Below are 144,179 nucleotides of genomic sequence, written 5' to 3'. Positions count from 1 at the left end.
ACTGGGTTGGGTGTGTTTCACAGCGCTCGGCAAATGACTGCCTGAATCACAGGTACTCTTTGCAATTGCAGTGATATAAAACAGCTCTCTGTTTACTCTCTATTCAGGATATGTATTCACAAAAAATATATATTTTTTTCAATACCGTGAGTGGTGTATTGGCATTGATAAGATGAACTTTACAGAAAGTAATAGGGCAAATGTTGTTATTCTTGAGTTACAGGCAGGAACTGAGTTTGCATTCAGCTGCACGAGAGGTATGTCTACAGGGAGGAGCAGCCTGAGGCAGTCCTGCATGGTCTGTAGTGGGTAGAGAGCCTACGGTATGGACTGGGGCAGCTGGAGCACGTAGGGATCCGTGGCTGTGTCTACACTGCAGAAGAGACTAGGGCCAGGGAATGGATTCCTGGGGCTGCTGATTGTCCCTCGTGCTTAATACTTGTTTTAAAGCCTGGTGCTCTTTTGTGTTGGCAGGACCAGGTTTGTGTTCCCCACCCTCAAACGATATCCTCGGATGCTCTGCATCTTCAAGGTTTCCGCTACATCCCAGAGCGTGCAACCTATAGCCTCAATTTCATGCCGATAAAATGTTATTTTGATGAGTTGTGACACAGCCATTCCATTATTCAAAATGCTCTGAACTGAGAATAGTATACAACGAAATAGTGTTTATGCATTCAGGCTGTGAGGCGACTACGGGGGACCAAAGGGAAACCCTGGGCTAAACATTACATAAAGCGTCCAGGCAATGCCACTCAGGGCCTTAAGCTTTATTTAGCAATATGGGTAAAGTCCGAATCTGCAGCTTATCTGAGCTGATGCGAGATGCTGTTTGGTACGAAATGTGTTTTCTGTGGCCGTTTTCTGGCAGTCAAACAAAGGTGGTAAGGCGGGCAGGTCAAGGTGCTCAGTGCTGCTTCTGAAAAATACTCTTGAATTAAGCTGGAATCTCATGAACTGGTGTGGGAGCAAGAACTGAAATTTAGGACCTTCAGACTTCCAGTCCTTGTGCTTCTCGTCTCCAGAAAATGCTTCACTGAAATACAGTAAAGGGGGGGGGGGGGGGGGGAGCATCCAAAGATGGCCAAATTATGGTTCCTGATGACATAAGTGTTTTGTCCATCAGTTCAATGGAGAATTGCAGTAGAGCAGGACTAGTTCTGCCCTCTGGAGCCTCTGGGAGCTCTGACTTTATTTGCAGTAGAAGTTGTGCTGAATTTTGAAGTAATAAGAAATTTAAGTCAAATCCATTGCTACAATTGTGTTACGGATGCATGAGGGATTAAAGAGTTTAAAAATAATGATTTACTCAAGTCAGTCTTGAGGATCAAAGCTTTGGCTTCTCTGCTGTCTCAAGGTGGACTTAGTACCTCATGGGATAGTTTCATGGCTCAGTGCAACACAGATAATTTGGCATTCAAAGCTGTCAACAGCATGGATTAATAAAGCATTTACAGTATCTTTAAAGTTATTATTGCAAGCCAACTCTCACACAGTTCCTGAGTGCAGCTGTAACTGCTTGTTTCTGAATGCAGAGTTTCTGCTGCTCTCTCCTCTCCTCTCCTCTCCTCTCCTCTCCTCTCCTCTCCTCTCCTCTCCTCTCCTCTCCTCTCCTCTCCTCTCCTCTCCTCTCCTCTCCTCTCCTCTCCTCTCCTCTCCTCTCCTCTCCTCTCCTCTCCTCTCCTCTCCTCTCCTCTCCTCTCCTCTCCTCTCCTCTCCTCTCCTCTCCTCTCCTCTCCTCTCCTCTCCTCTCCTCTCCTCTCCTCTCCTCTCCTCTCCTCTCCTCAAAATATCCTTGAAAAGATGGTGATAGGTGATTCAAACCAGCAGGAAACATATAAGGGAATTGGTGGTGGTCTAATCAGGGATTTAGAGACTCCAGTAGGGGAGAAGTATTTTATAGATTTGATATGAGAGTAAATAGTATTATCATCATTTTGCAAATCCAAGAACTTATTCAAGAACATTATTCATAGCCCAGGAGTTTTTGTGTTTCTTTTCTTAGCTAACTGCATTATTCCCCTGTCTCCAGCAGAAGGGCAGGAAGATGCATATAAACTGAACTTCTTAGCTGGGATTATCTCATAAGGCAACCTTAAATTTTGGCAGCAAGTCAAAGGTTTACAGCACATCAGCAAATGAAACATGAGAACAGTTCATGGCACCGCAATCAACTCTCTCTCTATCAACTTCCAACAAGCAGAGGCCAGAGTAATTATCTCCTTGTCACTTTTGGGGTCTTACTTTGTAGCAAATGAGGCGATCAAACTGTGCTGTGGAAGAGCATTATAACGCTTGGGTAGTTTCAGCACAATGCAGTTCCTTTGCGCAAGGCTCCATGGTCCTCACACAGCAAGCTCCTGCTCTGCTTTCAGCTAGCAAGGAAACGATCTGATGGTCAGTGTGCCTGGTTCCTCCCACTGAGCCTTTTCCAAAGTGGGAAATATCTTATGTGCTTCCTTGCCATGCACTTGCTGGAAGAGAATCATAGAATGGCTAGAGTTGCAAGAGACCTTGAAGATCATCTACTTCCAACCCCCCTACCACGGGCAGGGACACCTCCCACTAGACCAGGCTGCTCAAAGCCCCATCCAGCCTGGCCTTGAACACTTCCAGGGATGGGGCATCCACAGCTTCCCTGGGCAACCTGTTCCCATGTCTCACCGCTCTCATGGTGAAAAATTTCTTCCTAATATCTACTCTAAATCTACCCTCTGTCAGTGTAAAACTGTTACCCCCTCGTTCTACCGCTACATTCCCTAATAAAAAGTTGCAATCCTTTTGAATGTGCCTCTGAAGAAATTAATACACTGCATATTGAACAGTAATACTTTGCACAGGTTTGGTGCCTTAAGCAGAAGATGCTTTAGGCAGACCAGTGGAGTAATTGAGAGATGTATGGATAAAATTTAACTGCTAACTTCTAATGTACATATGAACATTTAGACAAAAAGAGAGAAAAGGCAACATGACTTCCTAATTATTATGAAAAATGGTGTTCATGTTTTGTACAATTATGACTATATTAAGCCTATTTCAAGCAACTAATATGCAGATCTGATTCAGGAGAGATTAATTGGTGATATGAACACTTAAGCTATATAATTTACTCTGATTGAAGAGGCAATACTAAAATATGGTATTAGCAGATGTTGGATGTAGTTTTGCTCTGAATCCGTTCACTGAATATGCTGGGTAAAGCTCCCCTTCTTCTAAACAATTAAATACTCCAATCTCCTGGATTTGACTTGCATCTGTGTTTTGTTTCTTTGAATTATTCTCCAAGTGCTGTTGCTGTAGCGATAGCCTGTTCTGTGATGAAATGAAGCACATTCCAGATTCAGCTGTCAAGGTCTGTATGGGGCCCTTTGGCGTGATCAGGCAGGGTGCTTATTAAAAGGCACCTGATCCTTTCTGTTTAATATTCAACACCATGTTTTCTTTCTCCACAAACTCACTGGTCATCACAGGGCATGTCTCTGGGCACTCTACCAGGTGCTGTGAATTATTCACTGCCACTCTTCTTGCCCCAGAACAGAGAAAGTGCGCTTTGCGTATCGTGCTGGCCCCTGCAATTCCCTAAATCCACACTTTCTGAGATGGAAGGGAAGCTACAAGACATCTCCTTAATTCCATTGGCGATGAACTAGTTAAAAAATACATTCATTCGCTCAAGCTCATAGGTTCTGATCCAGATCCAGAATTTCATCTACAGTGTGGATGCCCCCGAAAATTGAAGTGTGAAGTAAAGGAAGAGATAGACGAATTCTAAACCAGCAGATTTTCAAATACACGTAATAAAAACTGACTATGATCAGAGTTCAACTGGGGGCTGATTTTTTCTGCACGGTATAATTCTGTTTTATTTGCTATAAGCACAGAAATTACACCTGGATACCAGCATACATGCTATGCAAATTTGCCTTAATACTGCAAAGTCCTAAAGTATGAGCAGATCCTATCAAAGCTGTGTTCAAAATGCCTAACTGCGTGCAGTTAACACAGATATTAAATTGAACGCTCCTCTTACTATTATAAATGACCGCTTTGCTGTCTTTGTCAGCAGAGTTGTGGCATTCATCCTGTCACTAAGAATAAGAATAAGATGACCATCTGCATTTCTGCAGAGTGATGGCTAGCCTGAGTGAGTTCAATAAAAGAAAATTATGGCTTTGTGCTTTGCTACAGCCAATAAATCATAAGCAGGTCTTGCACTGAGGCAAAAAATGAAAAATAACATTTTGTGGAAAGACTCTTTATGGGGTACCAGCTGAGCAGCCACTTGAATTGTAATACGCCCAAAATGAACATCATGCAAAGGTGATAAGTAATGACCTGTTTGTGATGGACTGAGCACACTGGGTTGTTAGGGACACGCGTGGATACGTGTCACAGGACCACTAAAGGTAGGCAGGCGATCTTTGTGTGAAACAGTGACAGAACATGAACACAAGCTATCAGGCCATTTTCTGATCAGCTTCCATTTCCTTCCTTCAAAATAAATCTCTTCAGTGCTAGTTCAGCATATCCTTCCTCTCCCTTCTCTCTGACCTGGGGCTTCTGCAGCAGCCTCTTCCTTCAGCCTGGAAGACTGTTCGCTATCTCCTGGAAATCAAAGCAGGTTAAAAGATGGCCTCAGGGGACCCCTTGGAGATGGTATAGGCTTTCTTTTTAGGGTTTGAATATACCATGTTGGAGGCTGGGGTTCTCTGACCAGGCACATTGCTGTGAAACCTCCAGTTACCTTATTTGTCAAGTAATAAAAGCCTTTCTTAGTGGTGGGGACTCTAAAATCAGCTGAAACCTAAGCAGGAGGTTTTGGTCTTCTGAATCAGTTCTTCCTAAAGGCAGTTGATTTTCCGGTTTTTGTTTCCTCTTTCAGTCTACTTTGAGTCAGTGACTAAGCTCTAATGCTTTCTTCCCAGTGCAGTTATCCCGAGTAGGGGATGCATTACATGCATGGCTTTGCAAATGAGCAGAAATAGGTGCTAAATGAAGGTGGAGTAAATGCTGTGGAAAGCGGGTGTCTAAGTAGAGTTTCGACTGTCATCTCATAAATATTCATTGGGGTCTATAATACAGTCAGATATTTTGAATGTAGTAGTAAACTAAATTATTATTTAAAGCCTATTTGTAGCCATTTTCTCCCATTAAGAGGTAAATAACCGGTTAAGGTCAAATTTTTATTTAAGTTTGCTACTACTAGCTTAAGGGGTCTCCGATTAAATCAGGTGTAATACAGATCATACTGTGGCTTTAGACATTCAGAACTGTACTCCTATCTATTTCTTTTTCAATTTTGCAGTCTTTGCTTAAATACCGTGGTGATTGTCAGTCAAGAAATGCCTCCAGGTGGATTTTCCAAAGGAACTCAGCATGATGTCAATGGGAACAGTGCTTTAGAAAAACCTCAGCTTGAACAAATATCGGCAAAGGACAATAATCACTAAAATTCAGTTATCTGTAAACACTATTAAATGCACCGTGGGAAAAAGGGAGGGAAAGGGGAAAACACGTTTTTTGCATCTAAGGTTATTAATCTTTATTGCTAATTAATAAACGATTGGACTGCATTTATTCTCTAAAGGACCACTAGATGTCAGCACATATCTAGGCTAACACAACGGGAGAAACAACCGTCTGGTAGTAAAAAAACCCTTCTGCCCTGTAATAATGTGGTTCAGATAGCACACCGTCACTGGCTCAAACTGTTTTGTTTGACTTTATAAAGATTTCAGGTACCCAAACTGTAAGAGTGACTGTTTCAACCATCAAAATAAGGGGGCTTTTATGTACGTTACCTCTTGCGCTTGTTTTGCAAACTACGTTCGTTGTAATCTGTATTCTGCCCATCGCCTTTCAGGAAGCACTTCCATGAGAAAGTCTACCAGGTGCAGCTTTACAGTGAGGATGGCTATTGTTTTTTTATCTAAAGATTTCACGGCCGAACTTATTTTAAACGTGAACATGATAGCTAATTCTGTTGAAAGTGGGGGAAACCAGAAATCTGAGTAAAACTTCAAATATAATATTCGTAGCATAATATGACGTGCAACTGTTCTGTGAGATCAGGTAAAAAACACGGTGCATTCTGAATGTGCTCGACTCACCTGTACTGCATATAAGGAATAATGAAAAAAAATTACGTTATTATGCATTCAGCCTCTTTAAAATGCATAGACACACTTAACTGCTTACATTATTTTTAATTTAGATCGAAAGCCTTCTTGATCAATTTTGCCACACAGTAGTAAGGATTACCATTTGGCCATATATATGTTCATATGCTGTGCACTCATTACTTAATACATATCTAGATACAGTGCCAAAACAAGGATGAGTTTGGGTAGTTTTCACAGGTAATCCGTTCTTCCTAACCATCCATATCTTCAGGACAATTATGTTTTGGAAAATTAGCCGTACAGACTGGAAACTGTTATTTAAACAGGTTTTGTTTTCTCGTAGAGTGGAATGTGGGTCCTGAGCTATTGTGACAATTCAAACAGACACTACTGCAACAGCTGCTAAGAGGAGTTAGGGGACACCGTGTCACCGCTGAATCAGGCTGTAGCACTGCAGGGGTTGCACCATAGTTTGCTATCAGTCGATTAGTTATCAAGAAAGAGTTCCATGCTCCTCATTCACCCCGCTTTATCAGAGACGCTCAGTTGATGCCTCTGGGATAGCGGCACAGCAACTTACTTCCCTCCAGAGACTATCTGACCTGCCTGCTGAAGGGCAACACAGAGGGAGCCTAGCGATTAGGTGCCTCAGTGGAGGACCTGAAGTTAGCTGGGGTGAATCTGTGCCCAGAACATGAAGTTACTATGGAACGACTTGTCCCTTGGCCCAGGAATCACTTACTAACAGTAAAGCCCCAGTTTCTCTGCTTCAGCCGTGTCTCTGCTGTGGCAGTGGCGCTGTGCCTGTTCCTTGCACTGAGTTGCAGATTCCTGCGGTCTCTGTGGTCCCGTGCACCAGATACAGGGAGCTGGAGAAAAAGCAGAGAGGCTTTTCAGTGGTTCTGGATGGCTTTCGTCCGCCTGTCCGTGGATGTGACCTGGTGTGACGGGGGTAATCTCCTAGCAGTCGCAGCCATCCTGTTGGCGCTTAGCATATTTTGCCTGCCCTGTCCCAGCATCCACCAAGGGTTTGCGCCATATATTTTCAGTACGGCAGAACATTCAGCAGGTTGCCAGGCTTAAGTGCATTGCAATATTCAGCCTCTCCCACGAAGGTTGCTTTGATCAGAGCATCAGCCTGCGTAAGGAGGTGCTTCATGCTTGCAGGATTTCAAAACTGATAAAGAGCTGACCAAGTCCAGGGAGGGAGAGATGCAGAGTAAGGGGAAACTTGGAGTCAAGAGTGAGATCGAGTCTGCTACCAAATTCCGCTCACAGAAAATATATCCCATTGAACTACAAACTCGACTAATATTATTCACACTGAGCTTAAGGCAGGTTGCCTAGCAGCAGAGATCTTAGTGGGATTTAGCCGCAAACAATGTCTTGCTGTCCATGTCTCATCTGTTAGTAAAATTTAGGATGCATAGGAATTTCCATGCCAAAGGTGGAAGAAAGCAAAGTGCAGCCCCTCTGGACCTCATACAAGCAAAGCAACGCAAACCTAGGTAGAATGGCTTTATTATTCCTGGAAAATGAAGACTATTTGGATTGCACACACCGCCTTGTCTTTTTCTAATGTGAAATAAAGGAATTGATCTCTTGATGGTTTTTTTTTTGTTTTGTTTTGTTTTGTTTTGTTTTTTTCTTAAACAGATTGCTGTAAATTCTGTGTATTTGAGCTGGATAAATAATGGTGAAAAGTGGGAAGGAGCTGAGGGGGAGTAACACTTGGTTTAGAAGTAAATTTCATTGTGACTTCTTGCTGTCTTCCTATCATGCGAATACTTGAGAAATCTGTGAGGAAACTGGCTGAATAAATGTGAACGTTGGAGTCTGTTAGAAATACTTTGCTTGCCTGAGACAAAATCAATGATTTGCATAATTATCCTGACTTGGCACTTTGATCCAAATGGCTCTTGTTCCTTAGCACAACTTTGTACTACTCTGTCCCCTGGCCCAAAGCAGAGGCCTTCTTCATTAGCAGTGCTAATGAAGAAATGACAGCATCCCTTTAGCTGGCCGTTGAGTAAGAAGAGGTTCAGCAACGGGGAAGCGAGCCTTGCAGTTTTCCAATACGTTCAATGCTCCCTGTCACTACAGCATCAGCCCGGGATGAACTGGCGAGTTTTTGGCTGACCATTGATCATTCTTTTTCTCAGACTTGATCTTTCTCCATGGATGTCTTTAACTTCTAAGGAAAGTCTTTGGCTTCTCAGAGTTTAAATCCAGACAGACAAATAATGCTCAAGAATATTAAGACTGGGAAAAGGTAGGATGATAATTTTCAGTGTTAATACGGTACCTGGAAGCAATTTCATTTCTGTTTGGTTCTAGAAGATGGACTATGGTATCTGCTGGTGGAAGCTTGCGTATCTTTACTGCAGTCTACGCCGTGAATTAAAATTGGCAGGTAATTTGGATGAATAGCTCTGTAAACTATTGTGATGTGATATAAAATACATATGTATGTTATTATTTAGTGTTATGTTTTAGCTAATAAGACAGTAACATCCTCAAAATCCATTCAAATCTGCCTCTGCTGCTGAATCGGGTCTTTTCCTTGTTGAGGATCTGTGAATTTTTACTTGGTACTCGAGTGCTGTGTTCAGCTTTGTTCCATTTTAGTGAATACTTGTTGGTTAAAAATAAAACCAAAACTGCGTTTTTTCAGTCATTCTGTTTTGCTGCTTAGGGCAGAAAAATATCTTCCTTCCTTCCTGAATAAAAAAGATTATAGCAACTGATTTCACATTCACAACTCTAATGAGATGGAAACCGTTAGTTTCCAGTTCAGCCATTGGGTATTAATAAAAGATATAAGATGTGCGTGGATCTGTTTTGTCCAGTTCCTGACATCAACTTTTCTTGCTATAGGTCTGGGTTTACACCTGAAAGGATCCAAAAAAGATAATTTTGTAGCAGTTATCCATGATGGTGGACACTAGGATTCAGAGAAATAAGGTACGCCTTCCTAACAAAGACGATAATTAATCATTGGAAATCATTTATGTAGACTAATAGTGTAGAATAGTGGTGCGTCCTTTAGAATTGCTAATTTTTAAAATCAGGATTCAATGTTTTCTTTTGAAAGATTTGTTCTAGTTCAATTGCACTCAATCATTGGACTTGATGCAGGAATTAATGAAGGGAAATATTGTGGCTTTTAATATTTTGAAGTTCATTAACCATTAGTCCAAAATCAGCAGTTCATTGCTAAGAGGAAGTAGTCTAACAACAGTGTCAATGCACAATCCTTGACTCTCCATGCCAAGCCTTACTAAAAGGGAATGATAGGATCAGAGGGGTATTGTTTACTTATGTATTATTTTTCTGAAATGAGAACATTTCTCCACATAGAATAAATTCTCTTTTTATTTATGGCATTTTCTTGTTGTGTGCATCTCACAAATAGGCATATTTGCTCAAAGTAAGGCTATTTTCATCTAATACCCATCACGGCCACATCTTTTTGGACAGGTCTGTTTGGGGATGCAGCGTGCTCCCTAGTGTATCTATAAACCCTGAATCTTTGTGTGTCATGACAGTCGTGGGCTTAGAGTGCTTTCATGTCCTAAACCAGTATAGGAACTCTGCAAGTCGAATGACTGTACTCGTGAATCCCTGGTTATTAATTCTGGAGTAGTATATGTAGCTTTAAATGATGAATCAGACAGAATGAAGCTGGCCATTAGAGTGCACTTGATGTTAATTGAAGCCATGACTCATTCATTTGCATTTTTTCTTCTCACAAAGAATGTTTAAGTAAGACCCTTTGCTCCTTTTAAGATCTTGAAATCTGTGTCTAGCCATATATCAGAGAAGCTACTGATCACAGTAGTTGATCAGAAGGTTCTTTAACCTGGTATCATGAGCACGTATTGCAATTTGAACTCCTTCAACTTGAAAACTGACTAGAATTTGGGAGGAGCCTGCCCTTCTGTGGCACAGTTGTGGGATATCGTGGCTAAGGGTGGGATACTGAGATTGTTCTGGGTCACTGGTTACACTGCATGTGAACAGCATCTCCTTTCCCAAGGTCTACTCATCAGTCTGGTTTCTCATCGTGCAGACACATTGCTGAAGTAAAAGGCAACCACAGTCAGTTTTCCATACTGCTCCTATTTCACTTTTCCTGCTGAAGATCAAGAGAAGATCAAGTCGCAATGAGCACACCAGTAGACTGGTTACTGTAAATACATGCAATAAGGGACAGTCCTGCTCTGAGGAAGTTTTCATTTTAAATTGGCCAGGTATCTGAAGAATAAGAAGGGAAACTATTGCAGAACAGTGGCAGAATTAGTTGTACGTTACCCAGCAGTCAGGGACCAAATAGAGATCCTGTTTCCACCAGGCAGGAGTAGATGGGCTGGAATTCCCTAAATATGAAAGCCTTGCAGCAACAGCATGTCTTTATAAAATGTATCATTTTTTGTACCCTAGGAAAAAAAAATCTTGTAATATTATGTAGTAAGGATATAATTTTCAACCAAGTTCTGCAGCTTGCTCAAACGGTCTTCACAAGGTTTTTTCACTTTTCTATTGGATTCTAGCAGACTATATAAATTAGGGATTAATTTGGCCCATTAAATATTAAAAGATTAACACTTTTCTCATTTTTATCACAATTTAGAAGTGAATCACACTGTTGCATTACAATAATTCCACTTAATTTTACTTTTCATGTTATTTTTCTCCCAGCATTAATTTTGTCCATGTTGCAGCATTCAGCTCGGTACATGTCTCACTGCAGTCCATTATCTGACCAGTCGAGCCTGCAGCAACAGGGAATCTTACTTAATTGGAAAGATGCACTGACGCAGAAAAGGTACATGTAACTTCTTGCACTAGCTATACCTTTTAAAAACACTTCATTACAAAGATGACAAACTGTCGTCGATTCTTCAGTCTGAAAGATTTTCAGAAGCTGCCAGAGTCAGAAAGTAGAAGGACTGAAGCCTAAAATTCCTTCCATGTTGTGTTATGGAATAGATGTGTAAAGAATGACTGTATGGGAAGCATCAGATAGGAATTTTCAGAAGCTTTTCAAAGCAATCACTGAAATCTGATTTAAGAGTACCACTTCGTTTTGCACTTAATAGTGTACTCCTGATAAACTGTATTCTAATGTGCTTCACAAAGTTAAATAATACAGCTACTGAGATAAAAAACAGCAGAAGGACACAGTCACAGCAAGCTATAGGCTCAGGGAACAGCTGGTTTCAGCTGAGATTTAAAATGAAATGGCAAAATTACAGTGCATTATTCTATACCACAGTGGCCAGAGGTTTTCAGCAAACTCCACCATACCTGAAAGGTGTCAAATAATAAGCAAAATTAATCAGACGAGAAGAGTGGTTGGAAGAGTTCAATGACCCGAGCCCTACTGACACAACTTCATTTGAAACTGAACCTGAGCGACACTGCGGACTGCGCGGAGCAGAGAAGACCAAGTGTAATGTGACATTCATTTTCCTCTTTCTGACCTTGCTTGCCTGAATGCACTGGAGCACTTAATTCTTTACGATCCCATCAGCGGTATCTAATAATGCGAGGGTCCAGTGGTAGCCAGTCTGTTCTGTAGCCTGTCCAGTAAGGCAGTGTGAACTCAGGCAGTTCGTTCCTGGAGCATGGTCCAAAATATGTCTGCCCTCGGCAATTGTAAACTCTGCCTAGTTTTTCTTTTCCTTGACCCTGATACTGGAAAACGTTTCTGAATCATCACCTGCAAGAGCAGCATTCTTCTGGAGATGGAAAGCAAACCTCAGCCTAAAATATACAATAGAATTACCTCAATTTACACCTACTGAGAAGCTGGCTAAAGCAGCATTAGCTGATCAGCCTCTATATTCTTAGCTCAGACTCAAATCATAATCAGAGACAGTTTTAAAATGTTGAATAGCGCGAGGAGAAAAAGATGGAGATATGTGCTATAATATTTCATCTGAAAAGGTCCTGTAGGTATAGTCGTCAGCTGCTTAAAGATTTCACCATTCATATATCTTTTTTTAACAGTCAGTTTCTTTCAAAACCTATACGCTTTAGATTTGACACACTTCAGGCAGAGGGCTGATATGCCTATGATACCGTATCCAAAGCCTGAAGAAACACAAATAATGCTATAGAAGTTGCACGCATTTTACCATCGTCTCATTTTTTTTACTGCAGAAATGTTGATTTAGTTAGATCCTTAACTGTCTTTTCCCTGTAGTACCTTCGGCATCCCCGTAACAAAGAGCCAGCTGCTCTGCCCAGCCTCCATTTAACACTCGAACGAGAGGAGCTGTGCTGTGCCCAGCATTACTGGGGCTCACGAGGAAGAAAATGGAGTCCGGTCAGCCTACTTTTTAGGGTTTGCCTAGCAGCTTTGGAAATCAGTGGCAAGATTCACCCTAATGTTAGCAGCTTGTACATAAAGGCATCGCTCATCTAAAAGACAATTTTTAAGGCGTTCCCCATAGCTTTCTCCTTCTAGCACAATAAAACCCACGAGATGCACTCCACAGAATTTGGGGGGGGGGAGGGGGGAAGTCCACTCTGGGTATGATCTGTGCTCATTTTGGAGCCTGTTAAATGTTAAACAAGGCAAACTAATCTGCAGTTTTGTAGGACTATGGTATTATGTTAAGAATAATGACTCTGATGGGTGAAGGGTAAAGACATTACATTTGATGAGGATCTGACAAGAACATCTATCTGTGTTAAACTCAGTGTGTTGGTGTTGTTAATGGCTTTCTGAGAATCAGAATTTGTGAAAAGGGAAATGTTTCTCTGTATTTGTTGATGTTTTGTACATGTTCACTCCTAAGCAACAGACTCAATATTTGAGATGCTCTGCTCTGTCATTCCTGCAGTAGAGCCTTCCTTACTTAGGCCTAATTAATTTTTGGTTTAATCTCCCTGTGGCTGAAAAGAGGCATGGACTGAATTTGGCTCATCATCCCTCCCACTTATGCCACTTATGTCAGGTTTGAATATGAAGAAGAAATCAGTATTGTACAAAAGGGATACAGTGTAATGACAAAAAATACTGTGTAGCAGATGATATATATATATATATTTACTATCAGGGCTAAAAGGATGACTGTTTTCCAGAAACTTGTTTAAAATTATTATAAAATAAATGCTCTACTCGGGAAAATGACAGAATGCAATTGGGATCAAAAGGATAATTTGAAGGGGATAAAAATCACTGCAATGCTTAATGGAAATGTCTGATGTATTTACAAGGAAAGACACTAGTGGTATGCTGTCTGACATTGCTACTCACTGCCCAGTATCTCAAAGTCTAACTTAGGAAAGGTATGAAGAAATGGAAAAGATTTGTAACCTATAAATTGTGAGCATCAAGTGGGTTTATCAGAGGAGAGAAAAAAATCTGATGTCTTGGAAATAAGTTTTCTACAGAACTGATAAGTGAAAGTAAGCTTTTAGTAAACATCTGCTAGCAAGCACAATGTTGAAATATATGTGGCGGTAAACATTTTGGAATCTGTAAGTCTTTCTGGGCTCAATTCCTATAAACTAATGAAAACAATTTTGATGTATGTTTGGCTGGTAAGCGTTTGGCCACCCACAAAGTCATCTGCTTGAAAGCGTTGTCTTTGGCATTGCTAAGTGCCTATATCTCTAAACAAGTGCTTATTAGAAGCAAATCCAGCGTGGAAGCCTGTAGGGGAAGACAGGTAAAGATTTGGGGTAAATCTTAAACAACATTTTTAAGTAAGACAAGTATAAAGCTTCCCCCGAACTGGCAAATTCTTTGAGATGAATAATGAAATGCAGGTGAGATTGGCTTTTTCAAACCGTGAAGCTTGCAGGAGAGTGACTGTGAGGAGAAGACGACCCCTTTTTTGTGTCTATGTTGGTGGCAACAGTGGGATGATATATCTTCAGAGGGCTGTGATGCTGTAGGTAATGGAGCTGAACACAGCGCTCATTGAAGCCTAGCCAAAACCCCTGTTTGTCAAAGACACCCTGTTTGCAAATATTAAATGGATATTGAAAGCATGGTTGTGAACAATTTGTATTTTTAGCAACAGGAAAGCAGGATAGAGAACTGTGTTGCCAAGACATAATGTATGTAATATACAGTTCTTCTAGAACTAATTATTATTTTCTGAGACTACTGCAGAGTTGTATGCTACCATAACTGAAAAGAGAGGGCTTTGTATAAAGTTAACATCAGGAGATATAGGTTCTAGTCCCAGCTTTTGCAAGAAATTAAAATCGTTGTCATGTTTAGCTTCCCTGTCAACACTGGATTGTCTTTTAGACTGCTTTCCCCTCTCTTAAAATTGCTAGCCTAAACCGATCCAAGTGCTTTGCAGGAGTTCAGGAAGTAGACACCTACATTTATTTTTACTTCTGTGAAAACCGAGGCAGATGAGTATTGTCTGATTTTCTAAGGACTCCACTCACTTTAATGTGTCTAGTAAGGTGGCTGTCAGCATATGAAGGAAACAAGAAGCAAAAAGTCTTCTAGAACACCAGTAGGCTAAATTTCTGGATTCACAGCAGAATATCAAAGCTTGCTTTTACCAAGTATTTTATTCTTCTCTCTATATTTTCCTTAGCAAGAAGATTGCATCCCTGTGGTACATACATAAACAACTAAACCAAAGATCTACTGTGGGTTGTTAAAAAGTGCCCAGATCTGATTTCACAATTACAAGGTACGCATAATTTTACGGCCTTTTGAAGGCTGAACTTAGAATGCGCAATTTGGAAAAACGGGTACCGATGTGCCACAAACATTAATTGGTGAACGCATTGCCAACACAAGCTTGAGTGTTCATTATGTTGCTATAAACCAGGCTCGGGGCGAGGAAACACTTGAGAAATCAAACAGGCAGTGTGTGAGATATCCTACATCATCAAGGAAAGCTGCTGAAGCAAAGTGAGTGGGCTGATACGATTCCAGCTGCTGGTACTGCCCGCCGGTGTCCGCTGGAATGTGTCAGGCGACCGAATATGAATGGGCTCCAGTGGGAGGGATGGCCTTTTCCTTGCAAATATTTCTTCAGCTCTTATGTTGCCCCTCAGCAATAATGGTTGGCTTTTTATAGAACACTGTCTGATTTGTCGGCAACCTTTAGGTATTTTATTGATTTAACATTTCTTCAAAGACGCAGTGAAATATATGACCCATGGACAATGTGATTTTTTGAAAGCTGATGCTGACGTCAGGGATATGTTGCGTGGTTCAAGCTCTGCTGTCTCTGGAGTTCATTAGAAGTCATTTTAAATATGCGTTCTACTCTGTTTATGAACTACATTTCTTTTTCCACACTTGGTAAGGGTGCTGTTTTACACTGCCTTCAGTGTATATTTCAAACCCTCTTGCTGAATTGAGTCATTTCACGGTGAAGTAAGCTGAATGTAAGAGAAATATGCCTTGGTTGGGACACTGTGGTTTAGTGTATCAAAGCAATAAAGAGCGAGGAACAAGTTGGGACAACTTTCAGATTCCATTTTATTTATTACTTAAAAGTAATGAAGCAAAATGTAGTTGTTTGTGCCCTCTGAATGTTAATCTGCCCGGCTGCTGAAATTGCAGTGAACGGTGATAGCAGGCTCTGAAAGAATTGCGTGTAGCTCATCGGAACATAAGGCTGGTTGGCAGGATACTGAATCAGAGGCTAATGAGCAGGCAGGGCTGGGATTTGGCGTGTGATGGAAGTGGGTTCACCACACAAGGGTTTCACAAATAGAAGCGCAAACCTGAGCAGCCAAGTTTGTGTTGAGACACGGGGCAGGCTAACTGTGACAGCTTCTGAGCATGCAGCAGCCACCACTGACCATTTGATGCCAGTGTCTAAATGTAGCTCTAACCTTAGGTTTCTATTTCTGAAAACTCTGCCCCAAGTCTTCAGGGGGTTTTAAATTTGGCTGCAAAGGACAAAATGCGTAGCAGAATAGAGATAATAGTATCTGATGGTAGCTGGTAGATGATGGTAGAATAGAGATAATGGTAGCTGATCTCCAAAGGTCCCTCCCAACCCCTACAGTTCTATGATTCTGTATTCACTGTCCTTTGGTAGATATTTCGTAACACCGACATGTCAGGCTAGGCATCCTTCAGCTCCTGGTCCTATACATCTGTATGTACCAAAAGATGTGATTAAAGAAGCTCCTACTTTCTCCCTCTCCTTCCTCACACTTGCTTTATCTCTCCAGGTGACCCCATAGGTATTAGCATTGCAGCTGCTGCTATTCAGCTGGTATTGCTGCACAGTCCCCACTCTTCTTTTCTTTTGTAGAGTTGGAGCAAGAAGATATTTTATAAGCTTAAATTTGCTCCCAGCCCACTGAAAGCTTGAGCCAAGAAGCTAGGAGACCACGTAGTAGAGCAGCACCCTTCCACACCATGCAGGGGATGGCTCAGTGACGGCACTGAATAAGCAGGCCAGAAGACTGGAGTTGGTGCGTCAGGATTTGGTGGCAGAGACAGTAGCTGTTGTTGCTATACATGATTAGCAATATGTGGAAATAGCCCTGTGTAGAAACAGAGGGATTTCCAAAACTGATGGGGCAGTTTCATGCTAGGCCAGCAGTAGTGTAATACTGACTGAAAGCAGCTGGCCAGCTGGCTTTCCAAATTCTGGCATGAGCTGTAAATCACAAGGTCCCCCTCTTACATAAGCGGACCTACTGTAACACACACGGCTCATCTCTGAGGAGCTCTAAATAGCCAGGGCTGGAATAACTCCTGTGTCATTCCAGGTTTCTGCTGACACGTGATCATAGAATCATAGAATCATTTAGGTTGGAAAAGACCTTTAAGATCAAGGCCAGCCATTAACCTAGCACTGCCAAGTCCGCCACTAAACCATGTCCCTCAGCACCACATCTACACATCTTAAATACCTCCAGGGATGGTAACTCACCCACTTCCCTGGGCAGCCTGTTCCAATGCTTGACAACCCTTTCTGTGAAGAATTTTTTCCTAATATCCAATCTAAACTTGAGGTTGTTTCTTCTTGTCCTATTGCTTGTTACTTGGGAGCATAGATCGACCTCCACCTTGCTACAACCTCCTTTCAGGTAGTTGTAGAGAGCAATAAGGTCTCCCCTCAGCCTCCTTTTCTGCAGGCTAAACATCCCCAGTTCCCTCAGTTGCTCCTCGTAAAGCTTGTGCTCTAGACCCTTCACCTGCTTTCACGGAATCACGGAATTTTCAGAGTTTGAAGGGACCTCTAGAGATCATCCAGTCCAACTCCCCTGCTAAAGCAGGATTGCCCAGAGCACATTACTCAGGACTGCATCCAGGCGGGTCTTGAAAATCTCCAGAGAAGGGGACTCCACAGCCTCCCTGGGCAGCCTGTGCCAGTGCTGTCTCACCCTCACCGTAAAGAAGTTTTTCCGTGTATTTGAACGGAACTTCCTGTGTTCTAACTTGTGCCCATTACCCCTCGTCCTGTTACTGGGAACCATTGAAAAGAGCCTGGCTCCATCCTCCTTCAACCCACCCTTTAGATACTTGTACGCCATAATAAGGTCTCTTTATTCTCTCTCTTTACTGCCCTTCTTTGGACGTGCTCCAGCATCAAAATGTCTTTCTTGTAGGGAAGGGCCCAAAACTGAACATGGTATTCGACATGTGGCCTCACCAGTGCCAAGTACAGGGCAACAATCACTTCCCTAGTCCTGCTGGCCAAACTATTTCTGATACAAGCCAGGATGCTATTGGCCTTCTTGGCTCCCTGGGCACACTGCTGGCTCCTGTTCAGCCGGCTGTTGACCAACACCCCCAGGTCCTTTTCCACCAGGCAGCTTTCCAGCCACTCTTCCCCAAGCCTGTAGCGCTGCGTGGGGTTGTTGTGACTCAAGTGCAGGACTCAGCACTTGGCCTCGTTGAACCTCATGCAGTTGGCCTCAGCCCATCAATCCAGCTTGTGCATATCCCTCTGTAGAGCCTTCCTACCCTCAAGCAGATCGACACCCTTGCCCTGCTTGGTGTAGACTGCAAACTTACTGAAGGTGCATTGGGTCCTCTCGTCCAGATCATTGATAAAGGTATTAAACAGAACTGGCCCCAATACTGAGTCCTGGAGAACACCATTTGTGTCCAGCCGCCAACTCGATTTAACTTCGTTCACCACAACTGGGCCCGGCTATCCAACCAGTTTTCTATCTGGCGAAGAGTACGCCCATCCAAGCCACGAGCAGCTAGTTTTTCCAAGAGAATGCTGTGTGAAAGGTGATAAAGTTCACTGGGGTGGAAATGCCACGGTGAATCAGACTGGAGCACAAACAGTAATGACTTTTGCATGTCTGCTTAAAGCCAGGTGATAGCTGGTTCTACAGAAAAGCAGAGTGTAAGTGAAATCTTCCTCATCCTGCTCTCCGCAGTGGCCAGCTTTTGTGGCCAGTGAGGACTGCATGCATTGAATAGCTGCTGGTGGTGAGTGGACTGGATTTCCCCAAAGAAAGTCTTACGAAAACAAAACTCTGGTCTCCACCCATCCCTCCAGCGCAGGCAGTAAAATTAAGGCATGTGAAAGGCAGTGGACATTACAGACCCTCTAAAGTGGCTCAGAATTTGTCTGAGGACTTCTGCTGCCACAGGTACCCTCCCCCCATTTCTAACAAACCTGGTGTCTTAGAATTGATTCTGATGTTTTAATCCTTAAAGCAGGAAGTACTGAGAGCAATAAAATTTAATCAACAGAGTACTTGTTTTATCAAGTAAATGGATAATTGTGACATTTGACATTTTTACAAGACTCTATTTCTTGAACATTTGCCTAATTATCTCCCCCCTTTAAAAATTCTGTTCAGATTCGAGTTTAGCAGTTCACCACATAATCAGATTCAGCTTTTCTGAAACATTTTATTATTGTTGTTGTTGTTGTTGCTATTGTTAGATAGTGCATTCTCTTGGAAATGTCAAGTATGTTGTCAAATATTGTACCAATTTCAGTTTCCTTTGTCACAGCCCTGGACTTTATTAAGAAAATACATACTGGGAGTAGGTCATTCCAGTAACCAGCTCCATCCTAAACAGCAATGCGATCACTCAGATCAGAGGCCAGAGAATCTCTATATAGTTAAAAAGACTCTCTTAAGGTCCCTTTTAACTCTATTTTCCGGGTTTCTTGGATCAGCCATTTACGGCAATGGTATCTTTGCATTCCTGAGGGATGCTTTTGGCAATGAATATGTGTCAACTAACTATAGTTGTCAGAAGCCAGGCATTCATCAGGCTTCTTCCTAATTAAAAGAGAAAGAAACAGCATCTCCAGGAGGCAACTTACCCCCATCATCTGTAATACCTGATCTTAGGATGAGTGGAATTTCCCTCTGAAAACTTGCTTCTCCCAGCTGATAGAGGAAACAGAAAAAATGGCTTAGACTAGGCATTCGTGATCTAGACAGCAGAAGTTAGGTAAAATTAGGCCTGCCTGAGGGAAGTGTCATTCTGTACCTGACAAGTTTGTGCAGGTTCCAAAAGTGACAGGACAAATGCATGGACTAGGAAATAAAAATACATCATCAACTGTTCAGGAAGCTGTAAATTGCTGATGGCTGGCGTGGTACTTTGGGACAGTTTCTCTACACGTTAACTCTGTTCTTGTTCTCTTCCCCAAGCATCCAATTCCGGCCCTTGTCAGAGAGAGGATTCTGGCAGGAAGGACCTCTGGTCACACCTGCCCTGACTGCTACTACATTCCTGAATTCCACCTACATCGAATATTTCTCAGTATTCACTCAAGTGTAGTCACAAGGGAGAGATGTTGTGTGTGTTTGGAGGATTAGTACAAGGATTGTGTATCATCTGAGTTTCCTTTCTGCTTCAAATAGTCCATAGACCACGTGCCAGCCCTCAGCATGAAGTTGGCATTGAGTCCACAGAGTGTGAGCTGGTTTCCTGAATGGACGAGAAGGCAGGTGGCAAGCCAAAAAAAACCTAGTTTTCAAAGCCTGTGACTGGAGAATGAAAGACACAGACGTGTAAAGAAATATCTGTATTATAGATCTAGACAGACATTAATGAGTGTGTGTCCTAACTTTCATACCAAGGTTATAAGCCCCTGCTTTCGCACAAGACAAATCGAGTTTGTCTAGCTCAAACAGTGGCAGTTCAAACTCCCTCTTAATTACAAGATTTATGCCTTTGGCTTTATCCAAAAGGCTGATCTGAAGGAATGAAAGAGTACTTCAGTCTCTTAAGTCCCCTCGCTTCTTGTTCTCATTATAATAAAGGGAAAGGTGCCAGTTAGAGTTGGTCAGACATTTTTATAATTAAAGCTTTAAAATTTAATAGTGAAGTGAATGTCTTACACTTTGGCACCTTTGTTTGTTCCCTCAAATATTGTTTGTGATCTTCTTAATGAAATGAATACGGCAGGGAGCTGAAATACTTCAAATAATTTGTCTTCAGGGTTTCTTCCTTTTGATCTCAATTTTTGTTTTAAAAAAATGGTTTCCTGTGGTGCAATGACTTGTGAAGTTTTGGCAGTGTCACCCAGTAGTTCAGAGATCAGTCCTGAGTCATCCACGGGATAAGAAGTCGCAGGCGTGTGTTCTGCATGGCTGGAACTCCTTTGAAACTGCCAGCATCTCTGCCACTTGTCCCAGGGCCAGTGGAGAGTAAGGATGGCTCATTTAGTATATTGATGGAATGGCACCTGGAGTTTTTTTATTCATTCAGAACCTGATTTTCCTCCTTTAGGGTTTACTAGTCTATCAGAGTGATTTCATGTCGAGGCTTGTCTCACAGCTTCCAATTTATTCCAATTTATCTTTAAAAAGGCCAGGAAACATTTTAGTCCCACTGAATTCGCTAGAAAGAATCTCAGAGGTACTCCAAGTGGAACTACAAACGTCTCTTCTCTTGCACCTCTGATGTCGTAGATGGTCTCGTCCTTTCTCCTCTTCCTCCCTCTGCCTGCTTTTCAAACACACTCACGTTTTCTTGCAGGCATTTTGTCACCTCAGCAGTCCCAGAAACGCTTTATGTGCCCTGCACTCTGCTGGTAAGTGCCCACTTGGTGGTGGTTTGCGCTGGAGTAGTTTCCTTGCTACCTGGCAGGTGGGGTGTCCTTCTTCAGAGGGAGGTGAAGAAGAGCACTGCTGTCCTTGCACACAGAGATCAGTAATTTCCTTACCAGTGGAGCATCCTTCGTTGCCTGCCTACTGAGACTGACAGTTCAGATTACTGCGTACGTTCAGAGAGATCTAGCAAGAACATAACAAGTTTCCCATGCCTCGGAAGTTGCTCCTTTTACAACCCTGATTCTGCTAGATAAGCATATACTGTTTATATGAAGAATATAAATCAGTATGTGTTTGTTTTTAGCATACAGCATTGTAAAATAGATTTAATTTCATTGCAACACTATCAACATTGATAGCAAATATCTTTAAGGCAGAACAGAAGGGTAACATTTCTTCTTTTTCTCTTATCTTCATATTGTTTTCCCTTCTATTTGATCCTGCTGCTGTAGACTGAGAACCTTTGTGCAAAGCACAGAGCCAACTTCAGCTCTCATCAGGTCACTCAGCACCTAGCGAAACTGGATTTTAATGGGTGCTTGGTGTCACGTTGGAAAAATATTATTTTGTGCTGCTGCACATCTTCACATTTCATCATTTTCACATTCAAATCCTTGAAAAAAATGTGCTTGCATGCTGATCGGATCAAAAACTGGATCTCACTTTTAGAATATCTATGAATCTCTCAATAATGCTCTGCTGAAAGCACTGATGATGATTATATGTCCATCAAAGTTAGCATACCTTTTTGAATTAAAACAAATTATGAATCTCACTTGAACCACACTTTGAAGTAGCACAGGTAAGCCTACTTCATGTGCCCGTGATACTTTTTGGATACCGTGATTCTGCTCTGTTGCACCTAAGCATTCAAATGGATTCAAAAGGAAAATCATATGGAACAAATACAAAAAATCTACAGAGCTTTTATGGCTGCGCCTACCAAGCAGTGAGGAGGCACAGAGTGAATACACTTACCAGACACACTAAGGGCACTTCTGCAAATGGACAGGCTTCAGAGGGATTCGCAACACCCCTCTGTTTTGAAGTCTCCATTAAAACAAATATTTTCTACTTACCTGTGGCATTTCTGCAGTTGTTCAGAAGAGTATTCATACTTATCCTAACCTCTTGGGAGGAAATTCAGCTCCATTCAAAAGCCAAGAAAAGGTATAGACAGCCATTTATGTCTCACTTAAAGCCCTGTTTTGAAGTGTTAAGTGCAATTTTCTATACGGAGATGAATTTCATTCTCCAGTAGCTCTAAGTATGCTGTTAAAATTGGCTATATGCCCCACTGAAGGGACAGCTTATCTCACGGTCACTGTGATGTTCCTTAACCTTTTTACACATACAGTACCTATAAAATGCCTTTACCCAGAGCAGAATTGCATCTTGCTTGCTTGCTTGCTTCCTTCCTTCAATAATAAACGGTCCATATTTGGTTGGTCAGAACAAGTCTTGAATTTAAGATTAATTCAGCAGATTATGTTGGCTGAAACAAACAAACAAACTAAAAAGAAGAGATGGAAACGCTGACAAGAATAGTTCTGATATTTTCCATACAGGAGTATTTCAGCATTAGGGATTTGATTCAGAAAGGAACTTAGATACCACTGGTAACAATAGAGAAGGGGGCGATGCCTTCCTTTTCTCCATTAACAGCCCCTATTCCGGTGGTTCTTGCTCGGGATTTAGTTGAGGAAGGTTTAAATCTAAGCTGAACCTAAATCACAACAGTGGTTCTCGCATCTTAGAACAGCCCTTGTTGCTCACGTCTAGGATGCTGTGTGCTTATTCCTCCTGCCGTAACATTTTTACTGCACAGTAATACAGAAGCATTTATCGCAGCAGATAAGAGCGGCCAGATAGCTTCCTTTACAAGTGGGATGTCAAAACATCCAGGGTGATGGAGAGCTGGGCAGAGAAGAACCTAATGAGGTTCAACAAAACCAAGTGCAAGGTCCTGCACCTGGGGAGGAAGAATGCTAGGCACCAGTACAGGTTAGGGGCGGACCTGCTGGGAAGCAGCTTGGAGGAGAAGGATCTGGGGGTTGTGGTAGACAGTAAGTTATCCATGGCCCAGCAATGTGCCCTTGTCGCCAAAAAGGCCAATGGAATCATGGGCTGCATAGGGAAGAGTGTGGCCAGTAGGTCGAGGGAGGTCATTCTCCCCCTCTACTCTGCACTGGTGAGGCCACAACTGGAATACTGTGTCCAGTTTTGGGCTCCCCAGTTCAAGAGGGACAGGGAACTGCTGGAGCGAGTCCAGCGAAGAGCAACTAAGATGATTAAGGGCTTGGAGCACCTCCCTTATGAGGAAAGGCTGAGAGAGCTGGGACTCTTTAGCCTGGAGAAGAGAAGGCTGAGGGGAGACCTTATTATGGCATACAAGTATCTAAAGGGTGGGTTGAAGGAGGATGGAGCCAGGCTCTTTTCAATGGTTCCCAGTGACAGGACGAGGGGCAATGGGCACAAGTTGGAACACAGGAAGTTCCGTTCAAATACACAGAAACGCTTCTTTACGGTGAGGGTGACAGAGCACTGGCACAGGCTGCCCAGGGAGGTTGTGGAGTCCCCTTCTCTGGAGATTTTCAAGACCCGCCTGGATGCAGTCCTGAGCAATGTGCTCTAGGCAATCCTACTTTAGCAGGGAAGTTGGACTAGATGATCTCTAGAGGTCCCTTCCATCTCTGATGATTCTGTGATTCTGTGATTCTCACTGTCCCTCTTTTGTCAAACAAATATTTGAATATGGTCTATATTCAAGATAGATAGTTTTCAAATTGAAAACAACTAGTTTAGTGTTGACTCAAAATATTTTTTTCCATTTCTTGGTTTGGTGGCTGAACCAGAAATTTGGATATTTTTTATTTTATTCATGAGTGAGAAGAGCTTCAGAAGAATATGCTTTTAGTAATGTACACATTAATTATAATGTGCACTATTAAGTGCTAGAGCAAGAAGCTTTAAGCAGGTTAAACCATAGTTTAAATAGTATATATTATGCAGACATAGCTACTTCAGCTGCAAACTGCCACCAAAGGTAAAACTGATGTAAAATCTTATAGGCTTTTAATTAACAAGATATAGCTGAATCACCTTAATGGATTGCAGGGGTAATGGACCTGGCCTGTTACAACTTTCTGTGAATCATTTTCCAGTTTTCCAGGAACCTGGACATAGTAAACAAACCAAGAAGCGGGCCTGTTAAAATAGTTAAGATAAACCAAATACTGAATAGCCCCCAGCTCCAGGTTCAGTGAAAATTCTGTCATTAAAACAACAGGCTGGAGGGAGCACCGTTAATACGTTAATGGCTGATCATCCTCTGCTGCAGCCGTAGCCGCTTTTCTGGCTATGACAAGAATAAGACATAACTCAGTGCTTACAAAATGGATCTGCTGATGAGAATTATTGAAAATCAGCTGTGCTGTTTCCTTTGTTAAACCCTTCTACGTGGTAACTTTTTGCAGGTTCCCAAGAAGTACTCCTTTTCATACAGAACTTTGGTGCCGAATCAATACTTTTCACCTTGTGGCTATGAAAGTTTGCTGAAGTAGGAAACTTTTTTGCATTATTTTGTTGTTGTTGTTGTTGGGGGATGTATCCTGGAAGATCCTCAAAAGCCCATTCCTTAATATAGGCTAATTTTCACCCTACCTAGCCTCTTGCCCCAGCATTTACAGCTTTCCTCTGTCCAGCAAGTCTATGATGTTTAAAACAAAAGTTCTGCTAACATTTTGGGTAGCATGTCCCAGTTGTCTTATAAGACTCTCCCACATACAAGGTATCCTCTTTTTAACAGTTGTATCGACTATCTTAGATGAAGATTACTATATACCAGCTTCTCCTTCCCTGCCTGTCACCCTCAGGAAACAGCATTAAGAGCTTCTGCTTGAATTGTTACCATTTCCATTGGGTTGCTAAGCACATTTTAAACGTGGGCTGTCATTTCTTTCTTCACTTTCTTTCTCCCTCTCTTTTCCTCCCCTCGTCTCCAAGTCCATTTGTGATGTTTGTGGAGTTGTTCTTCGGCTTCATTACAGCATTGATTTTTTTTGGTTAATTTATCTAATTCCCAGTCAAATGAGGACACGGTACTTGTAAATCGTTTGGTTTCTCATTAATCTCTTCCGGTGCTGGTTCCATTTTTTCAGCTGTCTCCCTATTTACTATCTCTAGCGAAAAATAGCCAGTGTTCCCATCACTTGTCACAAGTAATGTCACGGTTGCTGTGGATCCATTGGCCTGAATAATCAACATGATTTTTTTTATTAGAAATCAAAATATTTGCTGCTGCTGTAGAAAGCTGCATCTTAAATCCCATGCAAGGAAGCTCACTAAATGAAATGCAATAAGCAGAAGATCTAAAGCCTGCCCTGTTACTTTTGTGCCAAATCTTATTCATTAATTTTTCTTTAACAATAGCTGTGGAATTTTAAGATGCTGTTTAGAAGAGCAGAAATCCTGAGAGCTGCATCCTTACGCCTTGATACCTCTCTGGCAGAGATCCCATCGAGATGAGAGGAATAAGGACTTCAGCATTTTACTTGAGAGATGCAAGTATCAGCTTAAGTCAAACCCACAGGTAAAGAATTATTTGCTGCTACCCTCAACTATAAAACACTGGTATCACACCAGACTTACTAACTGCTTCTAGGTAGATTGGCAGGCCAGGCAGAGTTCCTGCTCATATAGCAAACGAGCAAGAAAATAATTTTCTCCTGAAACGAAGAAGTGCTTTTCCGGGCAATAGGTGGTACTCCCCCTTCCAGGTCAGTACCAAATGGTGCCCCAGCAGGGTAGGAAAGAGAATTAGGCTAAATTCCCTACTGAATGAAAGGGTTGGTTTTGCCCGGAGCCATTACATTAGCTTTATGGTTAAGGTAGAACAGGCCTCACCTTTAATGTTCCCTGGCCAAATCTATCCTTCAGCTGCATGAGAAGAGTAGACTCCTGTGTCCCCTAACATTGCTCTGTACTATATGACAGCTTTTCAAAGTGGCTTTCATTGCATTTCAGAGATGTTTGCAGCTTTAAGCACATATACGTTTTGTGATCTTTAGATCATTAATCTCAGCCACTGTTATTATCTTATTTTGAAAAGAGACAGATTTTGCCAATAGACTCTTTCTTCGTGTCACTCATCCTGACTTTTTCCACAGGCTTTCTGCAACAGTCACTGAAAACAACTTCAATGCCATGGTTATTTTAATTGCCACTCAGTGACTCATCTTCCTCTGGCTGTAATGAGATTTAAAGAGCATTTAATTTTCTCTGCCATGTACAGGGCAGTTACTTAGCCAGTAGAATGATAAGCATCTTAGATTTACTATAGATAGAGACGTTATGCTGATGGAAAGGATTAAAACATGTAAACATTTTATATTTGAGACAGCAAACAATAAATACTGCCTCATCAAGAACAGAAGTCCTACGTAGGGAAGATCAGGCCACAATGTTTCTTCATGTGGCAAAAACATCAGAGGAAATGGAAGAAATTGGTGAAGCTTTGTTTGTAAAGTATGCACCAGTTAAATTGCTGCCCCTTGCTGATCAGTCTAATCTTTTAATGAGGCTAGGTAAGCAAAAAGGAGGCAGTAATGATGCTGATGACTCAGAGATTTCTCTCTGTGAAAGAAAACAAGCAGAAGATGGTTGTCTAAACAGTACAGTACAGTGACTCTCCAGGTGTCCTTTTCACGTGTAAAATGGTTGCTGGATGGCAAGCTAACCAAACTCAGAAGTTCCCAGTACCCCTGGCTGTAAGTGCTAGAATACAAATCGGTATATTGTAAGAGTGTGAGATTTGTTATGTTTCAGCCACCCTTTGGCTTGCAGCATGCATTTTTCTTAAGCCTGGATTTGTGTTGGTCCTTTTTGTTCAAAGAATGACGCAGCAACACAACAGCTCAGAGGCGAGGACTAGCACACAGAGAGGCTGGGGCACTTGGCTCTGCTCTGACAGATGGGGTTCAACCCCTCTTTCTTGACGAAACTGCCCTGATCTGAGGGTAAGGGACAGTGCTTCTTTTACACCCCCTTATTCTGGTTTTTGTAAAATGATTAAAGCTTTGTATTCAGTGTTTCCCCCATGGAGAGTCTGGGGACACCAGCATTGATTTCACTGCAAAATTTGTTGTCACTTCTCTAGACCCAGCAGTGAGAACTCGCCGGGGAGAATCCTGACCACTAGGTGACAGAGTCAGGTTACCTTCCTTCACCCAACGAGCTTTTAATTTCTTATGCGAAGTGAAGCAGGCTTAGCCAGAGAGATGGTAAGGACTTCTGCCCCATAAAATAGTGAGACACTTGTGGTAAGAACAGTTTTCTGGAGAGGCCAGTTTGAATCCCATCAGGCAGAAGATGGCTTTGAATGTGTGCTTCCTGTCGCTTCATTTGCTGAATTTACTGCTAGATTGTGGTACAAAGCAGGGAGCAGTAGTTCATCTGTTAGCTGTGCTTCAAAAGGCAGGAGTAACACTTTTCCTTTAGACATGCTGATAGACCATCACCTGGATCACCCATCAACTGGAACACCAACTGGTGGGACCCAGCAGGGCTTGGCACTCAATTGCCAAGCGACGTTAAGTATCTGTGTGCATGGCCAGAAGTGCTCTAGCTACTTGGGGAACACTCACGTTTACACCTGAGCCTCTTGAGGAACTTCAGGTTTAGTGTGCCAGCTGGGGAAGGAGGCAGCCAGCAGTTTTATGTGTCTCAGCTTCAGGGCTGGGTGGTAAATACAGAGACAAGTGAAATGTAGATGCCCAAGCCTTTTTGTGCATCTGCTACTTAGTAGCTTTATCACTTGAACAACATGGCCTCCTGCCACTGCAAGCTCTTGCCAAGAAAACCACAGTAATGTATGCTTTGGTGCCAACTGTACAGGTTACACAAAGAAAACTAGTTAAAGTTTAGAAAATCTGAATGATTTCTGCAGGGGGATTTTTTTTTTTTTTTTCACCTGCAAGGCTTAATTAGTAGGACTCCAGATTGTAACAGTGCAGTGCTTGAAAACGTGTTGGATTGCATTGAGACATGTGTTTTTTATGAGACACTTTCACATGCAAGTTTTGACGATATGGTGAAGTTGTTGAAAAATCCAGCAGCGCTCCCTCAGACAGCTCCAGCTCATGCACACCGCTTTGGATATCGGAACCCATTTCGTTGCAACGCAGAAAGTTTCACATCTGACTTCTTTTTCTTCATACGGTTCTTACAACAGCTTTATTTTTGAATTTGTCACTGTAGAAATCTACATGACCTTTACTATAATCTTGGATAGTTGTAGCAGGCTCCGTACAATGTATGTTCAAATGTACAAGGTAGGTGAGAATGTCACGTGCAGTCCAGAACATCTCTGTGCTTTGCACGGGGAGCTGTTACCCTTCTGTGCACACCAAAGCAGAAGAGAGCGGTGCATTTCACAGTGCATAGGGTTAGCTGAGCACTTGGTAATATTTTTCACTTTCTATCAACACACTGTAAAGCAAAAATGTTAGTGTACATATTTCCAGGCAACAGTGCATTTTTGCACATTGGTAAACACCGTAATTCTCTTCTGCTTGTCAAGATGTGTTACCTACGAGTGTGCGGGTTCAAAGGAGGCCATTCAAAAACATAATTTTCCAATGTGGATTGGCACTTACATGCCCCCCTAAAAGCGAGTCATTGGGACTGCAATTTTGGAATCCTGCTAAAAAAGGCAGTATCTCTCTCCTGACGTGTCTGTGCACTTACTGCTGGAAACCAGCTAAACCAAGGGAATATTTATAGCACCAGTGAGAGAATAAACTTGGTCCCTTAACTGTGACAGAGCCCATTTCAGTCCTGTCAGCTGTCTCCTTCCTTAGTTGAACATCAGAAAGCGAGTTCCATTCAATGGTGGCTTCACGCTGCTGCTCTCCGCTGCTAGCTGAAGCTTCAGTCAATGTCAGCCTCAGTCGGTTATTAGACCCTTCTGTCTGTACTGGCTGCAGCTCCCGCTCTTGGTCCCCGATCTCTTGCATCTAACATCCACTTGCTCTCTTGATTGTGTAATGCTTCATGGAAGTTTTCTAGTCCATTTGTGTGTAGGAGATTTTAAGGATATGCTAATTTTATTGTAAATTATTGACAAGATGAATACGGAAAGATCTGTTTGTATAATGCTTTTGATACTGGAGAAATCTGATCAGACGTTTTCCACCAAGGAAGCCTCTTGTCCTGTTTTTCCCTCTTCCTATGCTTCATTGTGAGTGTCTCCTGCTTGGCAAGTGGTCTGAGAAACTGAGAACTAGCCCCCACAGAGTTTATAGCTGCAAATACGTAAGGGCCATAATCAATTTAGGCAGCTCAGGCTGACTCATTATGTTGGTGTCTGCGTGTTTGGCTCTACGGTGACTATCACTAATTTTTTCCCTGCAGGTCACGGGGGGGAGACCCAATGAACACCTTCTGAGACATGCTCAAGAGAAACCAAAGGACAGTGTTTAAGGTATTTGGATATCATTAATTATAAACCGTAAGTGAATTTCCTTAGCTAAACCTAGTAGCAATCCTTCTTTGACATTTCAGTTATTGTGGGTTGTTATTAGGATTATTTTGGGGATGTTATTAAAATGATTGTCATTAGGATTAAGGAACCCAAGCTCTTTTCCTCTTAAAAGGATAATGTGTTCTTTTTATTTTCGATTAAGGAAATCATACACATGCCAAATCTCATGATTGCTCAAAAGTCTCCTGCCATGGCATCGCAACTCATTCTCCTCATCTGCCTGTCCTTTGTCCCAGCCATCCGCTATATAACACCATGCTCTTTCTCCTGCTTCGTGGAATCTGATGACGGAGGATGTGCCTGACCAATGTAATCTGCCTATGCCTGTAGTGGCACCTGGGTTGGTGGAAGGGCAAGGCCATGGTGCTACCATGAAGCACAGATATGCCCTCTCATGAGATCCAGTATTTGAACAGAGTTTCAGAACTTCTTCAGCAGGAGCCTTTTACCAAGATCCTTCCCTGTCACAGGCTCACCAGATCCAGTCTACACACTGACTACTGGGAAAGAAGCAGCTTGAAAAGACTAGAAAAAACCTAAACCAAAACAAACCTTCAGTGACAGCTATGTGAATACCTTTCTTAATAGCCAGAAGTGACTCTGATACAAAATGTTTGCTATGCTAAGAAGTCTGAAGGCACAATGCACAGAAAACAAGTGCTTCGGCTGCATAAATCACAGAATTTGAGAATATTACCAGTGTCCCCTGTGCAGATCTCTGTTGACTATTTGTGCTGTAGAGAATATAGTGTTTATTTCCCTCTTGCAAATTGATCTTGTACACATTTTTCTGACAAACGAACTTTCAAAAAAAATTTTGATTTATTTTTTTCAGGTCCAGAGGCTGTAGCGCTGAGACCCTGAGTTCTTCCAGTTAGCTGGCAGAAATTAAATCCAGGCTCTTTGATTCATGACCATGTCTCTTTCCCATTATGCCTGAGCACTGATACCCTAAACACTGAATTCTGGGAATCTGATTCTGAGTTTCACAGTCTTGGCCTCTCCATCTGTGTGCACATACCCAATGGGTACTATGTCCTTATGTGCTCTTAACTGGTATCTCTGTTTAGGGATCCTTGTCTGATATTCTGGGACTTGGAATTTGCTCTTTTGGATTGTCTTGGCAGAGAGACCTGAACTTGGCTCTCTGCCTGTTTCCTTTGACCTTTAGCCTTTGCAGTGGTACGTTCTTCTTTCCTGAGACCTGTCTTCATCTCAGCTGTCTGAGAGAACAGGTCCATCCTTTACCCTCCGGTTTTGCAGGGACTCTGACTGGATTGTGATCTGCACAGGTCACTGATATTGCAGGGAATGGGATTTCTGAGAAATCTGGCTCTTAATTTTCTTTTTTTCCCATTTCCTTTTCCAAGTATCCATCTTAGCACCTTTGCTTTTCACTTGGCCTCGTTTTAATATCTCATGGAACTTCACACTTTACCCACTTCACAGCATTTCGTCTACCTTCTGATGTTAAACCAATTCAAATTGTCTTGTAGATCTCTGATTCAGTTGTAACATTACAAAAATATCAATATGGAGAACATTTCCTGAAAAGGAATCAAAACAAAAGAGTTAGATACTGTCTTATTATTGTCTAAAGAAACCCTAAATATTCACATTCATTGCACTTGGGCATAGATCACTGGAGCTGAAAATGTCCCTGTTAGATTAAACATTGTGGAAAAAGTTCACAGGAGATCATTAATGACTTCAAAATACAACAGTTAATTTTCATTTTCTTTCCTCTTGAAAAAAGATTAATTTGGTCATCTAAACGATGATCTGAAATCTTTCAGTAAAACTTTTACAGATTTCCTGAGCAGTGTCAGATGACTTTCATTGTTGGAAAAAGTTCTAGTTCTATCACACCTAAATATATACCTATTCTCTTTCAGAGAACTTTTTAAAAATAACTCCTCTTGACCAAGTTTCAATTATTAAAATTGCTTCAGTCTCAGTGAGACTTGCTGAGCTCAGAGAGAGATCAGAGCCCTTCTTCTGGTACATAAGTACACCTTTAAGTGTACTGTGAAGCCTAAGATGCATTCAAGGTCGGCTTCCCCCTCTGACTACCGATGGATTCAACACAAAGCCATCTAGAGGGCTTTCCAGGTGAATATTAGTGTGGCAATTTGGCCTTAAGATGAGCCTCTGCTGCACAGTACTGTAAAGATTGCGTAGGGGCAGTGCCTCTGGTGCTAGATAAAACAGGCCAGGGAGCGTTCTCTGCCCTTAGGCCAGGTAGTGTAGCCTAGCTCATGTTCACACGGCTAAATTCTCTTTCCCTCTACAAACATGATGACTGAGCCCAAATAGCTTATTAAGGACATGCCAATACAGTTCCGTCCACAAAACTGAGCCCAGGTATAATGTGGGAGAGTGGGAGTTAGTGTGAGTGAGAAGTGGGCTGGGAGCATGCTAACACCTAAATGGCATCGATGAGCACAGAATGCAGGTTGGTACCTGTCCCTGCTTACATTACGGCATATAGTTACTAAGATTGAAATTCTTGGGTATTTTAAGTTCCAGTGTTACGCGTTGTAATGATGATCACTGTGATGGCAGGGTCATAATGATGACAATTAGCAACAAGGCTGACCAGCAAGGAAAAAAAACCTTTGATATTAATGGCTAACCATTTCCAGCAATACCAAAGAAATTTCATGATGAAAAGGTGTGAATACTTACTCCACTTACTCCATTGGCCTTGAATTGGTTTTGCATTCTTTGACTATGAATATGTAAGTGGAGTAAGATTGGAAAACCTTTGCTCCCTCAAGGAAAAAAAAAATTATGACCAAAAGGTGCCTTTGCCTTAGAAGTGTTCCCCCAGATTGAATCCCAAGTAGCTTCTTTTTGGACCAAAATACTTTATGCCCATGGAAACTCTACATTTGCACATTGCTGCTCTGAGCCAAGTCCTTTCAGGCTTTTGCCTTGAGGTACTCTGTCCTGTACAATTCTGATCATGTAACCAATAATCCTGCGCTTTGGTACAAGCCTTCCTTTTCATTCCTATAAATGCATGTTTTCCAGCTTAGCTATAAGATGACCTATCAAATATGGTTCCTGTAACGTCATTTGTTTAATGGTCAGTGCAGCCCAGCAACAAATGTCAGAAATTTCACTCCTTCGGTTGTGGAGTAAAGAAGCAGAAGTTCAACACATGGCATGTCAAGGATGGACAGAGAAGCATAGGCCTAATTAGCATTCCCTAGGTGATTTTCATCCAGTTCATTTGTTTATATCTTGACAGGGCAGTACTGTTTTCATAGGTCTCTGATCTGAAAGTCCTAAGTGTCAAAATGGATCAGTGTTCTCTTCCTCTGTGTCGTGACTGTTATCTTAATTTATTTTTCTGCTTTTAGAAGCATAATGATCATCTACTCACTTGGGTTAAAATATAAAGGCATCTGGGAATTCCAGGTCATATTTTTTGCTGGAAAATTCCGGTTAAAATGTTTTCTGATAAACAATTAAGTTGATAATATCTTTGAAATATGTGGGTTTGTGTTTTTTTTAGTAATATTTGATCATTTGGAGGTAAGTTTTATTTATCCAGGAAGAGGTATGAGGAGATCTTACTATGGTACAGCTTTGTGTGTGATTGTCTTTGGCCCTGATCCTGCAACTTGGTCTTTGCAGAGGGAATGCTGTATAGAGGAGCTTGAGGTCATGGAGGATCTTTCTGTATTACGTTATGAAACTCAACGCATAGACCTCTGAGGTACCACTGGCCGGCACTCACACATGCAGATGGTGCAGAGATGCTAGCCTTGATCAAGCAATATTGCCGAAGAGCCACTGGTTATCATCAGCTGCAAAAGAGTTCACTGAAGTGAGGCATAGACTAAAAAAGTTGGGAATCAGTGGTCTACAATGTGCCACATTGAAGACTTTTGTAACACTCCCAGTTCCCGGCTGAGTTGTTCACGGGAATGGCCAAAGTGTTGTCAAATGCATGGGGATAGTCCTGCAATCCACTTTGGGGTGTGGCTTTCACCTGGACCTCCTCAGCCAGAAGACAAAGATCCCTCCTCCACTCTCCACCGATACAAAGAGCCTGTACAGTTCAGTAACAGGTAGTAAATTGTAGTAAGTAGTCAGTAGCAAGATGATGTGATGGTTACTGTGTTAGGTGAGGGTCATACTTCCAGTCATGGAGCACAAGGAAGCCTGGTGGAAAAGAAGACACCAGCCTCTTCCCTGTCAACAGAGGTGCTGGCAGAATGGAGGAAAGGATCCGCTAATCCAAGTACTTTCTAGTCCTTATCAGTCTTAACACTATATTCTGAACTTTCTCGAAGTATCTATATAGATGTGTATACGTGTATATATACACCACTTGGTGCATATATAAACCCACATGTTTAAATGTGTGTGTGTGTATGTATGTCACATGCATGCAAAGAATGCCTAGACAAAACCTAGCTCTGATTATTAAATTAGAACTGAGATATGAGCTTCAGTACATAGATGAAGTACATACTGATGGCAGTACTGCTGGAATAAGGGTAAGTTGCAATATGCCAACTAGGTCGCTTACTGATTTTCTCTCTGCCGCACCAGCACATACCTAGACTGTAGCAGGAGATAACTGTTAGCTGTAGGATATGTAGACAGGTAGGGTCAGAAGGTCTCAAAATCACATACACATATGACAATGTTACTGAAAACTCTACCTGCAATCCACTTTAATTGGAATAAAAGGGAGTAAGTAATAATTTCTTCTGACAAGAGGGAGGGTCTTGACAGGCTTGTTCAGAGACTGACAAATTGGTCTATTCAGCCTGCTCCTGAAGAGAGAAGAGGACAGCAGGGTGCTCCCCTGGGAAACTGCAGTGTAGTCCTGGTGGTGAACCTGAGCTGGATGCAGTGAGCAGCATAGCTGAAGGAGTAGAGAGAGGCAACCTTGTCCACAAGCCTTCTTCATCTGGAGCTGGATCGCTAATTTCCTTTCATCACAGATAGCTTTCCTCAGACTATGGCCAAGCAGGAGAATGTGACAAGTGATAACAACAGATCACCCATTTGGTGAAGCTGCTAGAACTGTGTGTTTGCTGTTAAGGCTAAGTCAGTCGCTAAGAAAACAGCTGCACTGATTTAAGCTCTTATAGTCTCTTTGCTGTTTGCTACCCTTCCTCTACCAGCAGTTAGTATTCCTGTAAGAGACGAGGCAGAAAGAGATGTTTTAACCGTGCCTCCACCATTCCCATTCACAGTCTGGCATCTTAGTGGAAACCCGCATTCTTTGGTATTGCAAGCTATCAGGTGCGTTGGGAGATAAGGTGATTTTGGTTTAAACTTGGTGAGAGGGTTTAAACTAACACACTTCATGTTTAAATTAACTTAAATTTTAAATTAAATTAATTGAAAATCATGTTTTTGGTTAAACTAGTGTTACTTCATTGTGAAGTTAATTACTCAGATTCTTATCTGAATACTCAGAAACATGAGCTGTTGTAGAGATTTTCTTTCTTTATCATGGACTCGTGAATTTGTTGCAGACGGAAGTAACAGGTTTTGGTCCTGTGCCATCATAAATGTATGTTACTTGAATCTTTATTGTGCCAGATCAAATGGCTCTATGCAAACCACGAAAATGAAATTCAAGAAAATTGCCTTCATTAAGGTATAAATGAAACCATTTGCTGCACTTACAAAGACATTCCCAACCTGCTTTTGGCATAAAAAGTGTCTTTTACAGCCTATCTTGGCAAACACATCTCCTGCCTCCCAATTATGAATGCCTTGGGGTGACCAAGTAAGCACTAATTCCAGCTGCTCCTGACAGAAGAAGACACTGCTGCACTGCATTATTTTTCTGATGAATGTATCTTCCCGATAAGCTGAAACAGGCTTTGCATCAGCAACATCTGCAACAACAGGGATTTAGAAAGTGGGTCAGGTATATTGATGAATTGGAGAAGGCAAATGGATGAAGGAGGGTGTGTGTGAGCATGTGTATAAATGTGGATCTACTTTTGTCTTCATATTTTCCTCCATATACCTCGCTAATTGATTCAGCTCCTCTGGCGGTAGTCATAGAGGGACCTTTCAGTATAAAGTGCTTTAGTCGGAGCTTTAGTCACCATGGCTGAAAAATCTGCCTCTGTTACAGTTAATAGTAATTCATTTTCTTGACTCGTATGGGGACAGCATTTCTCCTTGTAATTCCTAAACTAGTTCAGGGCAGGATCTAGGTAACACGTTGATTATGCTATTTGTCCTCAGCGCTGCTCTTTACTATTGGATCTGGAATTGTGTATGTGGCGATGACAGTAGGTTGCTTGAGGTTAAAAAACGTCTAAAATAAGATGACAAATTTCAGGAGAGAAAGGACTAAAATCTGCAGAGCAAGGATTACAATCAGCTAGAGAAAGAGGTAGATGGAAAACCTGTGTTGTTTTGAGTCTGGTGTTAATATATCAGGCAGCCGGGCGGGAGGATGTATTGTGAAAACATCTGCAGTGTGAAGTTTGATTCCCTGGGGTGAGAAAGGAGATGGTGGAAGCAGCAGCAGCAGCAGCTGCAGTCATCTCTGCTTTTGTTGTTTATTTTAACAGCAATATCGAGCTTATGTTGTGTTGATGGCTCTGGAGACTGTCTAATTTTCTTCTCGCTGGCCAGGCAGGGCAGATTGGGAGCGCGCTTCCCGGGAGCTGCCCATTAAGTTGGCTAATGCCTAAACTGGAAGGGCCACCTAGAGGGAACAGGGATCTTGAAGGAAGCACCTCAGCCATCAAATTTAGTTCTTTGCAGTAGCAGGCAGCCCTGTCATAAATGTTTAGTGCAGAAAAGTCAACAAAAATGCTACTCTGCGTATATCCCAGGAGCCACAGAACACTTCCCCCAAACTTGTGATAACATAAAAGTCCATAATACAAAAGGCAGAACCGCAAAAGCACACCACACCACAGGAAAAGGGCAGAAGAGACCAGGGCATTACCATTGTGTTCAGACTCTAAAGTATCAGGGGAATTTGTCCCCTAAAGAAGTCTAAAGATCCTACAAACTAAACAATCCCTCACGCGATTGGCAGAGATCAAAACCTTCCAAGCCTTCCCTGCCAATCTGCTCTGGCCCCAAACCTGGCGATCAGTTTAACCCTTGATGCCCGAGCAAGACGCGTCCCGATTTGGACAGCTGTTTATCCTCTGTGTCCATTCAGTTTTCTCACTGGCCTCTGTCTTCTGAGACACCTAAGGAGGTTCTCCATTAGTACCAATTATGGACATAGCGATAGTGAGTCACACAAGAAACTGACTGGACACAGACTTTCAGACCCATTTTATGTTGACTGCCCACCATTACAGAGACCTTGTAAAATCTTGTAAAAAAAACCAACCCACTCTAAAAATAAGCTAACTTTCTTTCTATGTTTGTTTGTTTTCCTGTAAGACCTTGCTGCAGGGTGAAGGAGAAGGGGCTCATTAGAGACTAGCACAAGAGTCTCGTCGGTTTGTATTCCCACGTTACCACCATATGTGTCTATCTTCTTTTTCACTGTTGTTGTCTGTAGTAGCAAAGATCAGACAGAAAATCTGGCCTTTCCTATGCATTTTTATAAATTAAACCCCTTCAGGTGGGACTGCTGTCAAACTAGGTTAACTTTTAGATTCTCTATCGTAGACAGTGTCTCTTAAAATTACCCTATGGGGTTTCAAGGCCACTAAAGGCCATAAGCTTCTAGCCTTTAAACAAAACGGAAGAAAGCAGATGTGTAGACATTGTAAATGAGAAATCAAGTGAAAGCTTCAGCTCATTCTTTACACCACGAGGTTGTACGCAACATTCTGGAGCAGGGCACAGCAAAGAAGGGGCTGTGAGAGAGTCCATTAGTAGTTATGTTGTCCTGGGGCAGAAACTGGCATTTCAGCACACAAATCACCAGGTACTTTCTAAACAGATGTACTGAACTCTGACTTGCAAACCTTTGGAAGTCTCATGTATAGCTCCCAGTATGTGGGAAAGATTGGGTTTATAATGCCTTAATATACCAAAAGTTCCATATTCTTTTTAGTGCTGAGCAGATCCTGGGAAACCCCTGAATGCACTCCTGTTATTTAGCATTTTGCTGTAACCTTTTTATTGAATTGATTTTTTTTTTTTGACTGGTAAGGGAGAAATACTAATTAGTGCTCTCCATTTTTGATAGCTTGCCTTATTATAAAACTAATTACTGTCTGACTTTTATTGTTGTGAGAATTAGAATACTGAAAAAAGCCTCAGAGTAACAAAATTAAAAATATGAGATTTTGCTAATGATTCTGTGCTGGGTCAGGGACTTATGTATTTCTTCAAAAAAAAAAATTTAATTTTCTTTGGAAAAGAAAAAGGGAGTACTCGTTGGGATACTTGAAGTTCTGTTACTGCACCAGTTCTTAAAACTAGCCTCTGAGAAAATAAGAGTAGTAAAGTGTAAAAGATATTCAGGGCTAGAATTGTTAAGCAAAAGATACAGTTTGCTATCAATAGAGGTTTCTGCTTGAAAACTAATGACAGGATTATTACCTTCATTCTAGTACTGAGAATACTCATGAATTTATTTGACATCTGAAAAGAAACCAAAGCATCCAGATTGGAACAAAAGCCCTTCTTGCTGCTCTGCCTCTGCAGATAAACTGAGTAACAACGGACTAGGATTTAAGAATATATTGGATTTACAGAGAAGGGTCAAAAATAGTAGCAGTGTTGCCTTTTGACGGCAAAATAATGTAATGAAAAGCAAATGGCCTTAAAGAGTCATCTTGAAAAAAATGGAAGTAATCTGAGATACCTAATTTTGTTACAGTGGGTCAATTTATGTTAGGGGACTGTATTATTGAAATTTTATTGAAAAGTTCTAAACTATAGGGATGGACCTTTGAAGAGGAATCAAATAGCTACATGATTAAGAATTATCTATATCAGTATAAGTAGCCCTATTTTAAAAGGCAATATGCCGATTTGAGCTACTGATTTAGCACTTCTAAATACCAGAGATAAGAGAATGTTTCAGTGAATGTGATACTTTTTCTATGTGACACCAAAACCGTGTCTAGACAAACCTTAAGAAATGGGTTGCTTATGTGCAGGATGCAACACAGAAGATGTAAAATTACATATTTTGGTTTTATGTTGCTGTAGACATTAAATGTTTGAGGATGGTTATGATTCAGGAGAGAATGTAACTGGTTTTAATGAACCACAGTTGGTTGTGAAGTATATAATTTAATGGCATCTTTATGCCTAAATGTGTTACATACCACTCTGTATTGCTTGACATAAGTAGGCACTAAAAGAATACGTTAAAATGATTCTTTTTCTCTTTGTTTAATTTTTAACAGTATGTATGTTTATACATTTTAGGTTTATATACTTGACAGATATTCCTTATAGTTCAGTTTATTTATAAAATGGTGCTGGTATCTTTTCTAAAACAAGGTGCAAATTCATTTTGCATTCATTCTTTCCATTGCACTGCTGGCCGGCCTTGTATTTTGTGACTCATTTGGCTCCATTCTTTCTGATATGCCCGTAGAGTAAGTCTTTGTATCTGTATTCTTCCATGTTGTCAAGTACAGAAGACTATGCAGTCCTGTCATCTCTACTATTTTGAATACGACTGGTTGAATGAGCACTCACAGTCCGCATTTCTTTTCCTGTGAAATCCAAAGAGACCCCAAGAGAAAAGACGTCTTGGCAAAGAATGCCTTACAAGTTTGAATGGAGAGTGTCTCAGGAGAAAATCAGTTCTGAATGATTAAGTAAAAAAAAACATTCTTGGAAATAATGAATCCTTCTTCCTGCCTGGGCAGCCCAATACCAGCACACCTCGTGAAAGAGTCTGCATAACTGAAAGATCCAGGACTTTGAACCATTTCCTTCAAGTTGCAATTTTTGGTTTGCAGCTAAGTTTTTCTCTAATTTTCTTCCTAAAAAGAAATTCTCAAAAATACTCTGTGAATTTCTGTTTTTCAAGAGACTACTTCACTTAATCCTAAAGTCTAATAGTGCTCCCAAAGTGTTTGATGGCGAAAGAAATAGCAGCACACAGGCTCCAGTTCAGCTATTCAGTTATGAATATCTTTGCCAAAGGGAAAATGTGGCCGAAAATGGACAAAAGGTACTCTTGGCTCAAAGTTCTCCTATTCTGTCATTTGTTTACACACTTGTCCTGGTTTGAGGTAAAACAGAACCAATTTTGTTCAGTAACTTCGCTTCTTAGCTGGGCCTCTTCTAACTACTGAAATTAACTGCATATTGTGCAGAAAATGTTCACTCTGAGAGAGTGATAAGACCAACGTTTATAGCTGATGCCCAGGCATGGTAAGCAGAGAGGCTCTTGCTTATACTTATTGCCATAACAGCCAAGGCCAACCAACTTTGTTATTTGCCACGTTGGAGGGTCGGAAGCGGAAAAGCATAGTGGGGTCCCACCTGGAGGGAGGAGCGGACAGGACAGGTGACCCAAAACTGACCAACAGGGTATTCCATCCCATCTGCCTCATGCTCAGTATAAAAGCTGAGGGACAAAAGGGTCAGGGGCTCTTCCTTCAATGGCCGACGTCTGAGGAGGACTCTCTCTGCCTGTGATCCCAATCCTGACTCCAGATCCGGAATCCAGTTCCTGTCCGTCACTGAGTCCAGCCTGGGACTGCCCCAGTGCCAGCCGGTGACGTGATTGTCATCTCGGGAGCTTGATACGGTTTTGTATATATTTTTCATTATTTCCTTTTATTTTATTATTAATATTTCATTAAAGTAGTTTAGTTTCTTCTAAACTCGTAAGTCTCTTTTTCCTCCTCTGCCTCTCTCTTTGTAGAGGGGTAGAGGGGAGCATCTGTCGGTCCCGTCTGGGGTCCCTCGGGTCCCCAGTGGTGGATTTGGCCTAAACCACGACAACACTGCCATGCCTACACTGGAAACTCTAGTTCCTTTTTTTTGTTAATATACTGATCTTATTGCAAAAAGTCTGTAGGTATACACGTCAAAACTCTACCGCAGAATAAAGGTTGTGCTATACTCGTTAAGTACCACATCTGTTATCAGCGCCTTCCTCAGGTAGACCTGTCCTAGCTTTGTCTCAGCTCTATCAGCAGAAACACCTGGTGCTTTTCATGGGCATCTTCTTTGGAGGAAGCAGACTTCCGAGTCATTAAGAAGCATAAACAGGGGTTACAGTGTTTCAGCAACAAGCATAGGTTTTTCTCCCAGTTGGGGGTTGGGACTTCCACTTCTTTTTGCCGTGTAACAATTTTAAATCATTCTCAACCTCAAAACGTGAAATGTACTCCATGTACAGTGGATGCAGGAGACGGGAGTTCAGATCCTCGCTCTCTCAGCAGTGTAGCAGGTAACTTTCAGCAAGACATTAGCATTGACTTGACCTTTCTGTACACTATACTGTCTGTACACAAGCTGTTTTCTTTAATCAAACAAAAGGGACTTTTGAGAAGTTGTGTAAGAGCTGGAGGTGCTAAGAGGAATTGAGCTGCTTAGCATAATTCTTGTTCTGAGAGGTGCTTATATTTCTTATCTCCTTTGATCTCAGAAAAGATGCTTTGTCACAAACTAATGTTTTTCCTCGCTACAAAAGAGTTGCTGGAGAAATAACTGAAAAAAAAAAAGGTAAGTTGCGGACATTACTGATACGCGCTGTACTGTGCCCAACTCCCCATCATCTCTGTTTCTTGATCTCAGAAAAGTTGCTTTGTCACAAACTAATGTTTTTCCTCGCTGCAAAAGAGTTGCTGGAGAAATAACTGCAGAAAAAAACTAAACCCAACAAGAAACTTGCAGACATTACTGATATGCACTGTACTGTGCCCAACTCCCATCATCTCTCTTTCTTGTTCTTAAGCTTGAATTTGCAAGGCCAGCTTGTCACATACATTGCTTGTTTGTAGATAATGATGTAGTTCAGAGTTGTGAAAGCTGTACAAAACCCAGATTGCAGATTGGAATTGCAGTTGAATGTGTGTCTGTTGGAAGTAACTGGTCGCTCTACTTTCTGCATGGGGATCTAGATATTAAAGTTGCTTCCAGTTATCACAATGACAATGTTTGGCATAGCTGTGCTTTTTAACCAACGGTGTAGAGACAGAGAAAAGGGCCATCGAACTGCTTAATTTCTGCCTCTGCTATCATGAGAGAGCTGACATAGGCCAGAAGTGCCTTCAGGTTTCATATAGCTAATACTGTCCTGAAGAAATTAGTCCTCTCCCTATTGCTGCTTCATTTCTCCTGAGACAGAGGACTAGTAAGCCACCTAACTGAAACTCATTCTCTAATCTACAAGTATTTACGTTATTTAAAACGCGTTACCATTAAAAAAAAAATACTTTGTTCTGGGTGTGGGCTGGTGGCATCTGTTTGCTTCTTGCCTGTGCCTAGTCTCTGTATTCCAGCCATGACATCAACTGTTACAGTCCCTGCATGCAGCAGATTTCTTTTTACCTCAGACTTCTTTAGCCATAAGAGGTCTTTGCACAAATACAAGAAATAGTGCTCGTTGCAGTGAAGTTGTACAAGGTCACATCAGATATGAAGATGGCCCCCCCCCGAATGCAGTTTCACGATGCTCACCGTACACTGTTTGTACACAGAATTCTATATTTGGCATGCAAGTGAGTGTTGGAGTAATTTCATTTGCAGAACCCACAGGCTCCTTTTATTTTGCTAAGTAACATTGCTCAGTATGGTTCTGAAATTGCCTGCTGCTTTGCATCCTTCTGAATGCTATGTGGTCCGTGACTCGTTTCGCAACAGGGAAAGAATTTGTATGAAATCTGTCTTGAATTGATATAAACTTCATTCTTTTCCTGAAGTTTACAGAGACAGGCAGCTCGTGCATTAGCCCTCCTTACTCAACATGGTTACATGCTCTGGAAGGCAATATAAATGACTTCCACTTACATTCTGTGGTGCCTGTATCTGCCTCCAAATGGCACCACAAAATGCCCTGCATTGGATGGAGAGTCAGACCTTGTATGAGTGCATTTCTTGGGTTCCTGTTACTTTCTGGTGGCTGCAACTTACAAAGGACAAAAATCCTGATTCTGGAAACAATATTCACGCCTTTTATTTTATTTTATTGTAATTTTTATTTTATTTTATGGCTTGCTAACGTGACAATTACAACTTTTGCCACAAAGGTATTTCAGGATGGCTGCTCAAAATTTCCTAGTTTTTCTTCTTTTGGCAAATCACAAGAGATTTTTTTTTTTAGGTGAGGAACAAACATGCAAGCTACTTTATGTGGAAAAACACATATATAGGGTTTTCTTAAGATTTCTGACACTACAAAACTTGAAAGTGGGGAGTTTGCCCCATCTCTGCTTTGTCACCTCTACTGTTGTGCTCTTCGGGGTTTATTGTCTCAAGGATATCCAGTGAAGCCTGATTCAAAAATATCTGTGAAAGATTTTGGAAAAAATCCATTGTGGGAGAGTCTAATTGATGCAGCTGACTGATGAGTGAAACCCTGTCTTTTTACTAATTGCATCTTCAGCTTTTGTAATCGTCATACGTGGATTTTATCTCCTAACTTCCAAGATAAACCGAGGACTGATCTTTTATCTGTCACATAAGATCATCCGTTACAGCCCTGTGCATGCTGGAACTCTGATTGCAGCGGCGTGCAGCTCCGTGTGGGCCACGTGCCAAATACGCAGCCTTGAGGAAGAGTTTGCAGCTTGCCTTGAGCGTTGTGTTACTTTTGCTACTTCTCTAGCAATGTCCAAGCTTGCTAGTTTAAAGATAGCTCATACGTGCCCACACTAGCTGCAGTGACCACAGCAGAGCAGTATCTGGTGTTTCTCTAATTTTTCTCTATCCCTCCTCTGTGATCCCTTTTCTCTTTCTATGCCTAAAATAGAATGTTAGAGATTTTTGCATTTAAAAAAAAAAAAAAAGGAAGAACAAGCTATGTGCACCTCTAGTATCTTTTTGTTTATTAAAAAACATCAAGTATAGACACATAGTAAGGATGAAAACACCTTGCTTTTATTAGCCATTTTTCCCTAGGCTTCTCTGTCTAGAACACAACGAACAGGCAAATGCGAATTACATGGCTATCAAAAGATTTTGGTGATGTTATAAACCATAAGAATGAAGCTTGTATAGTCTTTTTCTTTGTAATCAATGAGATCTTGAGATAAAATTAGAGTCTGAGATTTGAAATATCCTCATTTATTTGTTACAATTCTTGAACGTGATTTCCTTATTGCTTCTGCTCCCTCTTTTGTCTGCCTGATTCGAATAGCAAACAGAAGCCCTGCTCTAATCGGTTGATCGTCCTATTTTTAATTTGCAGGAGTGATTTAATCCCCCTGAATTACAGAAGGGGCAAGTGACTTCATAAACCTGAGTAATGAGATTTGTTAAGCATTATCATGAGGATCTTTCCTAGAGCAGATATCTACCCCGGGAAAATATTTGATTAAAACATAATGGGTGAAAGAGCATGCTGATTCCCAAATCCTGCAAGGTTCCTTCTCTTATGAGGTTTTAAATTTTTTTGACTTCCACCAAAATCAGCATTAGAGAAGGGATGACCTGGTTTGCCAGGAAAATGTACAAGACATATCAGTTTTTCAAATATAGTATTACAATTTGAGATCAGGCACCTTAGCTAGTTTACCCTTTAATAACGTATGTTGCAAGGCTTCTTTTATTAAACATGGCAATAACAGTCAGATTTGTAATTATCATTACTGAATCAACAAAAGTCAGTCTTGAAAGGTTGCATGTTCAAGGGTCATAAATAGTCTATTTGGATTACCTTACCTTTTTTTATTTTTTCAAGAAAATATAGATGTGATTTAATAGATTTAAATACACAACAAGGATATCTAAGTTGGGTTTATGAAATCATGAAAGTCTTGCCAGCAATTTGAGTGAGCTTCTGTTTGAGCAGCAAGTGGGGATAAAGCTAGCAACATGAGGTTGCCACAGGCCCGAGCTGGATGTCCTTTCAGTGCCTCTGATTCTGTTAAGCTGATGTCTCCTGCTCATCCTGCCCCTGGCACCACCAGCAGGGACAGCAGTGAGTTCTGGTGTTTGACGGGTCCTTCCCCTGCCTCCTAAGGATGCAGAGGCTTTTGCTGCCTGTGAACTGCTCCCTGTGCTTTCCTCCACCTAGACGCTTCACAGTCTGTCTGCCTATGCGTGTCTCAAGGGAATGACATTTGATCACCTCTATATGCAGAACATAATCTCCAGAAAGTGTCCTGTAGCCATATTTTGCTGCTTGAATTCAGTATTTCTTCTGCTGGCTTTGTTGTCTTTGTTGATGCCTTTAGGGTCCGAGCCTCGCCTACTGATGTTCTGTTGTTTCAAGCCTTGATGTTCTGAACGATGTGTTTTGCCAGCCAGCTAATGTAATATTGTTCCTTTGAAGGCATCAGATGCCGCAACTTGAGAGCCTAACTAGTTCTTCACTTTACTGTATAGAATGATTGGTCTTCACCTTTGGTTGGCCTCCAGTAGCACAGCAACATTATTCCTCTAGGCACCAAAAAGGTAATGAATGCCCTTCAACCTCTTAATGCTTTTTCTTCTCTGTCTCAGTTACCTGTTCCAGACTGCTAATGTTTGAGTTCCACAGATGATGTTGATACCAATAGAGGTAACCATGACACTTCAATTATTAATGCCCCAAGATCTGATTTTCAGAAGCGCAGGGATCCTGCAGCTTTTGTTTACTTCATTTGGAATTGGGAATTCTTTGTAATTCTAAAAATGGAGCCCACAGCTTCTCCTGGGGAAAAGAGACAGAAAAGAGCTGAGACCCTACTTTATGCAGCTTCCAGATTAGATTGGCACAAGGATCTGGTGACTTTGAAAGCTTCCATCTTTAAGACCCTCTAAAGGGCCCGGCATTTTTGTATATAATTTCTAGAAGTCAGAACCATCCACAGGGTGTTAAGGTTTGCATACTAAAATTAGGCAGTTCAAAGTCTTTGAGTCCCTTTTGGATAATGTCTTCTTGTTTGAAAAGCACCCTTTTTTTTGAATTCTGGGGTAGGGGAACAAAGAAAGCTACAAAAAGAAGTCTCCCTCTCCCACTTTATCATTCCTTCAGTAAGGAATGCATTTTTAGTCTACTGTTTAATTTTAACTATTTGTTTATGACCATCGGTTTTCTACGTACTTTAGAGGAGGTTCCTTATTTGATGAAAAGGTTGTGTCTTCACACAACAAACCTCAGGGAGGGTGACAGGTGATGAGAGCAGAAAGGGCGCTGAGATGAACATTGCCATACCAACTTTGTGAACAGAAGAGAGAAGATGCAGGTTCACATCCTGGCAAATACAACAATTTAAGAAGAATGTCAGTTCATTAATGTTTAAAAGCAGTCCTCAATAGTTTATGTGCACCACAATTCAGTTGTGTGGTCCTGGCTGCTTTCAGAGAGGTAGGTATTACTTGTCAGTGTCAAACCTTTTAGTCTTCATTGCATCCACAGCTCATTACGGGGGATCATAGCTTCAGGTGAAGTAACTTGATTCATTTATGCACAAGCTGGGCAAGAAACCCATAAATATTTAAAACTGATGTATATTTACTAGTGTAATATTGCATATAGAATTAGTTGACTGGTTTGTCTGCCAGTGTTTCAAAGCTTGCAGTTTAATTATCATGTTACCTAAGTCTGATGGCCAGTGTTTTTAAGGGGATTCATGCTTCTGCCCTTTCCTTCAGCTTCTCCTTAAGCTCTTCTGAGCTCCTTTGTGACCCAGATGAATTGAAATCTTGTCAGCTTAGTGCACTGACAAATGAAAACAGGTGACTAATGTTGATTGTCTTTTGATATTTCATGCTCTGCTTGCCAAGAATGTCTTGTGTACTGTGATCATCTACAATCCTACACACTCGGGATAGTCATGTTTTTCATAGAGACTGATTGCAGGCAGTTGACCAAGAATATCATCTTGAGCAGTTGCTCACCAGTAGCCACCCCTTCTTATACTTACTTAGTTTAACAAGAAATGATGAAGTAATATCACAATGGACCATTTAGTTATGTGGTCTGATCTCCTCTGTATTCTATGTCATTAAATTTCACGCACGTACAACCACTGAAGGCAGTAACCTGCATTTGGGTAAAACCTGTCTTCCAGTAAGATATCTTGTCCCGGTCGGGGGACATAAAACTATTAAAAATTTCTTGGTGTCTTTGTTAGCTTGTTCCAGTGATGTATTGTCACCTTAAGAAAAAAAAATTGTGTGCTTAATTTGAATTTGTCTGACTTCAGTTCTACCACAGCTTCTAGTTATGCCATTCTCCACTAGATTAAAGAGCCCTTCAGAATTCAGTATTTTTGTTCTCCATAGAGGTACTTATATGCTGTAATCAAGTCAATCTTTTTGATACGATAAACAGATTGAGCTCTTTAAGTCTCACTTAGCAGCATTTTTCTTCAATTCTCAAATCACATTTTCAGCTCTTAATCTGCCCCCTCTCCAATTTTTCAACATTTTTTTTTCAAAACATGGGCAGGAACACAGTATACAAGATTGGTCTCATCAGTGATATATCCAGAGATAAAACTATCTCCCCTACTTCCTACCACCCTGATGCAAATTAATCCTTCCTGTTACCAGTGTCAGAGTGAACATTTATGAGGAGTTGGTGACTACAGCCCCTAAAACTTCTTCAGCAAGTGCTGTCTCCCTCAGTACACGGGACCTACAGTCCTTCATGCTTGTTGCAGGGATTTAATTTCAGTAAATGTAGTTCCTTTGTCCAAGTTCAGTTTGCCACTCAGTTCAGTGGCAACCACTGGTTGCGACTGTGGTTGCTTAGTCCTTATTACCTTTATAATTTCTCTCCTCTTTCGGCCATTTTCAGCTGTAACCCCCTTTTCACAGAAACATACCTGTTCGATGAAGGTTCCTTACTGTCAGCTACTTTTTGTCATCAGTCATTTGGGCAAGTCTTAGTCAATTTAGCCTGTGCTTTAATGATATCATGGGATACTACATTTTCTTTCAGACTGTCTTAAAAGTCTAAATCATCAATATGCACTTACCCAAATGAGCAATCTCATCAAAGAATTAATTTAGAGAAGTTTGATTAGACCTGGTCTTCCTTAAAAAGACTGGAATTATTTCTATTCCTTTCTTTGAAATATTTTAAAATTAAATCTGTTATTCCCATTACTATTTGGGGTTCTGATGTTGGCCTGTATTTTCCTGTCATTGCAATTGCCCTTTTTTGACTACTGGTGTAACATTAACACCCCTTTGGAATTTCGCAGGTATTCCAAAGTTTATTAAAAAAGGTGTAAGAGACCAAGTATGTATTCTGGAGCTGGGAGTAAGTTATCTAAGTTTGCTTAAAAAAGATTCCTATCTTTCTTAATTACTAGCAGGCTGGAGCAGTTCTTCATAGTCCCCTTGAGATCCATCTACTTGTTTGTTTTGTAGCACAGAAGTACTTATGGAACATATTTACATTTTCCACATCAGCGCAAACCCACTTACAAACTACATTCACTGATGGGCCAGTATCACCACCGGGTTTTCTTCGATTCCTAACACACTTAAATTTCTCATTTGTCTAGCTCTCACAACCACAGATTTTTTTTCCTATTAACTTCCCTTATCAGTTTTTGGTATTGTAACTTATAATTTATATCAACTGTAATTCATACAATTTATCTTTGTTTTCCATTTTATTTCTAACAACTGCCACTTTTGAGCTTTTATGGGAGTTACTGCCTTCTATGATTGCAAAATCATAGTGGTTTGGCTGTTTATTAATAGACTCTGTGAAAGAGCCCCTTTTTTCAGTGTTCTCACCATTTTGCCCTGTCAGTTCCCCTTACTGTTTTTCTCAGTTTCTGGAAATTAGCTCTTTTGAAGCAGCAGAAATACATAGTTTTAATTGGGGCTATCCTTCATTTACCCATGATAAATGTAATCAGGCCATGATCACTTGTTCCCAGGCAACTATGAACTTTCAATTTAGTGATATCTACCATTTTTATCCTTCACAATGAGGTTGAAATCTCTTGTGGTGTAGGATATCTATTGGGCTACAAAATTACCTTCTGCAAGTTGTAGAAGTTATTAATGACTTTGTAAAGGCTGCAGTTGGAGCTAGAGAAGGGCGACATTTTTTTCCTCACAAACAAGGAAAATTAGGATACTACATAGAACCACAGAATGGTTTAGGTTGGAAGGGACCTTGAAGATCATCGAGTTCCAACCCCCCTGCCATGGGCAGGGACACCTCCCACTAGACCAGGTTGCTCAAAGTCCCATCCAGCCTGGCCTTGAACATCTCCAGGGATGGGACGTCCACAACCTCTCTGGGCAACCTGTTCCAGTGTCTCACCACTCTCATAGTGAAAAATTTCTTCCTAACATCTAATCTAAATCTACCTTCTTCTGGTTTGAAACCATTCCCCCTCGTCCTACGCGAACGAGTGTTCAATTCACCCCTGAATATTTCACCAGCTTCCCAAAATCTTTGCCCAGTTTCAATAAGGCCTGCACCTTAATGGAGGACATGAGCTTTTGGGGGCTTTGCTGGTGAATCTTTGGGCACTTTCAAACTTTCCTGTGACAACAGCGCTAACGCCTTTTGTAAAAAGGCTTGTTTGCCTTTTTTTTTGGTAGCAATTACGAGGAAATAAAGGGATGAGCATTAAGAAGGCCTGTGTCGCCTGGAATGGGGCTGGTGTCCTGGAATAAACTGACAGAAGGAGGTCAGCCACAACTCACTCGGAGGCCTTTAAAAATAGCCCTTAGCGGCCGGCGGTGCCCGGCCGGGCTTTGCCCAGCAGCGGCGGCGGCAGCGGCCGGGGGGGAGGGGGGGGTCGCGGCCCCGGCAGCCAGCTGCCTGCCCGCTGCCGCTCACCCCCCGGGAAGCCTTTTAAGACACCAGGTCAACCCCCGACTTGGGGAAATAAGGGCAGCTCCGGGGCATTACACACGCCCTCATGTACCGCAGCCTCCCCGCAGGCCGCTGCCCGCCGACGGGGAGGGGGCAGCCGGGCAGGGAAACCCCTACGGGCGGCTCCTCCGGTTCGCCCGGCCGTGCCCCGTTACCCTCCCTCCCCCCTCCGTTTTCCCCGCCGGAGGAGGCGGCTGGCGGCGGGCCAGCGGCGCCGAGGGTATTAATAGGCGGCCCGAAGGCAGCGGCGGGTGTGCGGGGCGAAGGCTGCGGGCTCGGCTCGGCCCGGCCCCGGACGGCGCGACGCGGGAGCGGCCCAGGGCCACGGCGGGAAGGTGCCTCCGGTCCGCACCCGGCTCCCACCGCGAAGGCGAGATGGAGGGTAAACGCTGCCGAGGGCCGGAGACGCTTTCTCCCTCCTCTCTCCCCGCTTCAGCGGGGGCCGCCGCGCCTCAAGGCGGCGGCCGCCCTCTCGGCGGGGCGCGGGGAGCGGGGGGGAAGCGCCTCGGTCTCTTCCCCGCTCGGGGCTTTTAACCCCTTCCTCTGCCGACCGGCGGGGGGTCCCGGGGTAGCCATCCCCGCCGTGGCTGCCGGGGGGGCCGGGGAGGAGAGAGGACGTCGGGGCAGAGGAGGGAGGCAGCGGGTCGGTTCGCTGGCAAAGGTGCGGGAAGGGCAGGGGCTGCCTTCCCAGAGGGCCCCCGCCGGGTCCAAAACTTCCCCGAGATGAGCAGAGAAGCCGCCTGTTGAGTATCTGCCCTTTTTATTAACCTCCTTTTTGTGAAAGTGCAGCAGTAACGTAGCCGCAAGGGTTTAATAAGGCATAGAGTGTGCAGCAAGTATTATAAAAGCATTGCAGCAGAGTATTTTTGTTGAAATAAATGATCTTTAAAGAGTGGTGCATTTTATTTTATTTTATTTTATTTTATTTTATTTTATTTTATTTTATTTTTCAGGCACCAGAATAAAATAGGCGTGGCAATATGATGGTTGGCTTTGGAACGAAAGGTCTGAGGAAGGGAGAAGTTAATCTTGTTTTATAAATGTATTATCAAGTTAACTTGTTTGCCTGCATTAACAGGAAGGCCTTGCATCATTATGTAGTGAAAAATAAAAGTTGACTGTGTGTTTATGAAAGTTGGCAATGTGGAAGTCCGATGGCTAATACGATAATGAGACTTCTGTAGAAGCCTTGAAAATGAAAAGAGACTAAATTGTGGTATGCCTTTATTTGCAAGGTTAAGAAATGAGGAATTCCTTCATCTTGTGAGTGGAAACTGGTTGCTAAGTCAGAAAACAGTAAAAGTGTTTGCAGATGGCAGTCCTCTCCCCCACAAGATCAATATTCTTGATAAGAGTTTCTCCGCTTATCCCAAATTGGGCATCTTTTATGAAAACAGTCAAAAAGGCTTGGGATCTAGTATGTTTCTTTTGGTTTTACCCTAAGCATGGATGAAATACTAAAAAAAAGGTTTTACTCCCAGGTCGAGAAAGTCTCCTAGCTTGTCTCCCAAAAGTTCAGTGTCTCCCATTCATGGGTGACTCAAGTCATTAGCACTCTTATCAGTGGAAAATCTCCAAACAAACATAGTATATTTGAAATTGAAAAAATACAAGAACTCCAGAAACTTCTTATTTAAGGACTACGATTCCCTTTTTCTTAATTTGCTGTAAATTGAATGTCTTTGTAAAGTTCCATGACAACTCTACTGTGCAGTAGATATGTTCTCGGGTGCACAGTAGCTTAAGGCTGTACTGTATGAGTAGCAGCAGCAGTACTGTACGAGTGGCAGCAGCTCCGAAAGCGATTCCCTTCAGATGCAGCTTATCTTAATATCCTCTGCCAAGACAACACCAAAGATAAGCTTCTATTAGTCACTAAGACTGAGATCCTGGTGTTCCCTTCAGCTGAGTAAGCATTCTTGTTCAAATATTCTCTGAAGTATGCCACCAAAAGTCTAATTTCCTACCAAAAACATTGATTTGTGCTGGTAAGACAGGATGAGTTGAGTGATAGTACAATCCCCACCCTCGTTGCTGCAGGTTTTTCAGTATCTCTATCTTCCTCATGAGTAGCATCTATAACTTCTGCCTACTTTCCTGTCATCAGAAATTCTCTGGTCTCCCAGTCCCCTCTTTTTACTTTTGGTGATTTGCTATGTTTTCTGTCTGGTGAACGAACTTCGCATCAGTGGGCAGGTGAAGGAAGTTGGGATGCACTGTAGCCTTTGCTGGGGGTGTTGATTGTAGTCTGATTATTTGTGGATTTAGGCGATTTGGGATCGGGGAAAGATTTTGCTCATTATTCAGAGCCATTGGAGAAATGAGGCTCAGGTTCTTGAGGTGTTAAGGTCTTCGCTGCCTCCTGATTTTTTTTTTTTTTTTTTTTTTCTAGCAAGTGTGCATCTGCACTTAAGACCAAATCTTTTTGGGGTGGTATGTGCAGTCTTTCTCCTTTCAGTACTAATTTTGTGTGCTTTTAGATGGATCTTGTTAAGGTTCTATGGGAAAATATCTGGGAGACCAAGACTGAAGGGCACTTGCTTGTTGCAGCAGTAGCATTGTGTTTGCTTCGCACAACTGGAGCATCTGGCAAAGTGGACACAATTGCAGTGGACACTTGGATGTGTTTCCCAGTGCATAGTTATCCTTGCAGCGGCTGCTGTGGCTGTGAACGCATCGGGAGCGCTCTTGGGCAGTGACATTGTTTTTTTAACACCTTTAATATATCTGAAAGTGAGCGCTTGTGAGGCTCATCTTGCTAGTTGCTACTTGAACCTAATTTCTCTGAGACATTGTCACCGCTGTCCACAGCCTTACTGACTATGCAGGGATGCATAAGAGGATTCTTTAGGCTATGCCTTCACTAACACAAAAGATAGTAAAATCCCACATGTGAGTGGGGACCAAGTTGTAGATTCTTATTCCTCGCTGCAGAAACGGGTCTTGACTGCATATATCCTTCAGTCCTTTGTCATCAGGGTAGCTTTCCAAGGTTGTTTTGGCATGGAGAAAGCCTGGAGAATTCTATATTTGGAGGAAAAAAATAATAATAGGTGAGATGTTCCCTCGTGGGGCATAAGGGCTGAGTCTATTAAGCAGAGTCTCAAGCAAGTTACGCGCTCATCAAGTACAACAAACAGTCAGAGCTGGAAACCACAAGAGGAAGGAAGCAGCCAGCATTTATGCAAGGTGCTGCTTTTTAACTTCTGGCTGGCAGCTTGCTGTGTATATTGTATGTTTGGGGCGTTATGTGGTTTGTGTCTGCCAGCGGACTGGGGAAGGAGATGAGTCAGCAAACATGTATTTAACGCAAGATGTTGCTGTGTTGCCATCTCAGACAGGTGTAATGTGAAGCATGGTAAAACGTACTGGAAGTTAGGGTGACTTTAAGGCTCTGGTAATGTGACACTTGGGGTAGTATTTTGGTCGGAGTGGAGGGATAGGATCTCTCGCGTGTCTTAAAATCTGATCTGATAAAAAAGATACTAGGATCTTCGGTAATATCACTTCATCAGAGGAAGGGAAACACAGGCTTGCAAGAAATGAAGTTTGCATCAAATAAAGCCATTCTGTGTGAGTGCATTCATTGTGCCTTAAAATTAATAAGAATTTTCTTGGCAGTTAATGAACATTTAGTGAAGAAGCTTAATTTGACATTTGAGAAGTTCAATAAATAATTTTTCTTTCTTGATTAAGGCATCTTTTAAGCTGTCACTTATACAACCAATAATTGTCGCTTTTTAATGCATTGGGAGATCTTGTTGCATACTGATTCAGCTATTATTGCCTATTAAACAGTTTAGATTTCATGTGCCTTAATTTCCCTGCCCTTGATTATTTTAAGCAGCTAGCTTCTTTACAGACCATTTGTATTCCATAAGCATTTATTACATGTTCAAGACAGAAAAGATGGACACATTGAAATACGTATCTTTGTATTTCTCTAACTTCCTCCCCCTCCCTTGCTGCAGTCAGATTTGGGGTAGTCAGTCCTAATGCTCATCCCGAATGTTTACAGAAACTACCTCTCCAGGCTTTGCAAAAATCAAAAGTTAAATATTGGCCTTTTTTGCTTTGTCTCAAGTCACAAACTGCAGAGGTTGTTGGAAGTAGTTGTTTGTAAAGCATTGATAGCTCAAGGATACTCAGCAGGACATGGTTAAATTGGGGCCATTTCCCTCCTTTTTTTTATCCTCCCATCTGTGCACACAAGTTATCTCATTTTAACATTTATGTGGTTTATACATGTGCAATGAGAGAATAATACATTTAAAAGGCAGATGGTTGTTGCTTTGTGGCATGTCAGTGAAGGTTGTTTCTGTTGATGATTATTGTCCGGGCTAGTCTAAGGGTAATAAAATGGTGACTTTGACCTGGTTCAAATGTATGTATGTCCATCTCCATTGCTGTTTCTTGAGTATATGCGCTTTTGATTTTTTTAAATGAAAAACTTGTCAAGTGTGAGCAAATAGAGGTGTCTTTAAAGAAAAAGTCACTGGACCAGAGGTTTTTCAGTGCCATAAATATGATGAGCAAAGTGGTCTGTAGTGACCAAGGTCGTCTGTCAGCGAAGCAGCAATAACTCTACAAAGTGGCCGGTTAAATCTAGATAATTTGGAGGAGCTTTTGGCTCTACAGCTTGGGTGTCCCTGCCTTTTGTCATGTCTCACCTTATGTAAGCTGAAAAGCCTCACAAATATGATCTTATCCATTGGCAAATGTCAGGGTTTCAACAAGAAAGGTTGTCTCATAAGCTGCTTGGCGTCCCTCTGCTAGTTACACTGCAAGACAGTTTACGTCTCATTGAGCTTCTTAAGCTCATTTTTCTCAAGGAGGCCCAACCCATTGTTCAGGGATTACTGAACCCCCTTTGGGGCTGATACGTCATGTTAAAAAGCTGTTACACCTGCCCGAAGGGGGGAAAGAGCGAGCAACAAACGCCGTATGTACCTGGTATTTGGTTGCAGTGCTGATGCTGATCTCAAATGACTGACTAAAGTTTTGGCGTGGTCAAAAAAACCCCTCCAAATAAGTTATCCATCTTCTGCCTTTCATAGAGGAGAAATGGAAGACTGGGATCATGTGAGACTGCAGGTGGCATGGGGACTCTGTTTGGGCATCCTTCAGCTGCCTTGCTGGGGTAGGGATCACACGGTCTCATTGGTGAACCCTAGCATGCATAGCGTGGTCAGAGCTGTGCATCTACCAGGCATCATGCAGGCTGCTGCCCTCCAAAAGGACTGCCAGTGTCTTCTACTGGGACTTGCCACGGTATGTTGTCACCCAGCAGCTTGGCCTCTTGCAGCTCAGGAATGTTTTCCCAAAATCACATAGGAAAATCAAGGCAGGCACGGTCTGAAGTGATGGGTCCAGAGCCCTACCAGGTCCCTCATCTGTGTGACTGGTCTCTGCCGATCTGACCAGCAACATTAGAATATTCTGTGCAAGGCAGCTTGCTCCATTTTGAAAGTGGATTGAACTACTTTGCTGTACATGATATGGTAATAAATTATGAATGTCTACATAACAACTAGTTTGGAGGATCTAGTGGGCTGGAAAGTTACGTCCCGATTTACTATGCGCTAGCTTCCTCGTGTTAGTAAGTAAGGACGTATCTCAGAGCAATGTTGTAGACGTAAGTTAGCAAGCAGTAATTGGAAATCCTTTGAGGAAACGGAAAATGTGGAAGTGTTTATGATGCTTAAAAAAAGTGAGAGTAAAAAAGCTGATTGTAAGTTGAATGTAGAGGTAAAACTTCCTGAAATGAAATTTAGATTTTTAATCTATTTTTACATTTTAACTTGCATTGAATCCCAGAAAAATCAGTTTTAGTAAATTACTGCTTTCTTAGTAGATTTTTGAAAGACTGGAGTTAAAAATTGTTTTTATATTATGACTAAAAATATAGTTCTTGCATGAAATTACAGGCTGTCGTGAACTCTTTTAAATCAAGTTGCAGGACTTCGATTTGGAAAAAAAACCCCACAATTGTATTTTCACTTCTATTTTTTTCCAGTGGGAAGCAGAGAAATCGCAGGGATTCTTTATATTCTGTGTGGGTCACACATATTCATCACTTCAGTCTGAACTCCTGAAGTTGTTAACTTTGCTATCCCAAGCAGAGTCCCTGTGATAGACTTGGATATCGCAAATATATTCACTTTCCCACAGAAAAAGGAACGTTCATTAAATTTTCATTATCAATGTGCACCTTCTAATTAAAATAAAAGCTTCCTACACTGTTGGCAGATGTTAAAAACTAGAACATGTGAGCTGAGAGAATCTCATTGGGGTCAGGGAGTTTGGATTTCCATTTCATAGTTGGCATCTGCCGTTTCTCAGTTTTCCATCAAGGTGAATTCCAATTCTCCACAGCCTTTCTTCCTAATTGGAAATGTTACAGCATGAATCATTCCTGTAGTTACTTGGTTAGGGCATTGAGAAGTTGTTATTAAATATTAACATCAATTTCTGAGGTTTGGATGCATAAAAATTCCTGATTCTTGTTTCTTAACTTTTGTCTGCTTCTTTTATTACTGTTTTTTAGCATACCCTGCCCAGTATTGTTGTGCATAGCAAGCGCTTGGCATGCAGTGAATGGGTGCAATGTCATGAGCATTCAACTAATTAAGGGTGTCCCCTCAGGACTCTGGAAACATCTCTGAAAGCAGAACCTCTGTCCTAGCGTGGACCTTACATTCCCAGTCAGATGTTCATCACTGGGGTTCCTCTCCAGATTTCTCTTTCTCCTCCCAACCTTTCCTTTCAGAATGGGAAATTTGGGTGTGGGACGGAGAGTAGGACCCGTTTGTGATATTGTTGCTGTTCGGCACTAGCGGTGTGCTCAAAGAGTCTATTCAGGGGCCTTTGAGCCCGGACACAAGCACTTTTGTTTTCCTCGGGTCCTGCTCTATAAAGGTCACTTTTGCATTTTCACAGTCGGAGGATTCCTGTGTGCGGGGGGGGCTGTTGCAGACCTCGTGAATGGTAACACCCAACTTGTTCCCGGTCCTCGACCATAAACCTCCAAAACACAAGCATGTAGTACAGGGGCAATTGCATGAGCCCTACCATACCTGTGCCTACTTTTTTTTTTTTTTTTCATATGGGTGACTTTCCCAGGATACCAAATCAACTTGTATGATGGATTCTAATAAACCTGCATCTCCTTTGCTCGGCCTGGGAAACCAGTTTACTAAGAAAGGTATTTTGCCTTAAAAATGGAGTGCCTTTACTTCAGTTGTAAACATACAGAAAGCACTGATTAAAGAAACAAAAGTGTCTTTAAAGACTATGTATGCCAAGGGACTCAAATAGCAGCATAGTATCGGAGAGGTTGGTGTGTTAATGCTTTGATATGTGATACGGCATCACAGTAATCTGTTAAACATGGTGGTGTTGACACTGAAGTTCACTTGGTTTCTTTTGCTGGACACGCTGAATGAAAATACTGAGGTCTGAGAGATCAACGGCTAGATCATACAGGATGAAGTAATTTAAAATTTGTTTCTGATTAATGCTGTCAATTATTACTGCATGGAGAAGGTGCAGCATAGGGCTACCAAGATGATTAGGGGACTGGAACACCTCTCTTATGAAGAAAGACTGAGGGAATTGGGTCTCTTTAGTCTGGAAAAAAGACGGTTGAGGGGGGACCTGATCAATGCTTATAAATGCTTAAAGGGTGGGTGCCAGGACGATGGGGCCAGGCTCTTTTCGGTGGTGCCCAGTAACAGGACAAGAGGTAATGGGCACAAACTTGAGTATAGGAAGTTCCACCTAAACATGAGGAGGAACTTCTTTACCTTGAGGATGGTAGAGCACTGGAACAGGCTGCCCAGGGAGGTGGTGGAGTCTCCATCTCTGGAGATATTCAAAACCCGCCTGGACGCATTCCTGTGCAACCTGCTCTAAGGTGGCCCTGCTCTGGCAGGGTGGTTGGACTAGATGATCTCCAGAGGTCCCTTCCAACCCTATGATTCTATGATTCTTTGATTTGTTACAAAGCAGAAACCAGCCTTTGGTCAAAGCCAGCCTTTTGCTTTCAATTGAATAGTCAGTGGCGGTAGTACAGTGTCCACTGAACAGGATTTGGCTGTGGCATTCAAGCACAGGCTACTCTTTCACACCCCCCCCCTTCTGTTTCTGCCTTTTCCTTGCGAGCAGTAAATCTTTCTGGGCGTTTTTATTCTACTCTCCCAAATGTTGTCAGAACGTGCCAAGTACAAGGCTCCAGTTTCTTTTTGTAGTGCAAGAATTCAGCAGTGAAAGTTTCTCTATGTTTATGGAAACACAGATGCAGCTTTTAAAATACTTGGTAGTGCTTACATAAAGATATGGAAACATCTGAAAAATGTTTATTTTTCTGTACATAATTTCAGCTCCAATTAATTGATGTTTTCTGCTGGGAAAATAATATTGATCATAAAAATGAAATGCTGGTTGGAAATCCTTAGGCTTCTGTAATAGAATATTTCATTCAGGATGAAATGTGAGAATTATGGGCTTGATTCTGCTGCTGCTGAAGCCAGTGGCTAAATGCCCAATTACTTTCAATTGGAGCAGGATCGAGTCTTCCCTTTTGCAGAACGGTATCTTGAACAGTCAATAATCCTTAATTTCTGGTTTGAAGCACTTCTATTTGGTAAAGTGTTAGTGCTGTTTCAAGCCTGCAGCCATTTGGCTGAAATTGCATTTGATATACTTTTTGGAAGTCTGTTTTCTGAGTCTGCTTGGGAGTCTATTTCTGTATTAAATAGTGACTTGCAAAACCTGAAGACCTTTACCTCTGAAAATGTGTTTGTTTGGGGCTTGATTTTAGCTGCTGATTGTGAAATAGTTGTTCATATTAATTCTCAGTAATAGTCTTATGGTGTGTTCCAGGGCAGAATTTAGCTCAGCAAGCTCAGATTGAAATGGTAAATGATAACAAAAAAAATTATTGACGAAGTGGTCAATAATTGCAAGGTGTATTATTTCATGAAATGTATTGTAGGCTAAGTCCTGAACTCTTTGGTGCAGCCTTACACAAGTAAATTGCTGTTGAAGTGAAGGCTCTTTTTCTTCCCTTCCTTCTGACTCCTCTGCTTGGCCTTGCTGCTTCATAGACTGCCTGAGACCCAAGACAGATGTGTTGGGACTAGGTTTAGGCTGTCATCCATTTTCCAGGGGATGTCTTCTTCCTCAGGCTCCACAAAGTGTCCTATGGAGACTGTAAAACTATGTGTAGAGGGGAATAGACCTGCTTCAAATAGGGAACTGTTGTTAGACACGTCACCCGGCCCCCTAAAGACCTGGTAGAAAAAGTAATGTAAAGTTCTGTTTTGCTTTTCACAGAATCCATGGAAGAGATCATTGTAAAGTCATGGAAGTACTAGTATCACATCTCTGCAAAAGTATAAGAAATGGGGCTGATGAAGATACCAACAGAAAGCTTTTGCACAGCTCTGGTTCTATCAGAGACCCAAGGGGGGGAGCAAAGCGAAAAAAGGAGTGAGTTCTCTTGCTCTGCCGTCTCTTCTTCCTGTAACAAAAGGAATTATCAATATCTGTGGTCTATGATAGATATTAATTTTCTATAAAGTTTTTTCAGATCCCGTCCTCTTTTTAATAGAAACAAAACACCTTTGACATACATGGAGATCATGGAGATGTTAGCATCTCCAGGAGGTGGCAAGGCTGAGATTATTATTATTTTTTTAAGGCATCTATTTATACATCAAATATCTAACTCTTAAATCCAAAAATAGTCCCTGTTCTGTCTGTCAAAAGACCTGGTGTCTTCCAATTCCTTGTTAATACCTGGTCTTTTAAGTCTTGTAAAGTTGACCTACTAGTTTGTGTTTTCAGAGAGAAACCTCTAAAACTTTTTCAAAGCTGCAGTTTCTGTGCAGTGCCTCTGCTGTGGTGTGCTGTGAAACATGATGAGAATCGACATTTCTGATGTCTGGGATTTTCCCTCTTTGCCTGTAGAAGATGGAGTATTGTTTACTTGCTTGTTCTGTAAGCGTCCCACAAGAACATTTATGCCTCTCCTATAACAATGTGCTGAAGACTACTTTGTTCAGAAAAAAAATTAAAATTAGAAGTAATTTCAGAAACGCAGAGGGTGGGGTTCTCATTTTTGTCATCAGTGCTATGGGAAACCTAAGGTTCCATCTCATGTTAGAATTTCATCTTGTTTGTCATATCTCTCCTCATAGGTGAAAGTGAATGGAATAGCTTCTCTGAGTCATCAGTAAATAAAAGCTCATGGGATTGACAGGGTTTCTTTCAATCAATGGACCTCGAAGTCATTCACCTTTCTAGGCAGCATTGTTGTTCTTGTGTATCCTCCTGCGCATGAGGAACTGTAATTATGATAAGAATGATGAATGTGCCAGACTGCAGTGTCTCGCAGTCTTCTGGAAAGTCAGTTGTTTGTTTAGACCTGTGAAAAAGCTACATTTCTTACGTATTTTATAACTGGAGCAAAAGGTAAATCAGAAGATAAAGTTGTTTTGGGCATAAAACTTTCTCCTTCATACATCTTCACCCTTCCACCGTCCTCACCGTAGCTGAAGAAGACCCTCCAAGGCAATGCTGCTTGGCTTCATAGATCTTAGCTATTCTAGGGCAAGGCCAGCGGACTGGCGCTGTCTGTAACCCAGATAATTTGGATATGGTAGCTACCGCTTCTCCTTTCAGCGCTATACTGTTTCAAACGTCTGTTCCCTTGATATCTCCAAATGTCTCACTTTCGTCTTTATCCTTACGTTGATTAAAACCGGAGTCCTGATCTTGATGTATGAAATCAATACATGAAATGGATATGTGGTTGCCACTGCTGGCCAGTGTCTTATAAGCATCTTGGATCTGCTTTCAGAAGTAATGTAAAGCAGGAAGTAGCAATGTGTTTATGGAACACATCAATGATGATCTCTTCTCCCTCACGTATCCACAAGACAGACTCTCCTGAAGTGAACAAACAAGATAATCTGCACAGCAAATTACTGTAATTAGTGACTAAGGGCACTTAATAGGATAAGGGCTGAAAGGAGAGAAGTACAGGTGTGTGATATTTACAGCTATCTCAAAAGGTTTTATCTTCATGGAGCGTGGGTCAGTGAAGCACCCTGTAAAGGATGCAGAAGACTCAGAGCAATAGGACTGGCTGGTGGGAAGGAGCAGCATAAAGATCTGGGAAATGAAGCTGGAACTTATTTCATGAAGAAAAGGGGAGCAGGAGGGAGCGTGTGGATGGAATCAGTTGCAGCTAAGAAAAATGCCTCTGATCTTGCACTTTATTTCTGTTTATCCAGCTGTAGCGTGTTCTAGGCCGGAACTGTATTTTCCACTGTGTTGGGAAGGTGCCTTGCATGCTGTTGTATGCTGCAGAAAGCAGTAGATGCAATACAGTAGGTTATTATTACCTACATAATAATAATCCAGATTTGAAGTAACACACGTTGGGGTTTTTGTCTGCAAAGATTCTTTTACCAAAATCTAGGAGTTTTGTACATGTGAAAAGTCTATGTGAATTTTTTTGACTAAATCTTCAGCAATGAAGGAATATTTTTTTTATTTTTTTATTTTTTTTTAGTTTATGATTTAGTTGTGCAGGCCTTGCTCTAATGGTGAATTATTTATCTTACAGTTGGTATTTGCAAACAGGAGATGCTCCAAAAGAAGAAGAATGCTGTTTTGGTGGATGGGGTCATCCTAAATGGTCCAATAATGGACTCAAAGGCAGGAGAGCAGTTTGTGGAAGAGGCCTGTAAGATTATAATGGAAGAAGTCATCCAGAAAGCTGATGATGTAACAGAAAAGGTAAAGCCATGGAGTGTTGTTGAGAATTTGTAACAGAGATAATGAACAGTAAAGCAATTTTTTTCGAAGCTGTATTTTATTGCACTTTAAGTAGCCTCAAAATTGCTTGTAGTCTGTGCCTGGCTCTGAAATAAAGACAGCCTTCCAAATTAAAAAAGATTGTATTGTAAAACCTTTCAATAACGTAATTAGCATATGTATTTGCCAGAAAATACTGAGTTTTTTCATCTTGGAGTACAAAGGTCACTTTCTCTGAGATGACAAATGGGTGCAGTGTTTTTCTTGTTTGGGGTGGGGGGAGTTACTTCTTTTCTTCTCAGGGGCACTAGTATTGGAGGAGGAGCAGTGCATGTGGTACCACTGTGAAAGGGCAAGGTTATGAGATTGCTATGGGTTTCGTAGAACCTCTGCTTATGGGCTCTATGGGAAGAGGGACTGGAAATAAAACATGCTTGCCTTTGGGCATGCGCCGGTTTCTCCCGCTGCTTGGCAGAACAGCATCTGAAAATGCCGTGATTACAAATCCTTAGCTAAGGACAGAATTTGACCCGCAGACCTGTTGCTCTTCTGCCTTCCAGCATTCCCGACTCTGATTTTTATGGTCAAGCAGCGCCTGAGACACCATGAAACTAAGATCCCGTGAGACCAGTTTACCAGAGATATTTTCTGGTGGCGTGCGGCACTGCAATGGGCAGTTTTGTGAAACCGGTGCTGAGTGTGGGGCTTACCTTGCACCTTTATAACCTCTTCCTGTTGTCTAGCCTGTTCACTGCCGGTGTCTCCCCCATCCCCATCGCTAGGTTTGTGAATGGCGAGCCCCCGAAACACTGAAGGAGATTCTTGACCTGGAGATGAGGGACACTGGAGAATCTCATCAGAAACTCTTGCAGCTCTGCCGGGATGTTATACAATACAGCGTCAAAACCAGTAAGAATGTGATTTCTAGTGAAGTTATTTTGTATGCTAACCTGGGAAGACAGGATAATGTTTACAAAGTTCTGTCGCCTTTCAGGGAACTGGGAGTGTGAATGTTTATTTTCTGCCTGCCTATACAAGTATGCAAACATTTGGCTGTGCTTCAGTTGTTTGATTGAATGCTGGTCACCATGGGTTTGACTAAAACGTGTAATCACAGCAAACTAATCGAAAACTAATTCCTGTAATGCCATTGACATTAGTGGCAGATTCTGTCGTTTTGAAGTCTGGTGAAAGTCACCTAGACTGATATGATATAACAGTATAGCAAAACAGGCGGGAGACGGACCTCTGTGTGTGGTTTCCTGCTGTCTGAGTGGTGAGGAGTGGACTCGCCATCCTTCGTTCTCAGTGATAATTACACTACATTTACTATTGCTCTTCTTGAGCAATAATCTTATGGGGTGCTAATTTGCTGATAGGCAGTAATTCCTGTTGCAGACACTGTGAGAAGAGAGCCTGCAGTGTTTCGGAGACAGTACACCACAGCTCTGCAGAATTAGTTCTCTACGGCTAACCTTCCTGCAGCATGTGTAGTATAATTCAATCCTAGCGAAAAGGGATGAATAACATCTGTTCAGGAAATAGTGCTGTGGATCGGTAGCTCAGGATTTCAGATGTGGCGTAGCTTAGGCTGTGTTTAGGAAAGTGAGAAGAGAAGGACGTTTGATCTAGTTAGTTGCGCATTTCCAGGGCATGTTCCTTGCTGCAGTCACTATTGCTACAAAGTAAAACCGTAAGATAATTTTGCGACGGAACACATGCCTTTGAAAACCATGGAAAAGTAGCAATACTGATCTACAGGGGAAGTGCACTAATAATATGCAGATATAATAACTGAGTTACTGGAAGGTGTTCTGTTTATCTTTTGTGAATTGCCTTCAGATTTTCATTTGTTACAATATCCTTTCTAAGGTGACATAGTGTATATCAAAATACATTGTGCAAATAGTCTTTAATCTAAGTATAAACACTTATTGAAGCCCCAGATAAAATATAAATGGAACCACACATCTTACCTGGTTTTGCATGTAAAAGTACTGTGCTGTCGATTAAAATATAGGTGGTGATCCCACTGCTGAACTGACTTGTTTTTATGGTCAGCAATAGTATAGCTTTTCTCATAATTAGTTATAGCTCAGAGTTTCAAGGCAGGTAAACAAATTCTCTGAACTTGTCATTTTAAGTCTGCAGCAAGTTTTTCCAAGCTGTTATACCGCCTCTCTCCATCAATATGGAGACTTTGGTGGGAGCACAGGCGTAGTTGCCTGAGACTGGCAGGTTCCTATTTTCTACTGCTTAGCAAAATTTGGCTGAGTATCCATTGTGGCCTCTCAAGACCACTGTTAAAAGCTGCTGTGTATACTCAGTTGTCAATCCCTTCTCTTTTTTTGATTTATAAAACTTGTGAACAACCCACATACATTCAGTGCACTACTTGCATCTCTCAAACATTGTTTGGGGACCTGAAAGTGATTATTAAATTTATTTTCAAAGGATTGCCTAACTTAAGAAAGGGACAGTAAGTCCAGAAAATACTGAGAGAATGGTGGAGTGAATTGCAGTTTGCACTGATCAGGGTTCAGCTGAGAGGGCCTGTTATATGTTCTCTTTTCATGTATATCCTGTCCTTGCTTACTTTTAGTCTGTATTTTCAGGTCATCCAAGATTTTTCAATCAGCTGTATGCTGGAATAGATTACTACTCGTTAGTGGCTCGTTTCATTACAGAAGCACTGAACCCAAGTGTGTAAGTATGGTTCTTTGTCCTCTTGATCACAAATTAGCATGCGTTTTGGAATAACAGCTTTTTTGTGTGTCTGTCAGTCTGTCATCCCTGCCTTGTGATTTCTGTTTTCAGTGTTACAGAGGAGGTAGGAATTGTGCAGGAATTTGGGAGAGAAAACTGTTTAGATTGGCCGAGTGAGTACTTTACCAGAAACTTGGCTAAATTGATGAGGCCTTCTTTCTAGTTTATGAGGTGGGGCTTATGAGGAGAGCTCTTTGTTATTCAACACTTTTAAAACTGGACTTTTTTTTTTTTGCTTAGTGCATAAAAATGAATTAATCAGATTTACTCAGTTGTTGGTTTCCTTTGAAGCATTCTGCACAGAGTTGAATGCAAATGGTTACCTGTCTACTGTTCACTTGCAAATGTGAAGTAATTGTTGTGTGCAATAGGTCTTTATAGCTGAAATTTAAGCGGGAGACCTACATTAAAAGCAAACTCTGATGTATTACTTTGAGAGTGGAAGTGTCAATGTGATGCTGTCAGGAAATAAGCAATTGCTCTACTGGGTCAGATCCATAGTGGTTTTAGTTTAGAGTTTTACTGCTGATGGTGGTCAGCTTCTGATAGATTAGAGAAAAGTGCAAGAAACATTTACCTAGTTTTAGCAATATTCTGTGGCATGAGTTCTGTAGTCTTAATATCAATCATGATGTCTTTATTTTTGTTCAGATATACATATGAAGTATCCCCTGTGTTTCTGTTGGTGGAAGAAGCAGTCATCAAGAAAATGATTGAGTTCATAGGCTGGGAAGAAGGCGATGGCATATTTAATCCAGGTAGGAACAGTTCAGATTTCAAGTTGAGTCATTATAAATCAACTAATACAGTCATGCCACGAACATTTGATTTGTATAGAATATTTGAAAATGCATGCAAAAATCCAATGATGCAACCACATGCCCCCTATTTCATCCAGGCTTATTCTCTGTGTTTCTAGTAATAATCCTGTGAATCTGGTCAGCAGATGAATGAAAACAGTTCTACGTTAAATATAATTATGTGGAAATTAATTGTTTGTAACTGATGCCCTTCCTGACCTTATTAACAACAATACCAACAGTCTCATTGGACTGAGTCAAATTGGTTGACAGACAGGGAGCTGATTTACCAGGTGGACACCAGCCAGTGGTGCCTGAGGGCACTGATCTATGTATCCTGCCTATCAACTGGGGGAGCCAGTGTTTATCTTAGTGGGAGAGTCGTGAGCTTAACTCCTTTGAGTGTAGATAGTTTTTTGAGATGTTACGAGTAAGGCCAACCAAATAGATATTTCTTAAGCTCCTTGAGAAGCCACAGTTTTCAGATGTTCCGTAAAGCAGCATTCCAGCCCAGTGTATGGAGGTAATGAAGCATAATAATATTAGTCCACTGATTATTCAGATAACAAATTACTCTGCTAGATGTAAAGCTTTTCTATCTAATTTGGGGGTGAGAAGAGAAATTAAATGAGCAAATGGATTTAACACCTCCCCCCCCTCCAAAACCAATACAAAGTCAGTAATTCTAGCCCACATGTAAGTAGTAGAAAAATAAATAAAAATAAAAATTAGGGGATTTTAGTTTAAAATATCTTAATGATGTGGATTTTTTTTACCTCAGATTTGATGTGTATTTTCAGTGGAACCCTTACTTTTTCTGCAGAATTGCATAATTAAAACTTACTGAGGTAGAGTCAAAAGATAAATGAATTGTACCTTTTTGTGCTGGTTTTATGGAAGGGTTTTTCTTATTTTGCTCTTTTAAGTGAATAAAACCTGTCCAGCTCTTACTTTGCAGATTTTTCCGGTTCATTCACTTTTTTTTTTTAATCCCCCTAATGGCCTTTTTCTTCCCATAGTACTCTGAGGCCTGGTTGCCCAAAAGATCTCCTAGGCTCTGTACCGCACAGCCACAGCTGAGCCCCGTGCAGGCAGCTGAACCGGCACTGCTTTAGTGTAAATGGGAAGGAGCTGTTGCAGCGTGTCCTCTGTCAAGGAGGGCTCTGTTTGGGCACAGTTCTTATTCTTCAGGAAATATGCCCAAAGAGTGTACCCATCACCTCTGTTTCCATGCATGCTGCAGAGCCCAAAGGTCCTTTTATGTCTGTAGGCTCCTGAGGAGGACACGAGCTATGATGCATGCATCTAAAGGCTAATTCTACGTTGTTTTTTTTTTTTCCCCCGGATAGGTCAAACTAGGACTGTGGCTAATATGGTATTTATATGTCTTTTTCTGCAGGTGGCTCCGTTTCTAATATGTACGCTATGAACTTGGCAAGATACAGATTTTGTCCTGAGATAAAGGAAAAAGGGCTTTCGGGTTTGCCAAGGCTAGTCCTGTTCGCTTCGGAAGAGGTAAAAACAAAACCAAAAAAGCTTTTTGAACTTCATTTTTCAATGGCTGCAAAATGATATCGTTTCTGTATCTGATAGGGGACTGGTACAATAAGTTTGTCATCAGTATATGATGTGGAATATTTGAGCTAAGTGGAGAAGTCTGATGGTAAATTTCCCTGCAGAAGCTTCCTTCCTTGCAGAACACAAACACAGATGTTCCTGCTCTTGGAAACTGCTGATGTAAGAATAGGTTGTATGTGGGGCAAACCTGTACGGAATGTATGTGGGATGTTGTAGAGGTCTGCAGCATTTGATTTCCCACAGCATAAAGTCTAGCAGGTTTTAGATGTCAAAGCTTTTTTTTTTTTTTTTTTTTTTCCCCCTGCAGGTTTAATTTGGAATAAGCTGAGCACTTGTGAACCTGTGATATGTCTCTCTGCAGCTCCCTCTCTGCCCTATGTCTGAGTATAGGCTGCCCGTGGTAGAGAACCAAAACCACTGTAAAGCATTTAAGAAAAGCCTGCTGGATCTTTAGACAGCTCTTCTTTAAATAACTGAAAATATGTGGTTACTCTTAAAGTTTTTGAATAATATCTGTTTAAACTGCCTGGGAAGGTTGAGTAATAGTCATACATTTATTCTGAATCTAACTTTTTTAGACGTGTTTTTCTCTTAACCGTCCCTCCAATTTTAAGAGTTTATCATTTGATTAGTGCAGAGTTGCTATTAATTCTGAGTCCACTGTATAAAGGTCCCAGTGGAAGCGAGAACCTTGTTGTACTAGGGAGTATATAGTTACTTGAATGATTTTAGCTCTTAAATTTATGCTCCAAACTGTTTGCAGTGTAAATAGACGAGAAAGGCTTATTTTGAAGAGGCCTGAGGGATGAAGGCATTGCATAAGTTGTCCAAGATACCACATATATTTTGGAATGGAATCCAAATGTCCTAAATAAAGGGATTTTTTTTCCAGGCAAAATATATTTAAGGGTTTTTTTTTCTTTCTGAAAAGAGTGTGTATGAAATGACATGCCAGTTCATACTTAATCCATCATGTTACATCTTAAAAATAGCTAAGGAGGAAAAAATGAGGTTGAAACGTGTTCCTTTAATGCTTTTGAGATGACGCGCACAGAATTTTTATCATGAAGCTGCAAGATTTCATTCCAAGATTTAAATAAAATACACACTCCCTTACTCCAAAATAAACAAGCATTTAACTTAATGAAAAAAGGAATTTTACTTGACTCACAGAATAAATTTGTCTTGGTATCTTTGCTTCTCCAGAAAGACCAAAACCATAAAACATGCAACTGACCAGGAAAAATAAATTGGGAAATTATTTGTAAGGCAATGCTCTTGATCTCTAATACTTTGCTTGATTCACAAAACCATGTTGTCTTCTGTACTCAGTAATCACTTGCTGTAAAACTGCCATTGTTAATAGTTGGGACCGTTGCCTAAGATCTGTAGCATTTATTCATGGTTATGAGGTAGGAGATGTGCATATTAGTGTATCCTTATTTTAGATCAGCTTGTACTGAGTCCAAGTTAATATTACCTTTTGGAAGTTTGTTTAGTTCAGATATATCATATTATTGAGAATATATTTAGTAAATGGCCTACGCTAAATAGAAGTATATAAGTGCTTGTGTCTCACGCTCTTCTTTTTATTTTATTTATTTTCATTTTCAGTTGCTCTTTTTGTGTGTGTGTCTTGGAGGACATAGACCTGTTTTGCACTGACCAGGCAAATGATTGAAAAAACCATCCTGGAGAAGTTAACCTGTGTTTCTCTTTGAAGTGAATCAGGCAAACTGTGTTGGCTCGGAAAAGCCATGAGGCTGTAATGAACTGAGAGTATCGATAAGGAATCAAAACACACGGCTGCTCAAGGCGCTGGTGCCGGTGTTGGGCTTGGCTTCAACACTGTGTTCAAATGAAATGATTTTTGCCTTGATGTGCCAAGTCCCAAAGTTTCAGTCTGGCACTTGGCAGACTGAAAGAGTTGCTTTTTTGTAGAGCAGGGGAATGCACGGACTTGTCGGTGACTTAATTTTATGTGATCTGAGGCTATGTATTTTTTGTATGTTCTTGGATAACATGAAGGTGTATGTTTAATGTGTGACCCACCCAAGGTCCTCCTATGCTCTGTTTGGCCGTTGGGAACAAAAAGGCTCTTTGTTCCTGCAAGTAAAATGTTTAGCTACTTAAAATTTTGGTGATACACAATGAACGCTCTTTATGCTACCACTCCGTTGGTTCCCTTGCTGGAGCATTACAGAGTGATTCCTCTTGAGGCAGTAGCGGTAGCAGAGAAATTGTTATATCCCACTTCCTTGAGGCATGATTTGTGGCTCTGTAGGAGCTGAATACAGCTGTAGTTAGCCTACCTTTTTATCACTTTTTGCTGTTTGAGTCCCATCTGAACTTTATTCTGATGCAAGAATGTATTGCATCGATCTGAAAAGTAGAAATCTGCTAAAATTGAGGTAACTGAGGGTAGGAGAGGATGTGTAAACAGTTGAAACGTGCATGCTGATATGAGCAGTTTTTTAGATGCAATGAAACTAAATTCCTCCCCAGTGCAACTTGATCATGAAAGTAATAAAGTGAGAGAACACAACATTAACTCACCATGCTGTCCCCTGTTGAAATTACAACAGACAAAAATGAGTAATAAAACAATCTCATAATAATGTAATTGCTTTATGCAATCAAGTTTCTAGGAAATTTTCAAAATCAAGAAAATACCAATTTATCTTCTGTTTTAATGAGCACACAGGGAAAGTACCTTGTCTTTGCAAATGTTATTAGGAAAAGAAAACTGTCTAGCTATAGTTAAAAGAGTACAGCAGCACATCTTAAATGCGCTATGCCAATTTGATCTTGTGCTCAAAGGCATTCATTTCTTACTACAAATGGCAACAGATTTAATAATGTGTCCAAACAAACAATATTGCAAAGGACAAGGCAAGAGTCATCTGAACTCACAGTATTTAAAGTTGTTATTTAAAATTACATATATAATCTAGATACAAATAATACCTTTTATCTGGATATTTTTCTTTTTTTTTTTTTTTTTGGAAAGGGAACTATAAACAAGAGAATTAGTTGACGCTGTTGTGACTGGGGCTGCTAAATATTCTCTGGTATATTTTTTTTCTTAAAATGCTGTGATGTGGTTTAGCATAATGGCTTCTAGTAATGATAGCAGGGGAAAAAAAGAAATCCTTGTCTGTTTTCAATCAATATAACTGAAAGACTACTTTTTTTCTTCAAAGCAAACATATTTCAAGTCTATGTCCCTTTTCTGTCCTACTGAAGACCTGACAAAATTTTCCAAGAGGCACAGGAGTACCTGTGGAGGCGAGAAATAATGCATCTTGCAGCCTGTTTTGTTTTGATATTCCCTTTATTCTTCCCTTTCCCTCTGCTTTTTGGTATAATCTCTCAGGTGCTCAAGCCTCTTTTATCTTTCTCCCAGTCTCCAGTGCCATTTTTTTAATAATAAAATACATGATTTAGTGATTGCCTATTTACAGGTATACTGAACTTGCAGGTGTACTGCTTTCTCAGTTTGGAGGAATCTGATTATTCCTGGTGATTCATACCTTCCATTTGAATCTAATGGATAGAAATCAGTGATGGAGGCAACTTGTATTTTAAGTGATTCACTAATCGGTTGAAAACATTTCCAAACTTCTACTGAACAACACACAGCTACTCTACAATCATTATTACCATTATTGATTTAATTCGATGTAATGTAAGACTAATTATCCACCTATGTATCTTATTATTCTGAAGTCTAAATGAATGAGCCCTAAAGGCTCTATGGATGTGTCATGTTACAAAATCAAGTTTTCTTAAAACTACCTGACAGTATCAGGTAGTATCTTTGTATGCTTTTATTTAAAAATAGGGTGGTGGTGGTGGGGGGGAACCTTTTTGTCAAAAAGAAAAAGAGCCCTTTGAGATCATCCATCTCATCAAAATAAGCGTGACAGGCTTTAATACCCTTAATATATTCATACCCACACATTAAAATGTTGTACATTTTTCATAATTATGTTCTGCAGTAACTGCATTTGTGTGAACTCTCTGGAAGAAAATGGAATTAATTAACCACCTGGCTTCACCTCCTGTATGAAAAGTAACAATTCTAGACATCTTCACGGTTGCTGGAATATGGGTTATTTTAACTCTTCAGTAACAATGTGAAAAAGAGCCAATTTTATTTTTTTGAGATGAGCAGTGGTAATACAAGGCTTGAACGATCTTGATTCTGAGAGCTGTGTAGTCCTATGAGATACTGCAAACTCTCGAAACTGACACCATTGCTATGAACGGGTAGGCATTTGGCACGCTGCAGGTCGTTCACAGTGGTTTCGACATCTAAAAGTATCTTCAGATTAAGAAGGCTACTGTGTTTTGAATTCCCAGGCTAATCTTGATGATGGATTAAGATGAGATCAACATACTTTTATTCCAGAATAAGACAAAATGTTCTTATGCTAGAATAACGGCGTCCACCACAGAGCAGGTCCTTATAGAGGTGAATGTTGGAAATCTGGTAATACCTTGAATACTTGTTTAACAGAAAAATACTTGTAAAAAAAATAAAAGTACGGAGTGGACTGTAGGCTTGAGTATCCTTCTCACTGGAGCTATTTTACTGTATTCTGATTGAATAACTGCCCATTTCTAACATCCTTTGAGCAGGTAAAGGGGCCTCTTCTTTTACACTCACTTCACAGGCTTCATACACTTATGCCCTTTACTTGGTGCAAAGTGGGCTGCATGTATCTGTAATTTAGAGATGTCTCTGTCGTGAGACCTGGTTAAAATACTTTGCTGAAATAGTAACTTCATTTTCTGGAAAATGCAAACTGGTCCGGACTTGAACCTTTTGCAAAATCCATATTTATTTAAAGACTTTCGAAGATGCACGTAAGTCCTGTCAAAAGTCTGCTTGCTTTTGTGATGGCTTCCAAGATCCACATTCAAGTGAACAACCTCGGTGTCTAAATACCAAGATTCCCAGGTCCTTTTGCAGAAACAGGGCTTTGAAAGCCTTGGAAGTCCCAATTGTACTGCATCTAAAGGCTTTGGTAAGTCTTGGGACTTGAGCTCCTTGATGCTATGAACAGTTGTTGGATCAGGCCAAGGGTCAGTTTAGCATAGGATCCTCTCTCTGGCAGCGGACAATAACTGATGTTTAGAGAAAGCGTACAGAAAAATCGCAAGGATAAAGTGATAGAGGCTTTAGATATATTGTAAGATACACTCTAATTAGGGGTCCAGTTTCCAAAGAGTGGTGCTTTTGGACTTTCAGACCTATAGGCTGTTGAGTTCAATAGCCTTTGGACCTTTCTTCTTATGTATTTCCCAACTCTTACACTCACTGATTTTGACTCAGTTCTATGAAAACATTTTCAAACAATTAATAATGACGCTTCAAAATGTCTATTTTTCACTCTAATGTGAAATGAGCTTTAAAAAAGATGTATGGAATAGAGCTTTTTATTTTTTTTTAAGCTCGCATTTTAAACATGGTGCACATCTTTTTATGTCTTATTTCCCCCAGTCTTCAGTGTGTATCATTAATTGTTAAATACAAGACGGTCTCGGTGCTGTGTAACTTTGTTTGCTTTTTGTGTTAGGATATGCTGTTGTGATGACTGTTAGCTGCTATTAAATTAATTTCAGTGTCACTGTTCCCTCTGCTAAGGAATTTCTTTCATTTTAATTGCGTACTCACATTTTTTTTTTGTTTTTCTTTCATTCCTCTCTTATTTACAGTGTCATTACTCCATGAAGAAGGCAGCCTCCTTCCTGGGCATTGGTACAGAGAATGTTTACTTCATCAAAACAGACGAAAGGTAAGCAAGCAAAAGCCATGGCTGTGGTCTCTGAGCCTTTTTAAAATGCAGTAGTGCTGTACATAACCAACCTATTTGAACGTAACTGAAAAAGTTTTAAATCTGTGTCCCTTAGAGGTAAGATGATACCTGAGGAACTGGAGAAACAAGTCCAACGGGCCAGGAAAGAGGTGAGAGGGGGAGAGAGAGCGTGAAGGAGAGAGGAAGAGTGCCTGCAGACTGTGTGCTTGTGTCTGAGTGAAAGGAAGGAAAACTGAGTGAAATATTAAAAAAAATAGGGCCGTTAATGTCACAGTGTCTTTCTTACAGGTGTAATCTGTTTACCACAAACTTGTGGAACAAGCCAAGACTTCTAGGTGCTGCACTCTCATGAGGGAGAAAAATTCCACAGGGTGTTTACTACTAATGAAAGTCCTGAGTACAACACTGCTCTGAAGTATTTAGCACATTTCTTCTAGGATTTCTCTTGCCCTTGATCCTTTTTTAAATGAATGCAGTATTTATTTTCCTTAAATGGTAAATGAAAACTCTGTGTTTTTCAGTTAATTACAGCAGCAATTGCTCTATCCTCTGCAGTAAGCAAGAACTGTAGCGTGTGGCTTAGTCTCTAAAGCTACCATGCAAGCTACAAATGCTAAATTTGGTCCTTTCTAGAATTGCAGAAAGAGTGCAGACATTCCATCCTGTGCTTCTTTTCCCCCAGGGACTTTGCCAAGTAGAAAGTCAAAGGCCAGCATTTGGAAATGTGCTGATGTGTGTGTTTGGACATTAACATACATTCCCACAATCTGTAAGACAGCACTCACTAGAGTCAACATAATTTACTTTAGAGAGCTTGGAGGACTGAATGTGAATTCTAAGGTGCAGAGAATCTTCTTGTGGCTTGGTTAGCTCACCTTATTTCTCACTTCCAGTTTGTCCATCAGAGCAGTAGGATTCAGAGCTCAGCCCTTAGTCCACGACCTGTGAATACCAAGCAACTAGTGTAATGTCCGTGGCATGGATGATGCCTACCATGGAATCCTATCTTGGGAAACCTACTTTTGTGGCTGATAGAAAAGCCAAGGCAGTGCTGTCCTGTCATGCACCGACATGGCCACAACAGCTTTCACTAAGATCTGATTCAGGTACATCATCTGCCAAACAACCAAACTTGTGAGTTTCATGCTAGATAAACTATTGATGCACAGTGGCCCTAATGACCTAGTAAACTTTCTTGTTTGCCTCTTTTTGTACTTTGCGTTATCTGTGGAAGAAAACCTGTACTTTTCTCGTGGGCAAGCTGGGGAGGGAAAAAAAAGGGCTGAAATGAAAAGGAGCAAGAGGAAGCAGGCTGACAGGAGAACGAGCTCTTTGCTCTTGCAAAAATGGAATTCTTGTTTGTTGATGTAATAATAAATTTAATCGTTATTTGAAAGAAATCCTCTGGTATTTATAATTTAAAAAAAAAAAGGTCAACTTCAGTATGGTGCTCTGCCATTTAAAAGCAAATGTTCTATATTAAAAAGCTTGGCTTACAGGAGGATGCTATTTCACTTGCATTTTAGTCGAAGTTACAGGTGTATTGGAAGGTTTTCATTTCATCAGAGCTTCAGTAAGTGTGTTTGTCCTTGATAAAGTGCTACTTTACAACTTTTACAGAAGGACACTGCACTGAATAACAGTAAATATTCTAATGAATCTAGCCAACAGAGGATGTATTGGCTAGTGATAGGGGCACAGAATGATCACTGACTATGAGTAGCAACAGTCTTGCACCTCTTTTTAGAGAATTTAGTCAGGAAGATTTATTTAACTATGTTGTCAAGAAGAATAAAAATTTAATTCCCTTCTTTGCAGGAAAAAGGTAATGGTAACAATCTGGAATTTGCAGAGATCCTAGACTTGTCCCCATATTCAATCATGTTACCTACTGGCTGCTGGGGGACCTTTGACTTTGATGTAGCTGTGGGAGAAAATTGATGAGAAAGCTAACAGAAACTAGGTGCAGCAAATACATCTGTGCCTCACTTGCAAGTGTTTTATACTTGAGCTTCAGGCTGGTTTGTAAGTTCGATTGGCTTTTGTGGCAGGTTGTACTAGGAATGAATGACCAAGGAGTGCATTACAGGCTGGTAATTCTTTGTGAATGTATGGGATTAATTTAAACTCATTCCATGGTTAATTTGCACTGCTTTAGCAATTTGTAATGAAATTCTAAAATGCAAATAAATTATAATTATGTACCATTCTAACAGTCCTCTACACTGTTAAAGAAGTATAAAACTGTCAGAGTGTAAACTTGAATCAAGCCTCTCTCTGTTGTTAGATGTTTAAAAGTGGCAATGCTTTTTTTTTTTTTTTTTTTAAATAAGAGAGATCAGATTTCAGCTGAAGTAAAGATATATAAAAGACTCATGTAGAGTTTGATTTTTCAGCTGATGTTTGATTTCAGTGAAGCTACACTGAGTTACATCAGCAGAGAGACTTACATCATCTGAGAGATTTAATTCACTGCAAATGAACTCCAGGGATCCCAGACTGTACAATTTAATAACAACTTCAGTGCCGCTTCAGTAACTGCATTGTCATGCTATGGGTCAGATGCTGAAACGTGCAGAGGAGTTCCTTCAGCATGTGTTTACCAGCAAGTGAGACTGCACAGTCATTGCTAGGGCTGATGCCCTCAATTTCGTGGAGCTGTTACGGACTCCACCAATTCTTTTCGTTGTTTCAGTTTCTGCTCCTAAGTAGGCACAGGCACATCCATCTGCAAGGGTATGAGACCTAGTCTGCTATTTTAAGTGCACCCCTGGTATTAGTTGAATGGGAAAGCAATGAGCAAAGCCACTGAAACCAAAACGGATGGCTTGTGATGGTTGTCTGAGACTGCAACCTCATGATAGTTTTCCTTATCCCACCTGTGTAACTGTAAAACTGTCTGGGATTTCCAGTGGTCTCTTCTCCTGATGTTTGGTTACCATCTACAGCCCTTCCTGTTTTCTAGACAGGAGTAGGAGCAAGAGCTGAGCACTTTGCTGTAGGCCAGGCATTGGGGTCAGATGGCAGTGGTTGCTGTGTGTGCTGCCTGAGGCAAATCATGTTCCCTAACTGAAGGTTCCTCTTCACCAGGCAGAAAGTAGGGTCATTGTAGAGACGATGCAGGTGGAACCCCTAGAGGGATGAGCCCTTTCCTTGCATGGGTAGCCTGCTGGCTGAGCTAGTAGCTTTATTGTATTTGGCAGAATGGCAGTAAATATGGTAGTAAAATGTGGAAGACTCGGAAATGAAAATCAGTGTACAAAGAGAGATGTCAAATATCTGGTATGTTTTGATCGTAACAAAACTAGCATCTGTCAAAACAGTCTGAAGCTGGTGAATTCTGCCCTGGGAGGATGGTGTTAACTGGAAATGGAAAATGCTTTTTTTTTCTTTTTATTTATTTTTTTAAATTTAGCACTTTTAAATGCAGTACCTTCTGCTGGGGAACTAAAATGTAGACTGTCACATCTTTGTTCTACATTCCTAGTCCTTTTCATACTTTAGCTTTGCAGATATACTGGAGGAAATGAGCAGTGCGAATGACAATTTTTTGTTTTGAATCCTATTGCAGGGGTCAGCACCATTTCTTGTCTGTGCTACAGCAGGCACAACAGTGCTGGGAGCATTTGATCCTCTGGATAAAATTGCCGATATCTGTGAAAAGCATGGCCTCTGGCTTCACGTTGATGTGAGTTTGTATACTGTGCAGTTTTGTTTAGCATTGCTTTTTTATAACTGCTATTTTTCTTTCACCGTTGATGTTTCTGTGCAGAAGTTGGGCTCTAATAACATTTTTTTTTGTTTGCATAGAGAACAGAAATAGGTTCTGATTTGTCTGTTCCTTGTGTTGAAAACCAGCAAATAATTTGGTTGTGACAAACAGTCAAAGCTAGTTTTTCATTGTCAGGTTATATTTCAAAATGACTTCAAAATCAATTTCTTCTTCCTTCTTACTACCTCCTAAAAATGCTTCAAGGGTAATTATATACAAATATAACTTCAGATTCTATCCACATTCTGTTGGACAGTAGACACATTAGAATTGTGGTGTATGGTTCATACAGGTTAAAATAAAGGTGTATTTCTGACTCAACCAGTCGTAAATTATTCTGTTTTATATTTACAGTATTGAGTTTCTTCAAGATCTCCTTAGAGTTTCCTAAATTGTTCAGAATTCTTTCTTTTCTCATTTCTTTATAATTTTAGGTTTGGATGTTAGAATCCATTAATGAACCTTTTTTTTCAAATAATCACTGAGCCTTTTTATTACCTGAAAGAATTAGCTGTAACTGTATTTTTCTAAAACTAGGTCTCCATGTTTTCTAAAGTTGCATTCTCTTTATAATTGCAATGCCACAAATCCAGAATGGCTAGACGAAAAGCCATGGAGCAATGAGAGAATCTGGAGCAACATTAATGGAGACTTTTAAACCTGCTCTAAATTTTTAAAGTCTTTGTTTAATGTTGAGTATTTAAAGAAAAATCACGTAGGCAGTGATGTGTGTTTCAAATAAATGTCTCGTAGGCATTAATAAAGTCGCTGTATGTGTGAGTCAAAAGTATTCTTATTGACTTGGAGGCAAAGATGCAGAATATAGCCCTAGTATTTAAAGTGTCTGCAAGCCTCCTCATGGCTGCGTGCTGGTGAGAACGACACAGCAGATTTTCAGCAGAAATAACAGCATTCACATTAGGCGCTAGGCTCTTGTATGCCTGTATATAGTTGGTGGAAAGAGGGATTTATTCAGAACTGTGTTGGATCTTAGGTCAGTTGAGTAGAGATGGCTGGAGCCATCTCCAATGGCTGTAGGAGGACAATGGGTAGCCTCCTAACCTACTCCCTGTAGTTGAATCACTAAAGTTAGGTGGGATGAGCCTGGACCGTATTCTGAACTATACTTCATAGGCAGTTGATAGTATTTTGTAAAGAATTAAGTTTCATCTTCCATCTTTGCCTCATGTTAAGCTAAGGTAAAAATGTCAGTGAATACCTTGAAGTCAAGTTTCTATTTGAACAGTGACTGTAGTTGTCAGATGTTAATTGATTCCCAGTGGAAGGACAAATGTGCAGTAATAAATTGAGTTTATGGTCTGGAAGACCAATTGTTCTGTTAAGATGTGATTCATATTATGAACCTCTCAAGGGTTCTCAGGAGTTCTATCAGTATTTTTTTTTCCATCTTTCCTTTCACCCTCTGTGCAGAGTTGAGTGGATGGCTGTTTCTTGTTTTTTGTGTATAGTTCCTAGCTGTATTTATATGAGAACAGGGTATGGGGAAGAGACTGAAAGCTTTCCACATAAGTGACATCAGGCATACATGTATATACAAGCGTGCTATGGTAAAATGAGCAGAATGTAATTCATAATGTGACTTTTTTTCACTTACAGCGCCATTAGAAATAGATTTGCTAGAATAATATTTGAAAAGGTACAGTGAGACCAGGCATCTACCATTTAGAAATAGTGTACAAGAAACATAGTGAAGAGTGAAGAGTTGGATTTTTTTTTTTCTTTGTTTTTAAGCAAGCCTACTTCCTTCTAGGCTTATAGGCAAGAATGTAATATTTTTGAAAGCTTTGATAATCTACATTCAACAAGAAGCCAGGCCTTTCAGAAGAATGATTCACACAATATGTAGTCTGAGTTATAGCAAGTGGGTACTTCTGTTTGGGTCTGATGTAACTTTGGAAGAAAAAAGATACAGTACAATTAAAACAAAGATTAAAACCAGGGAAAGTTCTGCCTAATTTAGAACTTTTCTTGTATCATTAATGAGAATCAGGATTATCTACTCCAAATGGTCTCAAGAACTGTTTATAAGAATATCTTATATGAATGCCAGTGGTGTTATTCCCAGATTTACACTGGTGTATCTCATTTCAGAATATTTTCTGATCCTGAAAATTGATATATTTGCCTTAGGGAGACTCTTTTCATTAAATTTGAAATGATGAATCTCATGATTGTTAGGGAGGACGAAAGTGAGAACATCAACATAAAATCAGTGGGCTTCAGGAAGATAAATTTCAATAAAGTCAGAAACAGTAGATAAGCTCTCACATGGAGACAAATCTAAAGAGGAGAAGGGAGTTAAGGAAAAAGTTGTTTTAAGAAGATAATACCAATAAGGCCAAACTGTCTCAAAAGTCAAGCAGCCTAAGCGCGGAGACTATAACCATGCTTATTCTGTGTACATTACAGTAGTCATACACACATTCCAGTTGCTTATTGTATTCTATTGTACATCTATGTTGCCTTTCTTAATGACTCATTTTGCATCGTCAATATGCACCCTAGCATTTACGTATGTCATGTATTGTGTTCATGTAGCTTTAAATACTATGTGTGAGTATTTCTTCTCTGCTGGTCCTTACTTTGACTTTTTTTTCCTATGGCTAGACCTGTACAGAAAATCAGGTTTGACATATTTGACCTATTAGCCTGTGCTTAGGTAGTTAGTTTAATCACACTGCAAACACTGTGACTCCCATCATTCAGCTGTAAGCGGTTTGTTTCATATAATACAGACATTTTCTCATACCTAGTTACCAATTACATTGCATGGGACAGTTACAATAATTATCTTGGTGTTTTGAGCTCCATTGCTCTCAGCTGGATTTGTCATAAACAAAATGTGTCAATCCAGTTTGATCAGTCTACCTGCCTTCTCACTTCTCATGGATGGAGAAGCAGTTAACTTTATTGTGTCTTGGCAATATCTCATCTGAAAGCTAGAGAAACACTGCCAAGCCGCAGCTGTGGTAGTGAGTGAAAACCTGGCTGGAAAATCACACCCAGAGAGCAGTTATCAGTGGTTCATTGCTGAAAGGGGAGAAAATTTTGAGTAGGATTCCACAAAGGTCCATTCTAGGTTAAAAGTTGTCTGGGTATTTTCATTAATAACTTGGATGAAAAAGAATACACTGACTAAATTTGAAGATGACATAAAACTGCAAGAGGCAGTGGGAGGACAGGATCAGAAATCAAAGAGACTTGACAGTTTGGAGAAAAAAGTGGAAAAACTAGGCTACAGTTCAATAAAGATAGAGCTCTAAATTTAAGCTGTAGTAATCAACTGCACAAACATAGGCTGGGGATTGTTTGCTAGACAGCAGATCTTCAGAAAAAGATCCAGAGTTTGCAGTACATCACAAATCAGCAATTGTAAGCATTTTCAAATAGGGTTAAATGTCTTTCAGAACTGGATAAAGATGATACATAAAATAATTGTTTCTCTGCTTGGTGCTCCATCTGCTTTATCTAGATTGTGTCTAGAAATCTGCATTTTAAGAGGGTTAAGGACCTACACGAGAAAGATTAGAAAAAAAAAAAAAAATAGAGCAGTGAGGATAAACAGAACCATACCCAGAAATTATGACCAATGAGGAAAGACTGAAAGCACTGATGTTATTTAAACTAGAAAAGACAAACAGACAATACTTAATAGTCTACAGATGCTTTAAAAGTGCTGCAAAAAGAATAGGAATCATCTGTTCCCCTGACCACTGTGGGTGTGACAAGAGGTAACAGTGTTTAGGACTGACATTTTAAATCCTTAGGGTGGTTACAGTTAAACACAAATTAAGTGGTTAAGTTGTGCAGCCTCAATCTTGTTCAGGTGGCCAAGAAGGCCAACAGCATCCTGGCCTGCATCAGGAATAGTGTGGTGAGCAGGACTAAGGAAGTGATTATCCCCCTGTACTCAGCACTGGTGAGACCCCACTTCGAGTACTGCATTTAGTTTTGGGCCCCTCACTACAAGAAGGATATTGAGGTGTTGGAGTGTGTCCAGAGAAGGGCTACAAAGCTGGTGAGGGGTCTGGAGGACAAGTCTTATGAGGAATGACTGAGGGAACTGGGGTTGTTTAGCCTGGAGAAGAGGAGGCTGAGGGGAGACCTTATCGCTCTCTACAGCTACCTGAAAGGAGGTTGTAGAGAGGTGGGGGCTGACCTCTTCTCCCTGGTGACAAGTGATAGGACGAAAGGAAATGGGTTCAAGTTATGTCAGGGGAGGTTTAGGTTGGAAATTAGGAAACATTTTTTCGCTGAAAGGGTTATTAAACATTGGAATAGGCTGCCCAGGGAGGTGGTGGATTCGCCATCCCTGGAGGTGTTTAAAAAAAAAAACAAAACAAACAAACAAAAAACAACAAAAAACAAAGGGTAGATGTGGTACTTGGGGACATGGTTTAGAAGTGGTTTTGTCAGAGTACGTTAATGGTTGGACTTGATGATCTTAAAGGTCCCTTCCAACCTCAGCAATTCTATGATTAGAGGTCTTTAAAAACAAAGCCAGTGATTCCCAGTCATCTTGGGTATCTTCTCATTTTGGGGTTTTGCCAGCCCTGGATCCCTAAGTGCTTGGTCTTTGACCTGAGTAAAGAAGCATGGAGCACAAATTCATCTTCTAGTACTGTGGCTCAAGAAGAGATTGAAAGGTGGTGGAAATGCCTGGACCTCTGGTACTATCATCCTTCTGTTCCAGATCTCCAGCAGTAATTTTTAAAACAAAAGAATAAAGTAGTGTCAATAGTGCTGTGGAGGCAGCAATTGCTGATGTCTCTGTACTTTATTTCTCACATTGATGCTAGTCACAAGCTGGCTGTGTTCATTGATTAATAATTTCTAGGAAAGACGTGTTTGACAGAAATGAGATGAGTAGGGCTGATTCTGCCTTTGGGGGTGGCACGTGGACCTCTTGAGGGCCTTTCTAGTCCTGTTTTTCAGAGACAGTGTGAAAATGTCAGATTTTTCAAATACAGACACCTTTGGATGCAAATTTTGTAAAGGTTTATTATATTTTAATGGGTTGCTTGTGAATTATGAAAATCACAGGATAACTTCATGACTGTTTTGACTTTACTGAATGACAGAATGAGAAGAGTAAAATTTGTCTATTAATAGGAAGTTCAGTTTGAGTGTCTTCTCATAACATGGCAAATTTGGGCTAGCTGGAGAAAACCAGTTTCAAGTTCTGGTTCTGCCACAGGATTGCTGTGAAGTTTGAGGCAAATCATTCCCTACCTCACGTCCCACCTGTAGACTGAGCAGCAGCCCTTTCCTCAGCAGGGATGTTGTGAGCATGACAACATAAAATATGATGTGGTGCATTAATGTATTGCATTATGAGAGCAACATGTGTTAAGACCAGTTATTAACCTTTAATTTCCCTTGTAAGCCTTTACGATTCCTACCGCCCAGAGAGAGCAGATCTTATTCCTAATGTATGGCCTATGAAGCACATACTGATGCTAAATTCATAGCTCAGCTATCACATCTGTTTCTTTCAAGGAAAAAAAGAACAAAAGCCAAATAAGCATGTATTCTCCATGCTTAGGTCAGGATTCTTTCCCTCAGTAGTGTTTTGGTTTTTTTTTTTTTTCCCTTCGTTAGCCCAAAATGCATGAACCTTTTTTAAAATAAGCTGAGCCCAGATGTTTTGTGGACTGATGCCTCCTGTGCATCCCTGAGGAGCCTTGCTTACTTCACAGGGAATTTGCTTAAGTGGATTCTGCCTGCATTAACAGTGAAAATCCTTTTTTTCATATTTAATAATAATTTCTTAAATGCACTGTATGACATGTCTACTGCTTATTGTGTGTTCTCCCCACCTCTCTCCTGGGGACAAATGTTGTTTGAGAACTGCAGATTCACAGCACCTGGTAGGTGGAGTCTGATCCTTGCAGAATTCATGGATGCGAATCACCTTCCCTGGCTCGAGTTGCCCAGAAATTAAGCTTGTGTAATAAAAGTTTGTTGTCTGGGTTCCTTCTCTGGTCCATGGAGAGACACATTTGCAAAAGGTGTCACCCAAAGACAGGTGTCTAGAACAGATAAGACACACGTCATAAGGGGTTTCAGTGGAGAGCTCCTCACTACAGAGAAGGCTTAAATGACTCTTAGACCACATACTTAGTCCTTAGGTGACGTAAAGGGGATGTGCCAAGTCTCACTACATTTTAGTGTCAGTTGGATTGCAGGTAACAGAAATGCTGCTATTGCCTACTCACTGACTTCGCTTTTCATATCCAAACTCTGGAAAATCTGAGCCTGGACTTTGCAATTGGCAGAGATGATCATTCTCTACTGTTTCCCTTGTGAATGTCTCAGGAAGGAAATGGCTAGCAGGAAGAGGATAAGCAAAATGGGGCTTTCTGCTCTCACTGCTTAGGTTTAGGCTGGGGGAAAGGAAACCCCTCCGATTCAGTGTCAGGAACGGGTCTGGTTATGCGGCGACACTTCAGTTCATGCCCTTGCTTACACAGAAGGGACAGTGTAGTTTGTGGCTCATGTAGTGGCACAAACCATCAGCTCTTCTATTTTAGATGTAGCCCCGGGCTGCCATCTTTCAGTAGATGATATACTAAAGGCAAAATTTAGCCCACTGACTGTGTAGTAAAGCAAGCTTTAACTGAGATATAACTTCTTCAGAAATTCTTAGTTGAAGCATTATCAAAAGAACATTATACAAATAATACTCTCTTGGCTCTATAAATGTTCCAACAGGCTTCTTGGGGTGGCTCAGCTTTGATATCGAGGAAGCATTGCAGACTTCTTCATGGCATCCACAGGTAAGTCAGTTTAGTTCATGGGCACACTTACCAGGGACTGAGGTGAAGTTGTGTGTCCTGTTGGCCTCCATGAGAGCTGCATTTTCCAAAATACATATTACTATTAATCGGAGAGATTTCTGAGCTTATGGGGGTTTGGGCGAAAGAAATGGGAAATCTGATTTGCCTGCTTGGATTGTGTTTGGCCATTTTTGATTCTTTAGTACCCGTGATTATAAGTGCAATTTCCATTTCTCTTTCTCCATTTATAAATTTTGCAGGGCTGATTCTGTCGCCTGGAATCCCCATAAAATGCTGTTGGCAGGAATCCAGTGTTGTGCTCTTCTGGTGAAAGACAACTCTGTAAGTCCTCCTGTCCCCGTTTTTTGTGTGGTGTTTTTTTTTTTTTTTTTTTTTTTTTTTTTCTTTTAATGTGGCAGGCTGCCATTGCTGTAATATGGAAGTGGAAATAGAGAACAACTGCAAGTCAGTTTTACTACACTGCAGTGCAAAGGCTGAATTATATTATTTTGAATTTCACCATAGAAGTAATAAAGGGTGAATAAGAGAGCAGGGTCAAACTGATCCAAGTCACTGTACTCACCAGTGGTCAAACTTTGCAGCTGGTGCCCTTGCTAGTTAACTTCTGTACCTGATTTGCATTCGGAATCAAGTATTTTGTCACCTGGGTCTGCAGCACTTAAGCACTGAGCTCATCAAAGCCCTCAGAACAGCTGTCATCCATTGGGACTGCAGCAGTACTGCATCTCTGAGGTAGGCAGAGGTCCTCTTCGCATCCTCTTATGTGGGTGCACCAGAGTGGGAAAGGAGAGGGACAGCAGCTGGAGCACATGCAGGTAAAGGTGCTGAGCCTTTTTGCCTCCCTCTGCTAGTTATTCCTCAACACCAGGGTGATTTAGGCTTTCCAAAAGCTGTGACTAATTAAAAAGTCTAGCAAGCAAACAACAGAGCCCTGATCTCAAGTGGCACAAAAGTGAGATGAGTCTGCAATGTGATAAAAGCCCCTGCTTATATCTCTGTGAAATCCTTCTATCTTAATAAAGAAACCAGTAAGAGGTCAATTATTTCAAGCCCCATTTCAAGCTCAGCCTGCTAAAATTTATGCCCGTTTTCCAACATCAGGAATGAGTTTTAGCTTATACTTCGTAGGTTATGAGTGACTGAACATCGTGAAGATATTGGAGCCCCTGAGGTTTGTATCACTATTTTGTGGCCATGGTTTGTAAATCACATCTCTGTCAAAACAGCTGATAGTTTCTATTCAGCTCCTAGTCCTTAGCTATCCATGTAATTGGTTACTAACTTCTGGTAGTAAGAACTGATGAGGACCAAAGAACATAGATGCTAATCAGTGATCTCCTGGAGCTGATTGCTCCGAGTCAGGGGTGAGACGTGGCTGGATAGTAAGAAGTGTGCCTCCTTGTTTCCTTAGACTAGAGTCTGTAGGATTAAAGAGGATTAGACTCCAGGACTATCCGTCCATCACTTTATCTTTATTCTAGGATGAAAAACAAGCAGAATGAAGTTATTGACTAAGATTAATGTGGTGTCTTAATTGCAGGCTTGGGAAGAATTCGGTGCTATATTTTTAACTAATTAGGTCCAGTACGTAGATATAGCCTCAGGTAATGATTAGACTATTTGGGCCACATAGTGGAAATTTCTCAGGAAGAAAGAGGAAAGAAACAGAGAGGAATGAAATATTCTAGCTGCCCTGGCATTTAGAGTCACTTTACAAACACTGTTCCAACTTCAGGTCTCTGGCAGCCTTTCTGTTGTGTCCTTCCATGGAGAGTAATGTCTGGTAGAGCAATCCTATTCCACTTCGAAATCCCAGCCAGGCAATGTTGTGCTGGAAATACTTTTAGAGCTGAATCCAAGTCTGTTGAAGGGTGAAAACACAAGTATTACTGATCATACAATCAGATCCTGTTTTACAGTGAGACATGTTCTGGAAAGTAGAAGTTTCCTCTGCAGGGGGAGGAGAGGGCATTTTACTTTGTGTTTAATTCCTGGAAAATTGACGCTTACGTGTTTGGTGTATGTGCCAGTGTGGTCTTTATATGCAAACAAAAGCACATACAAATCTGAGTACTTTCCTATCAGCTTTTTTTGAAGTGTTGGAATATAAATCTTTAAGAAAAAAAGATCAAATGCATATTGAAGACACTTAAGCAAGGCTTTTCTGCCACACTTTGGTCCCCTGCATACCGTACCAGGCAGCTGGACCCAGTTTCCCATTAAAAATGTTATTTTAATACCAGTGAGAGTATGGAAGAGTACATGTATCAGTTTCTCACTTTGGAGCTTGTTCCATTGCTCCTAAATTACATAAATACCTATGGCTGCAGATGAAGCACACATATGTGAACATAATTCTTTCACACAGTGGTTAGGATGCTTCAGTGGGAGCTGAATGCTGAGGTGGGAGCTGGAAAAGTTTGGTACACCTTGCTCTGCTAGGGAATGTTCAAGGAACCGCAGGTAGTTTCTGAAGTGGTGAATTCTGCAAGAAATCAGAGCAGCAAAATGTTAAGCATAGATGTTAAGTCTTATTTATGATTCGAGCCCTGGCTCCCTTTGAAGGTCTGCTTAAAGAAGTTTTGTTTGCCTGTCTTCCCAGTTGCTTTAAGGTCCATTTGGAAACAGTGGATTACTTTAGGATTAGGGTTAGTTGATTATAAGTGGACAAATGAAAGGGTTATCAGGAATTGGAACAGGGAAATGGTTGACTCCCCATCCCTGGAGGTATTTAAAAGAGGTTTAAATGTGCTGCTTAGGGACGTGGTTTAGTGGTGGGATTGGCAGTGTTAGGTTAATGATTGGACCTGATGATCTTAAATGTCTTTTCCAACCTAAATGCTTTTGTGATTCTATAAATAATCCCCTTCAGTTTTTTTAATATATATGTATGTAAAGGTATAGATTGTTTAACAAGCACAAGCTTTGTATTTTACTTCACGTGTAAAAAGATAATCTTTAGAAGGAATCATCGCATTTCTGACATAGTGGTAACACCCTGATTTCCTATTAGCAAAAGTGACTAGTTTTGGTTTGGTTGGGTTTTTTTGCCACAGAGCGTCAATAAAGCTATGTGATTTAGCAGTGTTAATAGGCTTAAGACATTGCAGCTAGGTTATTAGAATGAAACATTGTATTTAAATGTTTTCCTAGAGAGACAAAAAAAAACCCCAAACGGATAAACTGCAGTGAAATGCTGATAAAAGAGTGTGTTCCAGCCTTAGTGAAACAAAATTGGAATGATTTCCAAAGAAGGTACAGATAGAAAAGAAATACATTTGACTTGATTAGAAGGGAGAAGTGTTTTCACCAAAGGGAAGGAGAGATTGGTTAATCCTCTGTAAAAACTCAGATCAATTAAAGTAGTTCTTCAGTGCTTAAAGCACTCAAGAAATGCACAGGTATCCCTTTTTCACTGCCATGCACTGAATAACTCTCAGCGCTTTTGTAATAAGATGGACTTACTGTATTGCTGTGGCATGAATGGCAGTGACTGTTCAAACACAAAGCTAGGTGGACTGATACTCTCAAAACATTAGTGAGTCAACTTTGTTATTATATGTTCTTAAAATGCTACAAACCAGTCTTGGGTTGTATGTGCTCTCTTAAGACCACAGAGCTACTCCAATTTGTCCTTGCTATAATCCATACGAACGTGAATATTATCCCCGTATAGAGAACTAATGTTTATCATCAATGCCAAAGTTCTGTGACTTGTTAGAGTGTAGCACTAGGTTAGGTAATTAGCAATCAATTCTAGGTGATGAGCAGAATTTTCACTTATTAGTGAAAATAAAGTCTCAAAGAATGTAGCTAATGAAGTCCCAGTTTAGCACAGAGTATAATTGATTGAGGTGATCGTGGTAGCCATCTACAGAATAATCTCTTCCTCATTATTAGCAGTATCACAAAGCTATCTACTTCCCTGGTTTCTTTCCAGGGCAGCTGCAGGAAATACTCTATTCCCATTGCTTTCTGCTTGGTGTTAGTACAACTGAGAGCTCCTTCTCACCTCTTGAAGTGAATTACAGGGGTGACCTTTTGCACTGCACTGCTTTCAAGAATTTTCAAGTATTCCATTCAAAAGATTGTCCTTATTGCTTCAGATGAGGCTAATCAGGAAGATGTTTGTCTTGGGGAAAAAGATGTTTCGTTAATGAAACTGAACTTCACTTTTAACTAGCAATGGAAATGAAAAGAGATCAGAAGACTTGCTGTAGGTGTGTTCAATGAGAAAAAATATGTTGTTATGAAACTGGAGCTCTTATATGTTGATTTCAGTATCAATAATTATTCATTTATTTGTCGTTAGTTAGAACACACAGCAACTATCCATAGACTTCATCAAAACCAAAGGCTATTTGAAACTTCATAGTGGACTGGGACCTCCATGAAAACAGAGAAAATTTCCATTTTCTAAACTTTAACAGTACCAGTATAAAGTAGAACACTACCATTAGTTGCTGTACACAGGGTAGAAAGATAAAAAGATGCTGAAGAAAGAATCTCAAACTTGTCAAATGGGGCACTTGCAATTAAATTTTTGCAATTCTTCTGAACAGATGAAGCAACTCAGTTACTACGTGGAAAACTGTTGGGGTCTTCCTGGGACTGAGAATGTTAAGTTAGAAAGCATGCTTTTTCTTTTCTTTTTCTTTTCTTTTCTTTTCTTTTCTTTTTTTTTTTTTTTTCCTTCTACTTTTCCATCATTTGGCTAGGGAAACTGAGATGACTTTTTGTCTTCAGCATATTTGAGTCAATTACTTTTGAGACAGCAGTGATCAAGGAGTAACTGCTTTCTTGACCATAAAATTTTTCTTGAATTTTTTCTTCTTCTTCTGTTGTCTTCCCTGCCCAAACTCTATTCTGCAACGTTTGCTTTCTCTTCCCTTCTCTTTCTTGTCCACCTTGCTTCTTGCATTGGTCTGGCCTATTTCTTTCTTTCTCACAAAGCATGATTTTTGTTTCTTCTGTCTGCTCTAGTAACATGCTGAAAGTTGTCACTGTACTTACCTCTGGAGATTGGCAGTGGGCAGTATCTTCAGCAGGATTTCTTGAGCACGTTGCATTATTAGTAGGATAAGCAGATGGAAAAGGATCATCAAGCCAGCAGGTCTTGTCAGCTTTGGATGCAACAGGAGAGTAGAACAGTACCTGGGTTTTTTGTTTGTTTGGTTGTTTTTTTTTTAAATTGAAATATGTTCCCAGGAACTTGAGTTCACTCAGAGATATTGAACTATTTGTCCTTGTTGCATTTTCACTCTAGAGCGTTTGTTTTTAAACTACAAAACTCTGCAGCTGTACTGTGATCTTAAGTGAACTTCTCAGTCTTTCTGTAATATTTCCAACTCGGTTTAGGTTTCTTGTGACAAACAAAAGTTATTATTTCTCAGGCGACAAACATGAGGGGAACTAATATCCTGTGATGTCCTCTATTGTGCAGCTGTATTACATCTGATAAGGCAGAAGATAGTCCCACGTTGATCAGCCCTGCTGTACACTCACTGCAGAAACACTGTGCAAAATTTTAAAGCCAGTAAGAGACAAACAAGTTAACTTAAATTTGTGAGTGTTGCTGCCTTCCCCCCCCTCCACGCCCCCCCAAATACCATGACTAGTAAACTTGCAGTTCCCCTGAAGATCAAGGTAGGGAGATCTAAATGAGCAGGGCACAATGGCTTGACAGGCAGAGACCTGTTCCTGTTGTGCAGCTGCTAGTCAGAGAACACAAGCTGTAGAAAAACTGTAAAGGGTGGGGATGGTTCAGTGCTTGACTTTTCCTGCAGTTTCTAGTGTCATCTTCTTGCCTTTCTTTTTCTGAGAAAGTTGGAAAGTAGATGTGAGAATCTTATATACCGCAAAAAACTGCGCCCAGTGTTGGCTTTCCAGCTACAGCTACCCTGTGCTGCAGCGGCACATTATTACTCTGATGACTGCAGAGGGAGAGCAGCTGCTGCCCTTTTTTTTCCCCAAGCTGTCATATAAACTGTCTTTTCACAAGGCTGAATGTGCTGGTCCTCTGGCTAAAGAGTTCAGACTGAATTTGCTGTCCTTTATGCAAACCAGCAATATTACAATGGGATTGTCAAACCTCTACAGAAGTTGTGGAGAAACCTTTGGTGTTCTCCTTTTGTGCTCTACAAATAGGTGCGCAGGTTGGGGTTTTTTTGTTTTTGTTTTTAATATTAATGGAGGGAATTGAAAAGGCTAGGAGAGAGGGACGCTTATTCTGTACGTGCCAGTGGATTACTTGTCCTTTGGATTTTTTTGTCTTGACCTTTTTTTCTCTATTTTGTTGCCAGTTTCAAAGTTATCAATAGTGTATTGTAATGTAGATCAAGAAATGTACCTCTGTTACGGGAATGTGACAATTTGATTAAAAGTGATGTCAGACACTGTCTACCGTTTTAAAATCGGACTTACGGCACATGCAGAGAAAAGGATGAAATGTGAGCTTTTTCAGTTGGATCAAATTGAAGAGTGATGCTGGATTGGAAAATGAATTGTGCTCTTTGAGATGCTGTTTAGGAACTTCTGTCATGCTGTCCACTTCTGTTCCTTGGTCTGTTCGGCATGGAAGACTTCTGGTTCAACTGTCATTTAAAAACACGTTTGCAGATCTGAATCAGATGCTGTAGCTATGTTTTTAACCTCATCTGAATTTCTATTCTAGTGTTATGTTATGGGTTGTGGTTTATTTTTCTTACCCACTTTTAATATCACTGACAAATCTACAACACTTTCTGTCTCCTGGGCTCCTTGTAGAGCTACACTTGTCTTGTAACGTGCTCTCTGCCAGCCATTCTCTCTCCTTCATAGTATTACAGACTATACTTTGATATTTCCTTCTTCAGCCAATGGCCAGTCCTATGCCTCTTCTGTTCCCCTGCAACTTTAAACCTATAACAGCCTCTCTGCTTTCTGTTTCCCAGCTTTGTTCTTTGCTGGAATTTGCCACATTACTCGTTTATGTTTGTCTGTTTTCTGCTGCTCATCTCTGCCCAGGGAGCCTCTCAGAAGGTGGAGGCTGGAGGTTGCTGAATAAAAATAATTTCATTAACAAACCATAATTAGGATATGCTAAAGTACCTTTTCTGAGGTTTACTTTCAAATGTTAAAATTGTCTGAACTGTGAAAAGAGACAAAATTGCGGTTGTACTAATGTGCTCATGGTGTTTCCACTCAGTCAGATAGCCTATGCTAAATCCTCAGTGAATTTATTTTCTGGTAAGGGCTAAACATTTAGTTCTTGGGGCTAAAATCTTCCCTACCTGCTGCTAACTGTGCTTTATATAAAGTTCTTTGTTTGACAAAGGAGGAATAGATTGAGCCGCTTGTGAACATGTAGGAAGCTGCCACATGCGATCTATAGACTGGAGCAGTGGACATAAGCTTCTCCTCCCCCCTCTTTCCCACCCACGTATGTCTTTGGGCAACCACTCCCATGATTTTCTGAAATAGGAGTCAGAATTCCTCTTCAGCCCACAACTCTTCAGTGGTATTACGAATAATAATAATAAAGGTTTCTTTGTTGTCAGTGCTGACTTCACTGGGTTCAGGTTCATCCTAAGGTTCTTAAACCACACCATGAGCTTTGGATAGTTTCCTGCATATCCAGTTCTGTTTTACTAAGCACTTGGTACAGAGAAGGGACAAAAAGGCTTGTGAGGATGAAAAGATTTGAAAATGCTTATCAGCAATCTAAGCCTCTATTTTGTTTCTAATAGGGTCTCCTGAAGAACTGTTACTCTGCCAAGGCTGCGTACCTGTTCCAGCAGGACAAGTTCTACGATGTCAGCTATGACACTGGTGACAAGTCCATTCAGTGCAGCAGGCGTCCGGATGCGTTCAAATTCTGGCTGATGTGGAAAGCACTGGGAACCACAGGCCTTGAGGAGAGAGTAAACAGGGCACTGGCTTTGGCTAGGTACCGCCGCACAATTTTGAATACGTCTAGTCTATTTAATTGACTGAAATGTTGACACTGCTGATCCTCCATGTCCTGGAACAGATCACTTTGTTACTTTTCCCCCCTCACCTTTTGTTTGTGTATAATAGGGGGAACTAACAGCAGTTGTAATTAGTGTTATTACGTTTGCTACAGTATTTAATAGTAACTTTTACTTTTGGCAATAACTATAGATGTTGGTAAACATAGAAGTCCAAATTAGACTGTCAATCTACACTGTTTAACCTTTGTTATCTGAAGCAGACACAGTACAGGTTTACCAATACACCCTCTTCTAACTCATAACTGTGTGTTGTGGTGTTAATGTAAAAGCAGCACTATGTGCCAAGCTCTGAGCTGTCCCCTGCAAGAAGTGAATTAGCCATTCTTCTCTTCACCTCATTCCTCGTGACTGAGGAAGCCCAGAAAGCCGATGAGGTGGGGAAATTTGTATGAGGACACTCATAGGATGTAGTAGAGGGATATGAAGGCATATTGTTCTGAGATACTGCTTGTTTTTTCTCCACAAGTTTGCTGAAGTTCTTAGTGCTTACAGTATGTTTGGTCAGGGACTGAAGCACCTTTTTCTTGGCGATTTTCCCCTCGCCCGCCCTGTTCAATTCTGCTAAGTTTCTGGTCTTGCAGCACTGAGTTTCCCAAGTGAATTCTGCAAAATTCTTGCTAGAAAGTGTTTCTAAAGCGATGGTGATGTGTCAGTTTCTGGGAAGACACTTCATATGCAGGTTGTTTTGTCTTCTGATAGAAAAAATAATATTGAAGTAATGGTCCATTAAAAACTATTCACTTGAAGTATCATATTTGTTCAGAATTTATACAAGATAAACCGCAATGAAATCTTCACCTGTTCCTGTGCTAGCTACGCACTACCGTAAGTCAAATCATTAATATTTAAAAGCAGTCACCCATACCATAGGGCCATTTTTGGTATGAACTGCCAAGTTGAAAAGAATTGAATGTTTACTCCAGTGAAAATTAAAGGAATAGTCTCACTTTAACAAAGTCACTTAAAGAAAAGGTAAAAATATGCATGACCTAAACCCAGAGTGGATTAGAAAGGAATAAAAAGAAAGAAGCAAACCCAGAAAAGCCCAAATGAACTGTGTTTTTTTTTTTTTTTCCCTCTATTTCATTTCTTTAAAGCCACTTATTGTTTGACTGGTTAAGTGTTCCTTAATACCTTCGAGTTAAATTGTACCTTGTTTTTGTTCTGAAGCATTGTACTGTTCTGTGTCTGTACAGAGTAAGTAATTCATTCCAGTATCAGTAGGAGAATTCAGCCTTATCAAGGTCACTGGCCAAGGTCGTTTCACTGAGTGTGTAGTGATTAATGACGTTTCTGGGGTCGATACTTTCTTTGAATGTTAGGATTCAGCTGGTAACGCTTCTAAGGAGTGACTGGGTTGTCTTCTTTGTTTGTTTGTTTGTTTTTGTTACCTTTAGGAAGAAATTAAATTCTTAGTCATTATCTGGTGAAGCATATTCTTTACGGTAGCTGCATTGCTATCTTGAGTTTGCATGGACATGGACGCTTCGCAGCTGAGACATCAGGTTTCCTGGGCTCTATGCCAGGTTTCCTGACTACTCAACAGCTGCGCAGCCTTTCTCCTCATTTGTTACAGTAGGTTTTACTTTGATGTTGCAAAGATAGTATTTCATCGTTCCTGAACACAGACCTGGATTAATTCTTGAACTAGTCCACTGACTATAGAATTTAAGAGCAAGGGTTTCTCTTCCCCCGTGCCCAAGCAGAGCTGCAAAGGTTTTAGGGTAATTGCAGGCATGTGTTTCTGTTGCATCGTACTTTGCTTATTGGCTATTCCATTAATTTCTTCTTGTTCTGGAGATGAATCATGTTTTCAGTGCATTAGATATCCCAGGAACATTGTGATACTATCTATCTGGAAGGGCTTATTTTTAAAATACCTGCACCAGAACATCCTGTTGATCACTTAGAAAATTTTTTTGCTGTTTTTTTTCCAATTATTTTTGATGCAGGGATGAAGTACACTAAAAAGAAAATAGAAGTAAACTGCTTTTAAAATACAACTATAACCACCTCTGCATTTTATGCTTCAGCATCTTTGCAGTTTTTCTGCCTGATTCCTCTTCTGACACCCACTCTTAGCAGACATATGTCTACTTTCACTGCAGATCTCCACCCCTCATTTTCTGCAAGGCTTAATCATAGCAAATACCACTTGTCTGTGCACTCCAGTCCTTGCTGAGACTCAAGCCCTTCTGACGTTCTGCAACTGTGACACGATAATAAAACTCCACTGTCAACTGTGGAAAGATGCACAGAGTAAATTGCTCCACTGCCATCAAATGGTCCTGGCAAGCTAAATCATGGGTGATGGATTTTCTAATGGCTGCCTTCTTAGGCTATTGGCAGTGTAGTTAAGAACATGATTAACAGTGTTGTGAGCTTGACTGACATCAGATATCCTATGTCAGATGGTGGTATAAAAAGAAGGCACTTGTGGTAAGAGGAAATGGTATTAAGCATTGTAAAGTTGCTCTAAATTCAAAACCTAAAAAAAAAATTAAAAATTATCATATGTAGGTTTCTTTTTCATGATTTATTTAAAAAAAAAATAAATAAATTGAGGGCCACTGTCTTGTGAATGGCCAGCTGATTTTGCTGAATGTTGATTTTTTTTTTTTTTTTTTTTTATGGCACGTACAAGCCTCTTCTAATCAACAGGGCAAAAGCACTGAGCTCGTCTAACTTAAGGCACTTCCCCTGCGGAAACAGGTTGCCCCCAACACGCTCACATGATATCAGCCTCCTACTTACCTTTCGGCATACCTCTCTTTCAACCTAAACAGTAGCATGGGCATTAACAGCCAGGTAACAAACACAGTAGGACCTAAATGGTCATGGCGGGAAAGACCCAGAACCTCCACTTGTTATCGTGAGAGGAAGCATCTCAACAGCGCGCAGCGTGACGCAACTGATAGAGCTGCGTGTTGTGGGAACTGGCCCTCGACCACAGCGACCATTTTGCAAGGGTGTATGCTAAGAGGTAACGAGTCACGCGCGCAATGCTTGTTAACGATAAACAGCGTGACAACTCCCCGTGCTCTGTTTTGAAAAATGCATGCCATCTAGGGTATTGTTTACTGCCTCCCTCGCCAACCTGCTTCTGCAGCACTTCTGCCGAATAGCAGGCGTGGCAGATGCAACTGTGCTAGAGGTGTCCCTGCGGGGACAGGTTTCAGGCATGTGGATAGGACCAAGGGGGGGTTATTTTGACAATATTTTCCTTCCTCAAGGAGCGGATAAAAGAGTTATTTCTGTGATGACCCTTAATACAGCTGCAGGCAGGAAAATGCCAAATAAATGCAACAAGAGAACAGATTTGTACAGAATCAGTAGTTTAACTGTCTCAGTTTTATTACTTTTAGACAGCAAACTCTTTGTGTGGAAGACTAAAATTCTGTTGAAATGGAAAAGCTGTGTGAATTTGAGGTGATTTCTTTGGAGTTTTCCTTGGGGCTTTGAGGGGGAGGAATAAAGAGAGCAGTGCCAGCTATGTCAAAGTGTCCTCTTTGCTTCAGAATTCCTGTGTGATGTGCGCCATGGCAAAGTTGAGGTCATGTTTTAAAAAATTCTATAAATTGGAGCTGTTTGGATCCAAAGTTTTGATTCAAACCTATCTTCACATTGAAGGCTTCTGTATTTTTCATATTGACAGGTGAAAGAGAAAACAAATACTTAATTCAATGTGTTGTTGGTGTAGGGTGCCCAGGGATTACTGTGCATCAGCAGTGGCTCACTGAATGGAAATGTGCAATGTTGTCTACGGTGTGAAACAAGGACAGCACTGGGAAAATTGTTGGGCTTGAAGTACATGGAAACTTTTAAATTCTGGGCTAAATGAAGAGGTCTCAGTGACAATAGTAGTGCAAGAGATGTCAGGTTGACCATGAAATAACATGGCAGCACAGCACCAGCACTTGAGAAAAAGAGACGGAGGAATTAATTTGTAGAGAGCAACATCATTGGCAATTTGCATTGAGAAAGTTCACAGCCTGATGCAAATAGGATCCATTTGTGCCATGTGGCTCCACTGAATATCTGTGCCTGAGGACAGAATTTGGCCTCTCCTCAGTGCTCCTTGGCTGGCTGTAGCCTTCATTTGTTTCCATGAACTGATAGCTACTGCATTTTCACAGCAGGTAGAAATGAGGTTTAACTCTCTGGTCTCTTTTGGGGGGGAGGGGGGAAGAAAAAGGGGGGGGAAAAAGAAAAAAGAAAAAAAAAGGGGAAAAAAGTGTATACGTGTTCAAGAACTTTGTTGTTGTCTGTACATATTTTGTTCTAGGCTTTAAACCCCTGCATTTTTATTTACAGATATCTAGTGGAGGAAATTAAGAAAAGAGAGGGATTCCAGCTTCTTTTGGAGGTAAGTGAAAATGGAACTGAACTGTTATTATTATTGGGGGGGGTGTCTATTGTTTGATTTTTGTTCTTTTTAGTCAATTGCCAACTTGTATTTGAAGTATATAATTTAATAAGTTTATGTATTGGAGATATACAGATACGATTGAGCACACATAACATGCTCTGTATTCTCTACCATCACTCTACCTATTTTCTTAGCTTCTGGGCCTGTGTTGTCTCAGGGTAATAGATGGAGCACTTTTCTGTGGAAGTGGAGTCTGGCCGCAAAAAAAGCGGTGCTTGCCAGACTTATGGATAAGATTGTTTGCTGGATGGAAAAATATTTTGATCCTAAAAATGGACTTTTCATCATTAAAGTCCATGTTTTTTTCCTTAATTCTGTTTCTACATCCATCTTCCTAAAAACTACCTGAGTTGTGTTTTTCACTCATCTTTCACTCGAGCTAAACTTGTCAGCTTATTACCGGTTGGTGATCTTGCTTGGGGGAGAGTGAGTAAAGTGGGCAGAGCTAAAACGCTGTTTTTCCACCTATCCTCAGCTCTTTGGTTAATAAGCCTAATATCTGGGGATGTTGCAAAGACCTGTCATTTTTGGAAGAACCTTCTGCATTGTTGGAAGTGTATGTGTGTGAAAGACAGCTGGGTGTGCAGCACAGGGAGGAACAGAAATGGAGTAAATGCCACACATGGAGACCCACAAACCATAATGGTGCAGATTTGGGTTACACTTGCCGATGTTATGAGCATTCCAGGTTAGGCTAGAAGATATATGAAAAAAAAAAAAGTATTTTATGCTATTCACACAATATAAACTTTTCCCTTTAACTTTGAAAACTGCTAATTTGAAAGTGCATACTGGGAAACTTTACACAGAGTGAAGAATTTTGGGCCAGCAGCACATGACAGGGTTACTAAAGCGGCAAGTCTGTTGAAAGCTCTCTATTTTCTGTTATTGTAGAGCTTAGCAGAGACCCCAGATCTACTGGAGATGTGAAGGCTGTTGGTGAGAGAGCAGAGGCTGCTGCTTAGTTCCTGCAGGAACAGGACACTTGGATTTAAAGTGGCATTGGAGGGAGCACTGTAGTATGGGCTATGAGAAGGAAGTTGAGCAAGGGTTAAGAAAAGGTTTTCAGCAGTGCAGGGGGACAAGTGGTGAGAATTCAAAGAAAGACTGCTGGGAGGCAGCTAGGCCCAGTTATGCGAGGCCTTTCTGAAAGGCAGTTGGACTTTGGACAAGAAGCTGAGGAAGATGATCCTCTAATACATGCAGTGAGAAGAGTCCTGTGATGAGAACCGCTCTATGTCCTGGAAATGCTGTTGGCACTTGAGTCATCTTGAACTCTTCTGTGGTATAACTGCTTACCTGCTTTGATAAGAGCTGTGACAAGATAACCAGAAATAGAGTGAAGCATGGCTGGGGGTAGTTAGGTTTTTCTAGGATGAATGGTATTTTCAGAGGGGGATGATGTATTTGATGTGTGAAAGGAAACTGAGATAATCAAGAAGGCAATATAGGCAATGACAACATGGTAATGTATCCCATCTGTCTACTCCTGCCATCTGATTTTAAATAGTTTTAAAATAAACCAGCGAGCTAGTGCTTGCGCTCATGAGGAAGCTGCTGCCTTTTCAGGGTCTGTGTTTATGTGTGTACTCAATGCATGCTCTTTGGGGAAAGAAATGGGATGTTAAGAGCTGAGCTTTATTTCATTCAGTGGCAGCAGGTGGCAGGTTTGCAGCTCTGTTCCTGCTGACGACGATATTCTTCTTGATGATTAAATTGTATTTAATGCATTCTTTGAAGCGAGGCGGAAAATTATATGAGCAGTTCTCAGTGCCCTTTCATGAAAGAACATGTCTCAGCTGGTGGGCTCTCCTCGTTCAGGAGACTGCCTGGGATTGTAATAGCAGCCACGTTCACAGTGGGGCAAAGAGATGGTGTGACCCAGCTACCAAGTTGCCTTTTAAGTTCTCTTTTTTTTTTTTTTTTTTTTTTCTCCCCTTTCAACCAGTACTAATGAGGCTGGCATGTGGGAGGGGAGAGGGGTGTGTGAGTTTATAATCCATGTTATAATCTAGACCCCAGTTAAATACTGTGTTGCAAATAAGGTTGGTTAAGATTGACTGATTGGTTTTATGGGTAGTGTTGGATGGGGTGAGATGGCACATCTATTCCCCATGCTATTGCTATCTGTTCAGGTTAAAAAAAAAAAAAATCATTCCACATTAGCAGGAAATGTAGAAAAACCCTGGACTGGTCTGCTGGGAACACTTTCTCAATCTTATATGAAACAGAAACCTCATAAGCACAAAAAGCCTTTTTTTTTTTAAAGTGCACGGTGAACAGCCATTCTCATTGGGGGTCTTGCAGCTAACTCTCTACTGAGTTTAAAGGCAGCGTGTCTCTGGAGGGAAGCAGAGATGTGGAGTCCCAGTCATTGCTCAAAAGGCCTGCTTAGATATTGTACAAGATAAATCTGGGATATAGCACATACCCTGCAAGGGGTCCTGAGATTCTTATAAAATGTGGAAATTGAGAAAGCCAGCATTAACTCCAGCACTGTGTAGTGTGCTGAATGATATATGATATAAAAGGAGATTGGCATTTTCAGTAGAAAAATGGCTGGGTGTGCAAGTGTAAAATGGTAACAAAAATTGAGTTTGTTTTGTGTAAAATGCATCATAGGAAATTTCCGTTTAAAAAAACACTAAAAAGAAAATGTATTCTTCTCTTCAAAGTTGCTTCAATTTTGAAATGTGTAAGTTACCTCTCTATGCATCTCTAACACTTTTTTGCTAAGTGAGCAAAACAGAGTTAAATATGTGTATAGAAAGAAGAAATGAAAAAGGAACCCCAACAGGTTTCCTTTTTCTGGCAGCAGGAAAAGAAAGGGATGATATGAAAACCATTTCTAGTTTCAAAAATGGGAAACAAAAGGTGAGTTGGAGAAGGAAGTTTTAATGAAAAGGGTATAAACTCAATGGCTTCCCCCCCCTCCAAAAAAAAAAAAAGGCAGAACTCTTTGACGAGCTATAATACGTATTCCTGTCCCATTTGTTACATCTCATAAGCAATTGCTTGTTCTCTTGTTTAGCCAGAGTATGCAAATGTTTGTTTTTGGTACATTCCACCAAGCTTAAGAAAAATGGAGGACGGACCTGAATTTTGGCAGAAGCTACACCAGGTGAGTGTCACACGAACAGTGTTATCACTGATTTATCTGTGTGCCAGATAAGAATGTGAAATAGTCCTTGGCTTTGCTCACATATCAGTAGAATCGGGGCTTAATCCTTAAATAGATGTTGGTAGGATTTAAATTTGTTCTCTGCTTAGACAAGACTAATTGATCTTTTTTTTTTCTTTCTTAATGTGAGAGATGCAGGCATTTACTAGTATTCAGCTTACTGTCAAAACTTAGCAACTGGCAGAACTGAGAGAAGAGGAACAGTGTTGTTTGCATCTCTTGTCTAGACAGAGTATTCACTACCTGTTTCAGACACTTGAGGCTGTCCTTGGAACTTGTCTTGCATTATCTATGATAATCCATGATAATGCAAGTGAGGAAGTGCTTAAGAATACATTTCTGATGTTAAACAACCTATAAATGACAACAGGAATACAATGAGGAAAACTTAATCGGTGAACATTTTGGTAACTCTACCATCCTGGTAGAAAATCATTAACATCTTGGAAAAAAGGCAGCAGTAAAATTTTGAAGTTACTAGTGAGAACTAGTAGTTAAAACTTAATTAAGAAGCCAGTAGACACTGTGGTGTTATGTTTTATTGAATAAGCTATTCTGTGAGGAATTGAATTTAATTCATTGTTTGCTCCTCTCTGTAGCTGCTTTGGTGTTCTGCATTTATTTTTTTCCTAGAATTTGCTACTGGAAATTTAAACTAGAATGTAGATGTGTATACCATATGCATGCTTGCTTATGGTATATATACTATATATACATGCTATACATACTATATATACATGCATATTTCCTATAACATCTGCTCTTCTTTAAGCAGCTTTCCTTTCACAGGAATTGCTTTCACTTATGCTGGATCCTGATGTCTTTAGGGTGAGGTCGTCTTTAACAATGTCTGTATTGTTCTGGAAAGTATATTTAACTTTTGTAGTACAAAGTCATGCATAGCCACAGCGTGGCTACAAGGGCTTTGCGTTTACCATGCTTTCACAAAGCATGGATGGGTTATGATCTTTTCATATGGGGCTTCCCTTCCTCTCGTTAAAGTGGAAGGCCTATATATATATTTCTATACACACAGATAGATATATATATATGCAGGCACACACATGCAGAGCTGTATAACAGCTCCCCTACCCATGGAGGAGTGAGTATTTGGAAAGGGACAATGGGAAGGCATAGAAGAAATAATGCTGCAACTGCCACCTTTTGATTTATGCGTTCTATGGTAGGGACTGAGGAGGGGAGGGATGAAGCACAATGAATGGCTTTGAGCATGTGTACTGTCAGTGGCTTATTGGGTGTAACTGGCTGGTTCTTTGCTCTGCTGCCTTATGGTGCTTCTAGTCCGGGTAGGGAATAGATGCCTGGCTTTATTTTATGTTCTGATATAGATAGACTGATGCTGGAAATGCAGATTTCCTAGCCAGTGTTTTGTGGGAGAGAACTTGGAGGGAAAGGAGGTTGTGTGCAATTTTTCCCTGAGAACTGAGCACCGCTGTAGATCTCAACCACTCTTTTCATGGGCAAGGTGACATTTTCTTGATTCTTATGCCCCCTCTGATGAAGCACTAAGAAACCTAAAGTCCAACAGCATAACCTATTTCCCTCCTCCACACAACCCCCCCAAAAAAATCTACCACAAAACAGACCAAAACTCCCTAGCAAAGCAAGGCACTGAATGGTACAAATGAGCCTGTTACAAAACGAAAACATGTTATTTCACCTCCCTGATTATCTACAGGGACAGGTCTGGGGTTACTTTGCTTTTTGGATGCTGAGGGCCAGGTTGGTACATAACATGTATCAGTGAACAGATGAGATGACAGCACTGTCTTGACTTTTCCAGCTAATGTCAATTTGTTTTAACAATGCTGATGCAAACAGCATAGTCATTATATTAGTATCACATTGATACAAATATATGGCTGTGCAAGAAGGAATGCAATCTCATCAGCAAGGTGTAAGTGATAAGAAGATGAAGACTGGAGAGGTTGTTGCATTATGCCATTGATGGGCAGATAGGGATGTGTAGTTTCAGGACTGCAAGTGCTTCCTGAATATTCCCATCATTTCACTAAAATGAGCGCTAAAATGCTTTAATTCACAATTTGTCTTTTCACACAACATCACAGTTATACTGTTTATCCAGAAATCAATCTTCCTTTTTGTTGACCTGCATATCTGACAACAATTAAGGAAATGTATGTCTTAAAAATCCCTTGAGCAAGTAATTGATTTTATTCAACTGCTTGTTCAGCAATATGGTTCAGAATAACGTGCTGTCTTCTAAGGTTAGTTAGGTGAGTTTTAGTGCTGGTGAAAGTTGATAAGCAAGTAGCTCTGATCTCAAGTCCTCATCTTCATGAAGAATTTGCATAGTCCTATGCAAAATAACCTTGAAGAAACCTGCTGTACTGGCTCTTCTCCAGCTTCCACGGCCCACTTTATGTGGAAATGTGTCAGGGCTGACTGGTTAGCTGTGTGATACCCAATTCTGATATCAGTTTTCCAGCTGTCCTACATAAACTGTGTCTCTCAGGCTTTTTTTTTTTTTTTTTGGTAGGCTGTTTGTTTTAAATTCTGGGGCCTTGGACTTTAGGTGTACAATTTGCCCTCTTCATGCAACATGCAAACCAGAAAGATGATAGGAAAGAGTGGCCTGAAGGATTTGGGACAGCCGCTAGCTGGTCATTTGCCTCATCACCTGAACACTTTAGGGTAAGAGAAACAACATGGTGGTGGGGAAGTAAAGAACAACATAAATGGTACACTACTCCGTCACCCAGTGAAACTGGGAATTCCGTGCACATCCACAGTGCTAGAACACTTTCATCTTTGGGGATTGTAGCAGGATTTGGCTATGTAGTGAAACTGGTTCTATAGACAGTACAGCAAGGCTTTGGATGCAGTTGGGTGGTCCAAGATAGTCCGTGCTGTGAACATTTTGCATTACTCTGAGTGCATAGCAGATTAGCAGATGGCGTAACCTGTAAAGGAACATTCTTCACAAGGAAGTGAAGAGGTATTTCTTCTTGTAGAAACCGTACAAATGGGCACTCTGTGGTAATTGGGGAGCTGCTGTTACATTCAACTAGAAATATCTGTAAGTGGTGTTATTTTGTCATTGCAAACTGGGGGCAGTTGTCTCTGACCTGGAACTGACATAATTGACGGGATGAAGGAACAATTGCTTTGCTAGTACTCTATATGCCCCCTAGTGGTATTTTTGCTCCTCTTCCTCTTGTGACACACCGTAAGATTTACTTTGTTTACTGCTGAGGATGGTCAGTGTGTCAGAGTCTGGGTGAGTTTAACTGGAAATAACAAGCCAGAAATGGAAGTGAGGGAAGAAGTAAAAAAATTTAAGCCCAGATCATTCCAATTTTCATTTTTTTTCCCCATAACTGCAATTATCTATGCTTATTCTTGTAACAATCTTCTCTCTAGAAATTCAAAGGTCAGCTTTCTCAGTTCATGTTGGAGGGTCTCCAGACGATGCAGAATTAGCTGATTGTTAGTAATACTGTCTCTGGAAAGCCTTCTGGCAGCACAGAGGGTGCTAGGGCACAAGGAAAGGTTTGGAGGGATGCATCTGGAACTATTGCCATCCGGTGGCTAACCCAGCCAGCCAGCCAGCCATGCCTTGTGCATTCTGGATCAGCTTGTAGTCTGTTCAAAATCAGTGTGGTCTAGAAGGCTAAGAAGGAGACACGGAACTAACCATCTTTACCAGAACCCTTCTCCTGTGGGAGCCTGTCTTTGCCTAAGGATCCTGGAGTGTAAACTGTAGGTAGACTACTGTATATTGAATACTTCATAGTAAAGAAGGCTAGTGGTATATTGCTAAGTACCACTTTAGACCTCAAAATTGGGGTTAAAAAGTGTCAGCAGGTCCTGGTAGGTCTTTTATGCTTTACTAAACTCTGACTGGTCTGTAGTTCTAAACAACATATGCTGGAGTATCAGATTTCCAATGGTTCAGTAAATCTTTAATACATAGTTGTTAGTTCCAATTACTCAAAAATCTGGCATCTCAGTCTCAGACTCTACTTGCGTGGTGGGTTTGGGGTGGTTCTTTGTTGTTGTTTTGTTTGCTTTCTGACCTTTTGTGGATTTTTGGCCAAATAATACAAAATTTATTGGCTATATTAGAAGGCTCAGGATACAATTTCATACTAAAGCCTATAAAGCTTGGAATGTTGCTCTCCCCCTTAGTAAAAGGTAACCTCATTCGTGCCTCCCCCCCCCCTTAAGAAAAGAATATAGCTGTCTGCTATCCAAAGGCATATTTGTAAAATAGCCTGTCATGCTGACTTGTGTTGTGATACATTTATATAATGAGAGGTTTCATATCAAAGCAGAAATGTAAGGAGTTTGAAGTGGTGTTGCCTTGGCAACCTCTGAATCTTGTGGTCTTTGTGGTATAAATCAAACACTAATCGAGGACCCGATTCAGTATTCTTTATGTATTCAAAATACCTATTGACTATGGTACAAGGTTTGACAGGGAATGGAAAACAAGACCCCCAATTGGTTATATTAATAATGTTTGCCCTCTATATTTTGGAACAACAGGAGAAAAATGACATGGATTATAACAGGTTTATGTACAAGAAAGGTCCCCAACATGTCACTGCAAGTGTATTTCCACTTGGGATTTGTGTGCAAAATGTTGTTACCTGAATGCCTGGTGTCCTTGTATGGTATACTTTGAGTTTTTCATACACATGAGCAAGAAAACAATTAAACAATACTGTAATGTGTGTGTTTGAAGAGTAATGGTAGAGACCTGGTTCTGTGAACTTTTCTTACATGATTAATTTTTACAGTAACAAGCAGTCTACTGAGTCTAGCATCTAGCTCTGACACGACTTTCTGTGGAGGGCCACATCAAATGACAGAAAAATCAATGGTAAGATTTACATGGAAGTATGTGGGAGTTAGATGGGCTAAATCATTGTGACTGATAAATCTAGAGCTCTTCATCAGTCATTTGTGAATACTGTATGTTAATCTAATTGTTTCTGATCCCATGTGCTTTCTTGTTGCATTGAAATAATGTAATTGTGTAGAAAAGGTTTGGAAAAGAACAGGAAGAAAAAGAGTGGGTCAAGTTCTGTGTGTGTGGTTTTTTTTTTTTTTTTTTTTTTTCTTGCCAACATGTGAGGATTGTTAAGTGATGGTGCCATCCCTTAACCTTTTTGCTTTCTCTCAAAGCAACCTACAAATCTGTTGTGGACTTCAAGAAACAAAAATCTGCAAGGAGAAGAGATTACTTTGGCAGGTGTAAAGGAAAGACCTTCCAGGGGGATGGATTGTCATTTCAGGGGATCAGATGGGGATCTCCAAAGGGTTTGTCTGAAGAAATTTTGTTTGTCAGGGAAATCCTCAAGATCAACAAAAGCTCCATATTCTTCCTGTATATCTTGAGGCACTTATCCAAGGAAGCTCCTTGAGGAATTGGCACAGCTTCCCTCCATCTTTAAAATTGAGAAAGGGAACTCCCAGGTCATGGCTCAAGCAACCTAAAGTTTCCCACCCTTGGGAAAGACTTGTCTGGCTTCATTATTCAGTAGAGGAACCTTTGGGATGCCAGGATCCCACCTCGGCTGCCTTAGTTCATAAACACAAGTACAAAGAACCCAACAGTATATCCTGAGTGTGCCGTGTGCTGATTTAGACCCCTATTTTACGGGCTTCTGGAGGGAAGAGCTGCAAAATCACCTCCTAATTCAATGGGCCCAGCTGAATTCTCGGTATTGTGTTCAAGGCGGGCAGAAATGCAGCATTTTTGGATAGGTGAGAGCAGGAGGCCAGGTGGAGGCAGGGCTGCAGGCAGGGACCTTGGGGGAGAGAGGCACAATAAGCCCTGAAATGACAAAATGAGTAATACAATAATAACAACCAGGACTTATGTTGTAGTGTGACCATTCCTCAGCAGAGGATGGTGCTCAGAAATTTAATAATACAATAAGCAGTCACTTGTTAAAGTAACAACATCTCTTATTTTGCAACTAATAGTACATAATATACAGCAGCAAACGAATAAAATCTTTGTAGTCTAGCTGCATATAAATGACTGTTATTGTTAAGCAGAGATCTGAACTCTGATAAATGAGAAGAAACAGTACAGTGGAATATAATAGCAGAGGAAAATTATAGCAGTGTTTCAGTACCTTGTTAATGAAGGATTTGCACACTTTCCCTTTTAATATATTTTTTTCTGCAGTTTTATCTAACTCATCAATACAAAAGTGTCTGTAACGGTTAATTAAAAAAAGATATTTAGCATGACGTTGTTTTAAATGTCTCCTCCACAGATTTGAATTGTAAGAACACAAAAATAACATGCCTTTTTAAAAAATTTTTTAATTCACACCAGAATACTTTGCTTTCTGACTGCATATCTGCACGTAACTGGAATTTATGTCTGTTCTCTGCTATAATTATTCCTGCACGAGTACTGAAGTAGTAGTGCTAGGCTAAGGGCACAAATACACAGTCTCCATCAGGAGAAATTAGGCCCAGGTGCTAGCAACCCTTCATTATATATTTTACATTAGTGAGGTTGTACTTAACTTTTAGCCACATATAATTGTGAGACTGACCTGATCTTGTGCTTGCTCTTTCATGGGATGACTGGTGTATCAGATGTGTATATGGGAATAGAAAGGAGGTATATTTGTGTGACTGTATTGTAACTTACAGTGGATGTAATAAGAGAAGGCAAAGATGTGAACTGCTTCCAGGCCATGCTTTCTGTAATAGTTCTAAGCAATATTTTAGCACTTCAGGATACGTCGATTGTAGAGATTTCTGTTCTAGCTCTGTACTTGGCCACACTTCCAGACTGGCTTTTCAGGATGGAGTAGTATCAGTTGGGCTCCAGTTAAAAGCAGCTTTATTCATGCAGAAGACTTTATTTTTTTTTTTTTTTTTTTTTTTTTTTTTTTTAGGTCAGGGGTCCTGTTTCAATTGAGGCAAACAGCCAAGAATCATCATCACTAGATTACCTCCCACTTCATCTTAAACATCTGAGTTCTGTCCTTTGGATAGCTGACTATTTCTATTCTACCCCTCAGTCCCTTCCCAGACTTGTCAGTTAAAGATATCACTTGATATTACAATATTTACATCCCGTCCAGCGATAATAACACATCTGGCATCAAAACATCTCTATCGTAAGAGCACTGTTAACGCAGCTGCTAAAACCACCCCTCAATTCTCAGAACAAAGAGCAGAAACCCAAATGGCTTTGCTGCTGTATGGTTTGCTAGATGAGAGTGCCGGGCAACTTTTGTCAGAGACTTAACGTTGAGCTGTGCATGTTCAAGGCCCGCTGGGGACTGAGGTCTATTGATCCCTAGTGCTCAGCCTACAGGAACGATCGAAGCTGTGGGGAGGGAGTCTGCTGCAGCTTTGTATGTCACATTCGGGCTGAACAAGGATTTCATCTTCCCCGAGCCACCTGCAGAGCTAGATTGCTCAGATCTCCAGAGGTGAAGTAGGTTTCACACTAGTGGTTTCTTGCTTGAAATACTTTTAAGGGTAATGGAGGGGCCAATCACTTGTCTGTGCAGTAATACACATAATGGCATGAAATGAAGCTGGGGGGGGATAGACAAAGTGGAGAAAAATATTGTGAGGAAATAAAATCACGAGAGACTGACAGATTCGAAATAAAGGACCCAAACCTTCCAGGGAGATCAATGCAAGATGCATTTTCATCACAGTATGTATTATTCTGTGAAGGTACCTTAGCTAGCTCAGGTACTAAGAGTGGTATGGCCACACTTAAGTGTGGTACTTAATAAACCTATCTCACTAGGACTAGTTAGTTAACGTGACTGTTCTTTCAGGACACAAGCAAATCATCTACAACAGTGGGGTATGTTTTGTGTAGACGTACTCGCTTCTTACAGGGAAAGCGTCGGTTCCACTTGTCTGATGCCTTAAAAAATTTTTGCGTACTGCCTCACTAAAACCTGAGGGTCATTCTAGATTTCAGTTCAGCTATAGGAAAAAAAAACAAGCAGATTTCAAACCTTCGCATTGTTAAAAGCTTCACACATAATAAATCTTTCTCTTTACATATAAGAAGCATCTAAAAAGCCTTATTTTCTAACTGAAAGATCACAGAAACAAAGGCCATAGGGATTCAGCGGGACTGCATTCTCTGCTTTATTGCCACAGAATCAATTGACTAGAGGGTGCTTATGCACTGCATAAGCACTTCTTGCTGCTTCTGTGTGAACAAGGACAGTACTATTTAATTTGTATTGCTTTCAAATAGATACAGCATGTTACCCACAGCAGTGGACTCTTTGCATCCGTTGTTACGGATGTAAGTCTCAGATAGTAGAAAGACCAAGAGGGTAAAACTAAACCCCATTTCTTCTCCAGAAAAGTGAATTTTTGGGGGGATTAAGTGGAAGTGGCACAGTTCTGAGGTGACATACCTCAGAAAGTCATTCTCTCTGTTTGTGAAGACTTGAAAAGATATCCAAGTGCTCCTAATTTGGAGATAATGATCATCTTGATTAAAGGGTTATACTGGGGTAAAACTGAAGCATTGGAATGGCGTATCCTACTATGAATGACCAAGGTAGAGAAGAAAAATAATGATCATTGCTGTGAACATAGGAACAAAGAATAATTTAACATTTTCTGTTATTAGCCTGTTCTTATGCTTATAGGCAAAACCAGCTAATCTAAAAACGAAGTAAACTCCATGATGTTTTCTAAGAGCAAGCATTAAACTATTTTCAGAGTATAGGAAGTCAAAGGGAATTTACATTGAATCTGTCCCAGTAGTTAACCATTGTTACATATTTGAAAGGCAGGTAAATTAATGATGAATTATCAATATTTTACAAATAAAGAAAATAAGGAAAAAAAGTCAGGTATATTAGACCTCCTATTCTGGTTTTTGCCTTAGGAATATGTAAACACATCATCCTTATTTGTACCTCTTGTTGTTTCCAAATAGCATAATAAAAGTAAGCAATTTTTATTTGGAGTCATGTTGCCACACAGAGCAGTATTGCATTTCTGTTCATTACTGCTATAGAAATGAAAAATTATGTATTGTGTAATGCAATACTGTGAGACTTTTCAGAGTTGTTCATATGCACTTTTTGAATATAAAAGCGTGTGTGAGCTCATGCATACGCATGTATATGATTATGTATTTACACACTGGGATCATGTAAAAGAAAATTATTATTGAAAGGGGAGAGGATGGAATAAGGTATAGTATTACTGAAGTAACTACATTTTTAGAAAAACTTGTTAACAGAATCACAAAACAGTTGAGGCTGGAAGGGAACTTTGGAGCTAATCTTGTCCAAACTCCCTGCTCAAGCAGGGACACCTAGATTTGGTTGCCCAAGACCACATCCAGATGGCTTTTGAGTATTTCCAAGGATGGAGACTCCATAACCTCCCTGGGCAACCTGTGCCAGTGCTTAGTCACCCTCACAGTGAAAAAGCGATTCCTGATGCTTAGAGGGAACCTCCCGTGTTTCAGCTGGTGTCCATTGCCTCTTGTCCTGTAACTGGGCACCACTGGAAAGAGCCCGGCTCCATTCTATTTACACCCTCCTTCAGGTATTTGTATACGTTGATAAGATCCCTCCATCAATCTTCTATTTTCTAGGCTGAACAGTCCCAGCTCTCTCCGCCTTTCCTCATAGGAGAGGTGCTCCAGTCCCTTAATAGTTTTCATGGCCCTTCATTGGACTCTCTCCAGTATGTCCATGTCTCTTGTACCAGGGAGCCCAGGACTGGACACAGTACTCCAGGTGTGGTGTCACCAGTGCTGAGTGGAGGAGAAGGATCACCTCCCTCATCCTGCTGGCAGTGCTTTGCCTAACACAGCCCAGGCTACACTAGCCTTCTTTATGGCAAGGACACACTGCTGGCTCATGTTCAACTTGGTGTCCACCAGGCCCCCCCCATGTCCTTTTCTGCCTAGCTGCTTTCCAGCTGGGTGGCTCCCAGTATTTATTGGTGCAGGGGGTTGTTCCTCTCCAGGTGAAGGATTTGGCATTGCCCTTTGAACTTCATGAGGTTCTCATCAGCCCCTTTCTCCAACCTCTGTTGTCTGCATGTTCCAGTTTCTCTTAAACATAGCCAACATTTTTGCTATCTTCATAGTCTTTGGCTACTTTTAGGAAAAAAACAAACAAAACCTACAAAAGCAAACACAACTTTATCCCTCACAAATACACACTTTCCAAAAAATAGTGACCTCTAAATTAATGGTTTATTCTTTGACAAAAAATACAGTATGCATTCTTAGCATATTTACAGTCAAGTATTTTTCCATTCTGAGCTATGGTAAATTGTTGTACTCTTGATGCATTTTATTGGTTTCAGCTAGTGCATCCAGATTCTGGACAACATCGTACTTATTTGCCCAAACAGCATGTATTTTCCTCTGCTTAAATAGGACTAATTACTCTTCCTTTCCTTTCTTCATTTTGGAGTTAGAACATATTGACTAATATTTTAAATGGCCTTTTGTGCCTGTCTGTGAAGAGAACTGCTTTTAATAAGAAAGCAGAGTTTGAAGACACTCAACACAGTTAATTTAGCTCTGGTTGACCCTATTGACTGTGTTCTTACAAAGCAGCACTGTGCTGTGTGTCTGTGCACCTCTTCATTATGCTCTCTCAGTGCCATATGCCCATTAATAACCAACGATGGAAGAAAAAAAAAAGTTTGAGTTACAGGCTGAACTCCAAACTACAGCTTTTCTGAAAGTGTCATAGATCATGTTTAATAGCCTGTGGATCAAAATGAAACCCAATATACATCACAGGGGAACTCAATAATTGAAGCATCCCGGGAATGTCTAAGTATGGGAGTCTTGAGGTCACTAGAAGCTTCATTCTATGCTCAGTTTTTACCTGAACAAAAGCTGTCCTCTCCCCCCCATCATCCTTTCTTCTTGTAACAAATGGTAATCGTATTTTAATGCACTGCCTTAAATTATTTTATCTGGCATTTGGGGGAAAAATTAACTCCCCTTTCTTCCCCTTCCACCTCCTAATTTTCTGTGAAATGAGAAAAACAGTCATTCAAAAGTATTAGCATTTCAGAGTGCTTCCAGTTACACTCGACTCACTGCTATCTCCTCCCTGTGCTGGTTGTCTGCAGAACGGTCCACAGGGGCACTGAACATGTTCTCTGGGCCTGTGAATCTGGTCTGCACGCCAGCTCTGAATATACTTCTTTCATATGAGAAGCCCCGGGGGCTCTCTGAGGTATCCTAACTGGTCCCTTGGTGATGAGAATGCAATAATTTGCAACCCTGGGGCTGCACAGGTGGTATTGTGTGGGTATGGGGAGGATGTATAGTCTTGTCTCAGGAAAACAGCAGTCACAGAAGGATTTTGTGGACTCTGCGCTCTGTGGTTTGCACAGGGGATAAATTCTATTCCTACATGGAGGAGGTGGAAGGAAGGTTGACTTTTGCAGCATCCTACTGACAGGAAAAAAACCCCAAACTTGGAATGAAACTGTAGGAAGCCTGGCCAAACTGAGGCCCTGGGGCCTTTCTTGAGCGGTGTTCATGGGGCTCCTGTGCCAGGGCTGCATCGTGTGGTTGTAGCAGAACAGGGCTGGTGTGGGATGTGCTGGCTCATCTGGAGCCCTCGGGGTTAGAGCTGGCGAGGCAGCCCTGCAGCCCAGATCAGTCCCATCCCCTGATGGGCGATGGTGATCCTTGAGGACCATCATTGTTTCACCGGATTGTTTCACCTTCTGCCTGTCAGCTGCTTCTAGAGCTGCCCTTCCTGCAGCTGTCCAAGCTGTGGCTCCCTGTCCCTGTGAGGATTTTGGTATGCAGTTCAGAGGATCAGGAGTTTTTGTCTTTTCTGATATACAGTGGGAGTTTGAGCTGAATGGGGTTGATGACTGAGGAATGCAAATGAGGGAATAAAAGATGATTTTTAGGTGAACACTTGCAGTGAACGTTTTAGGGTGCACTAGGGATTGATGAGGTGATTGCCCAGTAGAGCCTCTGGCTTGATAGGTGATGGTTATATATGTTCCTTAACCTTGCTAATATTTGATATTTCAGTGCTGAAGGATATATGCAGGATAAAAGGAATGTCTGCCCCTCCCATTGGTCCTTTGCATAAGATGAATATCATTAAGAGTGAAAGCAAAGGTGGTCAAACAAAAATTATTTTCAGCAGTTGTTTAATTGTTACTGCATGATTTTTCTTGCTTTTGCACACAGTGCTTCTTGGTTGGCACCTTTTTAATTGCAGCATCTCCCTCTGCAAGGGTGTGGTAACAGGAGCTTCTCTGAATGCTTTAAATATTGTATGAAGGTACTTGAGTATCAGAAACTGCAGGGGGGGGCTAAATGACAATCTCATGAATGAATAATGAGTGCTAGTGTTGTCTGTTGGTAGTGCTCTTTTAAATGAACCCTTTCTATGCTTCAAAATAAAGTTTCCTTCTAGTTACAAATCTTTCTGGTGGCATCATGACCATTCTGCCCTGCCAGCTGGTACCTGCTGTGGTTTCTGAATTAATCAAGTGTTTTCTAGCATCCTGTTGGTTTTGGCATGTTTAATAAATAACAGCAATGAATTGGCTGTAGTACAATAATAGTGATTAGAAGTTAAATAGCTCAGTGATTATTTTTTTTTGTCATTTTATAGGGAATTGGACAGAAGGAAAATAAAATCTTTGAGTTTCACCCTTAAATAATGGACCTCTACAGCATGAGTTATTGTGTTTTTTGATGAAAAAACAAGATAAGATATCTTTCTGCCTTATCAGCCAGAAAATAGAAGCTGCTTAACAATGTAAGCCTTTATTTTACCTCAGAGGAAAGGTAAACTTCCTCTGTAGTCTGAAACAGGGGTGACAATTTCAACACTGCTTTAGCCTATATGGGGAAATATTTCATGGTATTTGTTATACCAGGTAGAAGTGGGGAACTCCTACGTCATGCAAAGTTGCAAAGGATATGGGCATTAGGGCACATGCAGCGTTTCTAGAAAAGGATGGCAACATACCTGAGTTACAAATATTTTGATGAATGAATTGTTTGGTGGGTGGTTTAAGGTATGAGTGAAACATTTATGGCTTTACATTTCTGCTTATGTTGGACAGCTTATGTAGATTTTGTGGAAGAGCAGTAGTACGTGGAAGTGTCCTTACTTTGTTCCTGGTAGTCCAAAAGAAGCATTTTTTGGAGGCACCGGAGTAGGAGTCAAAGTACCACAGAGGAAGGCATGCTTTCTGCCAAATAAGAGCAATGAAGCTGTTGTACTTTCTCTGCTGTTCCCTGCTGCTTCCTGCAGCAGCAGCTCGTTACCAGTACAGCGTTTGTGCTCTTACTCTCTAAACGGACCATATGTGCTGGGAGAGATGCGTCCGGACAGGAGATGCAATTTCTCTCCCCTTTCCCTCTTTTGGGCAGACCAGATGAGCCAGCTGCAGTCAGTCCAGAGATCTGTGGATCATCAGCATCAGCTGGCTTTACCTTTTTCCCTTGAAAGTATGCTCACACTGAATTGTGCCTGCCGGACAGGAACGTATTAGCCATCGTTTAACAAGCTTTAGGTTGCTGCATGTGACTTCTAAAAATAAATGAATAAACTAATTTACATGTTGGCAGCTGATTTGCATCTAGCCATTAAACTGAAACCTGTGATCAAAAAGAACTTAAGGACAGAAAGAATTACCTTGCCACCTCTGTATTTTGGGGACTTTTCTCTGGGTAGCCTGGTGAATTTTGTATAAGCACATCTTCTAGAAAGGCATCTATTCTTGACTGGAAAATATCAAAGAATGGGAAAACTACCATTTTCCTTGGCACCTTCTTTCAATTGCTAATTAGCCTTCCTCTATGAAAGGAGATTGATTGAGAAAAGAGGAAAAAGGTGGTGAAAAAATGCCTTTCCATGCTAAAATAGCCTTCTCTTACTCTATTTACCCCTTTTCACATGCTCATAAGTTATCATCAAGTCACGTCTCATTCTTTTATTTGTAAACTAAATAGATTCACATCTTTAAGTCTTCATTGGCTATCGAATCATTTCTGTGGCTGTCATCAGCATCCTTCCAGTTTTTCATTATTTTTTAAAAAGAAATAAAATATAAAACTGAACTACGCATTGTTTCCAGCACTTGAGTTTCCACTAGTGCACATGGAGATAAAATTGCCTCCTTAATTCCTGTGTGCTTGTTTATAGAATTGTGGATCATATTAACTTTTTTCTTCTACTGTATTTCTTTGGGAGCTCAACCTGATGAGGCTTTGCAAAATATGTACATTGTGATGATGAATGCTGAAATGAAAACTTCTCTTGTGTGTATAAATGACTATTTCCAGAACAAAAGAAATTGTCAAGGCATCTTGGGGTTTGTTTTTTTTTTCTGCCCCCATTGGCCCATGGAAAACAGATTTAACATCCCAGGTGAACCAGTGGTCCTAGGATCTGGGGAAATGTGTTTAAGAGCAGCCCTGACTGTTTTAAAGCATCCACATAAATTACCTAATTATGAAACTTTGTAGTCTGTCTCTTGACAGAACTTTTTAAAGCTGATTTTGTCTCTGATGTAGAGTAAAAAGAATTGCAGAGAACTCTGTTTCTTGCCAGGAAGTATTCTTGGTTTCTGATACGTGACCTGGAAGCTCATATTAATTTTGGTTTATTATTGACTCCTACAGTCTTTTCAGAGTCACTGTTTTTAGGACAATCATCTGTTCTGAGCTGTCTGTTTTTTTTTCCCTACATGCACAACTTACCTTTCAGCTGTATTAAAAAGCCATTGCCGGAGCGAGTTTCAGCACTCCAGGTCGGTCTTCCTCTGTTTTCTCCCTTTGTGAGTCCCTTTGTGAGTCCCTGACTTGCAAATGGTATCAGCTGTCACTTATTGACTTCCAGAAAACCAACAATGGGGATTAGTATCAAGGCTAATCCTGATCTCTGTGGAGCCTCACTAGCAACATTTGATTGATGCCCTATTTACTACATGTGGAGATATGCTAGTTATTCAAATCTTGCTTAGTTTTACTTTATTGCTATTGTGTGGTCCTAAGTTTTTTTTTTTTTGTGCTGTTGCTGTGTGAATTGTTCCTGCTATTTTTCATCTGAATGGCTTGTGTAAGGCTTTCTTATTAATGCTCTAAATGCAAGTAAATCATCAAGAAAACTTGTAATATCAGCAAAATAATGAAGGCAGGCTGACCCAAAAAAATGGTGTTTGGCGAAGATATAAATGTAAACGAACACAGAAGACTAAATTTTAAATCTGTTTCTATCAGTTTTAAAATGGCTATATGTTCTCCCCATTTAATTAATTATACTACACTTCAAGTGTTTCTTCTTTTTTTACCTTTGTGTTCATATTAGCATCCTTATTTCACTAGGTCCATCTTCTTACCACTTCTAATACTGGTGCTTGTTTTCTGAAATGTCCGTGGTATCCCAAAAATTATCCAAAGATCCAGTGAGCCTTTTTTAATCTTGGGTACAAGCCATCCAAGCCTGTAGATCTAAAAAATTGCTATCAGTAGATCTTTAACATACCGATAGAGGCTGATGGCTTGGAAAGTTCATCAGATTTGTGGTAGGAATCCATCCATGCAGAAATTGAAAGCTTATTGAACACTTCTGCCTTGCCTGCATTTTTAATGATTGACCATAGCTAGGGCTTCACTCATCCCTAATGTACATGCTAAAGTCTTTCTTCTTTCCTTAGTCCCGTCAGTCAAGGATTTCTTTTCCTTCTGATAAATTTTCTCCATGTCATATTTGTATTGATTGCTATCTGATCCATTTCCCCCTCTCAACTTGTTAAATATTGCTTTGCTATCTTTGCTTTGCCAGTAAACCAGGATGGGCTTTTAGATAAAGCTGTTTTCTTTCTTGATTGAAGGATTGCAGCTTTTGGCCATCTAATCTCTTCTTAAAGACCTTTAAGCTTTCATCTGTATTTTCCACCTGAAGATTTTTGGAAATTAAGTCTTTTGAAACACCCTTTGTGATTGGGATCATCCTTTTGCTTTGGCTGCAGCGAGTATAGTCAGGTTGTGATCAATTCACAGAGTGAAGTGCTGATTTATAGGCCAATGATTAATTTCTCTTTGCCATGAAATGGTTGGAAATGAAGATGTATCATACCGGGTCCATGTCACCCCTGCTGGTGAGCTGGGACAGGATGCACTGCTGTGCAAAATGGATCGTTGTACAAGATGGCAACTGTCTAGATGTGCTAGGTCAGCGTGTGTGATAATGGGATGCGGCGACCGGGGAAGGGAGGTAAGGCACAGCCAGTGCTGGGTATCCATGTGTCTTAGCTGCTTGAATGATGCCTCAGTTTAGTTAATATAATGCATTTTTCTACAGAGACCCTGGATACAGCGCCTGGACTTGTGAATCAGGTTAACTTTCTCAATCAACGGTAGCTATGAGGTACTTGTGTTGATCTGAAGGGTTCATTGCTCAAGCTGCCAAAGCGTTCTGTTGGAAGTGGTTAGGGATGGTGGTTGGTACCTGGCTGCAGGACCTGCCCTGCATGTACAACTTTGGAAACTATGTATGAGAAATCTGCGGTGCCGGTAGCTGGGTCAGAGCACAGAGTTCGGGTCTAGCCGGATGAAGAGCTACATGTGCATTTGGGGATTACACCTGCAACGTATTTTTTTTTTTTCCAACAGAGATTTTTAAGCCGTAGCTAGTAGTAAAGCCAGGTGACCATTGGGGGGCACCAGAACAACAGTAATATGCTGGAACTGCTAATTAGTGCGCACGCTGTTAACGTCTATTTGGTGCAGTCAGGAAAAAAACAAACCTATGTTTGAGGATGGTAGGAAATTTCTTCCAGTTCTTAAATCAACATAATTTCCTCAGTAATACGGCCAGCTCTGTTTTGAAGGCATGAGCTGTTAAACTATAGCAAGCATGAATTATCTCCTACTTTCCAGGCAGCACTATCTTTTTCTTTCTTTTTTTTTTTTTTTTTTTTTTAATCCTTTGTATAACATTATGTATTGCTTACAAGGTTTAGACTATAAAGTTATTTTGAATAAGATATTTTGAACAATTATTACTGAGAGGTCAGTGCCTAATAAAATATGGAATGGTGCTTGTAAAGATTTTATGGTTCTCTCCTTACTGGGCATTTAAGTGCCCTATATGGAGTCTGAACCCAGTAACGTTTGAGGAGTTAGTATACAGTTTTAACAGCGGTTTAGTGTTGGGTTTTGTTTTGTTGTTTGTTTGTTTTGGTGTTCCCCCCCTCTCCTCCCCCCGGATGACAATTCAGCTGATGATTTGAACTTCAGACATGAAGGGATGCCTAAAGATATCCCTTCTGGCTAGTGACTGTAGGCTACTGGTAAATCATAGTGATAAAGTATCTTTGCCTGCTCCTTGACCTGGCCTCACAAGGATTAGCAGGAGCGTGGGGAAAAGTAGTATTTTTCCATTTAAAAAGAAGGCTCTTCTGCTGTCTACAGGCAAAGGCTTCTTCCAAGTGTGTTTTCTGTAATGTCCTGAAAGTCCTCCTGCTAATCTTTGATGAAAATTTATGTTATTATTTAATATTGAAGGTATTTTAATATTGAAATATTTTTAATATTAACATTTTTAATATTGAAGGTATTTACTCTTTCAGTGAAGATGTGTTTTCTGTTTTGTTTTAGCCTTTTTAAGTTCCTCAGTGTGAACACATTAAGTTCTTGTGTGTTGAGTCACAGCATGCTTTCTGAAAGGCAAGGCTACTCGCTTGGCCAGTGCTGTTGGAAAGCATTGTACAAGGTATCCTGAGTCACCTGCAAAGATCAGAACCCAAAGCTGCCAAGGACTTTCATCCCCAATGTATTGGTGGTCTTCCTTTGTCCAGTTGTGTTACTGGTTTACTGGCCTTGAAGTCCCCATTGCATGAGTCGATGTTGAAGCGCATCGGGATGTGAGTTCTTACTATAACGAAACACACAATCCATTTTTGTAAGTGAAAAATTTTGTGAATAGTATTTCTGACAACCTTGACAAAAAGGCACACAACAGTGAAATGAATGCAACATTTGGACACCTGGAAATGACACAGGGACTTGATAAAAGGACTCCTTGCCTAAAACCATGTTGCTTTTTCTCACTGTGTAATTTGGCCTGAAAAAAATACTGCTTTACTATGCAGGTCTTGCTGTCTTTATAACCCTAGACCATCGCAGTCACAGCACTACTGGAAAACGGTGTCATTATGAAACATCTGGCTTTCATTGGGTAGCTAGGGACATCTGGAAAATCCTGCTTTTTCAAGTTCACTAAGCCTATCTGAGGTCTTCTAAAAATGATGAAAAGAACTATTACTCCTACTGCTGCTTAACTTTAAATCGGGAAGTCACTCCTTACATTTGTGCAGTTCCTTAATTGATGCACTAGATGGTGATCAAAACCAGCCCAAGTTGTACGCTCTCCACTGCTTCCCGAAGTCACAGTTGACCGTGGAAAATGAAAGCGCGTGAGGCTGACCGTTTTTCCTGCCAAGCTTTTAAACTTTTTTTCTCTGACCCTGAATGATTACTCTTTTTAGCAGAATCCTCTTAAAGATTAAGGTAGGAACAAAAGTGTTTAGCGGTGCTGCTAAATTCATATATCCTATTGGAACTGTGATTTTTAAATCAGTTGTTTGATAAACATGGGAAGTACTTCTGTCTGTGTGATCACGAAATATTCATAAAATACCCCATAACTTCAAGCTGGGGTTAGTGTTGTTTCCACAGTACAGGAATTCAAATATACCAGTTCTTAAAATAGTTGCTACAGACTGAAACACGGTCTCTGAATGTAGAAATGGCTTACTGGTGGTTAATACAGGTAATAGAGAAGGGGGACCACTGCTCTGAAAACATGATTACAGATTTTTATAAGATTAAAAACAAACCAAGGAGAAACCATTTCCGTACTGCCCACCCTGAAATTATAAAAGCTGCTCAAATCCTGTACCTGGGGAATACTACTGGCTTTGAAGGGAAAGGCTGCAAGATGTATTTTGAATTCTGTAACTGGAAAAATGAATTCCACTGAAGAGAATCAGTCAAAAATATTCCTTTTATTAAAAAAATCAAAGCATAGTTTTCAGGAATGGAGGCTGATAGATGGACCTAGACAGCTTAGGGACATGGGGAAAACTAGTACAATACTGTGTAGGGCCAATGGTAGGTAGAAAATATCAAAGGTGCAGTGTTTAGATACTAGAAGGGGAATTTACAACACACTTGACTGTTCTATAGCCATTATGGGCTAATAGCATGGTTCAAATAAACAGTTGAAAGAAGGAGGGTGTCACGTAAATAGCAAGTGTTAATAGCTGTTTTGTTTTTTTTTTTGTCCTCTGTGTATGTCTGTAAGTAAGGCAGTAGAAGCCTGTTTCAGGACTAGTGTTCTTAAGCCACTGTCATGCATACATCCCTCCTCTGGCAGGGTTAAAAGCTGGTGGAACCAGCCCTCTTGTTGCTCCAGGGTGAGAAGTGGTCCCACGGGGGATGGCTGTGGCAAAAGATAGAGCTGAGCCACCTTCACTTGTGGAAAGATGGAGGAGATCTGGTGGTGCATGGAGCAACGGCATGGTTTAAATTAGGCTTAAATTGAGAGTCCTCTTTTTCTCTTCCTGAGCAGAACATAGGCACTCAATGCTGAGGTCTTATCCCAGAAGCTGGATAGAGAGATCCCGCTGGGAAATAACCTGGAGTTAAATATTTGTAACTCTGGCTTCTGCGAGGCAGGCAGCGAAGGCGCAGATGGTCACTGGTTAGGAAGCTGGATAACTTTCAATAAGTAACTACTCACAGGCAATTGTAGGGTTAAAAAGAGCAAAAGGAAATATGATGCAGCTACAACGTGTTTTACACTGGTGATCCGTGTAGCAATGAGGAAATGCACGGAAAAGCAAGATTCCAGACAACTGAGTTGATGATATGATTCATACACTTACTTTTTAACTCAGCACTCAGCCTGGTTATAATGAGAATCATCTGAAGGAAGTAAAATAACAGTTTGAAGCTTGTAGGAGGGCAGTAGCCTGTAGCCATGCTAGATGCGGAGAGTCAATTGCTCTGTAGCACGTTGGAGAGATGGAGGTTGTGCCACGTACTAGATGGAGTTTTTTCTTTGGCTTGTTTTTTTGTGTTTGTGTTTTTTGGAGAAGTCCACTGCAAGTCTGACTTTTGTTCTAAATTGGTCCTACACAGCTGCATGTGTAGACTTGCACGCATGTAATATATGCAAATAATCTGTGTATACAGGAAAAACGGATCTTTGCATGTACATACAGCCAGCTTGGCAGCGGTGCACCAAAGGGAGTTGTATGCACTAAATTCATAAAAACGGGCTCTGAACGTATGAAGAGAAATAGCATCAAGAGAGTTGAGGCACACCCTTAGTATAGTGTTAGCACGTATTCTCACAACTGTTCTTGGTTAAAGATGGCTCTTCCTCAAACAGAATCAGAACTGCAAACCTCACATTGTCTCATTCTGTGCATTTTAAGTTTTTGAGTTCAGAGAACTGAACATACGATAGGATAATGAGGTAAGAGCATATGTGAATTTAATCCTAGTCTGAAGTTCCATTTCAAGCTCATGCCAGATGAAGCCAGATGAAGCTCCACTTTGAAGGCAGAATTTTCTAATGATCAGTATGCATGTGTGGGACCACTGGGATGCTCCTGGTATCAAATGCAAATGAGTTCTTATGTATAGAAAATGATTTAAAGCACGTCCCCGCAATTTCAGTGAAAATTGTCAACCACATTAAAGACGTCAAAGCAGTGGCAATTGAGTACAATGTCAGCAGGTGGCTGAAGTAGAGTACTTGCAGTACTGTGTCCAGCTCTGGGGTCCCCAACATAAGAAGGACACGGACCTGTTGGAGCGAGTCCAGAGGAGAGCCACGAAGATGATCACAGGGCTGGAGCACCTCTCCTCTGAAGACAGGCTGAGAGAGTTGAGGATGTTCAGCCTGGAGAAGAGAAGGCTCCAGGGACATCTTGTAGCAGCATTCCAGTACCTAAAGGGGGCCTACAGGAAAGATGGAGAAGGACTCATTGTCAGGAGACTGTAGGGGTAGGACGAGGGGTAATGGTTTTAAACTGAAAGAGGGTAGATTTGAAATAGATATTAGGAATAAATTTTTCACTATGAGGGTGGTGAGACACTGGAACAGGTTGCCCAGGGAACTTGTGGATGCCCCATCCTTGCAAGTGTTCAAGGCCAGGCTGGATGGGGCTTTGAGTAACCTGGTCTAGTGGGAGGTGTCCCTGCTCGTGACAGGGGGGTTTGGAACTCGATGATCTTCAAGGTCCCTTCCAACCCAAACCATTCTATGATTCTATGAATCCAGGTGCCCTTGGGACCCAGGGAGCTTTCTCTTTTTTCCAGCCCAATAGGTACGAGGCCACTATGGTTCCCTGTCCCCAGGTCCAGCAAGTATGCACATGCCAGTAGGTGCACATGTACATGCACACACACCCAAAATACCCAATATACACACAGCTGGCTGTACAGGTCAACACAGAGGGCAGTGTCTTTACTGGCACCCCAATGAGTACATATAACAGTCATACAGACATAAACAGTATGGACCACCCAATTCTCTTCAGCTGATAAGGACTGAAGTCTTGTGGGGTTAAATATATGCACATCGTGGTCTCTCTGGTAGCTGGTCTCAGATATTGAGTCTATTCAGTTGCTGGCACCTTGATCGGCAAACCCCTCAGGTTGCAGGTACTCCAACCTCTTATCCTGCTAGCTGGCTTATCCATCTTGAAGTTCACTAGCATTCACACATGCACAGAGAAGAAAGAAATAGGATTTGATAAGAATATGGGATAGCCTGCAGTGATCAAGCGCAGTGTTCAGCTAGGTGAGTGTACTGACCAGCAGTCTGTTCGTATCTGACTGCCCTGTTTATCTTCTTTTCCTTCTATTTGCCTACACATGTTCCTCCCCAATCCACCCTGACCTCTCTCTTTCCATACCTTTGTTCCTTCACCTAAGCATTCCATAATACGTTTTCTACAGTCCCGGAATTTTCTTCCCTCTGCATCCCCAGTACAGTGAGTACTGTACCCCTTGCTTGGCATTCCTGTGAGAGTTTTTCATTCATTTCTCTTTGTGGGTTTCACAGGGGGCAAGTTGTCCTCCTTTGACAGTCAGAGGAGTCGTCAATGTGGTGTGCTCAGGTTACTATAGTTTCTCTGATCCATGCTGGGTCCTTGAGTTCTCTGTGGCTAGCCTTTAATCATGATGCCTAACACACATCCACCCTTGATTCTGCTTGACTTCGGATATCCTCCGTCTGCACTGTGGCCAGCTTCAGCTCTTGGGCCTATGCAGTAGTTCCCTAGCCTAGAAACAGCAAAGGAAAGTGGATTTTAGATACCTTCGATTTGCGATAAACTGTCTGCGTAGAATTCATCTTACCTTGCTTTAGCCATCTAAAGCTTAGGCAAAAGGTCTTCCACTGAAGCCCATAGAGGAGGAGAGGAGCTTTTCCAAATTGAGCCCATCTATCTTAGATGCCTACTCTAGGATGAGGTGAATCACTCTCTGGAGGTGCTTCATTTTCTCCGTTAATTAAAGGCAAAGCCTAAATGACTAGCTTAGGCTAAATGTCCAACTTTTAGACTATCAAAATGATGGCAGTTGAATCCTACTTTCCACATTTTACCTTCAGTGCTGGAGGCCATGTCTCTGGGTAACACATGATGTACAGTTCAATGCACTTAACAGTTCGTCTCAAGCTATTACTTCCCTTATCTGTGAGAGTCTCACAGAAATAAAACTACCGTCTGTACACAGTGCAGGTCCTGATGGAAAAATACTGTCAAGGGTCAATACACGGAGCTGAAACTTGGGAACTGTAGTCTGTATTACTGATGTGTGTGGCATAAAGAAGATGGAACGAGCGGGATTTGATTTTCTGTGATCTTTCATGTCCTCACTAAGTCTTCACCAACAGAGAAGTTCATGCCAGTGAGCAGCCCTAGGTGTGCACTGGAAGCGCCTGGAGCGATCTAACCACTGGAGCTGTCATCTGCACTGCAAGTGGGGCGCTCTGCATTGCACCCCGGTGCCCGAGTTCAGCTGTGGTTCCTTCAGGAAGGAAACCACTGTGACCCAAATGGCAGTGAGTTTGTCTGGATTCTGCAAGAGTATTTGTAAGACAAATTTGCACTAAAAATACCCCATCCTGCGCACTGAATTCACTGATATACCTGAGTGCTGTCTAGCTTTGGCACAGAGTTGTGGTGAAGATCTTGGTTGTTATTTCCTTTCTGAGTGCCTCAGTTCCTTCCAGAGATTAAGATGGAGATGATAGTTATTTCCTCCTGTCTATGAAGCACACTGAAAATTGGGGATGGAAAGCACTGTAAAACTCTAAAATAGGAGGAATTTTTCACTTACATTTAGGAGCATGACTCCTTTTTCTTTTCACTTTTTCTCTTTCCTGACAACAGCTACTTATTGATTTGTGTCCTTGCTCCTTATCTGTCTGGTGCATGAATAGTGGACGGACGTGGCTTTAGCAGTATCAGGTTTTTAAGACAAATGAGAAAGTTTAAAACATGTTGTAGCTCAAACGTAGCTTTTGATTTCTTAGCTATGCTGGTCCTGGCAGAAGAATGGAAAGAAGATCTACAGCAGCATGAAGGAAGAACCCAATGAAACGTGCAATAATAGAGTCATGGTAGAGAAAAATAAGTATTTCTATCCCCAGATATTTAATTGTATTGGAAATTATATGATTTAATTATCAAAGCACAGTAATTATGACCCATACAATACTAATGACTATTGGCAACAAGGCTCACGAGGACACACAATCTAATTAGCTTTAATGGGATGGATTTAATAATACATTGGATTAACATCTGTTAGAACCATGTATCAAGATTTATTGTTCTCTGAATAAATATTGACCTCTTGCTCTCAGGTCAATGAATCTTAAGCTTGCCTCCACTTAAATGAGTATCTGCTTATTACGTTAGCACTCTTCTGTTTCCTATCACCAACTTCAGTAGGAGGAGAGGGGAGCTGCACTTCCCTCCTGCTTCATCACATGCTTCTTTAAGAAACAGCAAGAAAGCATTGAATTTGCAAATAGAGGAAAAAAAGGGTTGGGCCTAAACTCTTTGTCCTTTCTTCACATGAAACTACTCTTCCTTAGTCTTGCTTGATAAGTAGAAATTTCAGAAATGTTCAGAAACAAATCAATTACTAGTAATGCCATGGGAAAAGCGTAGCTTGCATCATCTGCTCAATTAAGTGGCCTTTATATTTTGTGTAATGTTGTGAATGGTGTCAGAAATATTTGTGGGGGTGAGTGGGAGGAACTCCTGCTCCTTCCTGTGTACTGAGATACAAAGTTTTCTCTAGGACTTCAGATTCCATTTAGTGCCTCAGAGATTTAAGCACAGATTCCTTTCTAAGTGTAGGCGTCTCGAGAGGATTGAGGTGGAATATGTTTCTTTTTTGTGCCTACATGGGAAGGATTCCTTGTTACTCTCCAAAAGGGTCGGTCAGAAATATCTACAAGTCTTACAAAATTTCTTATAAATGAGAAGAGTTCCTCTAAAAGCAGTAGCAAATACTTGAGACTGATATCTCTTCAGCAGATATTTAGAACCTTCCTTTCAAATTTAATAGAGTTATAAGGAAATGTGTGTTAGTCTAACTCTACTGCAGGTGAATTCAGCTATAAAACTCCTGGTGACTTCAATGGCAGACTTCTGTAGGTGAATGTTGATTAATGTAGAGAATCTTTTCTGGAGCCACTGATCAATCAGAGACTTTATAAATTTTGTACGACGATTATTTGTATTTATTGAATTCTGTGGAACCTTTTCAATAAATGAAGTGAAATCTAGCAGACTTTAATGCATGAGTTTTATGTATTAGATCATAACTGCTTTCAAAGATCAAAAGATTGTTCTTGCGCATTCCCTCCCTTTCTCTTCTGCTGGTGCTAAAGCCTGACAAAAAAATGCAAGTTTATCACCTTTTTTCACCCTACTGTTCTTTTGCTTTGAATTGTACAATTTTTAACTTTTTGGTGTGATTTATAGGTAGCTGTGGCACTAAGGGAAATTGTGGCATTTGCCATGGTCCAGAGTGGATACCTGGTCAGACTGGCAAAAGAATAAGTTTCTCAGAGCAGTTTGGTGTACAGGATTAGAGGATTTAATCTGTGCCTCTGAATGCTAAGCCATATCAATAAGGGTGTAGCATAGGCCCGAGGTTAGCAAATTTTTTATTCTGTGTATTCCTTTTGAGGTAAGTATATTGTTACAAATCTCTGCAAGAGGGATGCTAAATTTTGAGCCCAGTGTGGCTCTCCCCCTCCAACTGCCCTTAAATTATCTAGGGATTGACTGCAGCCTAGTTCCATTTAGCTAAGACTTTTATTAATCATAATTACCTATATTTTGGTTCTTTAGTTTGCAAATACTTTTAGGTGCAGATCATTATTTTCCCTTCACTTTCCACCCTTGCAGACTACAAGAAAATTTGCAGATTTTGAAACCCTAGGGATCCTGGTTTGTTCTTCCAGTTTCCTGATTGTCCGTGCATTTAAGCATGTAACATGTTGTATTTAAGTTGTAGATTTAAAAAAAAAAAACAACATGCTCACCGGGCATGAGGAGAGGAGGAAGGCTGAGCTGGAATGAACGTTGTCCTGGGACAAGATGTACATGAGGAAACTGTTGTTGACTTTGATGGGGCTCCCCATGGAATGGTTTGGTGGCCTTTAGTTCATGTCCAGATCAGGCTTTAAATAAATGGGTCTCAGGTAGGCAAAACAATTCAAATAACTGACAGTTATTGGTCTCATAATTCACTAGGTGGAGGGGGAGAGGGGATAGTTTTCTTTGTTAAATTGGGTGATCAGATCAGACAGCAGCCTTGCTTTTATGGTAGCAGTCTGAGTCATGGTAGCCACCATCCATCCCCTCATCCCCGCTCAAGAGATTGTAAGCAGCCTCTGAGAAGGTCACTATGATGTTTTTAAAGGAGGAAAAGAAGGACACAAAAGATATCTTGTTTTGTTGTAGTACTCATTTTTCTTTAGGTCTGGTTAAAGAATATGAACAAAGATGCACTGCTGTTCTTTAATCCTTACTGTAATGCAAATACTGAAGGTGCTGCTACCTTATGCCAGAAGCTGACTTGTACAACTAGTAAATAAGCTCCTAACAGTTGGGAATCGTTCCAGGTTTCTGAAGTGACATTCCTTTTTCTACACCAGAAGTGTGTTGATTTTTCGAACTTGTGTCACCTTATAATATAATCTTGCCATTGTAAAGTACTCCTCCCAACCCCAGACATTCACATTGCACTGTGATTTCTTTTTTCTCCCCAATGGAGTAGAACAGAAGCTCATCCCTATGCATGCAAACTAAAAAGGATGCTTTTTCTATTAGTTACTCTTGCTTTCAAGATGTCAAGCTACTCTCTCATCCTGGATGGAGAAGGGGAGCTTGTCTTTGGCAGGGTTGAAAGACCGGAAAACCTAGTCACTAAAATGGGAACTTAACAAAATGTTGCACAGTAGAACCTCATGTATGCTATGAAGGCTCTTAAAATAATTGTTTTTATAAAACCAGTAGTGCTCAACTCTTGTTGAAACGGATCAGAGTGCTGGATTCATAGCATTGTGTGCTAGCCTGTGGAGTTTTCTTAATGCCTACACTTTCCACATGGCTTGTTAATAAAACACAGAAATGACAGAAAAATAATAAGAAATCCATGTGAATTGTCTTGAAAAGCCACACGTGCTCAGACAGAAGAAGACATGGAAATGAGCACCTGGAAATCTGTGCTGTTCACCAATGTACGTTTTAGCTGTAAGTAAAAAACATACACAAACTTCTTTAAGTGCTGATTCTGTTCTGGGTGCTGTCAGTTCTGGCTCCTCCTTTTCAGAAGTGAATACCTTCAGTGTAAAAGCCTTTGTCTGAAGGCTCTTTTTTGTTGCATAAATGACTAGCTAAAGAAGTCATTTAAGGCAATCAAAATCCGAAGCCAGCCCACAATCTCCTATTAGTCAGGTCATTTTCAGTGATTTGTGGGGTCTATTAATGTGTCTTCTGGCAAAAAGCAGCGCGTGAGAAGATGATGAGCAAAATATGGCAGTGTAGACATACTGCACAGCCCTGAGTTGAAGGTGCATGGAGAATGTTGGTATCAGGACAAAAGTACAGCAGCATCTCTTCTCCTTTGGTATGTTAGTTACTCCAAAGAATGTGGAAGCGGTTACTGCTATTTTGACAAATGCACTTATTTCTCCTTTTGTTGCCTGGTGTGGCACAAGGGGAACACTGGCGCAATACAGTACGGCAATAATTTATTAGTGGTTTAGGGATGTGGGCCCAGAACAAATTCTAGACAAAAGAAAAACATGTTTGGGTTTTACAGAGTGCCTTGGCTACAAGAACAAAGCTGTGATTGGGTGTGCAAATATTTGGTATTTCGATTGTCCCAGTTGGGGTGACAGCTGACAAATGGTCTGAGTTTGTTTTTAATTATCACCAAAAGGGAAAAAGCCTGTTGTTTTAAAGCCAGCAACTGATGTTGCAGCAAAAGGCAAGAAAAGATATTTAACAGCGGAGGATATACTTTCTCAGTGTTATAGTATGTTGAAAGCACTATTACTTCCAAATATTTGTAGTATTTATCTAGTTTTGTGATTACAACCAACGAAGGAAAGTATTTTGTTCACTTGTATTGCATCCAGTGATCGATATTAAAATGGCAGCTACTGTTCTTACTTAATACTGACTGGTATCATTGATATCAAAGTTGTCTTCTGCAGTCACACTGTGAAATGCAGCAGGTATGTTGTGACAGATGCTTGAGAGACCTATTTGGCACAGAAATTATTTAATTTATATCATACTAGTGTACAGAGCACCCTTGAGGTATCAGGGCTGATTACAATAGATGTATGAACACATAGAAACGTTACTGCCCTGAAGGGTTATATGCCTCCTGTGAAGGGAAAAAGAAACATGTTACCCAAAAGAGATGGAGTGATTTGTCCAAACAGCCTCTGGCAGGGTTAGGGACCAGTCTTATTTGTTGAGTCTGTATCCACTACTTCAACCACTGTGCTATCATTTAAACCAGGTAAGAAATAATATTGTGAAGTCCCACTGAAATTAATAGCCCGTATGTAAAAATTTAAAATTGTGTCCAAATACTTCACTGAAATGGGGAGTTGTTTACTTTTTTGGTGGCAATTGTTGTACAATAGTTGTTTTCTTATGAATATACATGAATCCGAACTGATCATTTCTAGCAGGAAGCATAACTTGTCTGACTTTGAATAGCCAATAAGTTGCCTTTTAAGTAACAATCGTGAACTCGCAAATGAAAATTTGCCCCTTCTGGGGGAGCCAAAACAGATATTTGTGGTCAGATGAGAGAGACTGTTGTGTATAAACTTGTCTTCCATTGCAAGGAATAATTGAGGCAAGAACACAAAATGTGTTTTCCATTTTTGTGAAATCATGAGAATGTGATCTTTCCATTTTGTCAAAAGGGCAACTTTTTTTTTTGTCTTCTAGCTACAAATCTTCAGCCAATTTCTAGTGCCGTATTCAGTACCTCGGAAAATTTCATCAAGGCTGTATTTGAGGAAGAGAAATAGTTTGAGCTGCTAATACACTCCTGTCCTTCCGACACCGTCTAGCCTAGAAAGGTTATTGATTTACTGCGAGTGTGGCTTTCTCTAGTAAAAGCTGAAGACTGTTTGCAAACTGCCACCTGAAGCAGACACATAAGGAGGAAATTTAGATAATTGCATTCTGCTTCCATTGAAGTCTGTGGCAATTTTGAAATGAGTTTCAGCAGGAGCGGAATGGGGTCTGGTGACTGGGAGTAGCTGCTGCCAGCAGCTGGAATAGCTCTTCAGCTTTATGTTGCGTAGATGCTAGTGACCTGGGAACTGTTCGAAAGATTTGGAAAAATGTTTCTGATAGCAGTTGCCAGTATTAACACCAGTTTTTACAGGCATTCTGACTTTATAATACTTGCTGGGCTAGCACGGTTAAAGTCATTCACACTATTCAAAGCTGTTCACAGGAGATTTCCAGCCAGATTTTGCCAATGGAACAGGCAGTCCCATGAATTTTCTCATACTTTCTGTCTTTTCTAGAGGCCAAAAATTGTAGATATTTCAGTTAAGCAGTGTCAGCACTTTTGATCCCACATATTTATGGTTGTACAAATAATGGATTTTTTGGTTTGGCCATTGAATTAAGAAACTGGAAGCAACTTCTTGGTTTTCGTTAACCAGAAAGATTTTTTTGTTTTCAGACAAGCTAAAATGAAGCAATTTGCTTAGTTTCGGTTTCCTCAGCCCGTTTCTACTGGCTGCAATAAAAATGGGTCAACTTCCAATTGAATTTAAGTTTTAATTGAAAACAGTGTTTTGAAACAAATACTCAAAATATTTTTGTTTCAAAAATTTGGAAAACCTTTAGGGTTTTCTGATTTCTTTATTTTTCTGGCAAATGCTATCTTTTCACTTGGGCTATTTGTCAAATTCACAATTTTTTTCACCCCCTGAAGCAATATGTTTTCATAAACTCATTGCTTAGCAGAATATTTTTACCCAGCATTGTTATCAGTTAGCAACTCATTCCTGTTGCCTTAGTGTTGAAATACAAAATTTACAGAATGTTGCTTTTAAAGAGCATAGCCTCTAGCCTACAGTTTGGAAAAGTATGTGTGATATGTCAACATCTGGTATAACTAGACTAATACAACTAGATTCAGTGTGAATGACGGCTGTACAGGTAGCATTCGGGTAACAGAGGTACAGTGTCAGAGGCATAGAAAATAATTTGTGATAGGACAGTTTGAAAATAGTATATTAGGTCTAAAATGAGATCCTGTACAGATTAAGGGAGGGCACAGAGAAAGAAATTTATAACCAAGGTTGGACATGGTCTTCCATCATCAGCAAGCTATTCTGCAGTTGTCCAACCTGAGCTTTCTTGCACTTTCAGCATATCTGTTAATTGCAATTGTCAGAGACAATATTAGAGCAGAAAGAGGCTAATTAAAACCAGTAGGTGTTTATTTCTTTATTTCAGCAAGAAGAAGAAGGAAGCATATTTGTAGGGAAAATCTGCTTCTCTTTAGGACAACTTATTTGGCTATCCATACCCAGCAGCATTAGTGCATTCAAGGTTGGGGGCTCGGTGGATTTACCTCATACGAACAAAAAAGCTACAGTACTCTTTTCTGTCCCTTGTCATCAGAAAGCATCAGCTATTTTGGGCTGAGTATAGGACTTGAACCATAGAAGTTAATGGGATTGTGTGATTTGAAATAGCTAGAAACCCGGTTATCTTATTATGATTTTTTTTTTATAGGTAGAATAAACTTTTACAAACCAATTCTAATTACAAATGCCTATACTGTTCAACAGGAGGCAACTTACAGTGAATTAATTCCAAAGCATAATACTGTGCCATGACTAATGGGGTAGGAACATCACCTATTTAACAGAGCTGCTCTGGAGATTTCACTTTACACAAGAAACCCATGCACTAGGAAATTGTTCTTGGCTTAAGAAACAGGCTTACATAGCTTGACCACTGTGAGAATGGTTTCGGAGGCCTTGCTAGCTGGAAGGTCAAGAAATTATCTCAAATAACTGTTTCATCAAGTCCTGTGAAAGGATTTTAAGTGTCCAAACTTGGGAACTAGCTCTTGGAGACACTAGGTACATGCTTCTGCTGCTGAGAATGTGCTCAACTCTGCTGATGAGTTGGTCTTTAATGGTTGTTGCTGAAGTATGTTATGCAGAGTTTGGTGGAAATTCTTGAAGTGTTGGAGAATATTGCATTGAATGCCATTGACGAGTCAATTAGGGGGAACACAGTGGTTTTTAAGGTATTGCCATATGGTATGATTATGCAAAACCACTCTTCTCAAGGATGCTTGAGATATGGAGAGGGAGATATATTGCTTTCCTGATCCTCCCGGTGCACTAGATACTTCAGCTGTAGTGTCCAAGCTGGTCTTGGCTACTTATCACAGTGCTCTGTGTGTGTATGTGCTGGGAAGGAACACTGGCATCTTCCATGTGAATATATGTGAGGTTCAGCTGTGGTCTGGACTCTTAATAGAAACAGCTTAAACTTTAGGGCTGAAACTTTCTGTCGTTTGTGGTGTGGCTGAGTGCTGGCTGACAGTAGGAGAACCATAGAATCATAGAATGGTTTAGGTTGGAAAGGACCTTGAAGATCATCGAGTTCCAACCCCCTTGCCATAGGCAGGGACACCTCCCACTAGACCAGGTTGCCCAAGGCCACATCCAGCCTGGCCTTGAACACCTCTAGGGATGGGGCCTCAACAACTCCTTTGGGCAACCTGTTCCAGTGCCTTACCACTCTCAAAGTGAAAAATTTCTTCCTAATATTTAATCTAAACTGCCCTCTTCCTGTTTAAAGCCACTTTCCCTCGTCCTATCACTCCATGCCCTAGTAAAAAGTCCTTTCCCAGCTCTCCTGTAGGCCCCCTTTAGGTACTGGAAGGCTGCAATAAGATCTCCCTGGAGCCTTCTCTTCTCCAGGCTGAACAGCCCCAACTCTTTCAGCTTCTCCTCATAGGAGAGGTGCTCCAGCCCTCGGATCATCCTCGTGGCTCTCCTCTGGACATGCTCCAGCAGGTCCATGTCCTTCTTATGCTGGGGACTCCAGAGCTGGATGCAGTACTCCAGGTGGGGTCTCACGAAAGTGGAGTAGATGGGCAGAATCACCTCCCTTGACCTGCTGGCCACACTTCTGCTGATGCAGCACAGGATATGTTTGGCCTTCTGGGCTGTGATCATACATTGCTGGCTCATGTTGAGCTTCTCGTCAGTCAGCACACCCAGGTCCTTCTCCTCAGGGCTGCTCTCCAGCCATTCTCTGCTGAGCCTGTATTTGTGCTTGGGATTGCCCCAATCCACATGTAGGACCTTGCACTTGGCCTTGTTGCACTTCATGAGGTTGGCTTGGGCCCACCTCTGCAGCCTGTCCAGGTCCCTCTGGATGGCATCCCTCCCCTCCAGCATGTCTACCTCGCCAAAGAGCTTGGTATCATTGGCAAACTTGCTGAAGGTGCACTCGACCCCACTGTCCATGTCGCTGACAAAGATGTTGAACTGTACAGGTCCCAGTACCGACCCCTGAGGAACACCACTCGTCACTGGTCTCCACTTGGAAGAAGATATTATCCTGTCACCCGAGTAGATGGAGAAGGAGCTGAACTACTATGTAATTTTTGCTCTAGTTTAAAAAAGCTCTGCTATTAATAGTAAGAGAAACATGAGATGTTACGGCCTCTATGTAAGTCTGCCCGGGGAGACTGTGATGCACACATCAGTCCTCAGGCAAAGCAGTTCCCTGGGCTTCTGGTTGCACAGAGTGCAGCTCTGCTGCAGGATGTCCTTCCGCACACTGCACCTCCTCCCCACCTTACTAGGTGGAAGAAGGACGTGCCTGGGAGCTAATATGTTGCTGAAGTGACTGTTTGAAATAATAATCTCCTGGGTGGATTGGCAGGGGAGGCCAACAGTGGGAAGGAAGAGGTGAAGGGAGCAAAGGAGAGAAGACAACTTTGGTTTTAGGATACATTACATTTAGAATTCTGAGGCTGTCCCACTGACGGGCCATGTAACGAACTAGATTTACAATTTGAAGTAAGTTCTGTAGTAAAATAATTGAAGTGCCGAAGCAATCTCTCTCTCACTAAATTGCTTTCCGAGGAGTCTATCCTGAACGGGGCTGTGCAGCTCTTTTTGATATTTGACCATCCTCAGGTCTCATTGACTTGAGTGGGAGTTAAACACATTGAACTCCTCACTAGGCAATTAGTTCCTTATAGGTCTAATTTTTTTTGCTGCAAAGTGGTACCAGCATTTACTTTCAGTTAGCAGTCATGCCCTGTGTGCCTCAAGTCCAAGCCTTAGTATGCATGTGTCATTTAATGGTTCTTTTGTGAGATGTACTTAAGCATTTGTGCCTATATTTTGTTCCTTACGGCTTTCTGTGGGTAGGACCCGTGGTAGTTTTGTAACGCTGACTGCATCGTGTTAGAAAATAGAACATGAAAAATACTTGATGTAGGATTTTTCAAAAAATAATTCTGTCAAAAGCCTGTAAGACAGTTTTATGTTTTGTTTCTTTTAAGTAGGAAGTGTTTGTTTTGCCTTCAAAAAGGGACAGATGCACTTCAAATTAAGAGGACAACTTCATTAGCATGGAGGATGAATGAGACAATTAATGAGATAACGAAAGTGAGATTTTTCTATGTTTCCTTTCCATGAGAGAAGACCTACTGAAATGCAGTATATTTACAGTCCTCAAATTACTGATGCTCTAAATGTTTTTGCTTTCATGGTCTCCATTTGTGCTGCTGCACATTTTGGGATGATAGATTGTGGAGCACTGGGTGTTGAGATGAAGAGAATCAATAGTGTGATACAAAAGATGAAATAACTGTGATGGAACATCAATAAAAGCTAAAAGTTGCCAAAGGGATTTGAATCTTAAAGAAAAGCTTGAGAAAGCGTATCAAGAAGAATTCGCTTCTCCCCTTGCACTTATAGTGTCTTTATTCCACGAGCAAAAGTCACTTGGGGGTGGAGGAATTTTTTCTTTTCTGTATGTATATGGTGCCCAGCACAATGCCTCCTGGACGTGGTGTCTTCTGAGCACTGTCACAGTGTCATTGCTATCTCAGTCCATAGCTGGTGTGAATAAAAATGGAAGAGTAGAGCTCTTGGAAGACTTGCATGCTGTTAAAGGGTTCAATGTATGCAAACTGTAGGAAAAGTAGAAGAATTTTTGTCATGACGAAGTTAAGAGAACTTAAAAAAAAATAAAAACAAAGTTGAGAGAACACTGTTTAAGAGAACATGTGTTGCGGGTCCACGCAGTAGTGTGCGTTCCCATTTGACTCCACCACTGGCAAATTGTGCAAGAACAGTTATAACGCCCAGATTTTGCTCTGGTGTTAGCACTGCACGGTACTGCGTTCAGCAATTTGTTAGGATGCAGTTTGGAATATTTGGTCTGAAGCAGAGAGGTTTGTTTGCCGAGTAACATACTTTTCAGGATGAAGGTGGCTGTCTCATGCAAAATTGCTACCGTCTCTATCTGTCCTGGAGCAGTGCCTGTTTGCTTTTTTTTTTTTCTTGAGTATGAACTAAATTAGGTTAGTCTGAAGTAATTCTGAGCTATAAAGCAAGAAAACTGAGGAATCCTTGAATCATTTGCTAGGCAGACAGAAACCCAGGTGGGTGATGGTATAGGGATATATTTGATGACTTCGGTTTCTAAGTGACGTACGCATTGCAGATGCACAGCAGAATTGTGCTTTCATTAGGATCTTTACGCAGGAGGCACACCTGGAGCTCCACATTAGATTTTATGGTAAAAGGTGCTACTGAATGTGACTGCAGGTATCTCAGTATGCCTCTTAACAATTCTGTTGTAATTCTGAGTGTGCCTGTCCTCATTGTTGTCTTCTTGTTTCCCAAATGTTTATCAGAACTACTTTCACAACTTCTTTCTCCTTTTTTGCTTGCAGCAATATGCAAAACCCCAAAATTCTGATTGCACGTTGCATTCTGAAAAGATATTCGTTGCTTTCATGTGCATCATTCATACTGATGTCGCACTCCAGACTTTAATTAGAATCCTGACTCTATCACTCTCATAGTTTAAAAAAATAAACACTAAATAAACCACATAGCTTTGTCACAAAGATAAACCTAAATCAGAGAGGTACATTAAATTACTACTGCAAACACTCCTCTCAATTCAACGTACATCTTGAAACAATGGTAATTTAGATATGTACCACTAAACAAATACGTGAAAGCTAGGTTGTTAAGTGTGGAAAACTTCAGCTGTTTCTATCTAAGCAAACTGCATGGGACTTGCCTACTAAGATGTGTGATGTAAAAATAAAGGTATTAAGGCAAGATTGGCATAATCATTTTTTCTTCGCAGATCAGGTGGCAGTTTCTGGCACTAAATTTTAGAGCTGAAATAATGCAGAAACCAAGGTTAGGCCATACATCTATTTGCTCAGTTTAAAGTCAAACTGTCACAAAAGAAAAAAAAGGAATGCACTGTTTTGAAATACATTAGTGTTATTATTAAGATATTAAAATTTAACACATTTTTAAAAATACTGCTTTTGTAAAAAGACTTACTTGTGTTGAATTCCGTCTTCCAAGGAAGTCCTTAATCCAGCAGTGCCTTTAAGCTTATGACTGGTTTCAAGCATGAGAACACAGAACTACTCACGCGCTTAAAGTTAAGCACAAGATTAATTGGGCAAGGTTAATAGCCCTGCTGGGATGAGATCAAGTGTTCAGCTGTAAGGACCTGACTCTGCCAATCTTACTCATGGGTTCTTTTTTTTCTGCAGTGAGACACCTATGAGATTTCATCCCATTCAACACAAGAATGGTGTAGCCAAATGCTACTTAAGCTTTAAAACTAAGAGATGAAATCTTAAGCTCCAGGATCAGTCCTTCGCCCTTAATATTGCATCCCATGGACTTCTTTGGCAGCTTACATTTCACAGGGGTTCAATGGAGAATGTCCTCTAGGGAAAGCCGCTTTGCAGGTGTGGCAGGAGAAGGTCCATCAAGGCGAGTAATCAGGCCTCGCCTAGTTAGCACAAGGAGTGAAACTGCCTTTTACCCACTGCAGTAGCGTTCTTCCTGAGTTCAAACCTTTGATGTAAGTCAGGAACACCAGGGACCTTAACCCAAGCTTTCCCATGCCACAGATGAATGCTCCGAGCAGCAGGCTTTTGAGGGTTTTGGGTCTTGCTCTGATTCTTCTAGGAGTCCCAGAATTGAGTCCCTGAGGGTCTCAATGCACAGTCTGCTTCTAAACCTGCAGGTCCGAGCTTTAATATTACTTGGGGCAGATAGTGGGGAGGCAGGCAAGGGCTGCAAAACTCAGACACTTCAAAAAAAACTTTATAAGTCATGAAATACAGTTCCTGCCCAAACCTGCTGTACCTCTGAGTGTGACGTCAACCCTTTTTTGTCTCTATTTTTAGGTTGCTCCTATAGTTAAAGAAAGGATGATGAAGAAGGGCAGCATGATGCTCGGGTACCAGCCTCATCAGGGCAAAGTCAACTTCTTCCGCCAGGTGGTGATCAGCCCGCAAGTTAGTCGAGAGGACATGGACTTCTTGCTGGACGAAATTGAACTGCTTGCTAAGGACTTGTAGCTGTAGTTCCATAGCACCAGGTGCTGCTCACATGTGAAATTTGTGGAGAGAGAATGGCAGCAGCATTCTGGTGCTATTTTGTGAAAGGTAGTAGAAAGCTTGACATATAGTTTGGAAACTGTCATTTTACAGAGTGGTATTGAGAGCTTTGCAGGTAGAACACCCCTTCACAGGAAAGTATTTGCTGATGGGGGCTGAGAGTGGCCGGGGCAGGTCAGTGCTTGCAGCACCGCTGCTGCCATTCTGGGAAGTCTTTCCTCAAGAAAGGAGCACTTCTGAAAATGGTGGCTACGTCCCAGGGAGGGCAGCTATTTATGGAGTACCTGTGCACAGTGTGGCTCAAACTGGTCACTTACATATGCAGGCAATACTCCTCTGAAGTTACTGTTAGGAGTAGATTTAGCTTAGTGAACTTTAAAATTCTAGTTGATACTCTCTACTGTCAATGTTTGAGTTTGGTATGCGTTTAAGGGTAGAGGCCCGGTTGGTAATTACACTGATAAGGCTGGAAATGGTGGACTTACACGAAGAGCTCCCCAAGGCCCCTAACTCAGTGGATTGCCCATGTTTTCCGCTGTGAGCACAGGCAGAGTGCAGGGCAGGGGTCCGGTGGGGTTGTGCAGTCGCCATCCTGGGAGGTTTGCAGGACCCACCTGCACAAAGCCCTGAGCAACCAATATTGACCATGCCTCCTTCAGCAGGTTGAACTAGATGACCTACTAAGGTCCCTTCCAACCTAACTTGTGAGTCTATGAAATACAATCATTGGGCCCAGTCAGGGTTTGCCAATGTTGTCCGCCCAAAATATCACCACCACTTTAGCAGAGTGGAGAATATTGGAATAGCACTTAGAACTTCTTACTTCTTTGTTAATAGGAGTTACCTATAATTTCTGAACTGCTGTTCACCTTCCTCTGTTTTTAAAGTGTAAAAATTTATTTAGCAGCTTTTAGATGCACTTTAAAATTACAAGAAAGAAAAACAAATATATTTACCTGAAAGCTATATATATTTTTATGTATGGTGACTCTATATTAACAATATAGCAAAATAACTTATTTGTCATTTTCTGTTTGTAGTTTCCTACGGATTTGAGATGACTTGTTCTTATATTATCCGTGTATAATTTATATTTTGGCACTGAAATTAAGGTGGTGGTGATCAGAGAAGACCTGCCTGTGATTTTAGGATATGAAGAGTCTGAACATTTTTGGTCAATCTTAAATTGCAAAATTAAGTTCTAAACTTTGTGTTAAAAATTACAGTATACTTTTGATCTGTTTTTGTTCTATAAAATGACCCCTTTTATAAAGATAGAAATGTATTTATTGGGGTGAAGTTCTTGCAGCAAAATAATGGAAATAACCATGTCTTTCACCTTGTAATCAACACCTACTTTAATGTTTTGATGTTTGTTCTTTATTGTGTATTTGAGGTGGCACTGACCAATATGAACCTTTCTGCTATAATGTTTTCTGTCTTGCTGAAAGTTGTCATTAAACGCAATGCCTTCTTGTTTTCATTTCCTACATTGTACTAGGATCCAGCATTGCATGACATTCCTACTTCCAATCTCCAGGATGATGGTATGGAAAGTTTAACAGGGTCATGATAACCAAGGAGGTGACACTATCAAAGCAGTAGATATGAGCAAGAGTCACCCTGCAGCACTTGACAGATGTCTTTAACAGTGTCCTGGAAATGAATATTCTTGTGCTATTGTAGCGAGCCAATAGATTTTAAGCTGAAACCCACACTGATATTAGTATAAAAATGAGCATCACAATGTGGTCCCTGGATTCTGCCCTGTAATACCCACAGATCGTTTTATCATTTATTGCCTTGTCCTTTTGGCTATACCAGCTATCGTGATCTTGGAAAGCCCCTAACTAAATTCAGGGCCCGTAAGGCTTCTTTAGCCTCCCAGCCACCCTGGGTCAAGCGGAGAGTACGCAAGGGGTGCTGGATGGATGGGATGACTTTGCCGTTGCTTCTCGAGTTAGGATTGTTAGGATTGTTACCCCTTCTCCTTCTCTATTTTGACCTTGAAGGGAAAGACGGAATACAGTGTCAGGATGTTTTGATTATGGTCCAGATTCTTGGTGAGTACTTGATCAGGGGAAGCTATGTCACCTTCTGTCAGCTAAGAATTTGGTCCGTGGTGTTTTGTGACACCACTATTATCAAAATGGTGTTACTGTCTTGTTTCTCATCATGTTGTTAGTACATTTCTATGTTTCCAGATACTGTGACACTTATACCACATGTCAGACTGATGTAACACAGTTCCTTTCTGTAGCAGTAACAGCTATAGTATTTTTAAGTGAGAGCAAAACAGAACTTTTTTAATGTTTGCAGAAAATAGATCTTCAATCAACATGTGCACTGATTCTTTTCAAAGCTATAGGTTAATCTTCCAGTGTGGTGTGAGTACCTTATCTAATCTCTGTATATTTTCTATTATTTCTAACCCCTTATCACGTCCCAGGTGCACAATATGATGATCTTATTTCAGGATTAATGTTATTTTCTCATAGTTGTCTATTTAGGACTGGTATGTACAAAACGTCTATTTTGTAGCTGGTGATTTTAATAAACAGTGAAGTAAATGACACCCTTATAAATAAAGGCTGTGTTTGTCATTTGTCAATCTAAAATCGCATATATATATATATATATAAGGAAGGTACATCTGCAGAAACAACAAACTGCCAGCATAGTTTTAAAATGTGAAACCTAGTTTAATGCTGCTTCAGGATGTGGTTTATCTGTATGCTGTGCCCATATCATCTTTAATAAATGTCCTGGATGAAAATGTGTCACAATTTATCTTATTCTTGCTTTCAAATGCAGAAGTTAAATTGTCTTTGCAGAAATGGCCATTTTATTTATTTTTTTTACTCTTCTAGCTAGATGGGATTGGCCCATAAGCTCCCTCTCGTCATTACTGACAAGCACCATCTCTCAGGACACTAAGCCAAGTGCTGGAAGTAGTGAGATACAGGTATAAATCAGTGTAGAAGCTGATCCGCTGGCTGTTTGTAATTTCTTTTGTCTACTTCTAATAATCTTTTTTTCAATAGGAAATGAAGGAAATATTTAGAAGGGATGCTGAGGCAGTTTTTGCTCCTAGTTGTGCAGATGCATCTTGTGAGAACTCTGGGCATTTTGTGCTAGATCCATGTACAAAATCACGCACACAAATCATCGTGCCTGGAACAAGCAGTCCTGGTCTCAGGATTTCTAATATGATTTTCAGTGATAGATTAATACAAATCAATAGGGTTTGGTTATGTATTATTTTAGAGCTTCTAACTCACACCTGGAAACGCTTGCTGGATCGGACCCTGAGTGTTATTGCTGGGATCTTTCATTTCAACACCAGCAGTTTGGCACTCAGAACATCTCAGTTTACCTACTAAGTTTGTGCTTAGAGATTCAGATTTATCTTTATTTCTGTGAGACTGAATTGAAATTTATTTTCATTTATATCCTTCAGTGATGCATTAAGATGCTTTTCAATTATCGTTTGACCCTTAAAGGGCAAGAAATGTCCTTTAAGAAAAGCCTGGTAGAACTGGTAGAGTTAAAGAGCTGTTAAAGAGTAACAGGTAAGAGAGTAAAAACCTAAAAGCCTGAGGCTTCCTCATACACACAGAGCACAGCGTTAGTTCATGCTTTTTATTTTTAAATCCTTGGGTAGCATGATTTGGCTTACAAAACTGAAATGAAGCGTGGAAGGCGGAGAAGAATAATTCAGAAATACTAAACACTAAGTCTGCTTTCTCCTATTATGTCACACGTGAGCTCTATGACAAGCCCAGGGTAAGCTGGAAGTGTCATTTGAGTCCCCTGTTTTTGAGAATGCCAAATCTGCCCAGTCTCTCTTCCCTGCTGGCTACTTCCATGGGCTTTCAACGGGAGAGTGAAGGGTGTTCATCCTGGAAATCGGTTGTAGGTAAGGCCCACTCACGTGCCTGCCCTCCTTCCTATGGCATAATTGGTAAATGCTGATAAACCATTTGAGCTTATAAACACTGTGTCTAGTACAGTAACTGCTAAATATTGCTACTGTTACATCCTGAAATAATGCAATTGCACACATTCATTATGTCTTAATTGCACATGCTAATTGCAGGTTAGATGCAATCAAAGCAGCACTGCCTGGCAAATGCACTGCGCAAACCACGAGAAACCCTGGTGGAGCGGTTTTCTTTCTTTAAATCGAATCTACTCTCCCACAATTACATGTTTTTGCTTCAGATGTACAATTAGATGTTATTACTCTAATTCTGTAACTACACAATAATCAACCAAAAATTACGTTGAGAAGCAAAACAAAACAAGGAAATTTGCACAGCAAGAGGTACAATAAAGAGGACGTCAAAGGTTTCCAGGCAAACCCACAGAAGGAAACAATGATCGTGTGAACAATTAACCTCTATGTGAACGCGCCACATAGCTGTGCTGCAGGCCTGGAGCGGTGAAGTAGGACCCATCATGGAATCACCATGAAGAAGAACTTGCGTATACCCTGACTCTGCAGCAATCTGCCCCGAAACAGCACGGTCTATCCACTGATCCTAGAAAAGCCCTTTGAGAAAAAAGCCCTTTGAGAAAAGCCCTTCTGAGGAAAGGCTGAGAGAGCTGGGACTCTTTAGCCTGGAGAAGAGAAGGCTGAGGGGAGACCTTATTGTGGCGTACAAGTATCTAAATGGTGGGTTGAAGGAGGATGGAGCCAGGCTCTTTTCAATGGTTCCCAGTGACAGGACGAGGGGTAATGGGCACAAGTTAGAACACAGGAAGTTCCGTTCAAATACACGGAAACACTTCTTTACGGTGAGGGTGAGAGAGCACTGGCACAGGCTGCCCAGGGAGGTTGTGGAGTCCCCTTCTCTGGAGATTTTCAAGACCCGCCTGGATGCAGTCCTGAGTAATGTGCTCTGGGCAATCCTGCTTTAGCAGGGGAGTTGGACTGGATGATCTCTAGAGGTCCCTTCCAACCCTGAAAATTCTGTGAGAAGTCAGGACACTGTGTAGTACAGTAATGATTTTTGTATATATCAGGGTAAAGTTTTTGTTTTAAAGCAGTCTCAATAATAAAAGTGATACTGAAAGGGTAATCCAGAAGAGATGATCGCTTTAAGTTTTAGTAGCTCGTGTACAATTGAAGTACAATTGATCACATTTTAAAAATTCATTAAGAAAAAACAGTAAAATCTTTATTTTGTGAAGGATAAAGGCAATTGATAGAAAGTGAAGGACATAGACCCTTAATAGTTCTGTCAAACACAGCTGTTCTGTTTTGATGAAGTAATTTCTTTCTTGTAAGTGACTCGGAGACCGTTAATTTCTACAGAGCTATTTAAAAATGGAAAGTATGAGGAAAGCACTTGCCATGAAATAGCAGAGGCCCATGGAAAAATAACATCTGCCTTTGGGACTGTGCGGTCGATATTGTCCTCTGCACAACACTGTTCTTCCAAGAAACTTTCACGCAGCTTGTCATTCTGGGAAGTGACTCCTTAAATTTGGCAGGCACTGGCAGCTGCAACTTTATACAACCTGCCGCTTTTGTGCCAGGTGATACAGATTTTTACTCTTGCTCTGTTTCTGTGCCCTCTTTCATGGCTGGACGTTTTTTCAGAGGGAGGATTTTCAGTATTTGGCACTGTAGGAAACAGGTCAAAGAAGCAAAAGATTGGAAAAATAGGGAAGATATTGAAAACTGAAGCGAAAGCAGTGTTCAGGTTGGTATCTTGGAGTGACGTTTTGCCTTCTCTTTCTCGGTAATGGGTTTGTCTAGATGCTTAGATGAAGATCACATTGCTCCTGTCAGAACTGTGGTAACAGCAACATCATGGCTTCACCATGCACCGTGCAACACGGGAGGCCAACACGGCCTTGGGAAACTTAATAAGACAAAGAATGAGAGAAAGAAATGTTAGTTCTCCTATTTCATAGAAAAACGATGCACAAGAAACTTAAAACTTCTTGTTTTGTGAAAACTTGCACTATGGCTTTAGAAAAATTCTTGAAGGGATCTCTAAGAGGAGACAGTGGTGAGTGAAAAATGGGATGTAGGGTGATACGGGCTTAGCAGAGGGAGATGGTGCTAGGCTAACCAGAGAGCTTGTTGGGAAAAAAATGATTTTTTAGGCTGGACTCTTATGGTATTTGATGTGGTATCATTTAGGAAAACCTACATAAGGTGGGAAGCAGAAAAGGTAACGGGTAGGACTACCCAGTGAAAAATGAAAATGGAGAATGGAGAAAGATACCAAGCGAGTACTGGTATTGATTCTGGGCTAATCTAGCTTCATGCTGTCATCACTAACCCTTTCAGAAAAATTAGACACAGGTTCATGAAATTTGCGGATCAAGCTTTGTTGGAGTTTCAGAGCTTGACACGCATGAAGAACCAGGTGATTTTTAAGAGCTTGCAGCAGGGGACACGCGGTCAAAGCAAGCGCAAAAACTTTGGGGACTTGCAAAAAGCTGGAAGAATTTTTTGGTTAGAGGTGGGATGTACTAAACACTCGGGAAACAGAAAATTGTGGGGAAAAATATAATGATGGCATAAATAGCAGTGTATGAGCTAAGCCTAAACACTGTATAAATAAAAAGTCAGCCAGCCAAGAAATTTGGTGGTAAACATCAAAGCAGGTCTAGCCTCTCATCTGGAGCCTGGCAGCAAGGAAACCCTAGCCGGATGGCAGGCTTGGTGGCCAGTTCAGGCCCAGCTCTGTTGTCTGAAGCTGTGAGTAGTGGAGTGAGAATACTAATTGGTTTTACAGAGGCCAAGAGCAGTGCTGCCTAGTCGTGTGCTCCATCTACTGGTGCGTCCTCTGGTAACCAACTTGTGCCACTGTGCACAGGTTGTGTCTTCCAGAGAGCGCTCCTGGGCATCTCACACGTGGCAGAGGAGGGAAGTAGGACTAAAACTTCTTGGGATTTTTCAGACAAAAACGATTTGTCAGAAAATGTTGCTTTGTTTTAGGCTGTCTCCTGTGAAAATGTTGGATTTCAACGGGGTTTCGGGAAATACATGCAGACCTGTGATCATTTGTTTTCATCCTGACTAAATAGCGATGGGGATGTGTTTCCATGCTGTGTAACCCATGATGACACTGGTGGGCTTGGGGCATCCAAGCTGAGCAGTGGAGAACTCAGGGTGCCGTGAAAAATGCACTTCCCTGACTCTGAGCCCCTCAGCTGAGCAGTGATTCCTTACTCTTGTTCTTTACCAAGATTAAAATGGAGTCAGGAGTATACAAGCCACTCTTAAGCTGTATGGCCTCAGAGTGCTGAGTTTCAAGACTTGGTTTTGTTCTGAAGCAATCCAAATGTCTGAGGGTTTTTTTTTTTATATGTTTTCCTTTTCATGAGAAACACCAATGTTCTATGGTGAGTTATGAAAGAGGACATCCTGCCCTCATGCCCCAGCACATTTTGGAATTTCTCACAGAACAAAATTTCCAGCTTCTTGACCACCTTGAACTTAGACCTTTGGAGACACAGACCAAACATAGAACTGCAACCCCTGTGGCAGGAAAGGATCTCAAGGTTCATCAAGAAGATATGACCTCCATCCTAAGATAGGGTCAGTGATACCAGAGAACTAGTGTCCAACCTTTGCCTAGTCTATAATTCATGACCAAAATTGCTAGACATCCTGCAGCCTTCCCATGAAGTTTTCTTAATGGATAATCTAGATTTTTCCCTGCTGTGCTTGATCCATCCACCATCATTAGGGCCAATGCATATTTTTCCTCATTACAACTTCTACATCTTCAAAGACTGATTATTTTATTGCTCCTTAGTCATCTTCTTTTCTGGTTCTGAGTTATAGTCATTCCTCGCACGTTTCCTCAGAGGCCATATTTATAAGCTTTGTGATTGTTCTGCTGCCCAAACCAAGACAGAACAGCCCTCTGAAACCTTGCCAGGGTTTAAAAGAGAGGCAGGATTACTTTGTACATCCCTCAGCCACCACTGCTGCTTATACATCATGGTATGATGTTTACCTTCTTTTGTAACAGCAAGATGCTATTGACTCTTTTTAGATTTGTGATCTATTCTGAGCACTAGAGCTTCTTTGGCCAACTGCTCTACATGGCTTTTTCCCGTTAGATATCTGTATGCTTAATTACTCCTTTGTAAGTGTTCCCACAAAAGAGAACCATGTTTTTTCTTCAAGTACAGCATAGCTAACTGGTCAAGGGAGGTGATTGCCCCACTCTACCCTGCACTGGTGTGGCCCCACCTCGAGTCATGTGGAGTACTGTGTGTGGTTTTGGGCACCTCAATATAAAAAGGATATCAAACTATTAAAGTGTGTCCACAGGAGGGCAACCGAGATGGTGAAAGGTCTCAAAGGCAAGACTTATGAGGAGTGACTGAGGCCACTTGGCTTGTTCATTTTGGAGAAAAGAAGGCTGAGTGGTGACCACATTGCAGTCTACAGCTTCCTCAAGGTGGGCAGCAGAGGGAGAGGTGCTGATCTCTCTCTGATGACCAGTGACAGGACATAAGGTAATGGGATAAAGCTGTGTCAGGGGCAGTTCATATTGGACATTGGGAAAATGTTCTTCTCTGAGACAGTGGTCAGTGACTGGAACAGGGTCTCCAGGGCAGTGGTCATGGCACCAAGCCTGTCAGAGTTCAAGGAGCATCTGGATGATGCTTTTAGTCATATGGTTTAGTTTTAGGTAGGAGCGAGGGAGCAGGGAGTTGGACTAGATGATCCTTATGGCTCCTGTCCAACTTGAGATATTCTATGATTCTACTATTTAGTCAATCTGTCAAGAACAATTTGACTTGTCAGTCCGTCCTGCAGCCTCTCACAGTGCGATACAGTTTGCAGATTTAACAAGCACATATTTTAATCCACCACCTAGGCTATTAATTAAAATACTGCATAGGGTCCTGGGTCGCTGTGGAACCATACTCAACACTTCCTAGAGACCTAGGGATCTACATAGTAACTATTCTATCTTCCAAGCCAGCTTTGCACCCACTCTGTACTTGAATTTAGACAACATTTCCCTAGTTTGCTAACAATAATATTACTTGAGGTGATATCAAAAGCCTTTCTAAGCTCAAGACATACGATATTTACTATCTATCATCTCCATTTTACATGATTGCTATCCTCTTAACTCATTGTTTTCTGGTTGCCTTCAAATAGTTTGATTCCTTCCACTTCCTGTGATTTCCTGAGATGCAGGGCACTGAACAGGTTCCCCAGCTCCTCTCACCCCCTTTCAAATGGTAAGTACGACCTCTGCCCCTTTGGCAACAGGGGAGCAAGCTGTGCAACTGCAAGAATCCTCACTGGGGCATGTTGCAGCTCAGAGAG

The 144,179-nt window shown here is 40.9% G+C and overlaps 1 protein-coding gene across 1 annotated transcript; it reads left to right on the top strand.

The window, feature by feature from the left end:
* Positions 1-53,097: 53,097 nt before the first annotated feature.
* Positions 53,098-134,818, top strand: GADL1 (glutamate decarboxylase like 1; the record flags this gene model as incomplete). The annotated part of the gene is made up of 15 exons (XM_082479314.1): positions 53,098-53,128; positions 61,191-61,363; positions 62,164-62,290; positions 63,997-64,087; positions 64,799-64,905; positions 66,347-66,462; positions 72,250-72,329; positions 72,445-72,499; positions 75,922-76,038; positions 82,858-82,922; positions 83,183-83,264; positions 90,671-90,870; positions 95,270-95,321; positions 98,416-98,505; positions 134,645-134,818. 15 exons carry the CDS (start codon positions 53,098-53,100, stop codon positions 134,816-134,818), a joined length of 1,560 nt encoding a protein of 519 aa, XP_082335440.1.
* Positions 134,819-144,179: the final 9,361 nt, after the last annotated feature.

This window comes from Vanellus vanellus, assembly GCF_965231255.1.
Source record: "Vanellus vanellus genome assembly, chromosome: 2".
Taxonomy (NCBI): domain Eukaryota; kingdom Metazoa; phylum Chordata; class Aves; order Charadriiformes; family Charadriidae; genus Vanellus; species Vanellus vanellus.
The sequence above is the reverse complement of the archived record's forward strand: the minus strand, read 5'-3'. Positions and strand labels throughout refer to the sequence as shown.